The sequence below is a fragment of the Pituophis catenifer genome, unplaced genomic scaffold (genome assembly GCF_029215685.1).
Source record: "Pituophis catenifer annectens isolate HBS135680 unplaced genomic scaffold, rPitCat1.0.hap2 SCAF_2, whole genome shotgun sequence".
NCBI lineage: Eukaryota > Metazoa > Chordata > Lepidosauria > Squamata > Colubridae > Pituophis > Pituophis catenifer.
This window is the reverse complement of record NW_027256882.1, coordinates 159,545,875-159,652,874: the sequence shown is the minus strand read 5'-3', so window position 1 is coordinate 159,652,874 and position 107,000 is coordinate 159,545,875. Positions and strand designations below refer to the sequence as shown.

At 40.2% G+C, this 107,000-nt stretch overlaps 1 protein-coding gene across 1 annotated transcript; it reads right to left on the bottom strand.

Annotated features, from left to right (window-relative positions):
* Window positions 1-16,771: 16,771 nt before the first annotated feature.
* Window positions 16,772-93,440, bottom strand: GALNT6 (polypeptide N-acetylgalactosaminyltransferase 6). The gene is made up of 11 exons (XM_070934916.1): window positions 93,392-93,440; window positions 64,124-64,704; window positions 53,334-53,506; window positions 44,182-44,331; window positions 41,123-41,357; window positions 32,118-32,235; window positions 26,919-27,119; window positions 26,013-26,144; window positions 25,321-25,422; window positions 22,095-22,247; window positions 16,772-18,757 (listed from the first exon to the last, which is right to left on the bottom strand). The coding sequence occupies exons 2-11, from the start codon at window positions 64,609-64,611 to the stop codon at window positions 18,644-18,646; spliced, it is 1,866 nt and encodes a 621-aa protein (XP_070791017.1). The 5' UTR covers window positions 64,612-64,704; window positions 93,392-93,440; the 3' UTR covers window positions 16,772-18,643.
* Between the last annotated feature and the right edge of the window lie 13,560 nt (window positions 93,441-107,000).

The following is a 107,000-nucleotide window of genomic DNA, read 5'->3' as shown; positions in this document are numbered from 1 at the left end:
TTGAGGTAGACCAGGTACTTTGACAGAAAAATATTATATATATATATATATATTTATACACACACACATATACATATACATATACATATACATATACATATACATATACATATACATACATACATACATACATACATACATACATACATACATACATATATATATATATATATATATATATATATATATATATATATATATTTGTGTGTGTGAAAAGTTTTTATTAACAAAAAGAGGAAAAAATAGAAAAATAAAAAACAGAGCAAAACAACCAGACCGATTGGTTATTGGAAGTTTGTTTTTAAAAGGAAGTTTGCAAAAAGAAAAAAAACTAATGATTTGAACCACGGCCTCCTGGGCCAGTGAGGCGCCACCAGCACAATCTCCGCCCCCTCCAACAACACCTTCCTGATGACTGCCAGGATCAGGGGAAGGGGAAGAAAGGCATATAAGAGGCTACGGGGCCATGGGGTCCTCAGAGCATCCACCCCTTCTGCTCCCGGGGCAGGGAAACAGGACAGGAAATGTGGAAGGTGAGTGTTCATTGGAGAGGCGAAGAGGTCCATCACCGGGCGACTGAACTGGTCTACTATGTCCGCAAACAGGCGAGGATGGAGCCTCCACTCCGATGGGTCCACGGTGGCCCAACTCAGCCAGTCTGCTTGTACGTTGTCCGTCCTGGTGATGTAATCCACTGTCAGGGATAAAAGGTGAGTCTCTGCCCATTGGCAAAGGTTTCTGCCATGTTTTGAACTGCAATCTTCTATTTGCAAGGCAAAAGTTGTCGTATAACCATTCTGCTACTACAGCATTTATAGTAAAGGTGGGTTTAAAAGACATTGGAACAAAATAGGTCAGATGACTTGTTGTACCTGCATGTAGCTGTATGTGAATGCTTTAACTTTCTGTATATGTGAGAGACGTTTGATGTATTGGTTAAAGCACCAGGGTGGAAACTGGGAGATAGTGAGTTCTGGTCCCACCTTAAGCATGAATGATCTTGGGCCAGTCATTCTCTCTCAACCCTAGGAAGCAGTCAAGAGCAAACCATTTCTGGTGGCATTTACCCCCAATGAGGATAGCCAGAATCTTCAAGAATAAATTGGAGAAGTGTTAGAAGTGTCATCAGACTCCAGGATCTTATTACCATATGTGGTGGACATGCACAGAAGCAAGGAGATATTGCACTAAGATACACATGTGGTTGGAAAAAATGAAAAAGAGACATATTGACCTTAAACCAGAGATATTTTTATTAGGGTTCTTGCCAGAGACATATAATAAAGAATTGCATTGTGAATATCTTAACAGCAGCTAGAACTGTATTTGCTAAAAATTGGAAAGGAGAAAGGATACCTACTGATGAAGAAATTATTAAGAAAATGATGGATTGTGTTGAAATGAGTAAATTGACATTTGAAATAAGAGAACAGGAAGATAAACAATATTATTTCATATGGGATTTATTTTATCAATGGATAGATAATAAAACATGGAGATAAATATGAAATATGAAGTGGAAGTTGAGATAAAATAAGGGAAATATTTCCTTATGAAAATAAGCTTTGGTCATATATTGATACTTTGAAGATGGGAATGAGCACAAAAGGATGTTAACCGATTGATACACTGTCTGTGATTGCTTGGAATGATGTTGTTTTTATGTTTTATTTTTATTTTGAAATAAAAATTGTTTAAAAAAAAGAAAGAAACGCAGCAAGGAAAGGCAATCCCGGGTGCAAAGGCAAAGATGTCGAAAGATACGGGCTTCCAATTCCCCTTGGAAAGTCAGGAGCTGCTAAAGTTTCTGGTGGTGGAGGTGTTACAGGATAAGTACAGGATAAACAGCTCCTCAGCAGTAGCTTGCAGGATGCTGAAATAAGTGCAACTCCAGTTATTCCTTTTTGTATTGGTCATAGCCCAGCCAGATTTGATCATTTAAATAACTGGAACATTAAAGCGATCAGCAAATTTTAAGAAGATAATGGTTAGACAGAGGAGGAAATGGATGGGGAGGAATGAAAGTACATTTCTAGCAATCCAGAGAGCTTTCCAGTTCTAAATAATTTTCTTGAAAATAGGATGTGGCTTCGAAATGTATATTTAGGACTGCTTTTATATATACCTTTTATATTTAAGATTGCTAATCACAAACTTTAAAAAGCTGGTTTGTTTTTCCCGTGTCTAAGCAGAGGCATTTTTCAGGACTGAAAAGACAAGACAGTTGGGGCGACATTAAAGGATGTTTTTATAAGGAGGGAGGGAGCTTGCGGAGGAAAGATACAGAGAGATAATTCTATTTTCACTTTCCTTATTGCTAATATATTCTCCCAGAAGAACCGCCTAAGCAAACACTTGCTTTCCATTTTAACCACTTCTGTAACGCATAATGAGAACGAATCTGGGATAAGCTATTCATGAATTCCATGCGCCTAATTAAATAACACTAACAAAACGTATTAGAGGGTGGTTCTCAGAAGTTCAAGGCCGAAGACTTGAGCTGTCTATCTGGAAAGGGGGAGAGCTTTGTTTGGGGATGCTAAATATGTGATTACTGTGCTCTTCTGGGGTATTTGGGCAGGACAGGAGAAAAGGAGCAAAACAGAATTAGGAGTCATCCTTTGCCACGAGATTAGAAACCAACCACCGAAATAAATGGTCTTTTCTGCCTCCAAAAAAAAAAAAAAAAAAAGAGCAAACCATTTCTGAAATCTTGCAAAGAAAACTGCAGTTACCATTAGTCAAGACTGATTTGAAGACACCAAAATAGACAGACAGACAGACAGACAGACAGACAGACCGACAGACAGACATGTCCAAGAAGATCTACCCACAGGAAGGAAAACGATTGGCTATTTCTTTTCTGGAACAAAAAAGTGGAAGAACAGAGCAGCAGGGGAGTTGTCCAGCAAGAGGATGGTGGAAGCCTATAGTTTCCGCTAAAACCTTTGTAAACTGTTGTTAAAGCGTTTGAGTCTAGATAGCATTTTCTTAGAATTGAAGGACCCGTGTAAATGATGAATTACTCATTTGATGTATATCCTGCCTTTCAGCACTGAAAGCGGCCTGTTACTCCCTATAGAAGCAAGGCAACAACTGGTTTCTATGGAAACTAGTTGAAGTTCTACATACAGTGCAGAATACCACTTAATAATTCAATTATAATATTCTGATTACTATCTAGACCAGGAAGTTCTGCCAACATGAATCCTGATTGTTCCTTAGGGAACAGCATATATAGCATGATCCCAATATGTATGATTTTGCCTGTCTCAGCATGATTTTGCCTGTTTTGTGATATTATTGGGAGAGGGCATGCTCCAGAGTCTTCCCAGCGAGAGGGGAAGGGATCATGGTTGAGGAAGCAATTCTTCTCTGTAGACTTCTGTGCACTATGGAGAACACTGTCTCCTGAGATACATTGGTCCTGGTTACTTCATTTATATCCCTTAATGTATTTTGTTATTTGATGTTTATTCTGAATTTTTATGGACTCTATACTGTGTTTAGAATAGAATAGAATAGAATTCTTTATTAGCCAAGTGTGATTGGACACACAAGGAATTTTGTCTTGGTGCATATGCTTTCAGTGTACATTGTTTAGTGTTTAATAAGTGTACAGTGTTTAATCTTCAATACTAGAACTCTTAATGCTATAAAATACAGATAGTCCTTGACTTACGATCCTATAATCAAGACTGTTGTATGTTGTTGCTGTTGTAAGTGGAGGCATCACATGACCAGATCTGCTTTTTTAAAAACATTATCCATTTTCTCAAATGGGTATTTTTTTTCCTGGAAACCAGAAGTAAATGCCAGAAGCCAGCCAAAAAAAATTCCACAAATTGTGATCCCACAATCATGGGACACTGAAAATGGCTGTAAAAGTGAGTCAGTAGCCAAGCATCAAAAATGTGATTATGTGATTGCAGGGGGATGTGTATGGCTGTCGTAACTTTGAAAAGAGTTCATAAGTAGCTCTGGCAGGTTTGTTGTAACTTCAAATGGTCATTAAACAGTGGTCGTAAAATGAGGACTACCTGTAAAGAAACTTACAAACGACAGCAAAAAACATTTTAAAATGAAATCAGCAGCAATAAAAGCAACCATCCAAAAATACATTAAAAATATATATATTTTTAAATAATTGGAAAACAACAAATGAGACCTGTTTTTGGAACAATTGTTACAAACAAAGAAATGTGGATAAAATGAACAAGTTCTGTAATCCATGACAATGAGAGAAATTACTTGCAGAACTGCTGATTCTAAATCAACTGTTCAATATATATATAAACCATGATTCAGTTTCCCCAAAGAATAATGTCTTTCCATGTTCCCTTCCCTCTTTGTGAAATGGAATGAGGGGTGCAAAATTATAGTATAACAGTCCTAGATTCATCATAAGGAAAGCAAAATATAAGATGAAGACTGCTTGGCTTGTGCTCAAAAATTTGCAGATTCTTCTTTATTGTTATTAATATTAATATTAATTCTTTTTAAAAACAATTGTATTCACTGCTTAACCTTCAAAAGCCCCCAAGACTATTCAAATATTTTTTTAAATCATTTATTTGTTTGTTTATATCCCACCTTTAATATTTTTACAAATAACTCAAGGCAGTGATCATATCCAACCCACCTTTCTCCTCCTATTTTCCACAGAACAACAATCCTGTGAGGTGGGTTGGACTGACAGAGTCTGACTGGGCCAAAGTCACCCAATAATTTGAGTTATCAAAGTAAGGATGAACAAAACAGTTTTTTCATAAGCATACATCCAATGTGACTTCGGATGTATTTCAGAATAGGAAAAGAAGAATTAAATTTAGTCATTAGAAATACTGTAAAAAATGGAATGAAGAATCATTGTATATCACAAATAGGCATTAATATTGCCATTTTGAAATTTTGCAAGATGTTGAAAATCAAACCAAGCGCATTTTGTTTCTTAATAATAGATTTTAAAAACACCTTTGCTTTCTTTATATATGTTTATAATCCCAAACCAGCATGGATAAAATGGGAATTGCAACTCATCTTGAAGACCACTGGGTTGGGGAAGTGGTACAGAATATAGACCGAATAAGCTCAGCCCCTTTGTAATAAACTTTAACATTTGCCTCAACCATAAAATTTGCCTCAATCATAAAATAAACCCAAGAGAAACTATACCTATGAATAGAAAGTACACTCAAAAATGTTTTCTATGGATGCCATCTAATCATTACATTATATTGAATAGGATGGGAATTTAATTGAGCCTCCCCTCTTTATTATGGCACAACGAGTCATGCATAAACACCTGTCTTGTGCATGATCAGACATTATTACTTCCACATTGATTTAATTAATAAAATTTATATCCTGTCAAATTAAAGCTAAAAGTCAAAGAGGGCACAGCAGAAAGAAGTAGCTTATCAGTGGCCCGCAGATACAGCTTTCCCACCACCAAGCTGCTTTTTCCATCTGGTTTTCCATTTGTTTTCTATTGTTTCCATTTAAAAATGTGTCATCTACCTTTATCTTCCTTTCCTAGGATGCACTTGAATCACACATGGGCCCTGATGGCTTTTGTGAAAATGGGAACAACTGCAGTCCGGTGCTTTCTTTAGAAAGGATGTCGTTCTCTCAGGAAACAGAGAACCAAAAAGGAAACCAGGATGATGAAGTGATTTCTGGGGCTCAGGGAGTAAGATCACCAATTTGCCTTTTGCAAAAGGATGGTTTGTGACTTCTTAAGTTACCAGAAAACCTACATAGATGCTTCTCTAGCAGGGGTGTCAAACTCGATTTCATTGAGGGCTGCATCAGGGATGTTTTTGACCTCGGAGGGCCGAAGTTGGGCATGGTAATGGTGGGTGTGGCAATGGTAAATTTCCAGGATAGTAAATAGAAGTGGCTATCAATTATAGATATAGAATAGAATGCAGAATAAAATACGGAATATAGAATACAGAATAGATTGTTGATTGTAGTTTAAATGGACCTACAGTATAGGATGTTGCAGTGGTGAATTCAAGTTATTTTACTACCAGTTCTGTGGGCGTGGCTTGGTGGGTGTGGCAGGGAAAGGATACTGCAAAATCTCCATTCCCACCCCACTCCAGGGGAAGGATACTGCAAAATCCCCATTCCCTCCCTACTCCTGGGGGAAGGATATTGCAAAATCTCCATTCCCACCAGGTGTAGATTCCAGAGGTGGGTTTCAGCAGGTTCTGACCAGTTCTGGAGAACCGGTAGCGGAAATTTTGAGTAGCTCGGAGAACTGGTAGTAAACATTCTGACTGGCCCCGCCCCCATCTATTCTCTGTCTCCCAAGTCCCAGCTGATTAGAAAGAAATGGGGATTTTGCAGTAATCTTCCCCTGGATTGAGGACAGAAGGAGTGGGGTGGGAATGGAGATTTTACAGTATCCTTCCCCTGCCACGCCCACCAAGCCATGCCCACAGAACTGGTAGTAAAAAAAATTGAAAGCCACCACTGGTGAGTTCTACTTACCTTTACTACCGGTTTACAACGGGATCATTCACATGTGTTTGCTTTGCTTGCATGCACGTGTGTGCTTCTGCATATGCGTAGAAGCATCCTGATGACATCAGGGTCGGTGGGTGGAGCCTCCCACTGGTTTTACTACCAGTTCTTGTAAACCGATCCAAACCGGGGGCAACCCACCACTGATTCCCACCCCACTCTAGGGCCAGCCAGAGATGGCATTTGCCGGTTCTCCGAACTACTCAAAATTTCTGCTACCGGTTCTCCAAACTGCTCAAAATTTCCACTACCGGTTCTCCAGAACCTGTCAGAACCTGCTGGATTTCACCCCTGGGATGTTGCTTGTTTTCTATCCAGATCAGGCACTTACTTGAGGCCACATAATTGTAATCCAGTCCAAGCCAGTCCTCCTGCAGCACTTTGCCAGCCGAAAACTGGCCACGCAGAGGCCCTTTGAGCTGGTCAGGATCGAAGGAATCTAACTCCTGGCAATGTGAGCAAAGTTAACCTGCAATACTGCATTCTAACTACTGTGCCACCACGGCTCTTAATGTGGATGTTGGTGGACTTCTGGCACAGGTATTGCAAAATGAAGCTGACTCTATGCAGAGCCAATGACTGTGGCAAAGATCAAAGAACTGGTGAGCAGACTGATTCCTTTGAACCTTTCTGGATAAGGAGAGGATAGGAGATGCCCACATGTGATTTGGGTGGCTGGTTCGTGCAAGGGGGTTGCATGACAGCATGCTTTTGAGAGTGCCAGGCAGGACCGGATTTTCCTATAGGCTAACTAGGCTTCAGCCTAGGGCCTCAAGATCAAGAGGGGCCTACATTCAAATTGTTAGCAAAATTAAAATTACACTATTCTAAAAACAGTGAACACTAAAACACTGAACCAAAAATAAGGAGAAATTCTACGCAAATGACTAATAAACAAACATAAAAACTTAAAAATGGGAGGTGAAAGGGCCTCATAAATGGAATAGCCTAGGACCTCTTTTCATCTAAATCTGGCCCTGGTGCCAGGAAACGATGGGACCAATCATCTTGCTTGCAACTATGGCAGAGCCTTTTAAAAAATCATGAGCAAACCTCATTTTTGAATAATTAGAAATGGATATTAACCAGCTAACAGCTAATAGAGAACTTTAGAACAATAAGTTTGAAAAGTCTTTATCGGATATGTTTATCAACTCTGAACAAAAGAAAATAAAGAATTTTGACTTCCGGTTTGGCGTCACGGTGAGACAGTTGGGGAAATAGCGGGCTCTGATGAGCGTCGCGAAAACCCCAGCTGCCGAACCACTGCTGATGGGTCTTCGGGCCGGAACCATCCTGCAGGGACGGGGAAAAAGAAGGGACACCTCAGATGACCAAGAGGAACAGGCAAGTTCCTCGGAGGTCAGAGGGAATCCTCTGTGAGTTGGCGGCGGGGGAAAGGCAGCCATGGCAGCTGCCACGAAGCTGGGACAACCGGGCTAAGAGATGTGCTGGAGGAAAGTGGATTGAAACAGAGCCTTTTGAAGCCAGGTGAGTGACAACCACCCAGGCTTGTAACAACGCCTAGAGCAATATTACTAACTATAAGACCCCTAGCCATAAAACAGCGGCTGAACAACAAAGGGGCTATGGAAAGTTTAAAATGCAAATTTAAAGAGACAAAGACCTGATAAACAACTAACTCTTGAATAGAACTAATGGAATCAAATACCGAGACATGGTGAAAAGACTGGATACTTTAAAATTTGAATTGGATCTTAAAAAAAAGAAGACTTGATATTTTTAAAATTAAAAGAAGAAGAGGAAATAAATTGGACTGTTACATAATTGCAGCAAAATGGATACTTGCATGACTAATGGAAAATGTGGATTGTAGAGGGACACCTTCTGATTTAAAAAAGAACATTGTAACTCACCTTTGTTATGGAAAATTTTGAGCTTTCCTTCTTGTCTGTAGGCAGCTTGACTTTGGTGAAAAGAAAAGGAAATTATAATGGAACTCCTATAACTGAAATAACAATAATTTAAAAAATTGGCGCAGGAATAAAATAACGTGTAGATGGATAGTAATAATAAAGAGGTTTTTATAGAAATATAAGAGAAATTAAGCATATTAAAAGAGATGTATAAATATATGCAAAGGTATGTTTTAAGTAAGAACCATGTCTCAATGTTAAATTGTCATGAAAAAGGATAAGGATAAATATGATTCACTGAAAATAAGCAATGTATAGATGGATGGAAACAACAAAGAAAGGATTATGTAGGGATTAATAGTTAAACTAACTATGATTATGCTGTATTTAACAGCCAAAAACAAAAAATGGTTATGCTGTGTCTAACAGCCAAAAAACAAAAATGGATATGCTGTGTATCAGCCAAAAAACAAAAATGACTATGCTGTGTTTAACAGCCAAAAAATTAAAATGATTATGATGGGTAGGACAGCAAAATAATGAGAATTTTGCGGGGAGTAATAGTAAAAATGAAATGATTATGCTGGGTTTAACAACAAAGGTAATGACAACATTGCTGGGTTTAACAGTAAAAATAAAATGAGGTTAGACAGCCAAAATAAGGAGGAGTATGTTGAGATTAACAGTAAATATGAAATGAATAAATTGGGTTTAAAAAACAGAAACAAAGATAATAATGTTGAGTTTAATAGTAAAAATAAAATGATTATGTTGGAATTAAATATTTTTTGAATGCTTATAATAACTGTAATGATTTATATTTTTAAAATGTATCCATCTAAGTAAAAAGAAAAAGAAAAATGGAATGATATTTGGTTAGATTTTAAGATTTAAGTAACAGGTTTTTGGGATAATGGCATAGTTAAATAGATAGAATTGAGGGAAATAACTGAGTAAAATATTAAGTTGTGTTAATTGAAAATTACAATTTGTTAGTGATTTGTATTAATCTGTGACCGGATCAATGCTTCGTTTTGGAAAAGATGTGTTTTATGTTTATGTTTTAAAAAAAATAATAAAAAACTTTTTTCAAAAAAAAAGAAAAAGAAAATAAAGAATTTTAAGGATTTGAAATAAACAGCAAAAAACGAAATAAGATTTTGATCTAAGAAAGTTATAAATGGATTAAGGCTACAGATAAATTTGGATTATTGACTTTTATTAGAAGACTTTGGAATTAATTATAAAACATAAATAGCTTCTTATGGGCAAAAACTTATTTTGGCTATTCTGGCTATAACAAAGATCTTTGTCGTAACAAAGATAAGTGATGATTTTAGAAACTGGACATTAGAGGAAACTAACAATTGTAAGCAGAGGAAAAAATACAAGAATGTTCTTGATATCAGTTAATACTGAGGCTTGCAAAAATGACAAAATATTTTAGGATCACAAATATTAAAGGAGAATATTTGAATTTTACATATACAATATACATTTATGATCTTTAGGAGAAATACAAATGTTTTAAATATCCATAGTCAGTATTTCAGGCCAAAATAGAGCCTGGATAGCTCTGCAGACTAAGCACTGTAATTTAACACCAGCTGTCTGCAATTAAAGTAAGTTCGAATCTTGCAAGGCTCAAGGTTGACTCAGCCTTCCATCCTTTCTAAGGTAGGTAAATTGAGGACCCAGTTTGTGGGGGCAATAAGCTGACTTTGTATAAAATATACAAAAGTATGAAGGCTATTGCTTAACGCACTGTAAGCCACCCTGAGTCTCCGGTGAAGGGCGGCATATAAATCAAATTAAAAAAGACATTTGTAGAGATAAAAAATAACATTAAAAAAATCTAATATAGCTAAAAAGGATAGTGACTAGATATATTCCCTCGAACCCCACCCAGTGAAGGCACTCAGCCTGTGAGAGTGGCCTAGCTCTAGAACAAGCTTCCATTCCTATTTTGTAGATCATCTCGTCTTGGAAATGGGTTGGGCCATTTAGGGACATACAGGGGCCATGAGAGAAAATGGCAACTTGCAAATACTGACATGACTTAATGTGCAAAATATAGTCTTATTTTCTTCCAACCCTCAATTTGTGGTTGATGCCCATGAATCAAACTTTTATTTATGGGCCTGAAATCATTACTGAGGTGTTGTGACTTTTTGTTACATTTGGAATATCAGATTTTGTTAATGATTTATGTTAATTTATTTTTTTATCATGGATGTTTTATATGTCTGTAATGAAGTAAACACCAGGTTTGGGAGTATGCAATTAAATGAACGAATAAGGAAATAAATCATTACAATTGTTTTCCCACCCACATTAATTGCTGCTTCTTTTGGCTGGTACTCTAAATCATTTAAGGAAAAGACTTGATGGAAATAAATAATTGTGTCAAACTTTCACTAACACACACACACACACACACACACACAGTAAACTGGCTCTTCTTTACCAATCTTATTTATGGCTAAATGGGTATCGCAAATTTGGCTAAACCAGGCCTGTCAAAGTGGCAGCCAGCGGGCTGGATGTGTCATGTGCAGGCCACGCCTACCCCAGCTCCGCAAAGGTAAAAAAAAATCAATATGTCCCAATACGTCATGTGACACAATCAAGTTTGACACCTGTGGTCTAAACTGACAATCCATCTGCATCGTACCACAAAGGGCCTGGTGGCTCAGCAGACTGATAGCATTGTGATTAACACCAGCTGTCTGCAATTACTGTAAGTTTGAATCTCACCAGGCTCAAAGTTGACTCAGCCTTCCATCCTTTCTAAGGTAGGTAAATTGAGGACCCAGTTTGTGGGTGCAATAAGCTGACTTTGTATAAATATACAAAAGTATGAAGGCTATTGCTTAATGCATTATAAGCCGCCCTGAGTCTCCGGAGAAGGGCGGCATATAAATCAAATTAAAAAAAAAATATTCTTCAGTTGTTGACACCTGTCTTCTGGAATGATCTCCTATCACGACACCATTGGTCCCAATTCTTTTGCCTTCAAAAAACCACCCTGAGGTTTTCCTTGGGTGTTAAGCCAAGATCAGGGGTGGGTTCTAATTTTTTTTACTACCGGTTCTGTGGGCGTGGCTTATTTTGTGGGTGTGGCTTGGAGGTCATGTGACTAGGTGGGCGTGGCTAGCTGGTTAGAGTCATTTCCAGAAGGTCCTCGCACTTACGACCTGACTCATTTGTTTGCTTTTAACACTGATCTGCTGTAGGACGGCCCTTTGAAGCCCTGCGGCAAGAGTTTAAACAGTTTTTTTTCCCTCTAGTCATCAGCTGGGACTCAGGAGGCAGCAATAGATTGGGGGTGGGACCGAATAAAAGGTAAGAATAACGTGGGTGGGTGGGTAGGGGGGTAGGAGGGGGGGAGAACTGGTTCGGTGACATCATATCGACACCGCTACCGGTTCAGCCGAACCGGACCGAACCGGGAGGAACCCACCACTGGCCAAGATTATTGGAACTCCAAATTAGAGAGGATGTAAATGTGAGATTCCGGCTGCCGACTTACATCTGTTTGGATTTGAAATGAAAATCTTTCTCCTGTTTTGGTGCATTTCCTGTCATCTAATCTTGTATGCAGTGTGTGAGTTGGATGGACATATCATTAAAAAAACAAAACAAACAAATGAAGCTGAACAGAATCAGTTGTGAAAACTCCTGGAGTTTGTCTGACCTTTTCCCTTATCTAGTTCCCATAAAAACATTTCTAGGCCTGGGGATGAATAAAATGATCAACCCTTACATGTGATAATTCTTTGATTCTATGACAAGCTTCCATTATTCATCCAGGAAATATAAGCTGAGACAAGAGTAAATATAGTAAGCTTTGGGTAAATGTTGCGTCCGCTACTGGAAACAAAGCTAGTGATTTCATGGACAACATATCTGCCATTTGCCAAGTGTTTAAAGGCCCTCCTGAATGCCCCTAGAATGCAAAGCAAAGATAGGAGAACTACATTACTGAATCTATTGTGCTCTCTGGTTTTGCCACAAAGCATGAAATAGCTGGTGAAATAAACCAAGGTAGGGCAATGTGTAACCTGCAAATGATCCACCAAGCAGACCACTGCTTTTGCAGTATGGTTATTTTGAAGAAATTTGGATTTCAGAGATATTGCAGGTAAGAAGTGGATAAATAACCAAATCCTCAGACTGGGTCCTCAAGGTAAATTTGCCAGAGTTTTCTCAGATAACGAAAAGTTCTTCCTTAGGAAACAGATATTGGATGGTGGATTCTTGGCGTTGAAATTATACACTTCTAAAGAGTCTTGGACCTGAAGTGCCATTTCCAAGCCTTGAGAACTTCTAAGATGTATGGATTTCAACTCTCTTAATTTCCCAGCCAGCATTCTTTCCCTTTGCTTTGCACGGGGAAGACTCCACTGTAGGTTTTGCATCCAATTCTGGCTGTTCCATCTCAAGAAGATTCATAGAACCTGGAATGGGTGCAAATCAATGAGAATATAGAATAACAGAACTGGAAGAAGACTTAGAGGTCTTCCCTAATTCAACGCCTTGCTCAAGCAGGAGACCCTAAACCAGTGATAACTAACCTTTTTTTCCTCGGGTGCCAAAAGCGCGCATGCCTGCACACGCCACGCCCCCTACGCATGCGTGCGCAACCCCCCCCCCCGGGTTGGCCCGGCCCTCCGGAGGCTGGAAACGGCCCATTTCAAGATTTCCAGTACTTCCAGGAGGCCCGTTTTTCGCCCTCCACAGGCTCCAGAGACTTTCCCAGAGCCTCCATGAGGGCAAAAACGGCCTCCCCTGGCCCTCCGGAGGCTGGAAACAGCCTGTTTCCGGACTTCCAGTAGGCCCGTTTTTCGCCCTCCCAGAGCCGCCACTTGAGCCGTGTACTTACCTGGCATCCAAAACGGGCTGTGTGGAGACTCCTGGGAGGGGCTGGGTGGCATGGGCATGCATGTGTGTCTCCCGCATGCGTGGCAGAGACCCGAAAATCAGCTGGCCAGTGGGAGGCGCGCACACATGTGCAATGGAGCTGACCTAGGGCGATGGCTTGCGTGCCTGCAGAAATGGCTCCACATGCCATCTGTGGCACACGTGCCATAGGTTCACCATTACGGCCCTAAACCATTCTGGACAAATGGCATCCCTTCTTCAAAACCTTTGGTGTTGGAGCACCCCCAATTTCTGGAGGCAAACCATTTCACTAATTAATTGTTCTGACTGACAGGAAATTTCTCCTGTCATGTAGTTTAGAGATGTGCAACTTAGCATTGCTGAATTTGCACACTTTTTGCCAAATTGAAGTGGTCCAACACAGAGCAGAAGGCTGAGCTAGATAAAACTCAGGCAATTGTGGCAGGCAATGACCTTCCTGAAACTCCCTTCTGTTGTTAACAAGTATATGCTTTTTACACCATGTCTTTATAGCATGAGATTACCAGGCATCCAGCACACACCATGTGTGTGTCCTTAACTGTTAAGCCCCAATAGCATGGATTGCAGCAGATAGCATGATCCATGAGTGGGAGATAGGCTTGCTGCAGAGTTGATGCCAGCTGTCCATTTGCTGTACCAGAGTGATGGCGTCAGTATGATCAAGAAGAACAATAAGTCTAAACTTTATTTTGACTTCCCGCCTTGTAAAATGGAAGGAGGATTTCCCAGGGATGAACAGCATAATGTAGGATAGCATAATGAAGAATCTTTGGTTCTTCACTAATTGCTGAACCGCCTCACCATTGGCCATACCCATGGGGATGACTGGGAACTGAAGTTCAACAACATCTGAAAAGCCACATGTCCCTCCTATTTCATGCAATGGATAAGTAGATTGCCTATCTAGCTTCATTATTTTTCTTTCAAGGCATCAAGATCAAACTAGGGCAAAGCCAAATGGCAGATCTATATAGCTAGCATAGCGTAGAGGTAAAGGTGTCATAATTGGAACACAGTTCAAATTCAAGTCTCCACTGGACATGGAGTTGACTGGATATTTTGGTTAGTGTCATCCCTATGAGATGGAGAACCAAAAATAAAATCTACAGGACTAGAATACTATAGCAGTAGGCTATAATAATAGAATCTTTTAAGTTTGATTGTACTATTCTCTCTTCTATATCCATCAAATTAGGGAGAAGCCAACCATAGCATCTTCCTAATATTGTCTCTGTTCCCAGGACCCAGGGATGGGATCCTACTGGTTTAACAACTGGTTCGCTGAGCGTGCAGAGTTTGGAGAAAAGTCACCTTCCGCATTGCTGCTGGTGAGGAAAACAGTTGAGACGCAGCAATCCACTCTGCCGCGCCGATCAGCTGGGCTTCGGAAACGGAAATATAGGTGAGTGTAACGCAGGGGCGGGCAGGCGGGCCCATCTCAAAGTCGGAGCGAACAGGTTCGCTCACAGCTGAAAGTCGGATCACACAGCTGGCTACAATGCAAGGTCTCTTTGGTTCTATCCTGGTCCTTTAACCACCACACCAAACTGATCCTCCGGGCATTGATTAGATATCTCCCAATGCTAGAGACACTTCTTCCTTGATGCAAATCATTCACTTGATGCAAATCATGGACAGAATCTATGGTTTGTAATGACTAGAAGTTACTTGTATTTTGGGCAATGTGGTAAGCCATGTGCTGCAGAACCTTCAAGGACAACCTAGGCAATAGTTCAGCACATTCAGAACCCAACTATCCAATAGTTGGCATAATTGCAATCTTTATCATAAATTGGAACCTCCTCATTGGTTTAGCTTCAGATTGACTGGCCCTAGTAATGAGAACATTTTTTGAGAACAACCTCCAAGAAAGTCTCAATGTCTCAACACATCTATTGACCTAAAAAAAAACCACACACACAAAACAAACCCATGAATCCCCAACTTAAAAAATGCATAGGTAGGACCTAGCAGTTTTCAGGACAACTCCATTTAACCTTCAACAATATTATTGCTATTCCACTTCAGATGCACAAAGATCTGCTCCGCACTTAGGGTCTGCTCAGTTCCTTCATTCTTATAATTGTCGTGGTCACCAGCCACCAGACGGAAAAGCATTCTTCTATAGATAAGAGAGCAAGGAAATAAAATGGAGCTGTGTCGTGAATTTTGAATCTTTCCATAAATTTCAAAAATGTTACTTAGAAATATTGTCCAATAAGGAACAGAAGTAATAAAGTACTTAAGGCAAAGAAGTTCAGTTTATGGCAATTAATAGGAATCACTTCCTACTTTCATAGCACTTGGTAGCCCATGAATATGGTCCACTAAACAATGTTTTTGAATGCACAGTATAATTTTGGCTGCAGTGCTTTCAAAATTACACTTAACTAAAACATGCTACTTATAAAGGTAAAGGTTCCCCTGCACATACATGTTACTCGTTTCCGGCTCTAGTGGGTGGTGCTCATCTCAGTTTCTAAGCTGAAGAGCTAGCACCGTCCGAAGACGTCTCCGTGGTCATGTGGCCAGCATGACTAAATGCCGAAGGTGCACGTAGAGCTGTTACCTTCCCACCAAAGGTGGTCCCTATTTTTCTACTTGCATTTTTAAAGTGCTTTTGAACTGTTAGGTTGGCAGAAGCTGGGACAAGTAATGGGTGCTCACTCCATTACGCAGCACTAGGGATTCGAACTGTTGAACTGCCGACCTTCAGCGTCTTAGCCACCGCATCCCTTATGTTACTTATAAAGATGGCTAAAAAGATATTTGCAGCCAATTCTTTTCTCTCAGCCTTGCAAGGTGTAGTCCAAGCAAGAAGCACAACTAGGAGTATTAGCTCTATCTTTATTGCAAGGTTATATTAACAAAAACTTGCAAGACTGAAAGTATTTCTCCACCTTCTTCTTCCTTCTGTCTCCCAAGGTCATTTCCACATACCATTTCATTTTCCCAGGATTCAAGGCATAGTTCTTTTATTAATATTAAGTGACTTACAACCGTTTTTCACGGTTACGATCAATGCAGTATCCCCATGGTCACGTGATCAAAATTCAGGTGCTTGGCAACTGTCATGTATTTATGACAAATGAACTGTCTCTGGGTCATGTGATCAACCTTCCCATCCAGCTTCCATCAAACAAAGACAATGGGCAAAGCCCAATTCACTTAACAACCGCATGATTCACCTAACTACTGCAGTTGAGTCACTTAACAACTGTGGCAATAAATATTGTAAAATGCCCTGCTTAGCAACAGAAATCTGGGCTTCATTGTGGTCATAAGTTGAGGACTACTGGTATAGCTTATATGACTACCAACCTCCTTTAAATGAAATAGTGTCACTGAGGAATGGGGCTGGGTGGGAAGTGTGCTCTAACACTAATTATAAAGAAATGCAGAATTAGTGAAAAGAAAATGAACCCAACACAGAATTTCCTCATAAAATAGTTATCAGCTTTATTATTTCCAGTCAAGATAACCAGAGCAAGACTTTGTTTCAATGGAAATTTTTTCCATCAGATGAACCAAAACTTCTAATGCTAGCTCCTGCATTCAGAATCTTAAGTCCTTTCACCCTGTCTCCGTTCTTCGAAAATGCTAAAAGAATTGTATAGAAACCAGCCTTGTCTTTTTTAAAATGGAAAGATGGAATCATGCAGATAGGTTTTGATCTGTAATGGCAACCAATCGGCGATTAAAAGTGTGGTGTGCTCATAAAATACCCAGTACTTATAAAAATCCAAAATCTGTTTTTCCCTTTGGACTTATACCTTCCATTGAAGGTGAAAAATGCTAATTATTTATAAGTTACAAGTATTACCAGCATAATTGTCAGTTATAAGAAAGTTGCTGTTTGGGAGCTGACAACCTTGTTACAGAGCGGACTCGCTCCTTCCTGCCCCTTATCTGAGGAAATTCAAGAAATGTACATCTGAATGTTTTCTTAGAAACATTACAAACAAATAATAAGGGCAAATTTTTGGTCCAGCAGATCACTTTGATTAGCAGTAACCATGATCACTTTACTCAAGTTGCTTTCCTAGTTGGGTATTTCTTGTCAACAAAATGCAAACACCAGTATACAGACACACACACACACAAATTTGGGGTTTTGCATTGCTTTAACTCCCATCCACTGATGTGAGTAAACAATTCATTTGGCAGCTGGTTTCTCATGAGAGACAGCTTCCTGCTCTGCTAGTGTTTTGTTTTGTTTTTTTAAAGGCACATTAGCAGCTTTCCTTATTCCTGGCAGTGCAGTGTACCGCTAAGGCTATGGATGTTTCTGAAATCAAGCCACATACCATCTCCCACCACAGCAGGATGTTCACACCAGTGCAGTCTAGGAAAGCCAGGCTGGGCCCGGTTTAGTCATAAAGAATGGAAGCAAGTTGCAGCCTTCTGAAGGCCTAGACCGCAGGGGTTATGAGGAGAATTAAAAGGCACATCAAGCTCAGACATGGGGAAGGAATTCCTTCTCTTCAATTTGCAGCTAGAGGACACAGTTTTAATTCTTCCACAGAATCGTCAGTTGCTACCTGCAGCATGCTGGCAAAGTTTCCGAAGCTTGAGGTAAAACACGGGCCACAGCCTGTGCAAAAGGGCTAGGATTTCAGTCGCACAACAATACTGCAGGCCAGCATTTGCTATTTTAATTGCAGGTGGCTGCACTGAGCCTTTGGAAGCAGAGCTTTACCTGCTGCTCACCTGCATGTCAGTGCAAAGACCTTTAAGACAGCTGAGAAAGCATTAGAATTACGGAGATTTCTCCTCCCAATGCCCAGTATTGTCAGAAGCCGCATTTTCTAATGTAACAGATTAAAGTCATTATCTTTGGCATCCAATTATTCTCTAAAACTACACACAGACAATTTATTCCTTAGGACAGAGCCTCAAAGTACTACTTCCTATAATATTCACAACATACAAATTAGGGAAACGTTTGAGTTCACATCTGGCTGATGGCCATTTTTTCTCTACAGCCATAGGAACATCACCAGTATAGTCTGCCTCAGAGTGTGGAACTTTGATAATGCATCTAGTATTCTAAAGAGCAAACATACCAGCTTGCAATTATTTTTATCAAGAAAAGCCCAAATAAACCGATATACCGATGTTGGCTGTTTTTGACCTTATTGCAAAAGGCACAAGAGTGTTAATAGGCAAATTTTGGATTATGCAGCAAATTGGTTCCTCCTCTTATTTCCTATGTACCCTCTGTTGCTAGAAAGCAAGTTCAGAAGAGTGGGAGCTTTGACAAGAGATGCATTTCAGAGCTGCTTTGGTCTTTTTCTTGGACTGTTTTAGCTGAAATGCCAAATCTGATGAGCATCTGCAGTGTTGCAGGGAGCCATGGATGGATGCTCACCTCTTGCAGACAGACACCAGTTAATTGCTACATTCTTAAGCAGGTGATCCTAAAAACAAACAAACAAAACAAAAGGCACACTGTTGAGATAAAACGAATTAAAAACAACAACAACAACAAAGAGATAAAACATAATCAAAGACTCCACTGGCTAGGAATTCCGGGAGTAGAATGTTAATATCTTTTTTTTTTGTTACTTGGAGGGAAATTCTACAGCTAGAGGTTCTATTAAGCCAAGAAGATGCTCAACAGGAACAGGAACAGGCTCAGGCTCAACCCATCCAAGACTGAGTGGCTGTGGTTTCCGACGTCCCGATATAGTCAGCTGGTGCCATCACTGACTATTGGGGGTGAATCATTGGCCCCCACGGAAAGGGCTTGCAACTTGGGCGTCCTCCTGGATTCACGGCTGTCTTTAGAAGATCACTTGACGGCCGTGACCGGGAGGATTTTTCATCAGGTTCGCCTGATCCGCCAGTTGCGTCCCTTTCTAGATCGGGACTCCCTACACACAGTCACTCATGCCCTCGTCACCTCTCGTCTGGACTATTGTAACGCTCTCTACATGGGGCTCCCCTTGAGGTGCACTCGGAGGCTCCAACTGGCGCAGAGTGCGGCCGCGCGGGTGGTTATGGGAGCAACATGGAGCTCCCATGTAACACCTCTCCTGAGCGAGCTGCACTGGCTCCCGGTGGTCTTCCGAGTGCGCTTCAAGGTTTTGGTTACTACCTTTAAAGCGCTCCATGGCTTAGGACCTGGTTATCTACGGGACCGCCTGCTACCACCAATAGCCTCCCACCGGCCAGTACGCTCCCATAGAGAGGGGCTCCTCCAGGTGCCGTCGGCCAAACAATGTCGGCTGGCGGCCCCCAGGGGGAGAGCCTTCTCTGTGGGGGCACCTACGATCTGGAACGAGCTCCCCCCGGAGATACGGAGGATCCCGGATCTTCGCACCTTCCGTCGCACGCTTAAAACGTTTTTATTTCATCAAGCTGGCCTGGCCTAAATCATCTCCTCTTTTAAATTTAAATTTTAAACATAAATTTTTAATCTGTTTAATTATGGGGTATTTTAAAATTCAGCCTAAATTATTTAATTTGTTTTAATTTATTTTAGATTTTGTATTTCCTGTGTTTTATCTTCTGGCTGTTCACCGCCCTGAGTCCTTCGGAAGAAGGGCGGTATAGAAATTTAATCAAATAAAATAAATAAATAAATAAATAAACACCAGGGCTGTCAAACTGGCAGCCCGCGGGCCGGATGCGTCACATGCTGACCATGCCCACCTCAGCCCCACAAAGGGGAAAAACATTGCGATATGTCACGTGACAGCAATGTGACAGCACAAGTTTGACCCCCGTGCTCTACACAAAAGGGCACGCTGGCCATGCTTCTACCTGGAGGACCTTGTAGTGTGGCTCCCATTTAGTCAATCTATGCCCTACCCTTTGAGAAAAGTGGTGCAATCGAAGCTAGCAACGGCCACATTTGCTGATGTAACATCACCACCTGGAGCACACTCAAACCACTTCCTGTGTAGTAGGTAGCAAAAGAAGGAGAACTTTTTTCATCTGCAGGTGCAGGGGAAAAAGCTATTTTTTTATGTGCAGATATAGGTGGAAATGTATCACTCCCAGCTTCGCACTGATAAAATCATGATATCTGAGGATGGAATTAGACTTCCGCTTCTTAACCCTCCATGACAATTTTTGAACTGCCAACGCTGGTTCACATCTGGAGGGTTTCACCCAGAGGTCTTCAAACTTGGCAGCTTTAAGACTTGTGGACTTCAACTCCCAGATTCTGGTTTAACCAAACAGCCTCTTTTGCTGGCTGGAGAATTCTGGGAGTTGAAGTCCACTAGTCTTAAACCTGCCAAGTTTGAGGACCCCTGGTTTAACCAAACAGCCTCTTTTGTGAAAATTTATCTTTCTCTGAAAAACCTTTCCATTGACTTTGGACAAAGACAAGGAAAGAGGAGATTCATAAGCTTTGAGAAACATTTAAATATATATATGAACTATTTCCTTAAATGTTTATCTGACTTTGAAACTTCATTTAACTCCCACAGCTACAAAATGGGAACTGAACAGCTCTTCTGGTGGATTGCTAGGTGATGAATGATGTCTCTCTCTCCCTCCAGAATGATGTCATGTAAAATTATGGTTGATTGGGCATTAACTCCAAATAGGGACAAAGGATTTCTTAAAATTTTTTCAGAATTTTAATTGGCTTCACTGCATACCTAACAATCAAAATTTGGCAAATAGATTCCTTCTCTTCAAATGATTTTTGCCATTTTGCTCATGGCAGAAAAAGCCATAATCTTTGTAGCAGAGACTGGGTGGCATACAAAAAATATCTGAACATAAAAAAGGCGGGATAATTTTTTTTTTAAAAAAAGCAAACATTAAAAACGTACCATAATGAAAGCAACAATATTAGGAAAGAGTATCTTCAATGTTACAAGCAATGCAACCATCTCAGTAAATTTCACTTCCCTCAGATTCTCAAGCCTTTTGACATAGTCACATTTTGAAGGATTTCTGGAAGCTATCAAGGATGGGGCCGGTCTCACCTTGTGGGGAATGATGTTGCAGAGGCTGGTGCCATTGCAGAAACAGCCATGATCTTTGTAGCACAGACTGAATTCATAATCTTTGGCATCAGATATTTCCTAAAGTTCTTATTAAAGGTAAAGGTTCCCCTTGCACATGTGTGCTAGTTGTTCCCGACTCTAGGGGGCGGTGCTCATCTCCGTTTCAAAGCCAAAGAGCCAGCGCTGTCCGAAGACATCTCCATGGTCATATGGCTGGCATGACTACATGCCAAAGGCGCACAGAACGCTGTTACCTTCCCACCAAAGGTGGTCCCTATTTTTCTACTTGCATTTTTTATCTGCTTTCGAACTGCTAGGTTGGCAGAAGCTGGGACAAGTAACGGGAGCTCACCCCGTTACGCGGCACTAGGGATTTGAACCGCTGAACTGCCGACCTTTCGATCGACAAGCTCAGCGTCTTAGTCACTGAGCCACCGCATCCCTTAAAGTTCTTATTATCACCAGCCAAACTCATATGCCACTCTGGCTTCAGATTTTCTTTTGAAGAAAGAGCCCAGTAATGCAAATAGGGACCTTCAAAACTCATTCCGAAATTGTATTTCTAATTGTCAGTGCAATTTTAGCAACCAGATGTGTTAATAGATTCCTTAGCAGGAAAGGCATTATATTCTGAACTTTGGTGTGTGTATGTGTGTGTGTCCCTACAGTAAGAAATATTTGGCTGACAAGTAATGTGAGACCGGCTTCAGGTAGGCATAGCTGATTCTGGAAAGAGATGGTTTAAAGAAGAGTATATTTGTCTGTAAAATTCACAGATTAAACTCACATGTGTCAGTTCCCATTCTTCATTTTCTGGCACTCGGGAGTGTTTTCCTGTATAGTGACATTCTCCCAATTCAACAGCCCCCTTCTTGGCTCGGAGGCAGAGCTGCTTGCCAATGTTGTGTCGCAGATCTCGCTGGGATGTGTATTCAAAATACTAAAAGCAAAACAGGGATAAGAAGCTTTCACTATTAGAAACAAAGCCAAAAATATTAATATTTTTTTTAAAAAAATTCAATACTTCAGTACACCAATTTTGTTCATTACATTTCTAGACTGTTCTGTCTTCACAAATCATTCCATCTCTATATATTTCTTACACTGCTTTTCATTCTTTAGAGTGCCTCCCTCCCTCCCTCCCTCCCTCCTCCTCCTCTCTCTTTCTCTCTCTTAGGATTTAATACACTCCATCCAACTACCACTTTTTCAGCTCTCTATTTTCTCTCAACTCATTTGCTTTTCCTTAGTTACTTATAGATAGCTACTTATTCCTTGTTTATATATGACCAAACTTCTCCACCTGTAACTTTGGACGGTCACTAAATTAAATGCTGTAACTCAAAGACTCCCTGTATAAAAGAAGTATACAGGGAGTCCTTGAGTTACAGCATCTAATTTAATGACCATTCAAAGTTACAACGGAACTGAAAAACTTATGACCATTTTTTAAATTTATGACTGCTGCAGCATCCCCATTGTCATGTGACCAAAATTCAGATGCTTGGCAATTGACTTATATATATGATGTTTGCAGTGTCCCAGGGTCATGTGATCACTTTTTGTGACCTTCGGACAAGCAAAGTCAACGGGGAAGCCAGATTCACTGAACAACTATATTACTAACTGCAGTGATTCATTTAACATCTGGGGCAAGAAAGGTCGTAAACTGGGGTAAAATTCACTTAACAACTGTCTCAGCAACAGAAATTTTGGGCCCAATTGTGGTCGTAAGTCGAGGACTACCTGAATTGATTACTTCCTATTGTACTCAGGCTACATTCATCCATCCTTGACTCTAACTCTTCTTGGACAGACAAGATTCTTAAATAACCCATTCAACTTACTTTTATGCCTTCCTGACATTTCAAATTCCCACTAATAAAAAATGGACAGAAGCTTAGTCTTATAAACAACAGTGAGGTTGCTGTTGAGGACTTATCCCACCACTGAGAGGCTGGGCAGGGCTGGGTGGGATGGAACTGATTCCAATTCAATCCTACCAAGACTGAATGGTTGTGGATATTAGGGTCCCACAGACCCAGGAGATTTCCTCTAAATTCTTGGATAAGACTTCTCCATTCAGGAATTATGTACTATCTGAGCTTCTCTTGAACTAAGCTTCTTCTTAAAGAGTAAGTGGCAAGTGACAGCTGTGACCAAGTGGCCCTTTGGATACCTCCATGTGGTGCACCAGTTGTACCTCCTCTTGGATTGGAAGGCCAATCTTTGGTCAATCACTCATGCCCTGATCTCCTCCCAGCTTGACTACTGTGAGCTGAGGATTGGACCTATCACTCCCGATCAACACCGATTGGGACGAGTCTTGGAGGAAGGAGGTGAACCAGCACAATACTGTGCCCCCCTCCATCCCCAGCTCCCAAAGCCGATCCGAATGAAAACCATGATCAATGGCATCAAAGACTGCCCAGAAGTCAAAAAGAATCAGGATGTCCCAAAGGTGCTTTTTCAAGAGGCAACTGGACTTTCTTGTTATTCTTTGAAGAGATTGTGTTTCTCATCCAAAAAGCTTCTTCAGTTAATTGGAAAAATGTGTTATGCTGGATTTAGTTACATTTATTATGATGTAAAAGCTTTCCCCCCATAGTCACTTTATGAAATCCTAACTTTATACTACATAAACTGGCCTTGCATTTAACTGATTTTTTAAAATTTAAACTAAGAAAATTTGAAGAACTTGTCCTTTTAAAAGAGAAATTATTTCTCACTAATACAAGTTAGATTTTAAACTTTTGTTTATGTTAGGATAATGGGATTACTTTCTATTTTGAAATGTGGGTGTGTTTATAGTTTAAAGTGGAGATATGGCATGCATATTTGAACTGGGTAAGTTGATAAATTGTGTATGGGAGTTTGTCTTTTATAAAGGAGAAATGGTCTCTCTTTGTCATGTTAAATTTGGTTTTTTAAATTTTGTTTACATTATGATATTGGGACCATTTTATACCCTTTAAATGAGATTTTGTTATGATTGAGATATGGAATGTGGAGTTTTATATACATTAATGTTAAAATCCCAGAGATTTCTTCAGATCTTTTACTAGCAATTGGTTTGAAAAAGACATTACTTCTTGATTTGCCAAATGTTAAGAGATGGGTTATCGGATGAAGAGTTTTATATTTGTTAGCTAAGAGGAGGTGAAAAGATCATGGAATTGTATAGACTTGCCATGATGATGGTGGGAACTCACTTTCTTGGAGGGAGGAGGATTTTTTAATACTTTCTTTTCTCTCTGTGTCCATGTCTCTCTCATACTCTTTCTAAAGACAATACTTTCTATTATCTTTTATTATTCTATTTTAAACTTTTATTTTTTTAAAAAAATACATCTCTAAAAATAACATTTCCTCACTTCAGTCTCAGCCAAAATACTTCCTTCCCTTTAGCTGAAATTTCATTTATATTGTATTATATTCTTATATTCTGAATATTCTATTTAGCTCTCTTTCTGAAACAATTTTATTTTCACCATTTCTGCTTGCATTTCATCTGCTCTTTTAATCTTAGCTGCAGCTTATTGTCACTGTTCTTAGAAATTATTTTTTTGTGGTATATAATCTCTCATCCACATTTTTACAACCGCCATTCGTTCATAGCAACGTCTACCTGATAAACTTTTAATATTTCCTATTACTGTAACTCCCAGTTCTTCCATGGCTCTTTGCATGCACAATCCTTTTTTCACTTTTCAAAGCAGCTTCAACATTATGCTTATTTATTTATTTATTTATTTATTTATTTATTTATTTATTTATTTATTTATTTATTAAATTTCTATACCACCCTACTTTACATCTATTTTTCATTCCTCCAGTTATAGTATTAATCTATGTTCTAATACTTTCTCCATAAAAGCAAAGAATACGGTACTTTTGCTCCCTGCATTCAGCGAAGATTCTTTCCTCCCTTCCTCATGTTGGTAGATCATGAACTGGGTTCAATGTTTGCAGGAGCAGAGATAAGAACGGATACATTTTCATGAAGCCCATACCTGGTTGCCTCCCATCCCATGACAGGGATACAAAATTAAAGGCTTTCCACCATGGTTGTTTTCTCCAACATCCAGGCACTGCTGGGCACCTTCATTTCTAATCTGTAGTGGAATAGATTTAATAAAATCAGGAGCATATTAACAGACCACCCATACAAAGCTTCAGGTTTTAGCTAAACAGCTTGGACAAGAGTGTTCTTATTTTAAATGTTGCATTTTTTTTCTAAACATATCTACTCTTCTATCTCCCTTCTGAGCTCAGTTTGCCTCTAAGTACCTCACACCAACAGGAGTCAATTAATAAATCCTTTTAGGAATTATAATATTTATGAACATTCAAATACTGAGTCAATGGCAGGACAGTTTGAATGGGAAATGCAGAGCCAAATAAAGATAGATTTGTTTCCTCAGGTCTTTTAATCAACTGTAAGTCAGTTTGAGAGTGAATTTATAATAGCACCCCCCCCCCACCATTAATATATCAGATTAAGTTCCCCAGGATTGGGTTGCAATTCTCTGACAACTTTAGACTTTAAGATCTTCTTCATTCTCTTGATGTATCCACTTCTAATGTCCTTTTTGACTTCAGTGTGCTTGATATTGCTAGATGCCCAAATAATTGTAGTGGTTTTATTCATCCGGACACCCTGTTATTTCTATAGGTTATCTTGACAAGTTGTATTTGCACTTACCGCTCCATAGAAAGCTGGAGTGAGGTCTGGAATGAAGATTTCAGGATAAACAGTTTGTAGATACCAAGTGAAATTTTTGCAGTGTAACTGCTCCTTCAGCTGCAGTCGCTCACCGAGGTCTCCATATGTTTTCTAATGAAGCCATAACACGTGCATGTTTAAAAGGAATCACATAAAGCAGACAAAAGAGCCACTTTCAGTTTGTTTACTAAAATAGCTAAAGGTTTTCATTGTCTTTATTCTTTAATTTGTTTAATCCATGGATTAAACCCGAGACAGTTCCAGCTAGAATTTGATTTCTAGGATTACTTTCAGATATGGAACATTCTAACCCTGAGATTCTCCAAGTTTCTCTCCTTCAGTAGATCCTGGAGGTCCTTGACGATAAAGCCACAGCTCCATTTTATAATCTATCAATGGATCTGTATCAAATTTCTTGCCAGTCACTCCAGTTCTAGAAACGAGGCCACCTCAGGATGTCTAAGTCATTGAAATAACTCCTGGAAAATGCTCTAACATTTCTCTTCCTTTGGTAAGGTTTCCAGCAACTATGCTGAAGAATCCTGCCTTTATTTAGAGTAGTAGTTCCCAACCTTTTTTTGGCCATGCCACCTAAGCATCTCTAAAATCCTGATGCCTCACCCCCCTGACATATAATTCTTACTATTAAAAAAGTGACTCCTACCCATGCGGAGGAAGCCTAAAAGGCCATTAACTTGGTTTAATCAAGGTTCCAATTACCCCCATTAAAAATCAAATTGCTCCCATGTGGGGTGTGGGCCCCACATTGGGAACCACTGATTTAGAGGAAACAGAATCCATTAAATCAAATATTTAGAATTTAAAGACAAGACCTACAGATTTTGTACATTAAGGGAAGTAGTTCTCAAGAAAAGTACTTCATACCTCTCTGGCCATCTGGGAGGCCTGCTGGTTCCTTCTGTAGAAGATTTCCTTATAGTCGTCCATCCAGACTTCTGCCAAGCGCACCTGATTCCTAGAAATGACTTGAGTCCCTTTGGGGAAGGTGTGTGGACTCTTGGAACGGAACACATGGCCAACTACAGAGCAGGGAATAATCTCCAGCTGGCCTCCACACTGCCAAACCTGAGGATGCAAGGCAGAGGGGAAGAATACCATTCAAACCACGAGAAAATTACAAACTCATACACTGAACGTCGAAGTCAGGAAAAGGAAATAAGATGTGAAATTCGCACATCTTTTCTCTTTAAAACAGGAATCAGGATCAGATTCCAGCTGCCTAAAATCAGGTCCCTTCAGGACAGAAGCAGCCATCAAATAGCAATAGCACTTAGATTTATATACCACTTCATAATGCTTTACAGCCCTCTCTAAGCGGTTTACAGAGTCAGCATATTGCCCCCAACAAACTGGGTCCTCATTTTACCGACCTCAGAAGGATGGAAGGCCGAATCAACCTTGAGCCGATCAGGATCGAACTCCTGGCAGTGGGCAGAGTTAGGCTGCAATACTGCATTCTATCCACCATGCCACCATGAAAGAGCATCTTCTTAGGAGGATGGGATGGCAGCCTTGTGTTTGCAGGCAATATCTTAAGGAGAAAAGATCTATCTATTTCAAGTTTGATACCAGTTTTTTCCCTGCTTTAAAAGAGAGTGGTCCTTTTAAAAGGTAAACTGGAGTCCTGCATCAGAAAACCAAGGAGCTCCCAAGATCAATAGCGTTCACGTCTGAGGAAGTGCAATACCCCAATTTCCTCTGACCAAAACCTGGGACTGGTTCAATCCAGAATGGACCACTCTCCAAAGAATCTTCATCTCAGAGAGGTGGCTTTAGTTAAAGATTTACTCAACCTGCAACTGGATTGGATAAAAACTGGTAATGCTATGTTGATAAACAAAACATGTAATATTTTCCATCTAGGAGCCATTCTTAGCCCCTGAGGACCAGGACAAAAATCTAACTTTGAATTAAGTTATGAATTAGAATAAATTATGAATTAAGGCATACGCTAAACGTGTAATAAATAATTTCACCTCTGACACATTAAAACAATTTGGTAGCAATTTTGAACAAGGCCACAAGCAAGGCTTGGGAGGCAAGTACATGTTTTTGCCTTGAGATTACATTCACGCTTAAGGACTCTGGTTCTCGCTGGTTCTCTGCCATTCTTGGTCTTGCAAAACATGTTCAGTGCTAGGATTGGTTTTGTCTTATTATTATTATTAATAATAATATTTTTAATGCTGGGTAACAAAATGTCATCAGAGCAAAAGCAAAGCAGAAAGCATACATAAACACATGCATTAACCTGGATGGAAGGTGACTTTGAATTTAACATTATGCCTGACTTTAGGTAAAGGTAAAGGTTCCCCTCGCACATATGTGCTAGTCGTTCCCAACTCTAGGGGACAGTGCTCATCTCCGTTTCAAAGCTGAAGAGCCAGCGCTGTCTGAAGACGTCTCTGTGGTCATGTGGCTGGCATGACTAAATGCCAAAGGCACGCAGAACACTGTTACATTACGACCAACCAAGGTGGTCCCTAATTTTCTACTTGCGTTTTTTACATGCTTTCGAACTGCTAGGTTGGCAGAAGCTGGGACAAGTAACGGGAGCTCACCCTGTTACGCGGCAATAGGGATTCGAACCGCTGAACTGCTGACCTTTCAATCGACAAGCTCAGCGTCTTAGCCACTGAGTCCCCCGATTGTAGTTAGACAAAAGCAAAACAAAAGGCTTCTCTATTTTCATTTAATCTGAGACAACTGTCCCATTTTAAAGGTACCTATTGAAGGCAGAAAAACTTATATTTGTTTCAGGTAGTTACAGGAAATCGCAACTCAGACCAGAGGTTCTTAACCTCACTTTTAAGACAAAAATCAGTATTCCTGTTTCTCATATTCTTTTTTGCCACACGGTGGCACTCTACACAGCATTTAAGATCTCACTTTTAACAATTTAAAAAATCTTTATGTGCAAAGTTACCAACAAAGCATCTGCTTAAACATCTGCACTGTAAAATATATATTGAGAAAAAAACCTTCTCTAGATCCTGAGATCATTTCTTCTTCACAATATCAATAGTAAAATAGACGATGCTTGCATTTTACTCAGATTCTCGGATAATTTTCCAACAATACTGTTGTTTTTTTTTAAATGCAGTTGATGCATACATTATGATCAAATTTGGTATGCATACTTAGAGAAACAAATTATAATTCAGTGTATCTTCAGAATCAGTTGATCCCTTAAACTGGGAGTAATTGTGGAGTATCCTGGGTGGTGGTGGTGGGTAATAGAACCATTTCTAATTGCTTGTTTCTAAGATGAGGATCCAATTTGGGACTGCTGCTGTCAAGATGCTTGTGTAAAACAGCAGGATGTGGGTTCTGTTTTTTGTGCGGGTAATGATTTGAAAGCAGGAAAAGGGGCAGTTGGGCCAAACAGTTTAAGAACCAATGCTGTGGCATCTATGCACCTGCACTGTAATTACTGTCCCTGGATTGGACAGCAAATGAAAGTTTTACTCCCAGATGGACAGTCAGAACTGAGAATCCGAATGCAATAATAACAACAACTTTATTGTTATTGTACGTGCATACACAGTATACCCATACAACAAAATTCACTTAACACCCAAAAACCAGGTCCAACACACATAACAATCCCCAAACACACTCCCACCCACCAGAAATTCCCCACCCCTAAGCCACCCAAACATCCACACAACAGACCAAGTAAAACAGACCAAGTAAAAAGACTAACTACAAAGTAGTTAGTCAGCCTCCAAACCATGTCATGTTTTGTTTCCATAGCAACAGAACCATTTCTTAAATTTTACTACTTTGTTTACTACCTCTCCTTTCTTTACTTTCTTTTTATGACTTTCTTCCTTTACTAATTCCATTTTCTCCCCTTTACTTTCTTTTTATTACTTTCTTTATTATTACTTTCTTCTGCTACGATTGCTACTACTATCACATAACTCCATTCCATTTTGAAAGCACAGAGCTAGGATAATGGGCACCGGATCTATGTAATCAATTCCAGGTTGATCTATCCTGACTTTTAAATTTATTGTGACAAATTCTATCCACTGTTAGGTTACATGATACTGCTATTACTTTACATTCACACTTTTTAAGTATTAGGTTGTAAATACAATCTAAATCGTAACAGAGCAGAAATAAAATAACCCTTATGTGAAGAAACATGACATAACTTTGTAGGTCCATTTAAAGCTATGGTCCCCAACCTTTCCACCTTGGTGGTCTGGGCCGGCGCGGGGGGAGGCGTGTGTGAGTGGCAACTCCATTCGCGCACAGCTTGTATACGAGTGCTTCGCATGTGAGTGTCCTCCGCTTGCGTGAATGGAGCTTTGCACGCTAGCATACACGCCCATCACTCACGCATGAATCTCCATTTGCAATCCGCTTGCACGAGTGGAGTTTTGTGTGCGAGAGCAAGGGCCCACCGCTTGTGCGAGTGGAGCTTCATGCGTGCTTGCCCATCGTGTGTGTGGCCTGGTTTCGAACAGGCTGCAGCCAGGTAGTGGGCTGCGGCCTGGGGGTTGGGGACCCCTGATTTAAAGTATATGCAGTTCAAGGAATGAAGCCTACAGTTAAAGAAGCAGTGGTGGACTTCAGTGTAAATTCAGGTTTAAGCTTACCAAGAAAACTCACTGAGTAATTTACAGCCAGGCATCATTGAGCATAATGTACCCCCACAAGACTATTGTTAGGACAAGCTAGACAGGGAAAAAAATATGATTGATAGTCTTTACCTGAACCTTTACCCTAAAACAAGTTACGGGGTAAAAATAATAAAATTCAATACAAACCTCTTAGAAGAAATCCACATATTATGTAGTGCTATTTATTGGCCTTTTAATTGTTTTATAGATTTTCACTCTGAAATTTTCATATTTTTCAAGATATATGCCACCTAATTCTCTCATGGGGAAAGTAAACTGACAAATCTAACTCCCAAATCAGGGGTGAAATGCTTCCGGTTCGGATTGGACTGCCTGATCCGGTAGCGATGGCGGTGAGTGGTTCGGAGAACTGGTAGCAAAAATCCCTGCCCCCCCCCCCGTGCCCAGCTGAGCCGTCCGATCATCAGAGGCTTTTTTTTTTACTTTTAAAAGCATTTTTCTACAACTTTTTTGGCTGAAAAAATACTTTTAAAAGTAAAAAAAAAAAGCCTCTGATGATTGCGCAGCTCAGCTGGGATCGTCAGAGGCTTCTAAAAGCATTTTTTCTGCAACCTCTTCGGCTGAAGAGGTTGAAGAAAAAAAAATGCCTTTAAAAGCCTCTGGCGATCCCAATGGAGTTGCCTGATCATCAGAGGCTTTTAAAAGCATTTTTTTCTGCAACCTTTTAAGGTTGTAGAAAAAATGCTTTTAAAAGTAAAAAAAAAAAAATTGGCCATGCCCATCCAGCCACATTACCCCCCCCACCTAGCCACGCCCACAGAACCGGTAGTAACAAATTTTACATTTCACCACTGCCCCAAATCCTGAACAAGCATTATCAGGCGGTGATGGCAAACTTACAATATGTGTTCAAACGCCACAATATTTTAGGTGACACACTAGTGTTCATCAACACTATGTCTCAAAAATGTCTCAAAAGCATGCGCTGTTCTGAAGCAATATTCAGAGGCTGTGTAAGAATGGGGTGTCCTTTCCCACAGCATCCAGACTTTCTGAAAATGAGTTTTACTCATATTTCATTTTTGCAATTATTTGACATTATAATACATAATGTCTATGCTATACAATACATAGCATCACTCAAGATTGGAATGCATTTTTTAAAAATAAATGAATATGTAATGAATCATTTCTCTTTTGTTCAGGGGATGCAAGGTGCGTGACATGCCTGCAGAGTCAAGTTAGATATTTTCCAAATTCTTGACATGTGGAGCCCAAAAGTTTCCCCATGGCTGATATCAGGCAATGATAATCTATTACTTCTCGTTTACTCTCTAAAGATAGCTTTTTCAGAGAACTGGTAAAAAAAAGAAAGAAAGACAAGAAATCCCCCGCCCCTTTAAAAATATATATATATATCTAAACATAGCTCTACTTCCAAGGAATATTTTGTAGCTTTCCTTCTTACCCGAAAAGACATCTCTACATTTTCCCCTCCCCAGATTTCCATCTGATCATCATAGGAGCCAATATGTTCAAAGTAGGACTTGGAAATGGCAAAGAGACCACCGGCAAATGTAGGAGTCCTGCAGAAGAAGCATAGGAATATTATGAAAACAAATTATGGAAAACTTCTCTCTGAACTGAAGTCTTCATTCTCTCTAACTTTTCTGAATGAAATATTAAGGAAAGGTCAAACCAGGTTACAACGGCTAAAGTAGGGAAAGGCATTGTACGGCATTCCAGATATTGTTGAATTTCTAGTGTCTCCACTTAGCATAGGCAATGCAGAAGGATGCTGGGAGATATTGGCAATGACTTCTGGAGAAGTTTCTCAGGGCCTTGATCAAAGCAGATCACATAAATTGGAAGGCAAGCCTTTTCCTGCACTATATCAAAGGCAACTTTCAGACATCCTTGTACCGAAGCAACCTTTGAGAAGTGATCTCAGGCTTTTACTACAAGTTTCAAGTTTTGTTTTTTTTTTAAAAAAAATATGGCAAAAGATGTGAGGATGGCTGGAATATTTAAATATTCAAAATATGTAAATGTTTTACGTTTTAATATTTTTTTCCACTGATTGCCCATAAAGCTGAATCTCCACGTATTTTCTAGTCCTCTACCAAGTATCCTAAAAATCTTAGTTTTCTAAATTACATGGAAAGCATATTTGATATAAAAGGAAGCATAAAAATGGATTTTTTAAGAAACAAAATAAAAGCATTAAATTAGCACACTACCCTCCCCAAACAGTACCCACAATTTCCTGATTCAGTTACCAAAAAAGTCAAGAATCACAAACCACACCTATCTGAATGATAATGCTTCACTTAAAGGAACAAACAAATTATGTGAACTGGAGTGGGGGGTGGGGGGCAGGGGTGTGTGCAAGGCAACACTTCCACTCCCATTCTCTGAAGTTTTTAGGCAGCAGTATCATCTACAACTTTTTTAAAACAAAACAAAAAAACCCCAAACCAAATTGATGCTTGTACACCAATTTTTATTTAATAGAAATCGCTGTATTGATCAAAAAGCAGGGCTGTACATATAAAATCTAAACAAATGCATTGAAGTCAATATGCATGATTGTGCATGAGTGTTGTACGTATTCACACAAACATATTCTCCTCTCATCCCTCCTACCACTTTTTGTCCGAAACATTTTGCCTGGTAGTTCAAACACTTGCTGACAAGACGGCAGCTGCTAATTCCAGAATTAGATGCGATGGGGGGGGGGGGGAAATGGGGGAGTCAAACCTGCTAATTTGATGCATATTCTTGATTAACTGCATCCAAAAATAAGAAATAACCACAGTGTTTGGGATGGATCACATTCCTTAAGAGCTTCAAGGATGGCCCTTCAGAGGCAGACTGGGCCTTTATTTATCCTTGGGTATCATCGCTGCAAAGGTTGGGCACAAATAAGAGTATTTGGGGATAGAGTGTTGCCCTACTTTCATTATTAGTTACCCCAGAACTCTTTGTCCTTGCTTGCATGTTCATTTGTTTTAAGGAAAAGAAAAGCTGAGACTAGCACCAGAAACTAGCTTCAGCAAAGTTTTCTCTGAAACCAGTCCTCTATTGCAGCTTCTGTTATAGAGGAGATTAGGAGCCGATGAAAAGCCAAGTTGCCAATGTCTTTCTTTCTTTCTCTCTCTCTCTTTTGCTTTCTTTTTCTCCATAAGCAATAACAAAAAGGAATCTCTGTGCCTCTTTCATTGAGACAGAACAGCCTCCTGTTTGACCTCTGCACAAAGAAGAGCTGTACTTGAGGCCAAAGGAACAGGATTTTGTCTCCCTCTTGGAAGGGAGGAGGGCCAAGCCGGTATCAAATGGCTGGCACCATGAATTTCAAGGTCATTTCAAGCTTTAAGAAGTGGAGAGGCTGGTTACCTTAATGACTTTTCAGTTGTCCACTGCCAAGAGAGACAAGGGGCTGGCAGAGTTTGAAAGAGGGAGAAATAAACCTTGGTTCTTTCATGTCACAGCTCTTATTATCCTGCTTTGATACAGCAGGGGGAAAAGGTCCTGTCATTGTCTTTCAAGGAAGTGTGGGTCTAACAGGCAGTTTACAAACCTTGTACTATACCAAATGACACTTGGGAGATAAATCACTCCAATTCTTATTTTTTCTGATGTTGTGGTATGGGGGAGAGTGCAGGAGCAGTCTTAGGTATTTTAATTTTTGGGGTTTTAAATTGGCCAAATCTATTTAATTATTTTAATTTTTAATTATTGTTGTGTCCTGTGTTTGGCTGTACACCGCCCTGAGTCCTTCGGGAGAAGGGCGGTATAGAAATAAAATTATTATTATTATTATTATTATTATTATTATTATTATTATTATTATTATTATTATTATTATTATTATTATTAGGCTATTAATACTGCAAACCTTTTTTTTAAAAAATCCTAATTTAATTAGCTACAAGAGATTCTAAAAATGAATGGAGGTGGGTATTCCCCATTAGAAATTTCTAGCATCTTACAAGACAGAGGTATAGCTCTTAAAATTCCTTTGCAAGAGGGACTGTTATACTTTGTAGATATATCTTTTAACTGTGTAGCAGTAATATCTGTGTCATTAATATTGAGACTGACTCTAAACATTTCCAACATAAAGCTTGGTGAAAGTTGCTGCATAAACAGTTGGTTTCGTCTGCACATTTCGAAATTCAATCCTGCTTCAAATATGCAAATTCATTATTAGACGATATGCATTTGGAAAAATAAAATTAAAAACTCAGCAGCAGTACAGTATGCCGTTTACATGCACTCCTATATCTTACAAAATACTGAAATGTCACTGAGCCATAATAAAGCACTCCATGAACTGATTAGATAGATAGATAGAATTCTTCATTGGCCAAGTGTGATTGGACACACAAGGAATTTGTCTTTGGTGCATATGGTCTCAGTGTACATAAAAAGAAAAGATACCATTTTATCTATTTTATCTAAAAGATATTTTATCTTAAATTTTATCTAAAAGATTAGATAAAAACTCAACAGGTGATATAATAGTAAATACTGTACGATGGAATCAGTTTCAATCATCAATCAGGCTGGAAAAGTCTGGAACCAGTTCAACCATAACTAGAGCAAAACAAGAACAATATTGCTACTTCACAGAATATCAGGAGAACCCCAATCAAGAGGAATGTCATTTTTCCTATTCAAGGATAGGAAATTAACACCTTAAAAATGGAGCATCCACTTAGCCATTATTTTTGTTTAAAAATAAAATTCCTTCCTTCCTTCCTCTCTAAAGATGATTCTTTGAAGTGGGCAGGGAGGAAAATTCTAAGAACCCATAGTTGTGCCCCTTTCTGAGTCGGGATTCCTTATGCACAGTCACTCATGCTCTCGTCACTTCTCGCCTGGACTACAGCAACGCTCTCTACATGGAGCTGCACTGGCTCCCGGTGGTCTTCCAGGTGCACTTCAAGGTGTTGGTTCTCACCTTTAAAGCGCTCCATGGCTTAGGGCCAGGGTATTTACGAGACCGCCTTCTGCTACCGATAACCTCCCACCGGCCAATACGCTCTCACAGAGCAGGCCTCCTCAGGGTGCCGTCAGTCAAGCAATGTCGGCTGGCGGCCCCCGGGGGGGAGCCTTCTCTGTGGGAGCACCCGCCCTCTGGAACGAGCTACCTCCCAGAATACGCCTGATTCCAGATCTCCGCACTTTCCGTAAGGCCCTGAAGACGTTTTTACTTCAGCAAGCTGGCCTGGCCTGAATAGGTTTTATGGGTTAGTTTTTTAATTGTATAGCTAGGGGTTTTAAATTGGGAGGCCGATTAATTTAATTTATTTTTAATTATCTTAACTTTTATATTGTATGTTATTTTAATTCTCGGCTGTTCACCGCCCTGAGTCCCTTCGGGGAGAAGGGCGGGATATAAATTCAATAAATAATAATAATAGTCTCACTCAAATTTAGTCATCCTTAAGCCTACTGGAATGATGTGCACACAGTTCAGTGCTAGATTGTGTCCAGGAGTATTTAAGTGTCAGTTGCACAAATAAATGCTTAGGAACAAAATTCATCTGTGCCAAAAAAATATTTGTCTTTTAATGATCCCGTAATCCCAGGCATTAGGGTAGAGTCAGGGCAACTGGAGCGAGCTGAGTGTTTACTGTCCAGATGCCCTTCCTGTTGCCAATGCAGAGTTTGCAGCTCATATATTTACTCATTGTGCCCAGAGAGAGAAATACTTGCTGCTACCTAGGATTGAACTCACAGCCTCCTGCTTGTGAGGCAAGAGCTCCACCTCTAGGCCACTGCACCACTCTAAAATACATCTGTGCCAATTCCAATGGCAAATTAGAGATTAGTGGGATCACTAAAAATGACTATTCCATATCATCCATCTTATTATATGTACCAGAGTATCATAATAGTAAATAGTACACTCCAAGGAAAATGTACATCTTTCTGTCATATTGGCTCACATTTACTCATGCCCTAGTCACTTCCAGATTGGATTATTATAATGTGCTCTACATGGAGCTGCACTTGAATGGTATTTCGAAACTGCAGCTCGTGTAGAACATAGCGGAAAGTTATATATATTCCCATATTGCAATTCTGCTCTGCACTGGATGCCAGTTTGCTTCTGGTCTAATTCAAGGTCTTGTTTTAGATTTAAATTTAGATGGCTTATTTTTCTAATCAATATTGTTCTACCTCTGCAAATTCCCTCCTCTGCTGCATCAACATGCTGGCAACTTTCATTTACTTCTCTCAGTCTGGAAGTATAGATGCAAGTTTTTCTGCCAAACAAACTCAGAACGCCCGGGAGATGTGGTGGCTTAGTTGAGGACTACCTGTACAAGTAGTCCTCAACTTATAACAGGTCATTTAGTGACTGCCCAAAGTTACAACAGCACTGGAAAAAAAAGGGGTTATGACCTTTTTTTCACACTTACGACCATTGATGCATCGCCATGGTCACGTGGTCAAAATTCAGATGCTTGACAACTGATTCGTATTTATGATAGTTGCATTGTCCTGGGATCACACGATTCCCTTTCTGACAAGCAAATTCAATGGGGAAGCCAGATTCACATAACAACTGTATCACTAATTTAACAACTGCAGTGATCCACTTAACAACTTTGGCAAGAGAGATTGTAAAATGGGGCAAAATTCACTTATCAATTGCCTTGTTTAGCAACAAAAATGTTGGGCTCAACTGAGGCTGTAGGTTGAGGGCTGCCTGTATTGCTGGGAGTACATACATAACCATAAGGCAGTGTTTCTCAACCTTGGTAGCTTGAAGATGGGTGGACTTCAACTCCCAGAATCCCCCAGCCAGCAGCGCTAGCTGGGGGATTCTGGGAGTTGAAGTCCACCCATCTTCAAGCTACCAAGGTTGAGAAACACTGCCATAAGGGTTCTAAACAAGGCTTAAAAATTGTATATTTGTTTGCATTACGTTGAGAGGATGCTAAAATGCTTTCAGAATACATCTAGATTTTAAACTACAATTTGAAGTATTTGATCCCAGTATCAGTTCCATAAAAGCAATTTTTAGAAGCACATGAAAATCCGAACAGAATAAGTGCTGTTTAACTACAGCCTACAGATGAAAAATGAAAGATAACAAACTATGCTTGGTACGATTGCAGAGATAAGTGTTTTCACATAAAATATTTAAAGTAAACCAAACTCAAAAGCAAAGTTCTGAAATAGCATCTGCTGCTCAAAGATGGATATATTCTCCAGGCACTGGAAAGCAGAAGAAGATCCATTACTCGACAGACGGAACTTCAATTGGTTCATGGAATCGTACCAAAAACAGGCAGGCCACTTTTTACAAAAATTGTGGAAATAAGGCTAGAGTGAATTCGATCAGCTCAATGAGCTAAGGAGACTAATATAGGTAGTCCTCAACTTATGACCACAAGTCGGGTCCAAAATTTATGGTTATTAAGTGAGAAATTTGTTAAGTGAGCTTTGCTCCATTTTACGACTTTTCTTGCCACATTGGTTACATCGATCACTGCAGTTCTTAAGTTACTTAACATGGTTGTTAAGTCAATCTGGCTTCCCCATGGACTTTTGCTTGTCAGAAGGTTGCCAAGGGGATTGCACGACTGCGACCGTCATAAATGTGGAGTTAGTTGTCAAGCATCCGAACGTAAATCATGTGACCACGGAGATGCTGCAACAGTCATAAGTATGAAAAATAAGTCACTTTTTCCAGTGCCGTTGTAACTTCAAACGGTCAGCTAAATAAATTGCTGTAAGTCGAGGATTAGCTGTAAACACCGACTTTTTCTATTCTGCACTAAGCTGTCTACGCCTTTGATTTATAATATGCCTTCTGCTTTTTGAAAAGTTATCATGTATATACAGTATAGTCCTTCCGTGTCCAAGTACAGTTCAGGAGTGGGAAGATTTTTCGGCACTGCATTTACCTTCCCCTCTGAGATAGCCATGAAGCCGCTAGAAGCGCCTATTTCCTTCTCAAATTAATCTGAATTCTTAATCATATCTGAACTTGGGGGAGCTCTGGCTACATCAGGGTTACCCTAAATTTGGAATATATCAAGGGATTCAAGTTTATTTTATTTTATTTTATTATTCAAATTTCTATACCGCCCTTCTCCTTTCGGACTCAGGGCGGTGAACAGCCAAAATAAAACATTTACACATAAAGTACGATTAAAAATAGATTTAAAATAATTAAATTTGGCCCATAGTTTAAAATTTATCAATTTAAAATCCATATCAAAATTTAAAATCAACCATAAAATCAAGAGAGACCGGCTAACTGAAAGAGATGAGTTTTTAGGGCCCGACGAAAAGTCCGGAGGTCGGAGATCACTCGTATCTCTGGGGGTAGATTGTTCCAAAGGATAGGTGCCACCACAGAGAAGGCTCTCCTCCTGGGGTTCGCCAGTGTAAAGTTACTTTACAAATAGACACGGATGATTCTAGTTTCCTTCTCTGGGCTTCAACAGAAGAAAGCCAATGGGGGTGTGGGAGACATGGGGAATGGGACAGGACTTGCCAGTGCTTGTAGTGACAATGTTAAACTATGGTGGTGTTGCTAAAATGGATCCCAGCTGAATGCATCTGTCCTGTTCCTGCTCAACACAAATCTATTGTCACAATGCAAGCAGCAGATCCCTTTGTTATATTTTGTTAAGACTAAACGTATGGACAGAATTTAAAAATGCAAGCAGGCTTTTGCAAGGCATTGAAATGACTGAATTTAAAATAAAGAGTGACAGATTAAAGAAAACAATTGACTTGTTACTGAGAACTAAACAGCAAGGCCTGACTGGAGTCTGAAGAGATTTAATAACTTCTTTCATTTGTAGGAATGAAGCTCATCGTGACCTCCCTTCGCTCAAGAGTTCAAGGAAGAGGCTGCATCCCATCCCCCCCTCCCACCTTGACAGCCTTAAACCATTAAACAAGTGTTTTATAGGCAGAGTTCAGCCATGACAGATCAAAGATCAGTAAGAAAGGCACTTGGAAAAGTTTGGGCTTCAAGAACTCTAATATGGGAAAATGCTGCTTGATGAATCTCTGGATTCTCTGTTCATTAAAGCTTCCTAGCTGGCTTTATACATCGCACAAAGTACATGTTTTCTTTGCAGTTTAGTGCGATGTGCAAACAGGAACAAGGCATAAGCCATTGTTATTTTTTTAGGGCAATAAATCACTATTTGTTACTAGTTTATTTATTTGAACCGTGGCTTATGTGAAGTATGAAACATGAAGAGATGGTTTAATTTGTGGTTTCATGAATTATTTCTGCTTTTTCTGCCACATCAAGGGGCTTTAACTAATCCTTAGAAGTGCAAGGCAAGGGTGATAAAAGTTTGAAAAAGTTTCTTTCTTTGATATTCCTTATCTGTCTTTTGAGAAGTAGCCTAATGGTTCATTCTTGCCTGTGGCATTGTTCTTGTTCCCTTTCAACTGGAGAAGAGAAATGATTATTCTGCCTAATTAGGCTTGGCTCATGGGATGCCAGAGGGAGGCCCTTTCTGTTTTTTAAATGAGAGCAGTAAATACAATACCTGTAAGTACAAGCTGTCACTGTAATTTATGATATTATATCCATGTTATGTGAAGCATTAACATCAGCACGACCTGATAACAGAGGCTAAACCTACAGGCTTCAGACCTATAATGGTTTCCTCACATCAACACTCTTAATTTTGAGAAAAACAACAGTTAAGGTAACGAATTCGGGCACAATGGAGAGAAAGCAAATCCCTTCCACTTTGATTTGAAGATGATAAGAACATCTCAGTGCAAACCTTCAGATATTCTCTGCTGGTAGATTCCATACAGATGCTACTTTAACATGAAATGCTAAGTCATCTAGATGCACTTCCTTGGCTATCTCTGAGGAATATGCCTCAGCATCTCCGTCTCATTAGGTGACCATTTTGGAATGTACGTTTATATGTGTGTATATATGTATGTATGTATGTATGTATGTATGTATGTATGTATGTATGTTTGTTTGTTTGTTTGTTTATTTATTTATTTATTGAATTTGTTTGCTGTCCATCTCGCCTGTCAGAGCCAATGGTACTGATGCCGTTTTCAATCTGAGGGCTCCCCAGATGTTCAGGCTTGACATAATTCCAGTCAGCATGGTGAGAATTTTAGGAATTGAAACCCACCCATCTGGATGGCACCCAGTTTATAGAAGACTAGATTTAGAGATCCAAGATAAACCTGAAGCAATCTGGCTACCTTAGTCCAGGCAAAACCCCAAGCTCTCAATTTCTGTCAAAAAATAGAAATGCCGTGATTTTGATTTCATGACTAAGATTCTTACAGTGGGATATAAAAAGAAAGAATCTGTATATAACTGATTTCAGGATTTCCAAAACTGAAACCTATGCTTTGGGAAACCCTGCTTTTTTAAGGCAATCTGCCACCCATCACTTCTCCAGACATGTTAACAATGGTATCAAACTTTCAGCTTGAACCTACTTGATTGGGTAGGTCTCATCTTTTCTTCTCTGCTTCTCGTGTTGAGGGATAGCCTCCCAGCCAAAAGTAAGACTCCAATCAAAGTTTCCCCGACTGTGCTGCTTCCCATATTGGATGGGCTTGGAAAATTCAAAGGTGTTCAGGTCAATGGTGGTGATATCTGGACTGACCACAGCTGTGGGCTCTTCAGCAATGCGCGATAGGAGAGGTTCTAACCATCCATGGAAACATTCACCTGAGGAAAAAATCAATCAGGAACTGCTACACCATCTCCACAAAAATAAATCCCTATTTCCAAATGCTGCTGTTGTAGGAGATGACCAGGCTGAGCCCGGGGACGGAGTCAAATGTGTCATCAGTTTGGAGTCCCTATGCTCCAAGAGACCTAAGTCCAGCCCCCCTTGAATTCCATTTACTTTTATCTAGCACCAATTTACCTTGACCGTTTAGTAGATCAGATTCTTGTGTATAAGTAGCATGTAATAAACTTGAAGTACTTTGAACTAAAACTCCTGTTCCTGCTTCTTTCTTTGTACCTGACAGTTGCTGCGGTCACTTCTACCTTTCAAAGTTTTTCAGAGATACCTGATGCTCAGGAACTGCTACTCTGAAAATATTTCTCTTATAATGTTCACTTTCTTACCCATGGAAAGTCATATGGATCCCCAATTTTCTTTGAAAAGCTTCAATATTTATTGCCTTAACATTTGCAAGATGAGGACATCTGATCTTTTCTGGGCTCAGAATATACCCAGGATCAAATCTGGCTGGTATTTGGATTATAGACAGTTTTGGAATTACCTGGGCCATAGGTTAGACCAGAGGTCTTCAACTTGGCAGCTTGAAGACTTGTGGACTTCAACTCCCAGAATTCTCCAGCCAGCATAGACTGACAAATAAAAAATGCCTTTCCAGAAAAAGATAATGACAAAGCATTTTCATATTGCAGTCAAGAAAACTTGCATTAATGTGTCCAGATGTCAATCTCAATACATAGAATTATAGAATCATAGGACTGGAAGGGACCATGGAGGCCATCTATCCCTATCCCTATTCTGCCCCTATCCAAGGCAAGAGTCCTTATACTATCCTGGACAAATAGTTGTCCAATCTTTTCTTGAAAACCTCCAGTGATAAGAGCACCAATAACTCCAGGAAGTAAGATGTTCTATTGATTAATTGTTCTCACTGTCAGAAAATTCCTTCTCATTTCCAGGTTGGATCTCCCTCTGACAAACTTCCATCCATTGCTTCTTGTCCTGTCCTCAGATGCTTTGGAGAATAAATTTATGCCCTTTTCCCTATGACAGCCCTTCTAGTATTGGAAAACTACTTTCAGGCCTCCCCTAAGCCTTCTCCTCATTAGGCTAAACATGCTGTATTTTTTGGAGTGTAAGACACACCTTTTTTCCCGTAAAAGAGGCTGAAAATTTGGGTGTGTCTTATACTCCGAATGTAGCTTTTTCGAAGCTTTTTTTCAGCCCTAACGAGGCAGTAGCGAGGTGCTAGCAAGTGAAGCGATCTTCCCAGCTTTGCCTCCTCTCTCGACTCTCTGCTGTGCTTTAACGAGGCACTAGCGAGTGAAGCAATCTCCATGCTTTGCTCCGACTCTCAGCTGTTCTTTAGAAGCTTTTTTTCAGCCCTAACTAGGCACTAGCTGAGTGAAGCGATCTCCCCATGCTTTGCCTGCTTTTCTCATTGCTGCTTCCTCTCAGCTGTGCCTTAGAAGCTGTTTTTTATCCCCAAGCAGGGGATAAAAAACCAGCACACTAATGTGCTGAAGCTGACCAGACTAAGCCAGATGAATACCTGGTAGGCAGATTTTCCCCCCTATTTTCTTCCCCAAAAACTAAGCTGCGATTTATACTCCAGTGCGTCTTATACTCCAAAAAATACGGTACTTAGTTCCGTTAGCTGATAATTGTATGATTTAGCCTTCAGATCCATTATCATCTTTCTTGCTCTTCTCTGCACTCTTCCGAGGGCCTCAACATCCTTTTTGAATGGTGGTAACCAGAACTGGGTGTAGTATTTCAAATGTGGTCTCACTAGTGCAATACAGAATGGTACTATCACTTCTTGTGATCTTGATGCTATCCTTCTGTTGATGCAGCCAAGGACTCTGTTGGGTTTTTTGGCAGCTGTAGCACACTGCTGACTCATACTTAAGCAATAATTCCCCAGGGCATCAAGATCCCTCTCACAGGCACTACTGTTGAGCTAGGTACTGCCTGCCCTGTACCTGTGCACCTGGTTTTTCCTGCCTAAGTATGGGACCTTACTTTTTCAGCACTGAACTGCATCTTATTGGATAGGGCTCAATGCTAAAGTCTGTCATTATCCTTCTGACTCTTGAGTCTATCTTCCAAACAAATTGAGCCATTAAGTAATTTGCAAAATTGGACAAAATGGACAAAAATGGAACTATGGAGGGAAAAGATCGTATGAGATCTAAAAATGGAGAGACAAAGGGATGAAGTAAATATAGTGAACATTCTGGGAATCAAACTTACCTAAGGGTTTTATTTTTTTAAACCACATACTCTATACAAGAGAATCAGAACATGCCTCCAGGACAGAGACACTTATATGTACATTAAATGAATAATGCATTGAATGCATAGGTTCCTGATTCCTAGCAACTCTACTTCATTTCCTTTGCGATTAAATATTGAATGATGATGCATCCAACCTACATCTGAGCATGTTGGATGCAGTTTTATTGCCTTAACAACTTGAACAAAAAATAGCATTCTTAGTACAGTCTGTTAATTAGGTCATTCAAGTGCCATTCACACAACACAACAATCAGAATCGGTAGCATTAAGCCTGCCATTCAACGCATTGGGCTGCTCATTAGTGGATGGAGATTGATCAAGGGGCGAATATGGTTCTATGAACCAACCTGAGATGTAGAGCAATCAATTAATGCAGTGTTTCTCAACCTTGGCAACTCTAAGATGTGTTGAGAGACACCGAATTAACGCATACAAGTCTATGAACTGGCACTGAGTGTCAAGGAAAGGCAAACTTTATCAAGAAAGAGATTTATTACTTACAATGAGCATCCAAGAAAGTGAGGACATCACCCTTGGCAACACTGGCACCAAGCAATCGGGCAGTTATTAAGCCCTTTCTCTCCAACTGCCGGACGACTCTGACTACCTGCAATTGCTTCACATAGTTGTCCAACTCGTCTTTCAAGTAGTCTGAAAGAGAATTCATCAAACATGAGGCCAGGTTATCTACAGAACTGTCTTTGTACCATTACACTGTCCCATCCCACTCGGTCAGGCAGGGAAAATACGTTGCGGACACTGTCAGTTAAGTAATTCTGATTGGCAGGATCCAGGAAGAATGCCTTCTCTGCCTTTGTCCTCACTCTGTGTGGCTCCACTCTCCTGGCCTTTCAGAAAGGTAAAAAGACATGGTGGTGCGGGCGGCCTTGCTTGCGGTTCACATAGAAGCATGCGGCCATGGGGTTGGTTGGTTGGTGCCTTGAAAGCAGTGGTGAAATCCAAATTCTTTTACTACCGGTTCTGTGGGCATGGCTTAGTGGGCATGGTGTGGTTTGGTGGGCGTGGCAGGGGAAGGATACTGCAAGATCTCCATTCCCACCCTACTACAGGGGAAGGATACTGCAAAATCTCCATTCCCTCCCCACTCCTGGAAGGATATTGCAAAATCTCCATTCCCACCCCATTCTGGGGTCAGCCAGAGGTAGTATTTGCCGGTTCTCCAAACTACTCAAAATTTCCACTACCAGTTTTTCAGAACCTGTCAGAACCTGCTGGATTTCACTCCTGCCTGAAAGCCCTCCCTTTTTCTTTTAATTAATTTTTAACATTTTTTTAAATCATCCTTGCCTCTTTTTAAATTTTAACTTTTGTTTTTATGTTTTAATATTTTATTGTACACCACCCAGAGTCCCTTTATGAAGGAGATGGGCAGACACGTAGTCAGCCAGTCAGTCAGTGGGATATGATGCTCAAGAGTCTGGTGACAATGGGAGTCAGATTCTCATCCCTATGGGGGATCAATTTAATCTCCGGTTTTTAATTTCACGTTTACTTTTTGCTTGAAAACAAGTTTAAGAACTAAAAAGTGCTTATGAAACCATATATGATGATTAGAGAAATGAATGGCTCAGGAAAAAAAATGAGAAGTTGGGACCAGAGAAAGGTAGTGAAGAAAAAAAAAATACACAATCTTTACCAGTCAAAGAGTGCGATTTTATACATGTTCGAGCAGGAAAATAAAAGCCCACTATGATCATTGAAAGTCGTTCTCAACCACACACACACACACACACTTATGTATTAATACCTCAAAGCAGGTTGCTATACTTTCAAACAAACACACCCAAGAGTATGCTGTAGAAGACATATGCTTTGATTCTTGTTATCCAAGAATGGGGAACACACCATAACAAACAACAAAAAACAAACCCCACTGGCAGCATTTGATTAAAGCATTAAATTTTATATTTGCTCATTGCCCAAATTTCTTATCCATTATTTGGAAAATGTTTTCAAATCACTGGTCTTCAGCTAGCGGCTCAGAACATATTAGAACTTGCTTTGCAAACTTGTTCACTTTAGACTACAAGTGCAGGAAGGCTGCTACACACTTTTTTTTTAAAGAGCTCAAAAGTGAATTAAAATTAAACACTGAATAACAAACTGCATTAGAGGTTTCAAAAGTCTAATAAACAATTCTGGGCGATGATTTATCTCCCTGATTGTTCTGGGTCTAAGCATTTCATACAATGTTGACATGGGAAAGTATACTGATCAAAAAAGCAGAATGCACTGAGTAAGAAAGCAGGTATTCATTGGATAGAGGTGGGGTGGGAAAATAGGTGATTTTGTACAGATGCCTAAAAGTTTATCTAAGTGCTTTTGTTGCTTTGTTGCTTAGCACTAATTTCAGGAGTGTATTCAAGGCAGTTCCTATCGCTACCCACCCATTCTTCAAACAGAAGATAATACTTCTCAATGACGTCCTTTCTTATGCTAATATCTAAGAGTTACAGGCTCCTTTCCTTCACTGTGTGCCCCCAGAGTACATCCAGTAATGGGAGTTGGGAGTCTAACATATTTGGAGGGATCAAGATTGGGGGCAAAACCAGTAGTGGGATTCAAATAATTTAACAATCGGTTCTCTGCCCTAATGATTTCTTCCAACGACCAATTCACCAAACTGCTCAGAAATTTAACAACCGGTTCTCCTGAAGTGGTGCGAACTGGCTGAATCCCACCACTGGGCAAAACGATGTTGAATATCTTGCCTGCCAATATCCAATTACTTGCATTAATCGCAGAACCCTATTTATTTATCAGGAAACAAAAAAAAGGGGAACTCTGTTTCTCTCATCCCCACTCCCCCTTAACCCAGCATCTCTTAGCATCAAAGCTAAGTCCTTATTTAGAATTACTCTGACCACACTTTTGGTGGCAGGTGCAACCTGTGGGCAGGAAGCAGTTCAAGTCTCTGTGGGGAGAGATTGTTAGCTTTGTAAATTGCAGCCACCCTAAAGGACTCTGTTGTGAATCTGAAGGGTATAATAGTGGTACAGAAGAGGAAGAGGGCAGGAAATGACAGCACGGAATTGGAAAATGACAACTATAAAATAGAAGCAACTTTCAGCCAAAGTAGCTGAGGAGTTGTCTTCTTACAGTCACATATACACGAACAAACACACTCTCCCACTAACTCTGAAGTCTTTGGAGATACTAGAAATAATAGCTTACTACAGTGTCAACAATAAAAATTGTTACTTGATTAACTAGGCCAAGCAAATTATTGTCTCCCCACATTAGACAGGAGGTTTTTAACAAAGTTCATTCTCTTTAAAATTCGCAGGTTATGTGCAGGATAATGGGCTAATAATTTTGTTTTCATTCTTCAGTGTGGATAGAATGGTGTGGTGGTGGCTTGTTCTTGACAACCCTCCATTTGACGATCACCCAATATAAATCTGGTTTTAAGATAACAAATGATAGGAAGAGACAGCAATAAAGGCATTGGATCTGTATTTTACCTTCTCGAGTTCGAGAAGTTTGATTGAACTCGCGAGGAGGTTTTCTTTTACAGTGTGTTTCCCTGGACACAATGGCAAGGAAAGCGACGGAGCTTGAAAGGTAAGACCTGCGTCCCGCTTCTCACCTGCCCTACCTGCCACCCACAAATTACATCCCTAAAGGGGCAGGTGGCTAAGCGAGGGGCAGGAGCCCTGTCATGCCTGACGAGGCTGGGAGAAGAGACGGCAAGGGAAGCCACATCTCGCTCCACAAGTCTCGCTTCTCCCCCGCCCCACCTGCCACCCCTCTCGATAAAGAGACGGTGGGGAAGGGAAGAAGCTGTTGCCATTGGGGTGGGGTGGGACATGTAAGGCTGCTTGGCTGGCGCGAAGAATAGGGAGGGGAGGCGACGGGAGTGACAGGACATCTAGTCCCACGCTCGCCGCCTCCTGCACCCCCAAAATAATAAGACCCTCCTGATAATAAGGCCAAGCCTTTATGGGGGGGGGAGAGTCAAAAGAAAATAATACCTTGTCTTATTTTCGGGGAAACACTGTAGATAGGGATGTTTTCTGTCTGCATGTGAGTGTACATGCGTTTTCAGAGTCTAACAGCAAGCAAAAACCTAAATAAAATAGCCCAATAAGTGTAAGTTATCTGTATTAAAATATATATTAAAAAGAATTCTTAGTGACAGTAGTTTACTTGTTCTTTATATTAATTAAAACTCTAGTTAAATTCTTATTGATTTTAATATTTCCTGAGCGATTGGGTCAAAACTAGCTTTGGAATTTTTTCTATATATGTAAAAGTAAAGGTTCCCCTGCACATGTGTGCTAGTCGTTTCCAGCTGTAGGGGCAGTGCTCATCTCCGTTCCTAAGCCGAAGAGCCAGCTCTGTCCGAAGATGTCTCCGTGGTCATGTGGCTGGCATGACTAAATGCCAAAGATGCACGGAACACTGTTACCTTCCCACCAAAGTGGTTCCTATTTTTCTACTTGCATTTTTTACGTGCTTTCGAATTGCTAGGTTGGCAAAAACTGGGACAAGTAACGGGAGCTCACCCCGTTATGCGGCACTAGGGATTTGAACCGCTGAACTGTCGACCTTTCGATCGACAAGCTCAGCGTCTTAGCCACTGAGCCACCACATCCCTTAAAGTTCTTATTATCACCAGCCAAACTCATATGCTACTCTTGCTTCAGATTTTCTTTTGAAGAAAGAGCCTAGTAATGCAAATAGGGACCTTCAAAACTGACTCCGAAATTGTGTTTTTAATTGTCAGCACAATTTTAGTAACCAGTCTTAGCCACTGAGCCACGATGTCCTCTCTGTATATGTATGCAGCCTAAATAATAGACAACAGATAAAAAAATAAAATAAAACAATGCTTATTAATTAAGTAAAAGAGAGAGAGGTTTGCTATCCATTTTGTTGTCTATTATTTAGGCTGTATACAGCCTAAATAATAGACAAGGAAACAGTAGCAAACCTCTCTTTTACTTAACTAATATGCATTGTTTTCTTACGAATTGGCTCTGCCTTCTGTACTGGTGTTAGCTTAAGATGAGAACAGGAAGGGGTTAATCGTTAATGGTCCTGAATATTTGTTCAAAGCAATTCAAAGCAAGGAAGGCCTTTTGTTAAGAAAATTTCCAGCTAAGGGAAAAAAATGATAGGCAACTGCTTATTCATATGGGGTGAGTTAATGCTTGCAAAGCAATTTATAATCCATCTAGGCATCTCTATATTACAACACTACATTACAAGATTCAAAGAGAAACATAATTCTTTTATGTTTGGAGAACTCCTAGGCCTTTGTCTACAAGTACCAACAACTGTAGAGGTTTTGTATCAAATAGGTACTTTCCTGCTCAGAATGCTGTGTCAGGCATTCCAAGATGTCTGGAACTCATAATTTATGCATCCTTGACTCTACTGCTCAAGAAAAATGCTGTTCTTCCTCCCAAAATCCTGATGTTGAGGAGGCGATGGGGAATAGTAATCTCTGTATACGTGCACTAAACCCAAGACTCAGCTGGAGAACTAATCTGGCAAAAAAAGCTGGCAAAAAAAAAAATCAATGCACTCCTAGGCTGCATTAACAGAAGGATAGTCTCAAGGCCATGTGAAGTGTATACTGCATTGGTGAGACCATACTTGGAATACTGCATCCAGTTCTGGTCACCATGATACAAAAAAGATGTGGAGACTCTAGAAACAGGGCAGAAAAGAGCAACAAAGATGATTAGGAGATACGATGAACGGTTGCAGTAACTGGGTATGTCTAGTCTAAGGAAGAGAATGATTAGTAATGATGTGATAGCAGCCTTCCAGTACTTGAGGGGCTGTCACAGAGAAGGGGTTGACCTATTCTCCAAAGCACCTGAGGGCAGGATAAGAAGTAACAAGTGGAAGAACATTAAAGAGAAAGCCAACCTAGAACTAAGAAGAAATTTCCTGACAGACCAATTAATCAGTGGAATGACTTGCCTCCAGAAGTTGTGGACACTTTCATCACTGGAGGTTTTCAAGAACAGATAGAACAGCCATTTGTCCAGCATGGTATAGGGCCGTGATGGCGAATCTATCGCCACCAGAGGTGGCACGCAGCGCCATCTCTGATGGCGTGTGAGCCATCGCCCCAGTTCAGCTCCGCTGGGCATGCACCTCTGGTCAGCCAGCTGGTCTTCGGGTGTCTGCTGCGCATATGCGGGGGGTGGGGTGTGTGCAGGGGGGGCCCACAAGTGCATGTGCGGGGGGCGTACACAGGGGCCGCGCACGCATTGCATTTTGAGGGTTTGGGCATGCACTTTGGGCACTTGGTCCGGAAAAGGTTAGCCATCACTGATATAGGGTCTCCTGCTCAAGCAGATGTTGGAGTAGAAGACCTCCAAGGTCCCTTCTACCCCTATTATTCTATGTTCTGCATAAGCATCCATTTGGGGTATGCAAAGAGAGAACTACAACATCTCATCCACTATATGAAAGCAGAAGACTAAAGAAAATCCTTAGAACTGTGTGGCAATGGTCCTATCATTAGATAAAATGAAAAGTTACTTCAAGATGTATCATGAAAATTGTTAGATATCTGATCTTTTCTGGCTTGTGGTTTTTTTTTTTTTTTTACACAACTATATGAAGAGAACATTTGCTGTTCTACCTCCAGCAACAAAGTACTTAGGACAACTCTAGCAATTAATCTGTCTTCAGAATCAATTCATTTATTAGTGTTTTACCTTTCAATTTTAAAGTAACTCTTTTAAAAGGCAGGCTGCCAGCCAATAATCTGCATCCTTTTCACATAAGGCAGTAGCTTTCTCACCTTTCCTGCAGGGCAGGTTTAGTGAAAAACATAGAAATAATACTTACAATATCAGCGTTGTATGTTGGCATAGTATCATGTGCCAGAATCTCTAAAATAGCTGCATAGTTAAATGCTGCAGTTACAGCAAAGGAGTCAAAGAGGACATTAAACTTTTCAAAATACAGTGCTTCAAAAACCACACCGCTTTGAACAAGCTGCTTATTATTTCTGGAAATAAGATCTGGTTAATCTGATAAAAGAAGCAAGAAACTTTATAACCAGTTTGCTCACGAGCAGTCTTCTCAACTGCATTTTTTTCCAGTTGTGGAACACCTCTTAAAACTCATTCGCATTGTTAAATTAATAATGATTTAAGATTTCTTTGACCCGTTGGTGGGGTGGGGTGGGGTGGGGTGAGCATGAGTGAGACAAGGGAAAGGGTTAGAAGAAAATGCATGCTGTGGTGGAACAATATCAAGTTAGGAGCAGGATAGCATCACTTATAGCCATGAAGCTCAGGGGTTTGGGATGAAATCACTTCCTTTCAATTTAAACTACTGTAATTTCTAACCTAATTTATGAGCTACAGAAATACACTGTAAGGAGAAAGATGCCTTCTGCATTTCTCTGACACTCTACCATGGAAGATACCGTATTTTTCAGACTATAAGACGCACTGGACTATAAGACGCACCTAGGTTTAGAGAAGGAAAACATGAAAAAAAAATAGTTTTTGGCCTCCAAGCATCCCGTTTTTGCCCTCCCCGGCCCCGATTTTAGCCTGCAGAGTGTTTCTGGATGCTGGGGAGGGCATAAACAGGACACGCGGAGGGTTTGGGAGGCCAAAAACAGACCTATAAGACGCACAGACCTTTCCACCCACTTTTTCGTCTGAAAAATATGGTGCCTTTGGCTACAAGGATCAATAACCTGACTTGGCAAAAGCAGGACCCAGCATACAATACTGGAAAAGATGCAGAGCCTCTTAGAAGCAAGCATGGATTCTTCAAAAACATGCTGGCCAGCCTCCACATCTTGTCCTATGCCTGGAATACCTCTGAAACCAAAGAACCTGAACAAGATTGTACCCACTACTTTCTGTACTCACCTCTTGAGGTTGGAAGCTAATACCAGTAGTCCTTGATTTATGGTCATTTGTTTAGTGACTGTTCAAAGTTATAACAGCAATGAAAAAAGTGACTTATGACCGTTTTTCGCATTTACGACTGTTGCAGTATCCCCATGGTCATGTGATCCAAATTCAGACCCTTGGCAACTGGCATGTATCTATGACAGTTGCAGTGTCCTGGGGTCACGTGATCATCTTTTGCTAACCTCTGACAGGCAAAGTCAATGGGGAAACCAGATTCATTTATCAATTGTGTTACTAACTTAACAACTGCAGCAAGAAAGGTTGTAAAATGGGACTAAACTCCCTTAAAAACTGTCTTGCGTAGCAACACAAATTTTGGGCTCAGTTGTGATCATAAGCTGAGGACTACATGTAAGCATTTGATTGGCCCTACAAGTGGTTAAAATACTAATCTTACTAGAAGGAAAAAATACACTTGTGTTGTTTCCATTAATAGATTTCATATTGGCTAATTGTGTTATTTGTCTAACTGCTAATATAAAACATTGCATTGTAAAAATGTGGAGCTAAGGACACAGGAAAAGATACATGAGAAGAATGTCCAAAATAATCTTCCCTCCCTCCTGGAAAATGGTATTGTTCCCCATGAAGGGGAAAAGTTGGAGACAATTTAAAGAGATTTAGAGAGAAAGCAAAGAATGGATGCAGAATGGAGTAGAAGAGAAAGATTTAAATCTACGATGAAAGGAGAAATAACGGGTCAACATAGGAGATAGTATGCACAAGCTGGTATTAAAACTTGCAACTCATTAGTATGTTAAAAAAAAACACCTCTTTCACTGTAGTATCTTTACTGGCCGTTTGAAAACCTTGAGTAGCAGAGAGCCAGGAAAGCAGGCAGAGGCACAGTATACAAGTCGTGATGTTGAACCATGTCATTATCTTAATCTGAAGTATAACCAATTTAGATTGCTAAATACAGTTTGCGGTTTCTAAACTTGCCCAGCTGAGTAGTTTGGGATAGAGGCTAAATACAGTTCTGTGAAAAGGTATTTGGGGTTTTTAAATTTTTGTATATCTTTGCTGCAGGATATTATATTCACACAAGTTCTAGAGTCTGAGTTAATGAGTAACACCAAAATGTGGTGCTTGCTTCATTTATTGTATAAATCAAGTCAAACAACATGTGACATGGCAGCATGAAAAAAATATATAACTGCTTCCTTAGATTGAGTGACCGGCTGCACTAACTTTAGCTCAGCAACTGCAACCAAAAGCTAACTGGTGATCAATTTCTCATATTGCGGGGTAGGAATTTTCCTTACCATTCCTTATGAGAAAACTAATTCAAGGTATTCCAGTATAAACAGCTTGTTTCGTGACTGGCAATATTTTTGGACTTAGGTCTGAATTTTGACTTATTTCAAAACAATGAATCTGTTTCTCTTCATGTCATGCATTATAGCATGGGAGGCAAAGTTGATGAAGAGAATGAATGCCCATAGTCTGATGTTCAGGTGCTCATTGTAGATGGCAAATTTCAAGGACCTTCCTTGCTTTGGCTTTATATAGTCCTCAACTTTAAAGTTAGATTGGATCCATCCAACAGAGAAAGGAGCACTAGCTATCCTATCCCTAGATATAAATGCAGGTATTGGTTAATGTAGCTCTTAGGCAAATAGGATATTATGATCCAAAAATCTTAAAATATTTCTTACATACAGGATACTTCATCGTCTTTCAGGAACAATACACAAGTACACACACTTTCAAAGGGATTATACTTGCCATCTGTACTGGCATCATCTACAAGAATGATTTCCTTTAACAATATAGCTGGAGAAGAGTACAGCACACTATAGACAGTGCGAAGCAACGTTGACCAAGCTTCATTATGGAAGACAATAATGACACTGGTGGTCGGAAGGGGTGGGCAGCGTTTGAACTTTTGATCGATGCACCTGCAAAAGGAACATTAAATCTAAATTACAACTAAGATTAGATAGGATTGTTACATTAATTAGATAATGAACACTTTTACATTTCAGTTAGATAGGCTCTGCATCCAAGAGTTATAGAGTTATACGGTGTTCAGTTTAATATGTATGTTTTTTAGCACTTTGGGGTTATTTAAGAAAACCCTTCTTGTAAGTAGATATTATCTCAGTTTTAATATGCAGACATATACGACAATAAACTCCCTTTTTACAACCTTGTAATCCCTTAATTTGGGGTCTGAGGAAATGGCTACACCCCAAGGACAAACTTGTCTATAGGACAAAATGTGCTTTACTACGTGTTCTTGGTATCTGGAATTGAAACATTATGTCCTTCCAACACCAGAATTTTCCAAATTAGCTTGGACTCTCCAGGGTTCTGGGACCTATCTGTCCTGACTATTATGCTTGGCTGCCATATATCTGACCTAAGATATATGTTTAAAATACTGGGTATAAGATCTATAATCTGTCAAAGCATGTGAGTTCTTGATCTGAAGACCTCCCATTGCCATGCCACAAACCACCAAAACTACACATTCAGATATAATACTAAACTACTGCTTAGTGCTGTGGGAATGAACCTGGGCATACATATTCCCTCTTCCCCTGCTTGTAGACCCATGTCTGACACTAAGCTTGTAACTATTCTATAAGTCTTCAGTTGCTTTAATTAAGGTATATGGACTTTCTCAGAGTCAATGCAGTATCTCTAACTAGTTAGACATCACCTCAATCAACACTTTTGATCAGGGGTGAAATCCAGCAGGTTCTGACAGGTTCTGGAGAACCGGTAGCGGAAATTTTGAGTAGTTCGGAGAACCGGCAAATATCACCTCTGGCTGGCCCCCGAGTGGGGTGGGAATTGAGATTTTGCAGTATCCTTCCCCTGGAGTGGGGTGGGAATGGAGATTTTGCAATATCCTTCCTCCAGGAGTGGGGAGGAAATGGGGATTTTGCAGTATCCTTCCCCTGGAGTGGAGTGGGAATGGAGATTTTGCAGTATCCTTCCCCTGCCATGCCCACCAAGCCACACCACGTCCACCAAGCCACGGCCACAGAACCGGGAGTAAAAAAATTTGGATTTCACCACTGCTTTTGATGCTACTTTTGAGTTTCATATTGGAGGAAATGGGGGTTGAGAGAGTCACCATTCAAACCAGGCTACTTAGTAAATATATGGCAAAGTTAACCTTTGAAAACGAGTGCTTGTTGCTTCAGGGCTCAGTCTCTTAATCACTTGATTATGCTAGTTCTGAGTGGGCCCATAAATAAAGGGGAGTTTAGCAGGTGCAGCTTAGCATTTTAGTACTGCAAGGGAGTACCGTAAAGACCTGCTAAAATCCCCCTTCTTCCTAATTTTTGAAAGGGACAAGAGCTCTATTGCATTTGGTGACCAGTCCAGGCTGCTTCACCCCTCCTTTACCTTGCCCTTAAGTGCCTGTAGGTCACAGGATGAGGTCATGAATTGCATCCCTGAAAGAAGGCCGCAACAATGAAGGGTCTCAATGGGTTCTCTCCTATGTGCTTGTGAATGGAAGCTCTGCCTGGCAGAGTATTGAGGGGAGGGGGTGGTAGAGAGGGATCATTTATTCTCTTTAAGATTTAGGGACTAACGGCATTGCCTTCTGCCATTGTTTGCAAGCCCAGCTGTAAAATAGAAAGTTACAACGAAGGTCTTTTTTTTTGTTCACAGAGAGCATGCATTCCTTTAGAAAGTAGGAAAGCTTTCTCCTTCTCATAGCTCATGCAGTTTGGGATCTTTTGCCAAGGTTGGCCATTCAGATAAAAAAAAAAAAGAAAGAAACCATCCTTCACTGCTCACTGCATGATAAACGATCAAAAACTTCTGCTTCCTGTTGTTTGACCAGTTGCAGTACGGTATATTGTAACATCTAGAAAACTTGGCACAATTAAACTAAGGACTGTTGAAAGAAAGTGGGACCCTAGTTCATTCCAAGAACTATTTGTTAATCTGGGAGCTCCCCTGATAACATTCAGTTTCAGCCGTAATGAGAAAACCTGGCTACCTTAAACTCCCTAACAAGTGTTGGGCAATTTTTGAGGATGAGTGAAGATGTAATGTTGGAGAGCAAATATCTTCAAATGATTTGGGAGGTATTGTCAATAGTTTTTTTCCCCCTTTGAGGGAAGAGAGTGCCATAGTGGAGAGAAAATGATATCTATATGATAATGGGATTTAAAAAGTATATGGTAATAGGATTTTTCTTTCACTAGTCGTTTAATCTATATTATTTAATGTATACAGGTAGTCCTCGATTTATGACCACAATGGAGCCCCAAATTTCTGTTGCTAAATGAGACATTCGTTAAGTGAATTTTGCCCCATTTTATGACCTTTCTTGTTGAATTTGTTAAGGGAATCACTGCAGCTGTTAAGTTGGCAACACAGTTGTTAAATGAATGTTTTCCCCATTGACTTTGCTTGTCAGAAGGTTGCAAAAGGGAATCAACAATACCCTGGGACACTGCAACCGTCATAAATAGGAGTCAGTTGCCAAGCGTCTGAATTTTGATCACATGACCATGGGGATACCTCAGTGGTTGTAAGTGTGAAAAACGGTCATAAGTCACTTTTTATAACTTTGAAGTCACTAAATGAACTGTTGTAAGTCGAGGACTATCTGTGTACTGTAATGTATGTGGTTTAATGTATGTTTTCTTAACTTAGGGCTGTGATGGCAAACCTATGGCACGCGTGCCACAGGTGGCACACAGAGCCATATTGGTGGGCATGCAAGTGTTACCCAAGCTCAGCTCCAGCGTGCATGCACGCATCGGCCAGCTGATTTTTGGGCCTTCTGGGCCCACTGAAAGTTGGGAAACAGGCTGTTTCTGGCCTCTGGACGGTCTTGGGGGTGGGGAAGGCCATTTTACCCCTCCCCAGGTTCCAAGAAAGCCTCTGGAGCCTGGGGAGGGTGAAAAATAGGCCTACCGGGCCCTCCATGCCATCACGTGCCAAAAGTGGGGGGAGAGTGGAAGGGGTGTCACACATACATGTGCGGGAGGCGGGGCGCATTGAATTATGGGTGTGGGCATGCACGCGCACGACACCCCCCCCCCACATTCTCCCCGCTTTTGGCACACGATGGCAAAAAGCCATCACTGGCTTAGAAGAAATGATACTATTTCTATGTCTTTTCCAACCCACACCTCTGATTTTCAGTGTTTTCTCCACTGAAGCTGTCCAAGAGCTGTGAAAAGTGGATTTGATGAGTTTACGTTGCCCTCTACATTTTAAGTCCTAAGCTGGAGAAGAGAGGATCACTGAAATCTATGGTTGCTTATCCCTGCATTAATATGTTTATTTATTTATTGGATTAATATTGACTTATTTTTCACATATCATGCATTGCTACATGCTGTGTGTAGAAAATTAAAATATATCCATTGGCCATGACTTAGTACGGTACTGAATTCAGTGTCAAATTTTTCATATCCCTCTCCACTTTGTATATAGTATCTATCTGGTAATATGTAAACTATTTATATATCATTACAACAGGGATGGAGACTCGGTGGACCTTGGTAACTTGTGGAATAAGAGAAGAATGTCTGTTTAAGGTTTGGCAAGTTGCTGCAAGAGTTGATGCTGAGATTTTAAAAAAAGAAAACATCAAAGAGCTTTATTTGTTTAAAATCCGTAAGGACCTATACGTGCTAAAATATTTAAGAATACTTACTGGGATTGCACATTTTTTCAACATACCTAGAGCGATGCTCTGCTTTAAAACAGAGAAGCTGTTCTTTGGTATGTATGACTAGTATATAAACCCATTTTACTGTGTACAGATAGTCCTCATTTTTCGGAGTATAAGACACACTGGAGTATAAGACGCACCTTAGTTTTTGGGGAGGAAAATAAGAAAAAAGCTGCTTGGTAGGTGGATCCATCTCCTGGAATACCCCCAATCAGCTGTTCCCAGAGTTGAATGTTAGCAACAGGTTCCTTGGTTGTGAGCTCTGTGCCTTGCTTTTTTTTCTGCCTCTGAAACTCTGTTTCAGAAAAAACTTTTTTTCCTGCCTCTGAAAGCCTCCGAAACAGAGCTTCAGAAAAAAAGCCTCTGAAGCTCTGTTTGGGGGCTTCTTTTCTGAAGCTTCTTTTCTGATGCTTTTTTCAGACTCTGAAACCTCCGTTTGAGAAGCTGGGCGGGGCTATATCTGGAGTATAAAACGCATCCAGATTTTCACCCTCTTTTTTTGGGGAAAAAGGTGCATCTTATACGCCGAAAAATACGGTATGTTGCTAAGCGAGACAGTTTTTAAGCAAGTTTTGCCACATTTTATGACCTCTCTTGCCACAGTTGTTAAGCGAATCACTGCAGTTAATAACACTGTTGTTAAGTGAATCTGGCTTCCTCACTGACTTTGTCAGAAGATCGCAAAAGGTGATCACATGATCCTGGGACACTGCAATCATCGTAAATACCATGCCCGTTGCCAGGTGACCATATTTTGATCACGTGACCATGGGGATGCTGCAACAGTCATAAGGGTGAAAAATAGTAAAACAAGGAAATCACTTTTTTCAGTGCCATTGTAACTTTGAATGGTCATTAAATGAATGGTTGTAAGTTGAGTAGTATCCGTATAAGGCCATCATTATGTGGTCTAAAGAAATACACAAGGCTCACATCACACACATTTTCCAAATGAAACAATACCTTGTGAGAAAGTGGTACCCCTTCTTCTTCTTTTTTTTTTGAGCTTCCAGAAGCCAAAAGTATCTCCCACAATAAACATACCTATGCAAACCTAGGAAGCCCTTTAAAATATCTTTCTGTAGCATGTTCTTGCTTTTCTCACGATTGTCGCAGGAGTGGACCTGACTGTAAACCAACCACGAAGTCCTATTAGCTTGAATCAGTGGTGGGATTCAGCCAGTTCGTACCACTTCGGGAGAACCGGTTGTTAACTTTCTGAGCAGTTTGGCAAACTGGTTGTTGGAAGAAATCATTAGGGCAGAGAACCGGTTGTTAAATTACCTGAATCCCACCACTGGCTTGAAGCCATAAGCTTTATTATTATTATTATTATTATTATTATTATTATTATTATTATTATTATTATTATTATTATTATTATTACCTATGTGGTACGTTCTAGGATATACGAGATGAATCCTGTGCAGGGACGCTTGGCAGAGACTCAAAGAATTCAAATCATTTTGTTAAAAAGAGGCTCCCACTTTATAGCAATCTCTTTTGACTCCACTACCCATCCCACCCTCTGAATCTTTCAGCAGGAAGAGAGAGGGGTCCCTTACATGCTGCATACCTCTAGGGCACATCAAAAGGGGGAGGGGGGGGAAATGTTCCACATGGCAGATCAGGCCCTCCCCTCCCTCGCTCCCTCTCCAAAGCACTCAACAATAAAAAAAAAAAAAGAAGAAGTTTCATTCACAGGCTCCCTCCATCTGAGCCAATTTCCCCGATTTATGGTTTGGGTTCTGGGAGGGCTTTACACCCTTTAATTGAAATTGGTTTATGCTTTTTTGGGTTGACTGAATAACATTCTTGCCCTCTGCCTTGAACACAGCATTCTTCTATTGTGGGTATCTACACCTGCTAGGCAGAAATAATCAGCTGTCAGAAGGATAGGAGGTAAGTTGAAGAGAGAAAACCGTCTTGCCAACCGAGCCTAGTTTTTAAGCCCTTATTCAAGCTGCCTTTTGTTGGCTCCTTTGACTGACTTATCCCCCTTATGAAAAGCCGCAGCAGCGGCCTTAGAAAAAGCTTCGGGGAGACCACAGGGGAAGGGGTGACGAGCATCACGTTTGCCTCCTTCCACACCCTCCTGCTGTACTGTAAAAAAAGCCCCCGTCTGTTCCACTGGCCGAGCAAAGTGAAAAATTATGGAGGCAGCGGAGCTTCTCGGAGGGAGAGGAAATGGACCAAAACCAAGGGCAGGAGACAGATGTAATCAAGAAAAGTTTTTGAACTTGAGCAACCCCTTTTCTTATTTATGTATTGAAAAAGGCCGCAATTGTCCATGTTCACCGCTCTGTAAATGGGGCAACGGTGGCACTGCAAGGTAACAGAGTGAAGAAGGCGGCAGGAGGGTGGGAGGGGGGGCGTTCACATCGGATAATTAAAAAGTAGAACTGAACCCTGGGCTTTTCTTTTTTTAAAAAAAAATAATCAGAGATGAAAGGAAACCAGTTAAGAGTTAATCTGTGTGATCTTTTCTTCCTCCCGACCCACTTGTCACTGCCCACTAATGTATAGCTAGAATCGGAGGCTCTGGGCTGCTTTCCTTTTTTACACTTGCAAACAAAGAAGAGAGGGAAATTCTGAGTTTTTGCACTCTGGCCGTTTTGGCAGATGGGCATTCTTTCACAGCTATTGATTTCTAAATACTCCTCAACGGATGATGACCACAATGGAGCCCAAAATTTATGTTGCAAAATGAGACATTGGTTAAGTGAGTTTTGCCCCGTTTTACGACCTTTCTTGCCGCAGTTGTTAAGTGAATCACTGCCATGAAGTTAGTTACACGGTTATTTAAGTGAATCTGGCTTCCCCCCATACCCTCCTCCTCCTTTTTGACACGCAAAGTGTCAAAAAGTCGCAAAATGTGATCACGTAACCCCGGGACACTGCAACCGTCATAAATACATGCCAGTTGCCAAGCATCTGAATTTTGATCATGTGACCATGGAGATGCTGTCAGTGTGAAAAACGGTCATAAATCACTTTTTCCAGTGACATTATAACTTTGAACGGACACGAAATGAACCTTTGCAAATTGAAGGCTATCTGTACTGACAAGTTGGATGTCATCAGTCCAGTGGTGGGTTGCCAGTGGTTCTTGCAAACCAGTCCGGTTCGGACCAGTTCGCAAGAACCGGTAGTAAAATCGTCAGGAGGCTCCACCCACTGACCCAGACATCATCATAGGTGATCTGCGCATGCGTAGAAAAGCGTGCAGGCGCGATGCGAACCGGTAGTAAAGGTAAGTAGAATCCACCCCTGCATCAGTCATATATATTTATTTTCAGTCTTCTGAAGAATCTCAGTTTCTTGGACAGCTACCCAAGAATGTTTTAATGAAAAAGTCCATGTAAATCTACAGACTCTCATTCCAGCCATACACAGGTGTTGATAACTCCACTGTATAGTTCCCTAGCAAGACTCTCAAGGCAGCAACAGGATTTTTCTAGATCAGTGATGGCTAACCCTTTTCTCTTTGTGTGCCAAAAGCGCGTCCGCACATGCACAACAGCATGCACAGGCACCCATAATACAACGTGCGCCCCCTGTGCATGCATGGGAGGCGTGGGGGAAGTTGTGCACACATGTGCGGGGGCGCACATTGAATTATGGGTGCCAGCACGCCCGCACACTATCACAAGTGACCCCCGCCCCCCCCTGCGCATGCATGTGAGCGGTGGGATTCAAAAAATTTAACAACCTGCACCATGGCGGGGAGGGGGGCCCTTTTTGCCTTGCCCAGGCTTTGGTGGGTTTCCTTGAGCCCCTGGGAGTGGGAAAACGGCCTCCCCCGGGCTCGGGAGGCATGAAACGGGCCCGTTTCTGCACTTCCGGAAAACACGCACCGCACCACCCCACACACCCCGCGTGTGTGTGACCCCGCTCCCGTGCATGCGCGCACAACCCCTGCGCATGTGACTATCTTCCGCACACGCCCCACCCCCTGCGCATCCCAAAAATCAGCCTGCCAGTGAGAGGCACACACGCGCACGTGCAGTGAAGCTGAACTAGGCGACAGCTCGTGTGCCCACAGAGATGGCTTTGCATCCAAGCTCTGGCACGCATGCCATAGGTTCACCATCACAGTTCTAGATCAAAGGAGAAAGAGCAAGGAAGGAGGCATTCAGTACTGATATCCAAGGAGACATTAAGCTTGAAGGTACTACAGTACACAATGCTACACTAGTAGCTTAAATTAATACGGGAGGTGTTAAAAATAGAAAAAACAACACCACATTTCTGCCCATATGCAATGCATGTAGATGCGTTGCCAGTGTTCCAGTTGACTATGTAGCAAAATCAAATTCCAATTGTATTCCATATTACAGCTTTTGCAATCACTGTGGAGCTACTGAGAAGTCTAAATCTACTGTAAGGGACCATGTGGGACTAACTAAGCGGATGAAAGCCACAAATCCCCCTTATTTTCAAGTGGAGAAGATGAGCAATGACTAGCAGCAGCACGGATAAAAACTCTTTAAAGAGGAGCTTCTTTAAACAGCTTGCTGCCATAGTCACTGAACTCCTCTTAGCATTTGAGAAGTCTGTTAAGAACCGGGTATTTAAACTGGCTGGGGGGTGGCGGGGTGGCAGGGGGGATGGAATGAATGATTGCAATGTTATTATTAGAGGTAGTCCTTGATTTATGACTCTGCATTTAATAACCATTCAAAGTTACAATGGACCCATGAAAAGGTACTTGTGACCCAGTTCCAAACTTCTGATGCTTTCCTCCCCCCCCCAGTCATGTGACTGCATTCATGGCCATTTGCAGTATCCCACAGTCACATGACTGTAATTTGCTATATTTTTGCAGACAACTGGCATTCATTTCCGGGTTTTGGCAAAAATGCCCCATAGCCAACAATGGGTTCATTTAATGACTGCAGCAAAAATAGGTTGTAAAATCAGGTCATGTGATGACCTGCTTATCAACCATCACGATTTACAACCATAATGTGCCGGCTGCATTGTGGCCATAACAAAAGGACTATTCACATTATATATGGGTAATCTATAGTTAGATTCAATGTAAGACTGGTGGAAATCTGGTAATTCAAATCCTAACCAAGGATCTAAGAATTATTAAGTTAGCGTTGAAGTTCCAAGCAGGATGATTTTTTTTTTTTTGTAATATTGGAGTGTTCGTGTCTGATAAATTCAATATTTCCAGATATTGAAGAATTTCTTTAACTATCGCACCAAGGGCTCCAATCACAACTTATATAACAGATTCATTTAACATAAGCTAACTTTGATCTATCTGCAAGTCCAGATATTATTATTGTTGTTGTTGTTATATTATCATTATTGTTGTTGTTGTTATTATTATTATTATACACTGCACAGTCAACTAGAGGTTTAGACTGAGTGTCACATTTTTATCCATCTGTCAAGTCCTTCCCAAGTATCTGAGATAGGCAGAGGTTGTTGATGTTGTATTAAATGTTTCTATTCTGACCTATGAGCTAGAACCCTCTCCAAATAAATAAGCACATAAATGCCTTTTTGGTAATGTAGACATGATTTGATCTAAGATATGGCCTGAGAAACATGACATTCTCCCGATTAAATCTGACATACCGCCTGTAAGATAATTTAACTTGAGATCAGAAACTGTGGTATTTTATCTATAAATTGGGTGGAATACTTCTGATCCTCCAGATGTTGCTGAATTACAACCCTCAGCATCCTTCAACTATTAGTCATGCTGACTGAGGCTGCTGGGAGTTGTATTTGAATAGCATCTGGAGGGCTGCAAATTTCCCATAATCCTAGTTAGAATCCACAGGAGTAACACTCTTACTCTTCCAAGGGAACAAGATGTTCTGCAGACCAGGAAGCATTCTCTTTATGCACCTCATAAATTTAGATGTTTTAAAAGGAATTAAGACACCATTTTTCTCTACAAACCTGTCTATCCACCCACCCATCTTAACTAAAGTGTAATATGTACCGTATTTTTCAGAGTATAAGACGCACTTTTTTCCCTTCCTAAAAGAGGCTGAAAATTTGGGTGCATCTTATCTCCAAATGTAGCTTTTTCAAAGCTTTTTTTCAGCCCTAACGAGGCGCTAGCAGTGAGGCGCTTTGCCTGCTCCCTCCGACTCTCAGCTGTGAAGTTTTTTTTTCAGCCCTAACGAGGCGCTGGTGAGTGAAGCGATCTCTGTGGTTTGCCTGCTTTTCTCCTTGCTTCTCTCTCCAAAGATCAGTTGTGCTTTAGAAGCTGTTTTTTATCCCCAAGCAGGGGATAAAAACCAGGAAACTAATGTGCTGAAGCTGACCAGACTAAGGACGCTAGCCAGATGAATACCTGGTAGGCAGATTTTTTCCCCCTATTTTCCTGCCCAAAAACTAAACTGTGTCTTATACTCTGGTGCGTCTTATACTCCGAAAAATATGGTACATACAAAAGCAAACTCTCTGTATTTAAGAAATGGTGAATGGTTGCTAGAATTCAGATAGAGATTTTGATTGACATTTTAAAGCTGTTCTTCACTCAAAGGCTGAAGAATTAACCAGAATGTTTCAGGAACACCATCTTAATCAATATTCCCATAAAATTCATTTCACAAATATAAAGCTGAAAGCTTATTCCACTGGGCATGCAAACGTATGGCCAGCAATTACTGATTAACATGGACATACCATAATTTTATGATATATCTCTATCTAAATAAATAAAAAACAAATAATAGTAGAGCGGTAACAGTCTCCACCTAGCAAATAGCCCATTTCCCATATGATTGCATGCCCAATGTGATAAGGCAAATGATTGCTTACAGTTATCCTGGGTTGCTTTGAAGCAGTATTTCTATAGGAAGGAGAGATGAGAAAGAAATCTTACTCTGGAGGCCTGCTGTCAGGTCCGAGGGCCCTTTGAAGAGAAATGCGGTCACTGGCATAGGCATTAAAACAGTGCTTCTCATATCCATGTTCTTTCTCCTTTGTCTCTTCTTGTGTCCACTGGTCCTTCTTGAAAGCTTTTCCATCAGCACCAGGGCTATTGGGGTCCTGTGGTGGACGTTCCATGAAGGGCTTCAGTTCTGCTGGTGTGTAATAGCCTGGCAAGCAAGACTTGCTGTCCTGCTCAGGTGCCTCTTGTTGAGCAGGTGCCCGGATCTGCAGCTTTGGCATAGAGTCACGGATATTGTTGACAGCTCCCATCATTATATCTATCATCTGGTCTTTCCTCTCCACGATATTTTTCAGCCACGGCTCCTCCTTTTGTTCCCCATTGCCCACATCTCTTTGCATTATGAAGAGGAAGATTACAAAGACAATACCCACCAAAGCTAGCTTTAGTGGGCCATAATGCCTCCTGAGTAGCCTCATCACGGCTGATGTCCAGCAATTACTCCTTCATCAAAGGTATGCTCTTCTCAAAGCTTCAGTTGATCTGTGGAATCTCAGCATCTTCTTCCAAACCTGAGAAACATACAGGGAGACAAATGCCAGAAAAATCAGAAGGATGATTATGAATGCCACCAAACTCTTTCCCGACCTAAACGGAGAGCCTTCTTACTATATTTTGAAGTGGTATGTTCAATGGAAGCAGTAAAAGGAAACCAGACTGTCGAAGAATATGGTGGCTGGACGCTAGCAAAGCTGACAACAGCCTGAGCATAGAAAAACTCCAAGAAGCAATGAAAGATCGGAAGATGTAGAGAGACTTGGCTTATAGAATCGCCGACAGCTGGACACGGTTGAATGGATAACATCATCATCATGTTCTATGGCATCAACTTTTTAAAGTGCTAAGCCAGGTTGTTGACACATGGTTGCAAACAGTGGTGAGATGCAACTGGTTTAACAACCGGTTCTGTGAGAGAGCGCCTAACGCGTTTGCGCACACTTTCAAAATACAGCAATTTGAAACTCAGCTGCTTACCTTCTAAGGCAGCCCCGGTAAATAGAACAGCGGAGGTGCGGAAATCAGCTGTGCTGCGCGAATCAGCTGAGCCAGAAAGAAGGAAATATAGGACAGGATAGGGCCGTCGGAATTACTGATTCATCCGAACTGGTCCGAACTGGCAGCAGCCCACCACTGGTTGCAAATAGGAAAAGAAGAAAGAGAGGAGAATAAAAGGCCACAATCCCACCTAAGCTTCCTATGGTTTCAGAAGTATCACAATGTTTATAAACAAAGCCAAGACTGAAAGTGCCACAAAGGTTGTGACATCCACCTAGTAGTGTATGGGTTAAAAAAAAAAATCTCTTAAACTGTGATGGTTGGGGAAAACACTGTCTCAGTCCTGATGTATTCAGTGTACAAAAATAGCAATCGCACATCCTAGCTATACATATGCCACTAAATTCTGGGGAAACACTTTTCAACAGGCTCTGGAAATTCTAATTTTGTTCTGCTGTGTGTGCTACGGACATGGCAGGATTTACTTACTGGCTGTCTGGCCAATACCGGAAAAGCACCCAGAGCTTTTGATTAAGGAAAGAACAACAGTTTTGTAAACTCTTTATGGAGTTTTTGCTAAAAAAAATGAACAAAAATGAATTGGTGATTTCAGGATTCATTGATTACATAGGACTGTTTATGGAAGAAGGGAACCTTGATATATAATTTGGGAGAATGGAAATGGTAATATGCTTGTAAATGCTACAAAGGAGATCCAAATACCGTTTGATTTTTGTTTTTCATTTTCTTACTCTTATTTTCACTTCCACTTTTTCTTTTATTCTTTCACATATTTTGCTTTCTAGAAATACACTGTAATTTTGATTAACATAAATTGAAGTAAGTATATTCTTTTTATCTTTTATGGTAATATTTCATTAATACACACAGAGAAATTATGTCTAAATTTTTTATTACCTATTTCTATCGAGCTGAAATCCATTATCATATTTTTCATAGAAATATCACTTTGAATAGTGGAAATTCAAATAATGTGATCATTTTGTGGGGTTCGTTAATTGCACTGAGAGTGAGACCTACCTGTAGTTTCACCAGGGTGAAGCTAGAGAGTAAAATACCTTTCTTTGCAAGAAAATAATTTATAAATAACAGCAACATCCTTCTCAGCAGGATCAGAAAGACTGTTGCCCTATTTATTACAGTAATGAGCTTTTAATCTGGGTATGAGATCCAGATTTGTGCATTGCCACACCTTTAAAACTGTATATATTCCTTTGTAAAATTTAAAGATAAAGAAAGCTCATAAGGACACGGAAGTGCAATAAATTACAGATGATTTTGGAAGCTATACCAGCCTTCAAAAGGACATCACAGCAGCTATAAGAAAAACGAGGTTTTAATTAGCCCTAATTCCTCTGCACAATTAATCTTGTTAGGAACCAAACGAACAAGTTAGCCCCACAAGAGAACCAGGTTACAGGAAGACTAAAATCCTAGAGGTGTGTCCTTTTGGAACTGGGGTGTATGATTCTCAGGAAGTGGTTAGCTTTTTGACAATCTTGTCTTTGAGTCAATAAAAAATAGTTTACTGCGTTGATTTCTACAGAGGTAAATTTGCAAATGAGACCTAAAACTTCCAAAAGGAACAAGGAAGAGAACTTCCCCAGTTTTAAAGGAAAAGGTTCATTTCCACATGCCATCACATTGGCACAAAGCTGAAAAGCCATTTTAACCATTTTGTATGAATACTGTATTAGTTTGCAAGAACAAAACACATAATTTTAGACAAAGAGTATATGGGAAAACCCTAATATATCTGGGTTGACCACACATTTACTTGTAAATGCACGAGGCTGCGGTGTTGGCCTCTGCAAATTGCTCTTCCCAATCATACACAGAGCAACTAAAAGAAGTGCAGTCTGTCCGCCTAAATACAACAGGGAGTCTTATAATGAATTTATTTCCTACTTTATCTTCCCAGTGATGCAAGCTAACATGCAACTGGGAAAGCTGCTTTTTTCAAAAGGCATACTGTACGAACATAGACAATTTCCCTTAAAGAGCCACAGAGTCAGGGTTATGACTTCAATCTAGAGATATGAGCGTGCACACAGCATGATTTCAACAGAGCTCATTTTTGATCCAGGAATGTTGATTGAAGGATTTTTAAAAAGCTCCATGACTGCCCCAACCAAAGCAGTTGTGATATTTTAGGCCAAAAATGCATGATGATTTTTTCTGATAATTAAACACTGAATTTATACACAGAGTAGTTCCGAGCAAGAAAGTGTTGTAAATTGCCCCTCTGCCATGTACTGTGACTTGTATCTAGGCCTTGGCTGATGGGTCTAGCTCAGTGGTGAAATCCAAATTTTTTTACTACCGGTTCTGTGGGTGTGGCTTGTTGAGTGTGGCAGGGGAAGGAGACTGCAAAATCTCCATTCCCGCCTCACTCCAGGGGAAGAATACTGCAAAATCCCCATTCCCTCCCCACTCCTGGGGGTAGGATATTGCAAAATCCCCATTCCCACCCCACTCTGGGGCCAGCCAGAGGTGGTATTTGCCAGTTCCAAGCAGGGAAGTTCAGTTCATAAGACTGGTAGGTCAACTGGTGGCTGGTGGCTCAGCAGACTGATAGCATTGTGATTAACACCAGCTGTCTGCAATTACTGTAAGTTCGAATCTCACCAGGCTCAAGGTTGACTCAGCCTTCCATCCTTTCTAAGGTAGGTAAATTGAGGACCCAGTTTGTGGGGGCAATAAGCTGACTTTGTATAAATATACAAAAGGATGAAGGCTATTGCTTAACGCATTGTAAGCCGCCCTGAGTCTCCGGAGAAGGGCGGCATATAAATCAAATTTAAAAAAAAAATCTTGCTGTCCTTTTTAGTATTCCCCAATTGAAGATTTAACTGTTAAAAAAGAGCTAGGATCAAGTATTTCTCCTTATGTGCAAATCTGCATTCAGGTCTTAAGGCGAAACTAGTAAACTTGAAAGGAAAATGGACGAAAAGTAATTCATACCACCCATGCATAGAAGGCAATTCTACATATAATCATACACAGGTAGTCCTCAACTTACAATAGTTCATTTAGTGACCATTCAAAGTTACAACGGCACTGAAAAATGTGACTTATGACCATTTTTTACACTTATGACTTTTGCAGCATCCCCATGATCACATGATCAAAATTCAGATGCTTGACAACTGGTTCATGGTGTTTTCCCAAAAATAAGACCCTGTCTTATATTTTTTTTGAACCCTGAAATAAGCACTTGGCCTTATTGCCATGCGCTCAAAAGCCCGATTGGGCTTATTAACAGGGGATGTCTTATTTTGGGGGAAACAGGGTACTTATGACCACTGCTGTATCCCAAGGTTATATGATCGCCTTTTGCGACCTTTTGACAAGCAAAGTCAATGGGGAAGCCAGATTCACAACAACCGGGTTACTAACTTATCAACTGATTCACTTAACAACTCCAGCAGGAAAGGTGAGGCAAAACTCACTTAACAAATGTCTCACTTAACAACAGATATTTTGGGCTCAATTGTGATTGTAAATCAAGGGCTACCTGTACTTTATTCAGAAATTGAGAAATAAGCCAAGAGTTGAACCTCAAGAACATCTACCTAATACAAATAGTCCTCAACTTATTGACCGCAATTGGTAATTCCAGAATTTCAGTTGCCAAGCAAGTTGGTTGTTACAATGAGTTGCGCCTGATTTTATGATTTTTTTTTTTTTGCAATGGTGGTTAAATGAGTCACGTGGTTGTTAAGCGAATTTGGCTTCCCCCATTAACTCTACTTTTCAGAGGTCAGCCAAGAAGGTTGCAAATGGCGATCACATGACCTTGGGACACTACAACCATCATAGATACACGCTGGTTGCCAAGTGCATAAATGCTGATCACAAGACCATGGGGAGCTTGTGATAGTTGTAAGCACAAGGAAGGTTTTTTCAGTGCCATTCTAAGTTTCAATGGTTGCTAAATGAATGGTTGTAAGTTGGGGACTACCTGCATATGGATGGTTAGAGTCATGATGCCTCTAATTTCCTCCTTCTATTCTAAACCATCGATCAAATCAAAAGAACTACACATAATTAACTGCTATATAATATTTTCCATTAATGACTGTCAATTATTGTCAGTTGAAAATTCAAATTACAATCATTCCATATGTCACAAAAGCTAAAAAAAACCACCCCACAATGTAATTAAAACATTGTTAAATACTTTATTCATTAATTTGGAATAATTCAGAATGGAGATGTTCAGAGGAGCTTGGGAATCAAGTCAGCTGCAGTTGCAGACATGTTCTGGGATCAATCTAATATGAAAACAAAAAAACATTTGCTTAAGGCTGAAAAAAGGGGTTAGCTGATTTAAAGCCCAATTATATTAACAATCTTAGTTTAGGAAGAATTCTGGACCAGAATCGAACACAATTTGGTGGCAAATCACTAACTGTAAATGCAAAGCCGAAAAAAAGAAGAAGAAATTGTTGCAAAGATGGGAAGTTAAAAAAAAGTCTTCAAACTTTCACTTCCAACTTGAAAATTTAGTAGTTGGTACAGTGGATTTATGGGGCGCACAATTACACTACAATTAAAAAAATAATTGACTGCCCATCCTAATCCAGTTATCTTCATAGAAACTATTATCCCACAGTAGTGATATTATGTAAGATTTTAACTTGATTCTTCTAGTTACTATCAAACACTTCCTTGTGAGGGCTACTTGTAGAATCCTCTCACCATTGCAGCTTTAGTTATGGAGATGAGGCAGCAGGCTTAACAAAGAAGAATGGTGACTCCCTTCCAGGAGAGGAAAATATGATTTGTAACTGAGGCTCACAATGGACATGGCAAGGTACAAGGCAGAAAGCAACAGCTGTTCTCCCTTTCTCTTGGAAGAGAACTTTCCTTATCAAAGCAATGCCAAATCCCTGGCAGTGTCAACGTTTGGTTAAGCTGAAATTACCTACTCCACCTAGTTCAAACAGGATGTCCTTTTCTTAGTTTGAAAAGAGCCAAACGACACCCTGTTCAGAAGATCAACATTGCATTTTGGGGGTGAGGGGGGCGGAGAGAAAAAAAGAACTGTATGATGTACTCAAAGACTGGTGGCTAAGAAAATAAAATTTAAGCTTCTGCTAGAAAAAAGAGCCGCTGCATACATTTTTCTTTCTCTTACAGATTCAATCATATGTTAGACACATTTTCAAGAATTGAATAATTAATTTTATCCTGAGGATAGAGATGCAAAAGGGTGATCTTCCTTATGCAGATTTCATAGATATGAATGATTTATGGGAAACCTTTAACATTTCCCCATCTTTTTGAATTGTACCGGTTTATGTTCAAATCTAAATTATTTCCAATATAGGTAGTCCTTGACTTACAACCACAAATGAGCCCAAAATTTCCGTTGCAATTGTTAAATGAGTTGTGCCTCGTGTTATGACTTTTGACACAGTTGAGCTGCAGTTGTTAAATGAATCGTGTAGTTGGTTAAGTGAATCTGGCTTTCCCCACTTGCTTGATGGAAGCTGGCTGGGAAGATTACAAATGGTGATCACATGACCGCAGGATAGTGCCAAATTTTGATCGTGTGACCATGGGGATGCTGCAGCAGTTGTCAGTGTGAAAACCAGCCATACGTTACTTTTTTCAGTGCCATTATAATTTCCAACAGTCATTAAGCAAATGGTTGTAAATCGAAGACTACCTGTATATGAAAACACAGCCAACTTGGATTAGAGAAGGTATAGTAGCACAGTCCTCACATGACTTTTCTGTTATGTTCAATGCATCCCTGACCAATACAACTGCAGGATGTTGCTCAGAAAATTAAAAAATGGGAGTACTAATTATTTAAAATATGCAGTTAACTAGTTATTTTGGGTCAATCATACTTGGCTCCACTTTTGCCCTCACAGAGTTTCTGGGGTGGAATCGAAGAGAGAACTCTAAATAAGTTGCTTTGAGTTCTTGCAGAAAAAGTGAGATATAAATCCAGCAAACATCAATGCTATTTTTTATTCTGTAAGTCTTGCATAATTCAGGCAGTCTAAGAAATGAAAAGCTGCAATGCATCTCCAGAGAACATCACCTGCAACTTTTAAAAATAAACTCTTCCGATTAAAATATATATTGCCTGATTAATGTAATAAGTTTTTGTAAAACTAATAAAAAGAGGCAGCCTAATTTATTACATTGATTTCAAACATTGCTACTAACAAATAATGTAAAGTGGCTTACATTACATAACACAACCCTCCAGTTGTGTTATGACTCCAGTTTCCAAATTTGGGGTGGGTGGGTAGCTTAAGGAGCTAGGAATTCTAAGGGCAATGATATCAGCAGACCTAAAGGAATTAGGCCGTGAAGGTTAATTTAATTCATACCAATATTCTAGAACATTTTTTCAAACTTGCTAGTTGGGGAATCCTAGCACTTGCCAAGTTTGAAAAGGACTGTTCTAGAAGCATTACAAAGACCCTCAAAAAAACAAAAGAACAAAAGCCTTCAACAAGCATTTTGCTATGAGTTTTACTAATGGTATTTTAGTTTTGTTTTGGAATCCCCATCAGGCCCAAATTTTATTCTGCATATACAAGGTAAAATGCGTTTGATCATGCAAGAAGATGCCTGTTAGTTGCTTCTACCATCTTTGCACCTTTCCTTGATCTTTTCTTTTCTGCAGCTGAGAACAATGAAGCATGAAATAATTTGCCAAAGCTTACTGATCATGTCATCGCTTAGAAAAACATGTTACTTGTAAAATAAACACTGAGAAATAATGTAAATCAGAGGTGTTACTGGCCTTTGTTGGCCAAAGACATGTTCCAACAAATACTTTACTGAAACAGCTGATGGGAAACTTTTTCTTCTGTAGACAGGTGACTGGCAGAATCCCTAACCATCTTTGACAATGCCAAAGAAGGCAACAAGTGCATGAAGTCATAACCTTAACGCAGTGATGGCTAACCTTTTTGCCATCGTGTGCCAAAAGCAGGTGGGGGGAGCACAGGAGGGTCATGCGCACGCATGCACACCCCCATAATTCAATGTGCCCTGCCCTCCCATGCATGCACGTGCGACCCCCCCCCCACGCTCTTGCTTTTGGCATGGCATGGCACGGGTCCGGTAGGCCTGTTTTTCGCCCTCCCCAGGCTCCAGAGGCTTTCTTAGAGCCTGGGGAGGGGGGAAAACAGCCTTCCTCACCCCCTGGAGGCTGAAAACGGCCCATTTGCTGACTTCCGGTGGGCCCAAAAGGCCCGAAAATCAGCTGGCCGGGACATGCCTGCACGCTGGAGCTGAGCTAGAGCAATGCTTGAGTGCCCACAGATACGACTCTGGGTACCACCTGTGGCACGTGTGCCATAGGTTCGCCATCACGGCCTTAACACTATCCAAGGTAAGCGGTGGCATCATCTTGGATAGGTAATCATTTGCCCTCCTTTGCAGATGATCGTCAATGTGAAAGGTGGAAACAAAAGCCTCTTTGCATCTCATTTCAGAAAGATGAAGGCTATTTTTTCAAATACAAATGATTCATAAAAGTTTGATTTAAAAAAAAAAAAGCTGAAACCAAAATCCACCTGTTTATTTCAATGGGGCACAGACCCAATGAATCATGTAGGCGAAGTGTACCATCAAAACCTTACCGCCAGCAGCCAACGGTTACCAAACTTGTTCCACTTGTTCCAACTTCTCATTTTTAAAACAATGCTTTCTCAGTTTATTTCTTTGGGCAAATAATTAAATTAATTAGGTGAATTAATTAAACTAATTCTTCATTTATAGGAAACTTTTGACATGACCACTGTGCTTGTGCTTCCCCTCCTTTTACGAGAAACCAGAGCCTGAATAGTATAATTGACATAATAGCTCAACAATACATAGAGGCTTTGATTAAGAACAGCATGTAGACTAAGCTTTAACACATTGGGAAAACACTTCATTACAGAAGGCCAGTCTAGAAAGCCAAAATACCCTTCTTCAACCGGGCAACTCCTAAATAGCAACAGCAACAGCACTTAGACTTATATTGTGCTTCATAGTCTTTTCCAAGTGGTTTACAAGCCAGCATATCGCCCCCAATAATCTGGTCCTTCTTCTCCTACCTCGGAAACTGAGTCAACTTTAAGCCGGTTAGAATCGAGCTTATGGAAGTGAGCAGTAAGTTAGCTTGCAATACTGCACTCTAATCACAATGCCAATAGTCCTTGCTTATAAGACCGCTTGTTCAGCAACAATTTGAAGGTATGATGGGAAAGGAGACTTATGATTGGCCCGCAAAGTTGTGGCCATTGCAGCGTCCCTTTGGTCACATGATTGTAAAATGGGTCATTGTGCAAACCAATTTACAATCTTCACAGCCAGCTTCGGACAAGCAAAGTCAGTGGGGAAGCTGGCAGGAAGCTGCAAGTTGCAGTCATGATTCGAGGTGATTCGCTTAATGACCACAGCCAGAACTGATGCTAAGTAACATGATGTTTCCCTTAACAACCATGCTACTTAGCAATGGAGTTGCTGGTCCCAAGTGTGGTTGATAAGTGAGGATTGCCTGTATATGGACTTGTGCTCACCCCCACATACCATGGCCATTGCTAAGAATTCTGGGAGTTAGAATGGAAAGGCTGGACTAAGATAACCTTCATAGCTCCAGTTTCTACACCTCTTACCAAGGCCATATTCTTTTATAACCCTGTGGCAAATAACCAGCATTGTGCTCACAGCATTTTCTGGACTATTTGCAGCCAGAGGCTGCTGGAGGTGTGTGTGTGTGTGAGATCACTTTGCTCTGGAACTTGCCATAATGTTGGAATGTTTGGGGGAAAGTTGGAGCAATAAAGGGGCGATTTGAACTATCATCTGACTGTGTTGCCCCTGTGCCTTGCCCCAGGTCATCACAACCAGGTTATCTGAGGGACCATCTCTTGTGGGTCACATCTATCCGATCCACTGGAGCAGAGAGGCAAGGAATGTTGCAGGTCCCGTTCCCTAAGGAGGCACATCGGGCGGGAAGAAGGGCCTTCTCTGTGGTGGCTCCCTCCTTTAAGAACATCATCCTTGCAGAAATTAGACTGCAGAAAAAAAAAGACACTTTGGCAGTCTTTTGGAAGGCCCTGAAGACGTGGGTTTTGCCAAGGGACTCGGGGAAGCCAGAGTGTAATGGAGCCCATCAAATGGCTTATTTAACTGTGTGCTGTTGCCAGGGGTAGGTGGGTGTGGGTAATTGTTTTTTTATTTTTATTTCTATTTTGTGTTTTTACTATTTGTAAGCCACCTAGAGTCGCTGTGAGTAGGCGGCTATATAAATGTTCTAAAATAAATAAATAAATAAATAAATAAATAAATAAATAAATAAACAAACAAAACAATTTTTACCTGCAAATTAGGTAAGGAACCAGGTGATGAGCTAATTCCATCCCAGCTGCAGCCAGTCCACAAGAACTGGTAGGATAAACAAATGTTAGGCCTAGGGAGGATCACAACAGCTCAAAGAAAAGAGAATGCCAGCCACCCAAATCTGTCTGGGAGCTAAGCATCAGGCAAGTCAAAACATATGAGATTTTTCTTTGGAAAAAAAGAAAGGAGTTAATGGTAATATGAACGAGAGACAAAAAGCTAATGTTCTGCCACATAAAATGTCAGCTTAACACAATGATAAATGATTTTATCTTTTAAATTCACGCTTTATTCTTATTAATGGCTTTGCTGTTTTTAAAAGGTTAATTATACTAAGTTGCTTTGGATTGCAAATGGAATAGAATAAAAAATAACCTGAGCTGATCTCCTTTTTAAGAATAGGCATGTCTACACACTGTCTGGATGAGTCACAATCTGCATCCCAGACTCTTTGGAAAACTATCTAGTTCTGTGTTTTACAAGGAGGATAAGCCTTGTTATTTAGTAGTGTGTGACTCAGCCTTAACGACGGGAGCCAGGATCATAGTCAGCATTGTCAGGCACCTGACAGACCCACAGTAAGAAAAAAATCTCACTGCTACAACTATTTTCTTTCTCTTTTTTTTTAGCCATGGCTATTCCTCTGTTGAGAGGATGCAATGGAACAATGGCTGATTCACTCTTCTGATCTGCAGGCTTTGGGGCCCAGAAAGAAAGGAAGTGGGCAATTCGTTATTAAACACAACGAAAGAAATGGCACTGCAAGAGTCTACTCTTATGCCAAATGCTTTGCATATCCTTTGATTTAAAAAATGCTTTAATGATTACTGATTGCTCCGCTGCTATGAAGCACTGCAGAACTTGGCTGTCTCCTTACCCCATTTAGTATCTGCATGGCATTGCCGGGATGATGAATTGTCAGTCCGAGGTTTTTATTTATTTTATTATTTTTTATTTATTTATTTCGTCAAGCATGTATTTGATAACAGATACAAGTGTAACCATAATTATGAATACATGAAATGGATACAAATAAAAGGAAACATTAGGGCAGGGACGGTAGGCCCGCTGGTGCGCTTAAGCACGCCCCTTAAAGACCTCTTAGGAATGGGGTATATCATATATACACTGATGATACTTATAGTCTTCAACTTATGGCCACAATTGGGACTACAATTTCTGTTGCTAAACAAGATGGATGAGCCGCATCCAATTTTATGAACTTTTAGGCCATGGTTGCAAAGTGAATCACTGTAGTTATTAAGTGAATCATGCAGTTGTTAAGTGAATCCGGCTTTCCCTATTGATTTTGCTTGTCAGAAGCCAGCTGGGAAGGTCAAAAATGGTAGTCACGTAACTCTGGGATGCTACAACTGTCGTAAATTCATGCTGATTTGCTAAGCGCCCAAATTTTGATCCAATGACCAGTTGTATGTGTGAGGACTGGTCATAAGCCACTTTCTTCGTACTGCTGTTAACTTTGAAAGGTCACTGAATGAATGGTTATCAGTCAAGGACTGCCTGTATTTGTGTATCACCATCCAGGACTGACCTTGTTCCAGGATGCTGTGAGGATCTAGATAGGCCAACTGAATCTTTGCAGTACAGGACGGCTATTCACTGGGGACATATCTAGCTTTATCCTGGTTCCAATGTTTGCTTTGGATGGGACTGCATTCTCTGTAAAGGAACAGGTGTGAGATTTGGAGTGTTCTAGAGTTTTCTAGAGCAAGCGTCTTTTAATTTCTTGGCTTTAGTCCCCACCAAGATCACTGAAGATGGGGACTACAACCAAGAAATTAAAAGACGCTTGCTCCTGGGGAGGAAAGCTATGGCAAATCTAGACAGCATACTAAAAAGCAGAGACATCACCCTGCCAACAAAAGTGTGTATAGTCAAGGCTATGGTTTTCCCAGTTGCAATGTATGGCTGTGAAAAAGTTGGACCATAAGAAAGGCTGAGCACCAAAGAATTGAGGCCTTTGAACTATGGTGCTGGAGAAGTCTCCTGCGAGTCACTTGGACTGCAAGGCGAACAAACTGGTCAGTCCTAGAGGAGATCAACCCTGACTGCTCTTTAGAAGGCCAGATCCTGAAGATGAAACTCAAATACTTTGGCCACCTAATGAGAAGGAAGGACTCACTGGAGAAGAGCCGAATGCTGGGAACAATTGAGGGCAAAAGAAGAACGGGACGACAGAGAATGAGGTGGCTGGATGGAGTCACTGAAGCAGTAGGTGTGAGCTTAAATGGACTCCGGGGGATGGTAGAGGACAGGAAGGCCTGGAGGAACGTTGTCCATGGGGTTGTGATGGGTTGGACAAGAAGAGTTTTCAACTCCAAATGGAGAGCATAAACCAGAGGATCTTTGCTCATTTTTGGCCTGTCTACCAATTGGACCCTTTTTTGAACCAGAGGCCCTGACCATAATGACTTGTGACCTCATGAGCAGACCACTGCAATGCATTTTACGTGGGGCTACGTTTTAAAAAATGCCTCAGAAGTTCCCATTCCTCTAAGAGTGCACCAGTCATTCTCTTAACTTAGGTAGCCTATTTAGGTAACATCCGTGCTCCAGCCACTATACAGATTGTCAATTTCTTTACACGTCCAGTTCAAAGTACTGGTTATTAACTTCCAAACTTTACGAGACTCGGCTCCAGAACTTACCGAACTTCCTTTCCTGACAAGACTCGGAATGTACCTTCTGCTTTTGAAAAGAGGATCTGTCAAGGGACACAGCCCCAAGTGAAGGTAACTAAACTAAAGCATCCATGCCTTCCAAATTCTGCAATTAATTAGAGAATGAATCAGCAGAGATACAGTGCATGAAATCCAGTGTTAAGTGACTAAATACAGCTGACAAAAGAATTAAATAATCACAGGTGATGAAAGAAATCTCTACAGACTGTGAAAAACAATCACAGCTATGAAAGTTACAATGCCTCTCCAAACATAATTATGTTATGACTTTTGAAAGCATTTCCAGCCAGTATATGAATATTAACTTTTCATTGTTTGCTGTTTTACAGAATTGGTTGTTCTCCTTTCATCGATCTGGCTTTATAACTTTATTAAATTGAGGTGGCTGTATAGCTTTATTAAACTGGGTCACGAGGCATCTTAAAAGCTATTCAAAACTAAATAGATAATTAAAAAAACAAATAAGGGGAAGGATAAAAGGCAGAATGCAAGTGAGATAGACATTAGTAGCTCAGTAGAGTCACTTGGTCTCATTTCTTAGCCTTTGTCAGAATAAAATCTCTTATAATGTGAAAGTCAGAATAAGCAACTTGTCAGGCACAAGCAACCAGAGCCGCAAGCAACTTTATTGATTTCTACCTATATTATAAGAATCTGCCTTTTGCAGTTGCACGACTCAAGGCTAATTCCCCACTTGATTCTTCCTTCCAGCCTGATAGCTTCTCAACAAATCTTTTCCCCAAAGTCTTTGAATTACTACTCAAATTCTAGCATTCATGTTAGATTTAATTGTTTTTCTGGCTTTTAAGGTCTTTGCGACCATGCATTCCTTTTAGCCATTTTCAGGATTGGAAACATAAACGATATGCCAATAATGGTCCTTGGGGTTAATGTTATTAGAAAATATCAATAACTCTCTCAAGAGTAGTCTTCCCTAGTTTAGTATCTTCCATGTGGCTGGATTTCTACTCCCAACATCCTTTAGGTAAATTCTATCATCACTATTTAAAGTTGAGATTGAAGAGAAATTTGGTGATAAGATAAAGAAAGGAGAGAGCCATGATGTCACTTTAGAAACAAAAGGGTTAAAATATAATTGTAATTATATGCTGTGAAGAAAAGTGAAGCCACTGGTTTACATCTTTCTTTATATCTAATTGTCTTTTCCATTTTTTTTTCTTTCTGAACTTTTAGGGTTTTTTCTCCCTTATTCTATTTTGGTTTGTATTAGTTTTTAGTTTTTATTTTTAAAAATTTTAATTGAAATTTTACTTCAATAAAACGTTCAATTAAAAATTTCATTAAAAGAGACTGAAGAGAAATTAGGAACTGAACTGGCTACAGTATATACAGATTGAGATAATTATACATACTATACATACATTACTAATGAAAGAATAAACATCCTAAGCCTTTTGTAACACTTTTTCTCTTAAGATTATAAACCTGAAAAATAAGGCACAATTATTATTTTAATATAGTTGTTATATTCACTGACATTTTCTTAGAAAACTAACATACCAGTATATATTGAAACCAGCTGAAGAATTATTTTTATGGCGTGATTTATAAAGTATTGAAATAGTGAGATCAGTAATCAGCCACTCTTATCACATTATAAGACCATGGAAAATATAAATGTTGTGAACTGAATATATAGATACAACTGGTTAATTATTGTGTCTGTACAACTGTTCACACAAAATAATTTCAAATGCCTTTTTCTTCAAACTTTGACCATTTCTTGCCACAGTTGTTAAGTGAATCATTGCAGTTGTTAATCTAGTAACAGGGTTGTTAACTGAATCTGGCTTTCCATTGACTTTGCTTGTCAGAAGGTTGCAAGAAAGGATTACGTGACTCCAGGACACTGCAACCGTCATAAATGAGAGTCAGTTGCCAAGTGTCTGAATTTTGATCACGTGACCATGGGGATGCTGCAATGTGAAAAATGGTCACAAGTCACTTTTCTCAGTGCCGTTGTAACTTCGAACAGTCACTAAACAAACTGTTAACCAGTTAGGGTTAAGTAACCCCAACCCTAACACCAGGGGTGAAATGCTCCCGGTTTGGACTGGATCGCCTGATCCGGTAGTGATGGCGGCGGGTGGTTCGGAGAACCGGTAGCAAAAATCCGTGCGCCCCCCCCCCCACCATGGCCAGCTGAGCCGCAGGATCATCAGAGGCGTTTTTTTTACTTTTAAAAGCATTTTTTCTACAACCTCTTCTGATGAAAAAATGCTTTTAAAAGTAAAAAAGAAAAGCCACTGGTGATCACGCGGCTCAGCTGGGATAGTCAGAGGCTTTTCAAAGCATTTTTTTCTGCAACCTCTTGGCCGAAAAGGTGGTTAAAAAAATGCTTTGAAAAGTCTCTGACGATCCCAGCTGAGTTTCCTGATCGGCAGAGGCTTTTCAAAGCATTAGAAAAAATGCTTTGAAAAGTTAAAAAAAAAAAAAAGTTGGCCACGCCCACTGTCATATTACCCCCCCACCAAGCCACACCCACAGAACCCATAGTAACAAATTTTACATTTCACCCCTGCCTAACCCTAACCTCTTTGTAGACTTCAGCTCAGTATTCAATACCATGATTCCATATTCTTCTAACTAAACTAAATCAGCTAGCTGTACCTGACCACACTTGTAAATGGATCAGCTGTACCTGACCACACTTCCTAACTGACAGGAAGCAGCAGGTGAGGCTAGGCAAAATCACATCAGACACCTGTACAATTAGCCCAGGAGCCCCCCAGGGCTGTGTGCTCTCTTCACTTTTCTTCTCTCTATACACAAATGACTGCATCTCAAAAGATCCCTCTGTTAAAGTACTGAAGTTTGCAGATGATACAACAGTGATTGGTCTCATTCGAGACGATGAATTTGCATACAGATTGGAGGGTGAACAACTAGCCTTGTGGTGTGACCAGAACAATCTTGAACTAACGTAGAAATGGTGGTAGATTTTAGGAGAAACCCTCTTATACTACCACCTCTTACAATACTAGACAACACAGTATTAACAGTAGAGACCTTCATGTTTCTAGGTTCTATCATATCTCAAGACTTAAAATGGACACCTAACATCAAAAACGTCATCAAAAAAGCACAACAAAGAATGTTCTTTCTGGCCAACTCAGGAAGCTCAAACTGCCCAAAGACCTGTTGATTCAGTTTTACAGAAGAATTACTGAGTCTCTCATCCGCACCTCTATAACTGTCTGGTTTGGCTCTGCAACCCAACAAGACAGACACAGACTTCAGAGGATAATTAGAATTGCAGAAAAAAACAATTACTACCAACCTGCCTTCCATTGAGGACCTGTGTACTGCACGAGTTAAAAAGAGGGCTGTAAAAATATTTACAGACCCCTCACATCCTGGACATAAATTGTTTCAACTTCTACCCTCAAAACAACACTATAGAGCACTGCATACCAAAACAACTAGGACAGTTTTTCCCCGAATGCCATCACTCTGCTAAACAACTAATTCCCACAATACTGTCAAATTATTTACTAAGACTGTAGTAGTATTATTCTTCTCATCCTTCCTGGTACCTCTCTCTTCCCACTTATGACTATAACAGGGGTGGGTTCTACTTACCTTTACTACCAGTTTGCAATGGGACCGCGCGTGCTCGCTCGCTTTGTGAGCGCCGAACTTTTGCACATGTCGCCTATGACATCCGGGGCAGTGGGTGGTGCCTCCCGCCGGTTTTACTACCGGGGGCAACCCACCACTGGACTATAACCATGTTGCTTGTATCTTTATTTATATTGTTTCATTTGTTTTCTAGTATGATTTGATTGCTTATAGTAACCTATGACTATCACTAAGTGTTGTATCTTATGATTCTTGATGAATGTGTCTTATTTTTCTTTATGTACACTGAGAGCCTATGCACCAAGGACAAATTCCTTGTGTTTCCAATCACGCTTGGCCAATAAAGAATTCTATTCTATTCTATTCTGTTCTGTTCTGTTCTGTTCTGTTCTGTTCTGGTCTGTTCTGTTCTGGTCTGGTCTGGTCTGGTCTGGTCTGGTCTGGTCTGGTCTGGTCTAGTCTAGTCTAGTCTAGTCTAGTCTAGGATTACCCATATTGCAGATGTGACTGTTTCTCCTACACCTCCAAATGAGATCTTCTGAACCTTATGCCTGGAAAAATTCAGTTGTCAGTTATGTCTGGTGAAGTAAATTTCTGGAAAATAAAATAAGGGCATGCAGCCATACAGCATCTTGGAAACACAGATATCACCAACATAATTTGAGTGAGAATTCTTGGAACTCTATATAGTTGTATCTGAATGCTTGCCATGAAAGTGTATCAGTACACAAATATGAACATATTCTCAGGTTATTTATCCATCCAGCCTGATGTAATCTGCTCTGCCTAGTACCATGACAGGGCTTCAAAAATGGTACCAGCCCACCCATGCAGGATTTTAGGGTACAAGTTCAGGCCTTATGCAGTAAGAATGATCTTTAAGAAGAATAGAGTGAAAGATTTATACGATCTGAAGAGAAACCAGAGTATATAATAGCCAGATATTGGAAATTAGATGTGAATTTTAGAATAGAAGAATGGTATTGTGAAATGTGGAAATTAGCTTTAAATGATAAAATGACATGTGATATTAAAATTAGAAATGGTGACTATAAAGAAGATATTTTCTGGAAAATTTGGAAACCATTTGTGGACTATGCGCTGGGAAAATTGGATGCTTCGGTACCTGTACCCCGAGAACGTAGATTTTGGCGATCATGAGGATATATCCGAAGAACCAAATCTTCCTTTCTTATGTATAGCACAGGATGAAATATTGTATATGTTGTTTGTAATGTTAGTAATTTAAAATATAAAATGAATTAAAAAAAAAAAAAGAAGAATAGAGTGAGTCACAAGCATTGTCTTGATGCAGAGATTAATAATTTAGTAACTCTGTCATGCTGGAACACAAGAAGCAAGATTTATATATCGGGAAAAGCAAGCTCTAGTTTTGAGTGACATTCATGGACACAACCATGCATTTTTCTTGGCAACCTTACAAAAAAGCCTTGGTAGTACAGTGGTCTAAGGCACCCTGTTATTAAGCTGGTTATTAAGACCAGCTGCCTGCAATTACTGCAGGTTCGAATCCCGCCAGGCTCAAGGTTGACTCAGCCTTCCATCCTTTCGAGGTAGGTAAAATGAGGACCCAGATTATGGGGGCAATAAGCTGACTTTGTATAAATATACAAAAGTATGAAGGTTATTGCGTAACGCATTGTAAGCTACCCTGAGTCTCCGGAGAAGGGCGGCATATAAATCAAATTAAAAAAAAAAAAAAGTAATTTGGCAACTGTCTTCTTCTAGGATATTTTTCAAGTACATCTTGCAGTCTCAGACGGTTCCTCATTTTTACATACAGGTAGTCCTTGACTTACGATCACAATTCAGCCCCAGATGTTTGTTGCTAAGCAAGACATTTGTTAAGTGAGTTTTGCCCCATTTTATGACCTGTCTTGCCACAATTGTTTAGAGAGTCACTGCAGTTGTGAAGGTACGTAGTAGCATGGTTGTAAAGTATAAATCTGGCTTCCCCATTGACTTTGCTCACCAGAAGGTCACATGACAAACCCCTCCCCCCCCGGACACTGCAACCGTCATAAATATGAATCAGTTGCCAAGCGTCTGAATTTTGATCACATGACCATGGGGATGCTGCAACGGTCGTAAGTGTGAAAAATGGTCATAAGCCACTTTTTAAGTGCCGTTATAACTTTGAACAGTCACTAAGCAAACTTGTACGTCGAGGACTACCCGTACCTGCATACTTGTCTGAAACAATGGGTAAAGGAACAAGTAGAGAAATACTGCACATGAAGAAAGCTCAGTAATTAAAGCAGCGGGCAGAGACCCCTAAAATGTTCTTTTATTAGCTACATTACTCTGAAGAGCTTTGTGCTGTAAGCATCTTTCTGTCCTTTATAAAGGAGGAGCCTGGCTAGCTCAACAGACAGAAGCACTGTAATTTAACACCAGCTGTCTGCAATTAAAGTAAGATCGAATCTCGCCAGGCTCAAGGTTGACTCAGCCTTCCATCCTTTCTAGAGTAGGTAAAATGAGGACCCAGATTGTGGGGGCAATAAACTGACTTTGTATAAATATACAAAAATATGAAGGCTATTGCTTAATGCATTGTAAGCTACCCTGAGTCTCCGGAGAAGGACGGCATATAAATCAAATTAAATAAATGAATAAAATAAAAAAAAGCACTAACCTAAATATAATTACATGAAATGAGGAAATTTCACAGAAAGGAAAATGATATATCCACATCACATTTTTACCAAACACGACAGTGAAGGCTTTATTTACCTGAGAGGTGAAATATAAATGTTGGAAAAGCTCACACTGTTTTTACATCCCACTCAATATTTTTCACAATACAATTCTCATCTGGGCAAAATAACTACAAGGTCCCCAGATATGTACTTTTCTTCCAAGAGAACAATTTCAAATTTTCTTGACCTCAAGCATTATAGGTACCTTCAGTGCAGAGATGCCGACACCTGGGTTTTGAGAGAACCTAACTAGAAATCTAGATTCTCAAAAGAAATCAGGTAAAGTTATCCTCTATACCAGGTGTCTGCAACCTTAAACACTCAAAGAGCCATTTGGACCCATTTCCCACAGAAAAGAAAACACCGGGAGCCACAAAACCCTTCCCGTGCCTGACTTATTTCTTGAGCGGCCACAAAACTAGCACATGTAGTTGAATTAAATGTTCTGTTTTCTTCTGAAACTTTCCTTTTCTTGGATTTATCCATGGTTGGCCTACCGGGGGTTGAAAAGCTCAATAAATTGCGTGCTGGCGGGTATCGCACATTGGCGGTTGTGACGCATATTTAGAGTGCCAGGGAGCCACAGCAGAGGAGTGAAAGAGCTACATGCGGCTCCAGAGCCGAAGGTTGCTGACCCCTGCTCTATACCACTGTTGGCGAACCTTTTCGGCACCGAGTGCCAAAACAGGACTGTGCGCGTGTGCACGCGCCAGAAACTGGAAGAGCAGTCACCCGGTGTGCATGCGCCTGACCTTCCAGTTCCTGGCATGCATGCGTGCGGGCAGACCAACTGGCCGGTGCTCATGCGTGCACCAGAAAGCAGAAGAGCAGCTGCCCAGTGCGCATGCATGCGCCGGGAAAATGATCTTCTGGTTTCTGGTGCGTGCATGCTCACAGGCCACCTGGTCTTCCAGTTTCTGGCACGTATGAAGACAGGTGGATAGTGCACATGCACGCGCCAGAAACCGGAAGATCATTTTCCCAGTGCGCGCATGCGAACCAGGCGGCTGCTCTTCCACTTTCCGGCCCTCCCACATGCGTGAAGCCCAGCTGGCTGGTGCACTGGAACACCAGAACAGCAATGGGCAATGGCTCACATGCACGGAGAGATGGCTCTGTGTGCCACTTCTCGCACGTGTGCCATAGGTTCGCCATCACGGCTCTATACTAATATAGGTAGTCCTTGACTTATAATCATTCATTTAGTGACTAACGTTCCACTGAAAAAAGTGGCTTATGACTGGTTTTCACACTTATGACCAGTGTAGCATCCCCATGGTCACATGATCAAAATTCGGATGCTTGGCAATTGACATGTATTCATGACAGTTGCACTGTCCTGGGGTCAAGTGATCATCATTTGTAATTTCCCAGCTAGCTTTTGACAAGCAAAGTCAATGGGGGAAGCCAGATACATTTAATGACCACATGATTCACTTAACAACTACAATGTTCACTTAGCAACTGTGGCAAGAAAATTTGTAAAATGAGAGCAAATCTCACTTAACAACTGCCTTGCTTGGCAGTGGAAATTTTGGACTCAATTGTGGTTGTAAGCCGAGGACTACTTGTAATATAAGTAGTGCTTATATGTCAGTATCTTGGTTTTCCCAGCCCTATTAACACACCAGCTTCTTTAATCAGGTTCTGTCTTCAGCATGCCCATACTGCTGCAGATGACACAAACTGTACTCCAGCACATCTAAAAGGTATCAGGTTTATTATATTTGGTGTGTCTCTTGCAATAAACTTAAACATAAAATATTTCCTTCAAAGATTTTATGTTTCACATATGAAACATGCAAGATCTTCTTTACCCCATTTAATCTTTATTGGTAAAATGAGCCAATCTCAATCTAAATTCATACATGGATAGACTTTATTAGTGCTAGTAGAATTACTTGGTGGTTCCTAGCTAATGTCTTCTGGAAAGTCTATTAATTTTTCATGTCCTATTTTAACGTAATGACTTTGGCTTAGCACAATGTATAAACACAAGCATACATATGTTTAATTCATCTATGTGGCTTTATATCCTGGCTGCATACAAACAAACAAACAAACAAACAGGCTAAAGCAGCAAAAGAGGCACAGGAAAACTCCTACCTTTTTGTTCTATTTAGTGACCTGAATGTTTAATATGCCTACTTTATATACTGTCAATTACTGAAGCTATTTGGAGAGAAAAAAAAAAAACCACGAACAACATTAAAGACGAATTAAGGTGATGAACAATTAAAGATGTACTTTGAAGTCTTTCTAAATGTGAAAAAGGAGATCAAGCAATCCAACTCTACAAGTTTGGATGAATCCCAAACTGCCTTTGCCAGTTTTTTTTGCCTTTTTGAAGTGCTGGGCTTCCATAATTCCAATACCCATGCAAGCGGAGTATTATGGGACTTAGTCCCACATATCTGGAAGGCCTCCAATAGAGAACCTTATATATGTAATGCAAAATGAAAAAGATAAATTGATACAGAAAACTTCCCATCAGGGTGGGACGTTATGTACTAGCTGATAACTGCTCATACCTTCTACGTTCCAAGACTATCTTTTTAAGCAGCTCTCTTTAATATATTGTGCATTTGAGCACATGCTGCCACTAAGGCTGAAAACAACATTCAATTTCCATATTGCTGGACTATTTTGATACAAGCTACTTTCACTTCCAAGAACTTTAAGCATTAAAAACCTAGACTCTGGGCATTTGTTTAACAGGTTAAACAAATTTGCAAAAAATGATCTGTGACTGTCCCTGATTTCAAAGGTCAATTTGCTCCCACACTGGAAAAGCAGCTGGATTGGTGGGTGGGTAAAAGAGCAGGTTCTTCCACATAATTTTACCCTATTTTGCTGTCATCTTGCCTATGGCAAGAATGATCGTGACCAGGAAGAAATATGCAATATGCAATAGAAAGTACTTTGTAAACTATGGAATTAAATTATGGCTCCTTTTTTTGAATTCTTTTTAGCAAGTAATTTAGAACAATCAAAAACACAAGCATTTGAGATTTTAGACAGTTTAGGGCAAGGGTGCTCTTTAGGGGGGGCTTGCATGTCCTATACCCATGATGGCGAATCTATGGCACGCGTGCCGAAAGTGGCATGTAGCACCCTGTGGGCACATGAGCCATCACCCCAGTTCAGCTTTGCCGTGCATGCATACACACCTCCTGCTGCCCAGCTGGTCTTTGGGTCTCTGCTGCGCATGTGCAGGGGGCATGCAGGGGTGGGCATGCATGCATGCATGGGGGTGGGGTGCACGTGGAGGCCGCATGTACATGTGTGGGAGGAGCATGCAAGGACACACATGCATGTGTGGAGGCCGCACATGCATTGCATTTTTTGGGTTTGGGGCACGCACTTGCGCATTCGAGCTTGCAAGTACATGCTTTGGGCACTTGGTCCGGAAAAGGTTAGCCATCCCTGTCCTATACAATTTTCAGCAAGCATGCAGCTGGGAGTTGTGGGAATTGTGATCCAGCACACCTGGAAGGTATCTGTTTGAGGAGTCCTGCCTTTGGACAGTACGACTGTTCTAAATGTTTCCCTCATGAGTATATTATAGGGAAGTCTGGGGGGAGGGGAGGGTTAGGGAGGGTTAGGGAGGTCGGGAAGTTTGGGGGGGGAGGTGGGGGGGGGGAAAAAGGGGTGAAAATGTAATTGTAAAACTTTTGCAATAAAAAAAAAAATGTTTCCCTCATGATTCTCCACAGAAATTATTTTCATTAGACTCAGACTTGGTTCAAACATTGCACAAAGCCGAGGTTTGTTGAACAACTCAGAACTGGCTGTGCTACATAAAAAAAAAAAAAACAGGGCTTATAATGCCCTGGCTAACATTATTTAAAACCAAACAAACTAAATTATGACTAGGCAATCTGAGACATGTTTATGAAAGAGATGAAAACTAAGAGCTCAAGGTATTGATGAAGATTTCCCCGTTTTCCCTACCATTCCCCATTTGTTTCTTGCATGATATTCCCTCTTCAGCACAAAGGGAATCAAACCAACAAAATTTGTATTTTATCAGCTGGTGCCTTATTTAAGAGATCATGACCTCTGGACAGCTAATGGATACCAAGTCTTGGAAGCAGGCTGCCTTGTTAGCATTGAAATTAGCATTTAATTCTGATGGGTTTAAATTTAATCCCCATTATCTCATTATCAAGGGAACTAGCCTGAGGATTTATAACTCCAGATGTAGACTCAGAAAAGCGACTGATTGTACTTGACTAGTCTTTCTCACAAAGAAGCATAAATAGGTAGAGACGTTTGGACTTTTGGGGAGTCAAAAAAGTTGCCACCACCTAATTTTCCTTATCAATTCCAGCAAGAATGGATCTCTTTAGATAATGGCATTTTGTCACTTCTGAATTGGGGAAGTTTGAGTTTGGAAGGTAGGTCTCCCTATTCATTTTGCCAATCTGGGCTTTAATTTCTCATATGACTCCTAACAACTGATTTCCAGTTTTCCTTCTTTTCCTTTCAGACATTGTTCTGATTTACTCATTTATTATGCATATGATTTTTGGGATAGTTTTCATACTCTGCTCAGCGTCCTTGGGAATTGGTTATAAATGTTAAAAAAATAAAATTTCAGCTAGTGGTAAATTGATCATCAAGACTCATAAGTCAGTTTGTAGCTTAGCTTTTTGCATGAACCAGGTTACCATGCCTTTTCAGCAAACCATGTTAAACCATTTAAACTCTGTTAAATGTGATACTCAGGTAAATATGTGTGTGTGTATATATAAATCTGGGACAACACTTCCAAATTTCTTGGACTTTGTTTCTCAGGATAACATTAGAAAGCTGGTTTAGTCACATTCATATTAAAGTAACTATCTTGGGAGGGGGTATATTATGATGCTGTCAAGTTAGCTATCATCTGTGTAAAAAATGTGAATCATTTTTAGGCAGGCAAGCATTTAATTTAGACTTAGTCACAACAACGATGTTCAAGATAGCTCAAAAGGTACTTGTAAGACATCAGCCTCTGCCTATTATGACTACAGCGATCTTCCTTCTCGACTAGAGTTTTATTTCTGTTGAATTTTGGGTCAACAGCTCCTGATATTAAAACTCTTACATCCATAATGGTCCAAAACAATTTGAAATGTAGGATGAAAGACAAAACATCATCTAAATACCACATGGAAGACAATTAACAAGAGCAACCACTCAATAACAAAAGAGAACATAGTGGTCACCGTGTACCCTTTTATTGCAGAGATGACAGACCTAAAAACAGGCAGAGGTTAATTACACCATAATGGCCCCCATTTTAATGTCTATGGAGATTCTCAGTCATCCTGGTCACGTCTGTCACAAAGGTGGCTTTTCAAAAGAGAGCTGGACTTTTTTTGCTCAAAAACTGTTGGCTTCTCATCCAAGCTTCTTGGATGACGCTTGGATGAGTATTGAAGCATTCAGAACCGAAGAAACTTCTTGGATGAGAAGCAAAACAAAGAAAGTCCAGTTGCCTTTTGAAAAAGCACCCTTAGTTTTTTTGTCCTCTGGACACTGATAGGATGAATGCATATTATTTCAAGATATGATGAGGCATCCCTCTTTGACTGTGCCCAAGAGAGGAGACTTATTTTTGGGAAGAATAGCAAATCATGTGAAAAACATAACTTGGTTCTCCTCAGAAGGTGACATTTGTTCTCTTCAGCATTTAGAAACAAGATAAAAGATATCTCTCATCTGATAGGGCATTATTAGATATTTTAATATTTCTTTTATCATCCATTAAAATATTTTAAATAAATTGTTGTTCTTTTAAGTTTTAGCTATCAGGAGTACTTGCCAGAATAGAAAAGTGAGGTAGAAACTTGTTGTCACAAACCAAACCAACATCATCTGCTTAAAGTGGCCAGTTGGCAGTGTGTAGTAATCAACTAGATCAGCAGGTGGCAGCATTGAGTTGATTTTGACTCAGAATTAGCTACATGGATGGGAGACCATGAGAAAATCCCAGGAAGTAGATTAGATCAGCAAATTGGAAATAACCCCACCTAAGACTGTATTCTCATCCTCATTTCCATACTATTACCATGATGACTATACAGATAAATCAAAATCAGATACTACTGTCCTTCATCTTTTAACAGTTGAGCTTTATTCACCATATTTATCCAAGCCCTGAGTTGACCATGATTTATGGTTTTGCTGGAAACCAACAATTACTTTGGGCTAAATCTGCCCCATTGTGAACAGTGGGTTTGCTTTATGACTACCACAAGAAAATATCATTAAAAGGGTCCAGTCCCATGGTGACCTGCTTTATGATCATAACTATGAGGCCCTCTGTTTTGTAAAAATTATTAATAGAGAGTGGAATCATTTTTTTAACATCAGTTATGTAGGCAAGAGTTGATGTTCAGGGAATATAGGTAGTCCTTGACTTATGACCACAATTGAGGCCAACATTTGTTAAGTGAGACATTTGTTAAGTGAATTTTGTCTCATTTTATGACCTTTCTTTCCACAAATGTTTAAGTTGATCACTACACTTGATAAGTTAGTAACCCAGTTGTTAAGTGAATCTGGCTTCCCCTTGTCAGAAGTTCGCAAAAGGTGATCGCATGAACCCAAAACACTGCAACTATCATAAATATGAACCAGTTGCCAAGCATCTAAATTTTGATCACATGATCATGGGAATGCTGCAAAAATTGTAACTGTGAAAAATGGCCATAAGTCATATTTTTCAATGCTGCTGTAACTCTGAACAGTCACTAAATGAACTGTTGTAAGTGGAGGACTACCTGTAATATGTAGATGTCAAACTATCTGGAGAGTTCAACCAAGAAAATTAGAAGGAACCAAAACCTGAGTCTGTTTATCTTTGTTATGCATTTTGGTAACACACATAAAACATACTGCCAAAAACAGATTTAAAAAGGGGAAGTTATGTAGGCTCACATGAAACAAAATCCCACAAAACAGAAGTTATTCTTAGGGTCCCAGATCTCGACTTTCACTTTTTAATGTTAGTTATACATTTAACTTTTAAGGGGAAGGATTCTCCATTCCTGTGATGCATCTTTTTACTACCATCTCTATGTGGATTACCTGTTAATTTAGGGATTCTCAAAGTGGGGCCACTGATGATTCATAGCAGCATCCCAAATTCACCAGCCAGAGCTGATCTTCAGTGTCACTAATGACCCACTTTAACTGGAGTCCACTTGCCAACATACCCCCTGCCTCAACCTGTAATTAAAGCCTTAATTTTGGATTACATCCTTGGTAAGACATTTTTAAAAATTCTTTTTAAATGGGGGGCATAAAAGTATATACAACTGCACTTATTACCAGTATTTTATTCACCAACAAATGTTAACTTCCATGCTCTTAGACATAAGCACAGAGAGAGGTTTTGTGTTTAATTGTGGGATCCCCACATTTTCTACAACTGTAGCAATTTGGGGGAACAGTGTGATAGATGAAGCTGCTAAATCTTTGAACAGAGGCAAGATGGATTGTTTCATTGTCTATATGACAATTCTGTTCCTTTTGCTTTACTTAAGTTTACTGTTGGAGATCCAATTGATTCACTTTCATTTTATGCAAGCAGCCTTGAGGAAGTGAGACAACGTTCTCTCAATGCTTCTGTTCAAACATCCCCTTTGGTGAGCAAGATTTAGACCTGAAATACTAGCTATTTTTACTTTGTGTGTCCCGAACTATTTTTCCTGCTGATAAAAGTTTCCAGTGCCAAATCATAGCTCCGGCTCAGCCTGACTTTTAACTCACTGGCTCCCTCTAGCGACCTGTACTGTAAATACAGTATAGAGTATAGGAATGTCTCCTCTTGAGGAACTTTCCTCTGCTCATAGGATGGGGGAGTGGCAGATATGACACACTGTTTCTATTCCCATCATGACTGGAGAGTTGAAGGCTAAGAGTCAATAAAACAATAATTCCACCCAATCCTGTGATTCATCTAAGAGAAGCCAAGATATCCCAAAGCATATAGTCTCCCTCGGAACCTTAAAGTCTAGATTTTATGTCCTGCTTTAACTGATTAGTGGCTTCCAGCAAGTTATTTTTCCTCTCACTTCCGTTCTAACAGGCGTAGTGATAATTACCAACCTTCCCTGCACTTCATGGTTTTCCTAAAGTAAGAATTACCATAATAATATATACAAGAAGGGTTTCCCTCCTCAAAAATTATTGCTAGAAAACCTGAAAGCTCTTATTTAAACATGATTTTCCAAGGATTTGTTTGGTTTCATAATGCCACTGGGAAGTCACAACCAGTTGCTACAAAATGTAGAGTTCATTGTTTCTAGATTACATGATTTTCAACCATTACTGACACAGTCCAGTAACTTTTTTGAGTTTTGGAGGACTTTTGAGCTTGCAACGAATTATTTAGATGCACAGTTGGCAGTTGATATTAACGAAGGGCTGAATGGACTCTGTTTCAAGGCAAATAACACAGCGCCAACAGAACTAAAAGTGATACCTATAGTATAATGGTAGAGACGACCAGTTAAGCTGGGCTTGATTACAGGCAACTACATAGCATATAGTTTCCTTCACAATAATATAGAACTGGTCTGCCAAATGCCTTCTTCCAGGATGGTTTTCAATGAACCAGTTTCTTCTACACATCAACCTAGGATTTCCTAGTTGTCTCCCATCCAAGATCTAATCCTACAGAGCACCTTCAAAACCAAGGCAAATCATGCATACCCACTTTGAATTTATTCTACTTCATCTTAAGCATTCTTTTGCACCAGCTTGTATCGTTTAAAACCCTGTCACCCAAAGACTGTGGTGAGGTAGGTCCCAATGCAGTAGTGTTGTGATGGCAGGGTAGAGTTAGGGACAGACAACCAGGGTCTTCCTCAGAGAATGAACTGAGCAATCAAGCACAGGAGATACCTTTACCAAGCACCTTATTTCCTTTCAATCATCTTAAGGCTTTCAAGTTTAACACCTAACTGCACTGTTAGATAACTACTTCCCCAGTCAACTCCTCTGATGGGTTGGGACCTAACATGGATTGTTTCAGTGGTACCATTCCCCCCCCCCCCCCCAATTTGAGTTATTTTCAAGCAGCCTTTCCCCAAATTACAATTCCTGGGATTTACTATCCGAATATATCTGGAAAGCACCCGGTTGGGAAAAGTTGTTTTAAAAGAGAACAAAATGGCAGTGAAAAAGCAGACTGAAGTTCTGTAGGAAGTAATAAAGGAAATGAACAAAAATAAACCCCAATCTAGAAGCGTGGCACTTAAATCTTAACAACAGACTACTTTTCCCTCAACTGTAAACCATCCCGACTTCCCCTTCCACAGGCCAATAAACTAAGTAAACTCGGTTCCCCGACTTATTTCAGTCTAATCGTCTGGTGGCAGGCTAGGATTAAATCTAAGATTCCGGGGGGCTGGTTTGGAAGCGAAAGAAAACTTGAAAGAAAAAGAAAAAAAGGAAGCAAAGATGCAGTTATCCAGAGTAGGCTGGATCTCTCTCTTTCCAATGAAACCCCAGCTATACGAACACCCCAAACGCCGGAGCTACTCGACTTTGCTCGCAAGTTACATTTTGTCCGTCCGTCCGTCCCCGTCCTCGTCCCCCCCACGGTCCCCTCCCGGGTCTGGGACGCGAGATAACCGCGGCTTCTTCCAAGAATGGAACGCTGCTAAACCTGCGCCGTCCAGACCAGAGCAAAACGCCTCCGAGCCTTCGCCCCGAAGTCCGGCGAGACTCGCAGAGGTCACGCCACGGCCAGACCCCCGAGAAACACAAAGAAGAGCTTCCAAGAGACTCACCCAGCAAAGAGCTTAAGAAGAGGTCGGGCTCGGAGGAGCCACTTTACGCGCAAAGCTGGCAATAGTGGGGGGGATGGAGCAGGCGAGGTCTTGGAAGGAGGGAGGGAAGGAGGGGCAACTGCCTGCCTGCCTGCCTTCTCACCTGCAGCCGACCTCAGGCGAGGCGGTGGGGAACTCCGCCGCCTTCGGCACAGGTGTAAGCGTGCTCCGGCTTGCTGGGTCCTAGCGCCGTAACGTCACCCACGAGGAGCCTAAAAAAACCTCGCTTTATCTTGACGCGGGAATCTCATCCAGCCTCCGTTTTGCGAGTTTCAGGCACCGTTCAAGAAATAAACGGACGGATCGAGCGGGTGGGGTGGAGAGTGGGGAAGAAGAAGAAAAAAGAAAAGAAAAGGCGGGATGCTGAGGGTTGTTTGCTTAAAAAAAAAAAAAAACTACCCCAACCGTGTACCATTTTGCCACGCACGCTTTCTTTTTCTGCGGCCAAAGGAAGTTAACACAGTTGTGAGGTCTTGGTTCACAAAATGCCATTGTGTTTGGGGGACAAAAACTACACGCTCAGTGTTTTGTTTTTTTTTTTCGCGCGCGCGCGCACACACACACACACACACACTTCTTGCTTTACTCAAAAAATAATCCCATGCGGTTGGGCTACAGAGGTTCCAAATTGCCGTTGTATTCATGACTCAACTTGTAGATTAACATTTGAGCAACTGCACACACTGAAGACAGCTTTTTAAATTGGTTCTCTGGTGACCTGCTGACTTAGTGCTTGTCAGGAAAAGGTGGAGGTCTTTAAAGACTCCTGAGTCTTCGGAGAAGGGCGGCATATAAATCAAATTAAAAAAAAAAAAAGACCAAATAGAAAGCGTTTGCACAACATGCTAACTTGCATCCAATGCACTGCAGTGGGGCTTGGCATGATGGAGTTGTGAAGTAGGGTTTCTGACCTAACATCTGGTTTATTCAACAAACCACATTAAATTAAATCATAATACAATAAATTAAGTCCCCAGTCAAGACAACCTTAGATAATTAGTGCTTTGTAGAGTAGGTGGAGTTCAACTTCCAGAATCTGCAGCTCCCACTGCCGAAGGTTGGGGATGCTAGGAATTTATTCAGTAGATTTTTATTCCACCTTTATTACTTTATAAGTATAGGTAGTCCCTTAAGTTAAAACCATTCATTTAGTGACAGTTCAAAGTTACAACAGCATTGAAAAAAGTGATTTATGACTGTTTTTCACATTTAGAACTGTCACAGCATCCACATGGTCATGTGATCGAAACTCAGGTGTTGGCAACTGGCATGTATTTATGACAGTTGCATGATCCCAGGGTCATGTGATGACCTCATGATTCACTGAACAACTGCAGTGATTCGCTTAACTCTGGCAAGAAAGGTCAAAAAATGGGGTAAACCCCACTTAACAACTTCCTTGCTTAGGAATGGAAATTTTGGGCTTAGTTGTGGTCAAGGATTACCTGTAACTCAAGGAGACAAACATACCTAATACTCCTTCTGTTTTTCTTACAACAACCCTGTGAGGTGGGTTGGGCTGTGAGAGAGTAACTAACCCACAGTCATCATACCTAAAGCAGGACTAGAACTCACGGTCTAGTAGTAGTAGATCGTGGCACCTTTACCACTACATTAAACTGATGTACACTAATGGCTGCACAGCTACAGGTTTTCCATTCCTATCAGAGCAAACTTTTGCAGGTCCACCATTGTCTGTGCAAAGAGCTGATGCAGTAAGAGCAAGAGAAAGGAATGGCTGTCACTGCAATGGCCTTTTGAGGAAATTACATTTAAGATAGTTTCAGTCTAAGCGAGCGTGCTTTTTCAGGATCAGCTGAAGAAGAGAATGGAGCCATGCTGTGGCTTTTCGATCTTGTTTTTGGCATCCCAGGAGCTTTTACCTGACCAGGTGGAACCACAGTGGCATAGGCAGGCCTTAGTCAAGCCCATCACAGCTCTTGGTGTGTTCTACAGAGGGTGAATATGGTGTGCCTTTAGGAAGCACACATTTCTGGTTACTGTTGGAAATGTCTCTCTTCCAGTGCCTCATAGTATACAGAAAAGGAAGACCCAAAGTCTCTTCATCTGCATTCATGTGTAATCTCCACCATTATAACATTTCAAGTTATAATTTTAACTTCCTCAGGAAAACCCCATGAGGAAATGTCCCCTCAGGGGTTCTGTTTTTGTGGTACTGCAAGGCTAGCCAGAGTTCTGTTATAATTTGGTTTTCGTCTTTTAATTCTCCCTCCCAGAAATAATTCATGTTTCAGATTAGGGATGTAGCAAATTTCAACCCTCTCTCCCTCCAGCATCCATCTTTCATTTATTATCATACACTGCCCAGAGTTGCTTAAGATAGGCGGCCACATACTTCTTTTAAATAAATACTAGATGTAAACAATACATTCATGTTTACTTAGTTTAAAATGTAAGTAAGTACCAGTACATTGAGAGTATATTTCCTATCTTAGGTCAGTGTTGTAAGCATTTGATCAAGGCCCTAGTAGGAAATAAGATTACCCAGCAATTGGTATCCTTTCTAGATAATAATTTGGCAGTCAGTAAAATTTTTGGAAGAAGGAAATTATATTCTTATTGGAAGCCGCTTTCACAAAATGATTATAACAGCAGATGGGCTACCATTTCTCCCTCTCTCCTATATTATGGGGGTACAACTGCTCTGCCCTCAAGAAGCCCTTCTTCAATACATTCATCTAGTGAAAAGCAATGAGTAAGTAATGCTTAAAACCCAGTTTAATTCAGAGACATGGCATGCAAGCCAAGTCACTTGAAGAAAAATAGGCAAAAGCGAGCTGGAACGATAAAGAAAGTGGTGGAAGGCCACTTCTACACCAAACTAAATTGTTGAAAACAGTTTGAACCAATCAGTACTTTCTTCCAACTGGCCAATGGGAACGTGGTATTTCACTGGGAATCCCATATTCCCCTCCATATTTTGAGTGTTGCAAACTGTATGTTTGCTCAGTCATTCCTTTAAAACCCCAAACAGTTGCTATTAGGAGAGACAGAGCGAAGCCACTGAGGTAGTATTCCTCTGCTCCATAACCAGTGACTGTGAAAATGATTCAGCAACCACGATTCTCTGATGGCTTAGTTTCTATAAGGGAGTGAGGAGCACTTGGCTTGAGACCAGGAGCTGAGGGAGGAATGATTATGTTGGGGGGGGGGAACTATGCAGACAGTTGTATAATGTTTCTTCTAATGGGGCAGGCAGTTTCCCTTCACTGGGAGCACTCACTTTATCCTTTTTACTGGGATTTCCCCTCTTCCTTCTATGGTCAAAAGCCCATTCCAAGAGAGGATGAAGCACAGAATTGAGATACTTTAGGGCAGCACATAATTGGTGTCAGAGATTTAAAGGATAAAGCTGGTGGCTATATAGAAATGGTCCATATGAAATAAACGATGACATAATTTATAAACAAGATGGTTTAATGTATACAGTAGAAAATGGCAAGTTATAAAAAAAAGGATTCGTTTAAAGGCATTTCTTTCTTTCTCTCTCTCTCTCTGGCTTTTTCCCAGCTGATTCTATTTAATTAGCTTTCTGGAAGTTCTACTCTAAATTTGGAATATAAAGGAAATAAACACTAGGGAAAGAGGTGTGTGCTCATTTAACATATTTGAGGCTGTTGAGAGACAAATATGAACAATGTTTCCTGAGTCATGATCTTATTTTTGGTAGTTGCTGAGTTGCCCTTTGAAGATTTCCATGATTACTGGATAATGACATTAAGTATATAATAATTTCAGACTATGGACCCCTTTTCTGATCCACACAGGTTTTTCTCTCACTCTTCCCTGTATGCCTTGATTGAACTAAGATATCTTCAACTAACCATAGTTTCCCATTGTTTCAGAGCTAGGAAACTATGATGATCAAGTTTGGAATAAATCTTTTTATTAAACCATTCTTCAAATGATGAAGATTCTGTCTTGTTTTCTGATCATCTTTGTTTAATGGGTCAAATAATAACAGGAAATATTAATATTTTCTAATTTAATTTTAATGCTTGCATATCTCTGATGGCATGTTAGAGCTGGATGAGATTGTAAGTACTGAATTAGAAGTTCTGCGACTTGCTTTTTGCTTATTAATCATTTGAAGTGGGAGCAAATGATTATCCTGCAGAGCCTAACACAGAAGCTATTGTAGTTATTCTAATATACCTAGAGACCCCTTCCTTGGCATCCAGCAAGCTTCCTGCCTCAGCTAATCTTTTTAATTTTTAGATTGATTTGATTTTATAGCCTAAACAGGAAATTGGCTCCTGTAAAGGAGAATGTCAACCTCCTGGGTTATCTTTCTTTTTACAAATGCCTCTGGACTGGTACACATACTCAGAAACACACCTATACATACACATGCACACCCATATATATGCATACAGACGTGTGTGTGTGTGTAAAGAATATTTATTTTTTTGAACTTGTATGGACCCCTGGCTTGAAAGAGGAGCCAAAGTGGCCATCTATGTCAAAATTGAACAGCCCTCTCTCAACAGAGGGTGACGGATACAACATTATCTATCTCCAGTCTACAACACAGTCTTTTCAGCAATTCCAAGAAGGCTCCATACCCATTTGCACTACTCAGGCGACCCCAGGACACAGATAAACCTCCAGGTGGCCTCAACGACTCTCTAAAAGAATGCAAATGACCAGCTGTCTTCAAAGAGTATAAATCCTTCTATTCCTCACCATCCAATCAGAGCTGAAGAAGCTTCTTGGATGAGAAGTGAAACATCTTCAAAAGAAAAACCAGTTGCCTCTTGAAAAAAGCACCTTTGGGACAACCATGACCTGGATGACTGAGAATCCCCATAGATATGGGCCCAGAAGAACAAAAGACATTTTGGGTGAATGACTTGAATTTAATACATTGAATTTTTAAAAGCAGAAATACTAATGTGTTCCAGGTTTAATGTTCTTATATGAGAAAGATAAGTTTTATCTATTATAGTTATTAACAAAATTTAATTCAGGTGCAACAATCCAAATTATCTGCATTTCCTATTCTAATCGTTTTATGTACAAATTATAGCGGCAGAACTAATATTATGATGGATGTGTTCCAAAGTCATTAATGCTTGAGAAGAAAATATATGCATCATACATCATCCCAGATGGTATACAAATTCTTCACAGTAGTTAACAAGGTTTTAAGCATTGGGTTTTAGGCAGTTTCTTTCTGTTGCCAGTATGCTAATGTTAGGGGTTGACTGGCCATACCCCTGAAGTAATGTAGATGTAGATATGAAAATGTTATTTGATTGATATACAATGGCAGCAGTGTGACAGAATCTTTGGTGGATTCCAGTAAAGATTTTTTTTTATTTTTCTTCCCTACATAATTCTTAGAAATAACTGTTGTAATAAAATCCATCCATGTCATCGCCATAACGTCATGCAAATAGATTTGAGTTTTTCTGAATCAAGGCACTAATGACATTTCAAATCGAACGCTCCAGTTCTGTTCTCCAACACATTTCCAAAATATTCCTAAAGATTATCATCAAAGACAATTGTGACCAGATTTCGAAATTAGCTGAACAGTCAATAAAGAAAAAAGTTTGAGCCACATCATGATTTGGTTTCTGCAAAGAATCCATTCCCACATGTAGTTGAAAGCATTTAGGCTACACAATTGCAAAATCCCAAAACTGGTTTATATCGCCACAAATTTCTAGCTTAATGCTTTAATCACTTAACCAAAATGGTTCTTAGTACCTTAGTGTATTATTGTTCTTATCATCTGGAATTATCTCCCCTCTAGAGATTTGAGTTGGTCTTAACCTTCAGGAAAATATTGAAGCCTTGGTTGTTTTTTGTCTTGCCTGTTTTCTCCTTTTGGTCTAATTTGTTGTTTTGGGATTTGTATTTTGACCTTCTGGTCTGTTATACTCATTTTAAATGTTGAGGATTTTAACTGTAAGCCCCTCTGAGTCATTTAAGGGTAAATGCATACATATTGTTAGTTCCTTCAGTAATTTATCCAGTAAATTTGTCATTTATGTCATATAAAATTTTAGTCCAAAATGACTGCTCATAATACTTAATTGTTGGTACGTGAACTGAATGATATATTTATTTTAAATTAAACTGTAGAACTGTGTTTGCTAGTAGATTCAAGAATCCAAAAGCAAAATTAAGAAGTATTTGCCTTCCTTTCTCAATATTCATGCAAAACAAGAATGGCCAAGCAATGCCTTTTTTAAAAAGCTTTTTAAACATGCTCCTTAATTGACTGAGCCATCTCTGAATTTCTGTATTTGTCTATTCATTCTTTCTTGCTGCCAGACAGTCTTAACGAAGTATGCTTTTGTTACACATATTTCAATATTTATCAGTAGCCCTTTTCAAGCTGCAGCATCCTTTATATGTTTATATTTCTAGTGAAATCGTGTCAAACAAAGGAAAATTATGGCATTTTCCCATGGCACTAAGTTCTAAGCCTGACCATTATGATTGGACACATTTTTGTTGAGGAAAAAGGTTTAGTATTGACTAAATTGTCATTCTTGCTTCCATTGTTGCTTATTTCAGATCCACTATTGCTACCTGGGCATGTTTGCTTAGAAAATCTAAGCAGGTGGTTTCAAGGCTGAGAAAGGAGAGATTGGAGATATTTACCACTGAGCTTCCAAGCTAAAAAGATTTAGGGATGTTATTTAAATTAAGCAGTGTAGGAAGTTAGCACCCACCCCTTTCGTAGAAGAATGAAATATTTTGGGAAATATTAAAAAGGCAGAATATTATGATTCCCTGGATGAGAAATGGAGAAGCATGTTTTAAAGACAAAGCAGCTCCCACCTTCCTGCCCCCCACCCTTTGGCAATGGGCCAGAGGCAGAAACCCAATCCTTTGTCAAAGGCCATCTGCAACACAATAGGGCCCATCTAGCAACAGAAACTCACCACATGGCACCTGGGAAGATTACATCAGCCAGCAAGGTGAGCTAAGACCCCCACCCCCTGGGAGTCTGACAACCAATCAGGATACTCTTTCTGGGCCCCAGGAAGTTCAAAGCCAGAGAGAGCATAAAACCCAGGGACTCGCTATATCTCACCCTCCTTTTCTGTTCAGGAACTCAAGCCATGTGATCCTGTCCACCATTAAACCATCTTTCCAAGCAGTCTCCATGTTTCCAGTGTCTTTTTCCCCACTTGGAGCTGAACCCAGAAGGATATTTCTTCCTACAGTAGCAACTGAGCAGATTGAGATCAAGTAAGGTAAGTGTTATATTTAGAAAAAGCTTCCTGCAGTAAGGGCATGCCATTTCTTCCACCCCATTGTGATTAGTCCTTGACATGTTTGGACTTGCTTTATATGGTACCTTTAGTAGAGTTGTGTTGCTGCTCCATCACCCTTACAAGTATACAGCCCAAATGTCCTGCTGAAGCCTGAGTGTATAGGTGCCCTTTCCTAGAAAATCTTTCAAAACTATTTTTCATTAATTGGGCTGAACTAGCTACCATATTTTTCAGAGTATAAGATGCACTTCCCCCCCCCACAAAGAGGGTGAAAATTTGGGTGTGCCTTATACACTGAATGTAGCCCCACCCACCCACCGGCCCGCACCCTTTGGCCTCTGCCTTCCAGAAATTTACCTCCTTGCAGCAAACAGCAAACAGTCCGTTTCAGCTTCACCACCACCTGGTTTAGCACGAGCAGCTAATTATCGGTTGGATCAGCCTTCCAACCCTCAGCTGTTTCAGGCTACAGGGATTGCCATTGCCTATTGCTGCGCGGGCCTCCGCTATTTGCTGCAAGGAGACAAATTGCTGGGAGGCAGATTTTTTTTCTTGTTTTTCTCCCCAAAAAAGGTAGGTGCGTCTTATAGTCCAGAGCATTTTATACTCCGAAAAACACAGTAGATACAACCCCTCAATTTCCTCAGGAGGAAGGGTACTGAAGCAAAGCGGTGATTAGTGTATTCCAACACACGGGCATCCTCAATGAGAGCAAAAGGGAGCAAATGGTAGCATATGTGATGATTCATTACACAAATGCCACAAGTAAGGTACTTGCATTAGATGTTAAGGGGCAAGGACTAATGTGTGCTGGCATTTGTGCAGTGATATCATTGTATGTGTCATTGTTGCGGTTTATTGCAGAAAGTGCTGCTTCAACCATCTAAGCCAGTGATTTTTACATTATTCGTCAAGATGAACCTAAAGTACTTACTTCACCCAGTAGTTCAAAGTTTCAAATAAAATTACTTCTTCACCTATTATTAAAACCAGAAAAGTAGATAAAAAAGAGAAGCTTTATTTGGAATTTCAATCCTCTGTGTGATATATATGAATAATTTCATCGTACTTTGGTTTCTTGGTGAATAATAGCAGAAATCCTTTGTATTATTTATTTCCTAACAGAGAATTAGTTTTATTAAGAATTTTTGAACACGGTAGAATAATTGCTGGTTAGAGGTTCACAGGTTTGCATTACAAGCAGATAGGGCAACAATCCCAGCCATCCTCGCATGAAAATAACCTCTTTTTTTATTTGTTGGTTATACACCTATTAACAAAGTCTCTCTGGAATTTCCTCCATTAAACTGTGAAGGAAAGATAAATGTCAATGGATTGAAAGGGAATCTGTTTTCAGTTATCTTCCAGCCACAAAGTTTTCCTCTTATCTGTCGCTATTCTAGACCTTTGCTCATTCAAAAGTTCTTTTATGACAAAGAAGAAGTCTTAAATTCAGAATATAAAAATGTATTAGGTTGTTCAGTAATTAGGGGCAACACATAGAATTCAATGTTATTTTTTAAAAATAGCAACTTTGAATGTACAAGAAAAATTAAAATATATATTTACTGTTCTTTTTTCTAAATAATTAAAATAACTGTTCCATTAACTTCCATTAAAATGGAATTAGGACTTTCTCCCCTATCAGCGTCACATGAATTTATTGCAGTTAAAGTCCAAAGGTCATGAGGATCCGACAGCTAAAGGCAGTGCTTTTTGTCACTTGTTGAAAGGCATAGGTATTCAGCAGTTTCCCATATTATAAACTCTGTTCTAGGTTGAATGCTTTCTGGAGCACTGAGCAAAACAGGTTTTTGTGTTGCAATGGTGTTTGACGCACAACACTGACATTTCAAGCTTGTCTCTTCAGCTGCTTCAGAATTTCCCATTTTTGTAAGTCAATAATATAGAGAAACCAAATAAACTTGTCTGACTGTTGGAAAGGACTAACCTATAAGATCAAAGGTATTAGGTATCGGCTTGGATTTAGGTATAATCCTAAATCAAAGCCAAGGCCCCATCTTGATAACCCTTATACCGTTTGTGATATAATTAGCTAAACTAGCCTTTTGTAATCTGCCAGATTATTTAGGAATCACTTGAAAATAGAACAATGCAGTTGTTTGATTATTGCCGCTTTATTTTAAGAGTAGTATGAATAAAAGTGTGCTCTAGGTATGTGTTGGTCTGAATAAATTATGTTGATACTGCTAAAGTTTCCCATTCTGTTTCTTCCTTCTGATATAATACAGATTTTATAACCTGTTTCCAGTCACAGGCAAGCAACAAACTCAGAATTTTTCAAGCCTCTTCAAGGACAAACAGCATTGGGAGACTGTTTGAGATATAATAGGATGTGCATTTGGGCCTATATTTCTTAAGTTTGATTTCAAAAATAGAAAATCAACACACATTAGTGTTAGTGAATCTGTATCAGATATCAGAAAGAAGTCTGCTGATGAGAACTCACGGGTTCTTGGCTAATTATCATCTTTGGTTTCAAACACACCTCTGGTTCAAAGCTCACTTGAATCACAATTTATATGACCAGCTGATAAAATCTGCCTAGATTGCCTAGTAGTGATGAAATAATATAATAATAAGCAAAGTGCAGATCTTTTTTTCACAACTTCAGTTACCCTAATAAATTGTTTTATCCATTGTGGATATATTGTTTTACTGCATAACAGATCTGTTCAAGCATTCTCTGAAAAATAATTAGATCTCGTTGCAAACCTTCTAATCAACACAAGGTGGTGCAAATCGTTTTCTTGAAGAGGCCATTCTTTTTATTATTATTTTTTTTCAAACCCAACAGGATGTTGTAAATAAATCATATAAAAGTGCTTGGGATGCTGTTTGCTAATTCCTTAACTGAATAACTCTCTGAAAACAACAAAATGGGACCCAATTTGGTGTGGGAGGAATTTGGCAAATTCCTGGCAAAAGAAAGATCAAATTTTATTAAATAGATACATCTAGAGAGAAAAACATTCCAAAAATATTAAAATATAAATCTCCCAAAGTGTCCTAAAGAAAGAGGCATCTGGTAGAAACTCAGAATGTTGTTGGCTGGCCCATTCTAATCCCCTTCCTTCCTGGTAATGTGATCCAGAGGAAAATATATGTAACTCACCCTGTGCACATGTATGTGACAGGAATACACAAATAGACCAATATGCTATTTCTTTACATTGAAGCAAATCATTGCCTATGCCTATGACCATTGGTAAAGAGGTTAGAGAGAATCCTAACTCTCTTTAATCCTAAATCCTTTTTTAAAAAACTTTTAAAAGCATTTTTTTTTTGGCCAAAGAGGTTGTAAAAAAATGCTTTTAAAAATAAAAAAAAGTCTCTGATGATTGTGCAGCTCAGCTGGGCAATGGGGAGGGGCAGGGATTTTTGCTACTGGTTCTCCGAACCACCCGCCTCCATTGCTACCAGATCGGGTGATCTGGTCCGAACCGGGAGCATTTCACCCCTGGATCAGTGGTGGGTTCCTCCTGGTTCCAACGAGCCAGTACCGGTGACGATATGACATCACCAAACCGGTTCTGCCCCCCCCACCCCCCACGTTATTCTTACCTTTTATTTGGCCCCACCCCCAATCTATTGCTGCCTCCTGAGTCCCAGCTGATGGCTAGAGGAAAAAAAACTGTTTAAACTCTTGCGGGGGGGCTTCAAAGGGCTGCCCTACAGCTGATCAGTGTTAAAAGAAAACAAATGAGTAGACTGGTGCCTGCAAAAATATATGAGTAGATCAGTGCCTGCAAAAATAAATGGGTAGACCAGTGCCTGCAAAAATAAATGGGTAGATCGGTACAGCTCTGCAAGCAGTTAAAAGCCTGGTAGACCAGTACCTCTGCTAAATCCTAAATAATTGTCACATGACCATCAATCCACACCCACAAAATAAGACACACCCACAGAACCTGTAGTAAAAAAATTTAGAACCCACCCCTGCCCTGGATGTAACCACAGAGTCAGGTAGTGCATTCCAGGCATTGACCATTCTGTTGCTGAAGTCGTATTTTCTGCAATCGAGTTTGGAGCCATTTACCTTGAGTTTGTATCTATTGTTTGCCCATGTATTATTGCAGTTGAAGCTGAAGTAGTCATTGAATCTGCCTCTCTCTGCCCTACCCTCACCTTCAGGCCATAAGCCAACGTGCATTATAGCCAAGACTAGCTCTCATTTTGATTCCTAAAGCAGAACATCCTCCAAGAGTAAACATACATTGATTTCATTGTTACCTTCCATTGACTACTATAATCAAATGACTGGTTCAACTCATCCAATGGTAGATACCACACTGGGAACTTTCCTCATCATTTGTTATATACCAGGACTGTCAAACTCCTGGCCCGCGGGCCGGATGCATCATGCGCTGGCCACGCCTGTGTCCGGTTTAGCGAAGGGGAAAAGAGTCCCAATACTTCACGTGACACTGCCATGACGGCGTGAGTTTGACACCCCTGCTATATAACATTCTCACAGCTTCTTATGAATCTTGAAAGTCTTCCTTTACCTATAGAATTCCTGCTTGTTTTATGCTCACAGAGGGACTGATCAGCTCATCGTGATGGGGTTTTCTAATTTGTCCATGTTCTTTTCCATATTGGCTAAATATATATATATATATATATATATATATATATATATATATATATCACATGTTACACCTTTTATATTCTTTGCTATATATGTAACATCTGCTGCATTCCAATACTACAGTAAATGCAGTGGCTTTGAACTTGTTGAGATTAATGGGCATAATTATACATAGCTCTTTGTTAGATTGCAGCTAAATGTATCGTTTAAATTCCTCACCCGTCTATTGATTTGATTAGCATACCTGGGAAGGTCATCTTTGCTTGGCCCGTACAGTTGTTCTAAGATAAATGTAGAAGTAATTTATATGTGTGTTAACTTGAATTCCTTGGGAGGGCAGAATAATATTTATTTGAATAAAATAAATTATAAAATAAAGGATGGTATGGATACATATTAACACTAGTTAGGAATATGTCTAATGTACTTATTAGGAAAGAACTGGTTAGCTACAGTTTCTTCTTGAGTCAACACTTGGCAAGAAGAGGATGTAGATTAGTAGTTTCTATCTTTTTTTCTTTCTTGAACTTCAAGATTTGCCCAGTGAAAAGAAAACCCCTCCTCTATAATTAGAGGAGATTTAGAGATTTATGAAATTAGGAATATATACTAACTATTCACAGCCTTTCTACAAATTCTTTCATTAAATCCTTCTTTGTTTTAATAATGTAATTTAGAGCAAGAGGGAACACCCTGTAATTAACACAGCTGCCTGCAATTACTGTAAGTTCGAATCTCACCAGGCTCAAGGTTGACTCAGCCTTCCATCCTTTCTAAGGTAGGTAAATTGAGGACCCAGATTGTGGGGGCAATAAACTGACTTTATATAAATATACAAAAGTATGAAGGCTATTGCTTAACGCATTGTAAGCCGCCCTGAGTCTCCGGAGAAGGGCGGCATATAAATCAAATAAAAATAAAATAAATAAATAAAACTATTTTGTAAAAGAACTGGTTGTTGGAAATCCCTTATGTATTATAAATCTTGGAACAACATGTGTTGGTTTATGCGGTGGCAGTCAATAGTCAAATTGATGGCTTCATGCTGCCCAACTGCTTCTAGCAAAGTAAGGGCTAGTTGGTGTAGTGGCTAAGGTGCTGGGCTAGAAACCAGGAGACTGTGATTTCCAGTCTTCCCTTCTGCATGAGGCAAGCTGGATGGTTTTGGACAAGCTACTGTCTTGTAACCTAATCCATCTCTCAGGGATGCATCAAAAATAGGAGGTGGCAGATATGCATGTTGCCTTGAGTTACCCAAAACTAAAGGCAGGATAAAATTCAAATAAATAAACAACCTTTTGTTCACTAGACTCCTTTGTATATTTTTTTTTCCTAAGACCACTCTAAAACATTTTATTAGGAAACCAGCTTCTGGTTTTCTGTCTCCTCTACCTTCCTGCACAATCATTTTAAAATCATTAAATTAATTTTAACCTACCTAGTCCTAGACTGCTTGACTCTGGATACTTTCAGGACTATCTCCAAGAGATTTCCAGTGATATGCATTCATTCAAACAGGGTGCTTAGGTCTCTCCCCTAAATGAATTAAAGGAGAAAAGGATTCAAAAGAATTCCTTCTGTCTCAAGGCTGAGGGAGCCCATACCTAGCTTTTTTTCTGTAAGACATTCTTTAAAATTCATCCTGTTCCAATGCAACAATGTGATGGATGGATAGTCTTGATGGTATCATTAATTTTTA

Bases quoted from the DNA above. Each gene is read 5' to 3' on its own strand.
- GALNT6 (XM_070934916.1), bottom strand. From the start codon at position 64,611: ATGAGGCTACTCAGGAGGCATTATGGCCCACTAAAGCTAGCTTTGGTG. The intron at 32,236-41,122 runs GTAGGTTCAAGC...CTTCTTCTGCAG, and splicing joins GATGAGACCTACCCAATCAA to GACTCCTACATTTGCCGGTG. The intron at 27,120-32,117 runs GTAAGAAGGAAA...TTGCATCCTCAG, and splicing joins ATGTAGAGATGTCTTTTCGG to GTTTGGCAGTGTGGAGGCCA.